We start from the raw sequence: 144,179 nt of genomic DNA on the forward strand, positions 1-144,179 counted from the left end.
TGGATGGCCATGGGGGATGTACCTGGCCATCCACATGTTGAAGGCTTCCCTGGTGGTCCTGTCGGCTTCCCTGGTGTCCTGGGCGGGCATCCGATGGGGGGCTGTGCTGATGAACAATCAGCGTGTACCCCACCCTGTCAGGAGAGCCGCCGCCCGGCTCTCCTCTACTCGCGTCTGTTAGACGCGAGTGAGGAATAGCCGATCAACAGCTCTTTCTTTTTACATCGTGATCAGCCTTGATTGGACACGGCTGATCACGTGGTAAAGAGCCTCCGTCTGTGGCTCTTTACCGAGATCGGTGTAGCGGTGTGTCACCCACGGGCGTGTGGCGACTGTTATCCTGCAGGACGTCAATAGACGTCCAGTCAGGATAACAGAACCACTTCCCGGATGTCAATTTGCTATTGAGCTGGCGGGAAGTGGTTAACGTTGATTGGACCCTGGGCAAAAAAATAATTGATTGGGGCCCCCAACTCTCCACCTGCTCTGAGACATACAATAAATATCAGCTAGACTTAAAATCTGTTTACTGTATCAGATCAGGCAGTGATTGCGATTGGTTTCCAGAGGTTACAGCATATCATTACCACTTACTGACTGGTTGCTAGAGGTTACAGCAGACATTACAGATCACTGATTAGTTGCTTGAGGTTACAGCACATGATTTCTTCTTCTTGATTGGTTGCTAGAGATTACTGTACAGTAATACTGCTCACTGATTGGTTGCTAGAGGTTACAGCACATCATCTCTTCACTGCAGAGGAGCATGATATACATATGAATGCTGCCTTTATTTACATATAAATGCTGCTGGCCTCACCTATTTATATATGAATTCTCCTGTTACTTACATATGAATGACGGTTATTTAAATGTAAACACAGGATCTGCGGGTGAGTCATCTGTACACAACAATAGGGCAGAGCTGGGCAGCATTAGTAGCAACACTTTACTCTGAGATATCAGGACACAGCACAGGACTAAAACTTTTATGCATTCTTTATATTTTTTGGGGTTTGTTCCTTCTGTGGCTTCATTTTTTATTTATTTTTTTACATTTGGTGAAAACTTCAATAAACTCCACTCTGCAAGGACAACTTGAATTTTTTTCTTCAGCTCTTTTTCACTTCAGCGTAGACAGTCTCTGTAGCGGGATCTGGCGGTCTCTCCGAAGGTCCCTTTGTATTTTTGCGCATGGAAGACGCGGAATGATTTACAGTAGAGTATACAATATCTTCACCCTGCAATAGTATTTAAAGAGCTTGATAAGCTTGATATGTAGATCTGAATGAAAAGTGTAGGGGCAGATCCACGTACATCAGCGCATATTTGCGTCGGGCGTAGCGTATCTAAGATACACTACACCGCCGTAACTTACTTTTTTTTTGGTATCCTCAAAGCAAGCGCGCCGTAAGTTACGGCGGCGTAGTGTATCTTTGGCGGCGTAAGGGCGCGCCATTCAAATGGATGTGATGGGGGCGTGTTTTATGTAAATACGTCTTGACCCGACGTAAATGACGTTTTTTTTCAACTGCGCATGCGAGGTCCGTGGGGGTATCCCAGTGCGCATGCTCCAAATTAAACCGGAACGAGCCAATGTTTATGACGATGATGTCATTCTACGCAAAGCCCTATTCGCGAATGACTTACGCAAACGACGTAACATTTTAAAAATTTGACGCGGGAACGACGGCCATACTTAACATTGGCTGCGCCTCATATAGCAGGGGTAACTATACGCCGGAAAAGCCGAACGCAAACGACGTAAAAAAATGCGCCAGCCGGACGCACGTACGTACGTTCGTGGATCGCCGTATCTAGCTAATTTGCATACTCAACGCGGATTTCGACGGAAACGCCACCTAGCGGCCAGCGGAAAAATGCACCTAAGATCCGACGGCGTACTAAGACGTACGCCTGTTAGATCAAGCCCAGATGCAGTCGTATCTTGTTTTGTGGATACAAAACAAAGATACGACGCGGGAACTTTGAAAATTACGCGGCGTATCAATACATACGCCGGCGTAATTTGTTTGTGGATCTGGCCCATTATATATATATATATAGATATATAGAGATATATATATCTATATATAGATATAGATATATATATCAATAACACTGCTTGGCATTTCGGTAATGCAGAGGAGACCTTGTTAGCTCGAACAGAAAGTTAGGAAGTTGTCTACATCAGTGTTTTCCAACTCCAGTCCTCAAGGCACACCAACAGGTCATGTTTTCAGGATTTCCCTCAGATGAAACGGCTGTGGTAATTACTAAGGCAGTGAAACTGATCAAATCACCTGTGCAAAATAATGGAAAGCCTGAAAACCTGACCTGTTGGTGTGCCTTGAGGACTGGAGTTGAGAAACACTGGTCTACATCATAAAAAAGTTACAGAAAACATGCGACTTTATTTAAAAAATTCACACAGCCCTCAAATATTCTCCATAATGTGTCTACTATGTGTATTTCCTATGATTTTTTGCTCCAGCTAGTGGTCATAATGCAGTATTTTCTTGATTGTGGTACCTCAGAAGAATATTGCATTATGGCCACTAGATGGAGCCTTCACTATGGCCACTAGATTATTAGTGAATGCAGAGTCATTTGTACAGCATTTTTTTTTTTGGTATGCATTCCATAGTGTCACATAAAAAAAAAAAAAAGATAAATTAAAGATCTGATCTACATTAAATGGAATATGGTAAAATTGAGCATATAATTACAAGTCAAAAAAAGTTTTCTCAGTGTTGTTCCATAGTATACAAAATAAGTATATTTTGGTTAAAAACTAGGTAAAAAAAATGATAGCTAAATAAATAAATAAATACAAAAAAAAGACATTACCTCCTGTTGTCTTCGAATCATTGTCGGGTTTTCATAACCTGAAAGTTAAGGAGAGAAAAATATGAAGGCCACCATTGCCGACTTCTTATTTCCAAATGCTAGCTGCCTGTCTGGCATGCTGATCCCCTGTTTTTAATACCAGAAATCACTAGAATACAGACTTCTGACTTTTCTCTAACATGCCCGATCTGCCCATTCTGGCCCCGGTATTGATGCCAAAGGATCGATATGACAGCTAAGGAACTAGAACTTTAAAAGGAGCTGAGCTGACCAATGGCAGCTCCCATAGTATTCGAATCGAATTCGAAAACAATTCGATTCGAAAACAAATTTGAATGAAAATTGAAAGCAAATTTGAATCAAAATCTAAAAAAATAAATCGATTTCTAAAAAATAATGCAATAAAATAGAATATAAAATAATAAAACAATAGAATGAAAGAAAGAATAGTAAAGAACAGAATAGAATTTAATGGAATGTAATCAAATACAATAGAATATGACCTGGCTTCTTCTATCTAGCTTCCATTTTCTGAAATTCGAAATTCATATAGAATGAACTCAAATTCGAATAGAAAAATATTAGAGGAGTAGAATAATAATAATAATATATATACATTTTATTCTACTCTATTCTAATATTTTTCTATTCGAATTTGAGTTCATTCTATATGAATTTCGAATTTCAGAAAATGGAAGATAGATAGAAGAAGCCAGGTCATATTCTATTGTATTTGATTCCATTCCATTCTGTTCTTTACTATTCTTTGATTTTCATTCTATTGTTTTATTATTTTATATTCTATTTTATTGTATTCTTTTTTAGAAATCGATTTATATTTTTTAGATTTTGATTCAAATTTGCTTTAAATTTTCATTCGAATTTGTTTTCGAATCGAATTGTTTTCGAATTCGATTAGAATAGAATTTGTTTTCGAATTCGATCGAATTTCGTACGCGGTTTTCGATTCGAAAACGTTCGTTCGGATTCGGTTAATTCATTAATATTACAATTCGGGAATTCGTATGCATCCGAATAATGAAAAATTTGTCCGAATTTCGATTCGGAACGAAACGAAATGCACATGCCTACTCTGCTGTGTGCACCTAAAGCTACGTGGTGTGTACTGCCTGTGTCTGTGCTATTTTTCTCGATGATTTTCATCCATATTGCAGGGACCAGACATTACATTAAAGCCGCAAGCAGTTTTAAATTACTTTTTTCTTATAGTAATCTCATTTTGTGCAGGGACAGTTCTAAACACGTGCCACTTCACAGGCATACTATAGACACCCAGCAGGTACGATATTTAAAGGAATTTTTAAAACTTTTTTTCCACTGATACATGTTCCCTGGGGCAAGACCCGGGTTCTCAACCCTGTTTTTCGACAATAACCTGCATATTAGGCTTTAAAAAGAGCACTTTTGAATTCGAACGTTCGAGTCCCATAGATGTCAATGGGGTTCTAAATGTTTGCGCGAACGTTCGGTCCGTTCAAAGGTTCTGGTGCGAACCAAACGGGGGGGTGTTCGGCTCATCCCTAGTGGCTATCGGGTAATACCAAAGATGCAGTTGTATTTGGCAACAACCTGAAGGGTCGGGTAAGATCTTTCAGATGCATTCTTTTTTATTTCATTCAGACTAATTGGGAGTTACACTATATTGTCAAAAGTACTGGGATGCCTGACTGACTACACCCACATGAACTTCAATGACATCCCAGGCTTCGTCTGTAGGGTTCAATATTGAATTGGCCCACCCTTTTCAGTTATAGCAGTTTCAACTCTTCTAGGAAGGCTGTCCACAAGGTTTAGGAGGGTGTCTATGAGAATGTTTGACCATTCTTCCAGAAGGGCATTTGTGAGGTCAGGCACTGATTTTGGATGGCCTGGCTCGCAGTCTGTGCTCCAATTCATCCCAAAGGTTTTCTATCAGGTTGACGTCAGGACTCTGTGCAGTTCATCCACCCCAAACTCACTCATCCATGTCTTTATGGACCTTGCTTTGTGCACTGGTGGGCAGTCATGTTGGAACAGAAAAGGGGCCATCCCCATCTGTTCCCACAAAGTTGGGAGCATGAATTTGTCCAGAATGTCTTGGTATGCTGACGCCTTAAGAGTTCCCTTCACTGGAACTAAGGGGCCAAGCCCAACCCCTGAAAAACAACCCCACGCCATAAGCCCCTTGCCACCAAATGATTTGGACCAGTGCACAAGGTAAGGTCCATAAAGACATGGATGAGCGAATTTGGGGTGGAGGAACTTGACTGGCTTGCACAGAGTCCAGTCCTCAACCCGATAGAACACCTTTGGGATGAATTAGAGTGGAGACTGCGAGCCAGACCTTCTCATCCACATCAGTGTCTGACCTCACAAATGTGCTTCTGGAAGAATGGTCAAACATTCCCATAGACACACTCCTAAACCTCGTTGACAGCCTTCCCAGAAGAGTTGAAGCTGTTATAGCCACAAAGGGTGCGCCAATTCAATATTGAACACTACGGACTAAGACTGGGATGTCATTAAAGTTCATGTGCGTGTAAAGGCAGGCGTCCCAATACTTTTGACAATATAGTGTATCTTAAAATGATCACACTACTTCTTCATTTTTTAGTTCTTCGTAGTCATCTACATATGAAATATTGCATATAAACATCTCCTTGTAGCCAGTAAGTGCTGCACTTGAGTCTGTTTTCCACCTTTTTACTATGCTGTGAATAGTTTGTGATTTGCTCTTCTGCCCAAACAGCTAGCATTCAGAGAGGAGGGACTCAAATAGAAACATTTGAGACAATCAAGACATGGTTGTGGTTGCTTCTACATCCCCATATTGGAAAGTCCAATGGGCTTTGCATACTGTATATGATAGAATAGCCCTGTAGCAAATGTCTGTAAAATAATGATATAGGGGTTGATTTACTAAAACTGGAGAGCGCACGGTTTGGTGCATAGAAACCAATCATCTTCCAGTTTTTTTTTACAAAGCTTAACTGAACAAGCTGAAGTTAAAAGCTGATTGGCCACCATGCACATCTGCACCAGATTTTGCACTCTCCGGTTTTAGTAAATCAACCCCATAATGTCCTCATTTCACAATGGTTAGAGCAGAGATTCCCTGTTTACTTGTCATGATTAGGGAGCTATCAACATGCCTTATTGTAAGAGATGAGAGACATGAAAGTTCTCTACAGTATGGAGAATGTATGTGTGTGGTGAGGGGATTCTGAAGATTGACATTCAAAACATTTACCTCCTTTTTGGTCATCTGATATCTCTATGATCTCAACAATTGTCTCCCTGGTGAATAAATGTAAATTGAGATAATGAGACAAACAGACAGATTATATTGACAAAAGAAGATAGATAGACAGATTATATTGACAAAATAAGACGGATAGACAGACAGACAGATTATATGGACAAAAGAAGATAGATAGATAGACAGACATGCAGACAGACAGATTATATTGACCAAAGAAGATAGATAGACAGATAGACAGACAGGTTATATTGACAAAAGAATATAGACAGATACACAGATTATATTGGCAAAAGAAGAAAGATAGACAGATAGACAGACAGACAGATTATATTGACAAAAGAAGATAGATAGACAGATATGCAGACAGATTATATTGACAAAAGAAGATAGACAGACAGATTATATTGGCAAAAGAAGATAGACAGATAGTTTATATTGACAAAAGAAGATAGATAGACAGATAGACAGACAGGTTATATTGACAAAAGAAGATAGACAGACAGATGATATTGACAAAAGAAGATAGATAGACAGACAGATTATATTGACAAAAGAAGATGGACAGTTAGACAGATTATATTGGCAAAAGAAGATAGACAGACAGACAGATTATATTGACAAAAGAAGATAGATAGACAGATAGACAGACAGACAGATTATATTGACAAAAGAAGATAGATAGACAGATAGACAGACAGACAGATTATATTGACAAAAGAAGATAGATAGACAGACAGACAGATTATATTGACAAAAGAAGATAGATAGACAGACAGACAGGTTATATTGACAAAAGAAGATAGATAGACAGATAGATCATATTGACAAAAGAAGATAGACAGACATACAGATTATATTGGCAAAAGAAGATAGATAGACAGATAGACAGACAGACAGATTATATTGACAAAAGAAGATAGATAGACAGATATGCAGACAGATTATATTGACAAAAGAAGATAGACAGACAGATTATATTGGCAAAAGAAGATAGACAGATAGTTTATATTGACAAAAGAAGATAGATAGACAGATATGCAGACAGGTTATATTGACACAAGAAGATAGACAGACAGATGATATTGACAAAAGAAGATAGATAGACAGATAGTTTATATTGACAAAAGAAGATAGATAGACAGATAGGCAGACAGACAGATTATATTGACAAAAGAAGATAGATAGACAGATAGACAGACAGACAGATTATATTGACAAAAGAAGATAGATAGACAGACAGACAGATTATATTGACAAAAGAAGATAGATAGACAGACAGGTTATATTGACAAAAGAAGATAGATAGACAGATAGATCATATTGACAAAAGAAGATAGATAGATAGATAGATAAATAGATAGATAGATAGATAGATAGATAGATAGATAGATAGATAGATAGATAGATAGATAAATAGATAGATAGATAGACAGACATACCCAATACTGTTCTGTTTGCTACCTATGGGAAGAAGTGAAGAAATAATTACAGTACTGTGTGCTGATACATGGACTGTCTCTTTTGTACTCTCCTCCATACTTTCATTATCTACAAACCTCTTTATGGATAGGACAAGTCCACAATGATATTTCTCAATATTTAATGTAAGTTGTTGCTCCCAAGCCTGTGCATTGTAAATAACACATCTCAAACCAGCCTTCCTTTTCTATTCCCACTTAGAAGAAGCCACCCGTTATATGCCCCCTTACAATGCATCCCTCAGCCTGTCTTCTTCTGGTGGGCCCTGGGTATCATAGTCTGACACTGGGTGGGGCCTCCAAGGGAGGCACAAAATAGGTTGACTACTCTTCAATAAAGTGAGCGTGTTTACTTTTTTATATTTAATTTGTAGATATTTATGCTCATTCCAAAATTCACATTATTCTTCCCCAATCAATGACTAAAGTGATGTGACATTTTACTAGAAAAGCAAAAAATAAATAAAAATTGCTGTGCCTCAACATTTCCACAGCCGTCGTAAATAATCCCCATGTGTTCAACATGTATACTTCCTGTGAGGGTCAGCTACTGTACATCTACTGTAGTAGCCATATTGTGTTTTTTTTCTTATTGTTATATTTTAGGAAAATACTGCATTGTGGTAATTAGATAGAACTGACAAGCATAGGAAATACACATAATAAACACATTGCAGGAATTATTTGAAGCGGCTATGCGAATGCTGAGAACTTTGTACAGTATTTTATTTTTTTATAAATGGCCCCCTTTCTATCATTTATGATTTGTGTTTTTTATGGTTTTACAACTACAGCAGATTTACCTCTTTGTTTCGAGAAGTAGATGGCCAAGGAAATGAAGATGACCAGGAAAACAAGGACCACACACAGTACGATTATTGCTATTGGCGATAGTTTATTTTGAGGGATCTTTTCGGGATCTGGAAGTTAAAAAAAACAAAAGCAGTTAATAAATGGTATCATGGCCAAATGGCAGTGACTTTGTTTGTCATTTCTGTGGTGTAGGTTTGTATCACCACCTAAAGTGGTTGTCCTAATCTCAGTGAAGGATAGGTTGTTCTAATGGCCCTAGCCCTATCCATCTATGGACACATCCTCAACTGGGAATTCCCCTTGCCTGGAACCATGATTAGTATCACTATCCAATGTAGATGTCCTCTTCTCCTTGAAGGGACATGTCTTCTTATGACTCTGAACCCTCTTCTTGTATGGACATGTGCTCAATTCTAACCTCTCCTTGACTTGAACAGTGATTAGTATTACGGCACGTACACACGGTCGGTCCAAACCGATGAAAACGGACTGAAGGACCTTTTCATCGGTCCAAACCGATCGTGTGTGGGCCCCATCGGTCCGTTATCCTTCGGTCAAAAATTTTAGAACTTGCTTTAAAATTGAACCGATGGACGCCTAACCGATAGGTCAAAACCGATGGTTAGTATGCAAAAGCATTGGTTAAAAACCCACGCATGCTCAGAATCAAGTCGACGCATGCTTGGAAGCATTGAGCTTAATTTTTCTCTGCACGTCGTTGTGTTTTACATCACCGCGTTGGACTCGATCGTTTTTTTAACTGATGGTGTGTAGGCACATCAGACCATCAGTCAGCTTCATCGGTTAACCGATGACAACGGTCCTTCGGACCATTTTCATCGGATGGACTGATCGTGTGTACGTGGCCTTTCTGTTCGAAGCAGTTCTCTTCTCCTTGAAGCGACAGGTCCCTAGATTAAATTGAGCCATTGCCTTCTAGTTATATGTCCTCAACTGAGACTTATACTTTCCTGGGACAATAATTAATATTACTGTCCAATGTGGTTAGCCTCTTCTCTTTGAGGGGACAAGTCCTCTAATGACCCTGAGCCCACTTCTCCCACAGACCCATCCTCAACTGGGTCTTCTTACCTGGACCATTGATTAGTATCACTGTCCAATGCAGTTCCCCTCTTCTCTTTGAAGGGACAGGTCCTCGAATGACCACTAGCCATCTTCTTCTATGGACACATCTTAAATTGTAACTTCTCCTTGCCTTGAACAATGGTTATTATCACCGTCCAATGCCCTTTCCTTCCAGGACCATGTCCACAACTGGGACTTCTCCTTGCCTGGAACAAGGATTAGAATCCTGTCCAATGTGGTTGTCCTCTTCTCTTTGAAGGGACAAGTCCTCTAATGACCCTGAGACCACTTCTCCCACAGACCCATCCTCAACTGGGTCTTCTTGCCTGGACCATTAATTAGTATCACTGTCCAATTCAGTTGCTCTCTTCTCTTTGAAGGGACAGGTCCTCTAATGACTACTAGCCATCTTCTTCTATGGACACATCTTAAATTGTAACTTCTCCCTGCCTTGAACAATGGTTATTATAACCATCCAATGCCCTTTCCTTCCAGGGACATGTACTCAACTGGGACTTCTCCTTGCCTGGAAAAAGGATTAGAATTCTGTCCAAAGTGATTGCCCTCTTCTCTTTGAAGGGACACGTTCTCTAAGAACCCTGAGCCAACTTCTCCCACAGACCCATCCTCAACTGGGTGTTCTTGCCTGGACCATTGATTAGTATCACTGTCCAATGCAGTTGCCCTCTTTTCTTTGAAGGGACAAGTCCTTGAATGACCACTAGCCATCTTCTTCTATGGACACATCTTAGATTGTAACTTCTCCCACCTTAAACAATGGTTATTATCACCGTCCAATGCCCTTTCCTTCCAGGGACATGACCTCAACTGGGACCTTTTCTTGCCTGGAACAAGGATTAGAATCCTTTTCAATGTGGTTGCCACCTTCTTCTTGAAGAGATTGGTTCTCTAATGACCATTAACCCTCTTCTTCTACAGAAACATCTTCACCTGGGACTTTTTCTTGCCTTGGACAATGGGTATTATCAGTGTCCAATGCAGTTGTCCTCCTCTCCTTGAAGGGACAGGTCCCCAAATGACCTTAAGACTGTTCCTTCTATGGGCATGTCCTCAACTGGGACTTCTTGCCCGAAACAAGAATTTGTATCACTGTCCAATGTGGTTGCTACATTCTCCTTAAAGGGACAGGTCCTCTAATGACCCTGAGACCACTCCTTCTAAACACACTTCCTCAACTGGACTTCTCCTTGCCTGGAACAATAATTAGAATCCTGTCCAATATGTTTGCCCTTTTCTTCTTGAAGGGACAGGTTCTATAATGACCCCGAGCCCTCTCTTTTTATGTACAAATCCTCAACTGAGACTTCTCAGTTCCTGAAACACTTATTAGCATTAAGGTACCTAATTGGGCTGACCTTAAAGTGTGCAAGCCATACTACAGTATGTGCTTAAAGGTGGGTGTTCTTATTTTTATCATAGAAAAATTAAGAATACAGACCAAAAAAGTCAACAGTGTTTTACTTGCATTTTAATTGCCCTGGAGCTGAAACCACTATACACAATTGAAACCGCAGAATTCCAAGTTAAGCTCCAGCACTAAATGGATTCCAATCAAAATCATCTAAAAGAGCCCTGAAGGAGGGAGTGCTACAGCCCTCCAAAATATGTATTTTTCCATGGCCACCAATAAAAGATTGAATCCGAACTAACAAGTTGTAGGACACTTGCAAAGAGTCTCTTGACAGCCAACTCCCCAACCCAAGTTCCTTCTTTGCACTCCCTCACCGTTCCATTGCTCTGGGAGCCAAACCCTGTGCAAGTTCAATATTGGATAATGTGGGAAATTACAAGGGGTTAATGACTTGGTCCTCCTCCTCACATGGACAAAAGAAAAGTCGCGCCACAAACAGTCTATTGAGTCACAATCAATAAAGGTGTAATTTGGTCCGTAGTTGATTAGATGGCACTTGTATGGTCACAGGTTTATTCGGATACAATCCTTGCAATGGCAACTCCTACGTTCCACACCACCCAGTGACACATATGCATGAAGTGACCCTCCACCGGAAAAAGGAAAGCCGCTTACCAGAAGGCAAGCGGTTAGGGCAGATGGCTATAACCCAGCCTAGGCCTTTAATCCTCGGATGTTCCCACCAGGAAGCCCTCTGTCCCCTGAGCGTGATGTAACTCAGCTCCACCGTTTAAATGTAAATAAGAAAAGAGGCGCACATCCGGCCACACCACAGGATTATCATTTATCACACATCCTGCTTACTGAGGATGTGTGATAAATGATAATCCTGTGGTGTGGCCGGATGTACTGAGCCTTCTCTAGTCACTGTGGACAGAAAGAGTTGAGAAATTGTCTGAGAAGGTTCTCATATATCCAACAGTGTCTGCTTTACATTACACTGAAATAGTTTCTTCAGAAAACAGTTCATTACCTTCGATTGAGTCACGCTATGTGCGCCTCTTTTCTTATTTACATTTAAACGGTGGAGCTGAGTTACATCACGCTCAGGGGACGGAGGGCTTCCTGGTGGGAACATCCGAGGATTAAAGGCCTAGGCTGGGTTATAGCCATCTGCCTTAACCGCTTGCCTTCTGGTAAGCGGCTTTCCTTTTTCCGGTGGAGGGTCACTTCATGAATATGTGTCACTGGGTGGTGTGGAACGTAGGAGTTGCCATTGCAAGGATTGTATCCGAATAAACCTGTGACCATACAAGTGCCATCTAATCAACTACGGACCAAATTACACCTTTATTGATTGTGACTCAATAGACTGTTTGTGGCGCGGCTTTTCTTTTGTCCATTTTGTCTTGTGTTTTCGCACGCCAGCTGCTGCCTGGGGTTGGAGGGTTGGGGAGGACACCAGCGCGGTTTCTTGTTGTTTTTTGTTGTATCCTCCTCCTCACATGATAGTGCTTGTCAGTGTCAATTGGCTGCTGGGCTTGAGTGTTGCATAGACCTGTGCATTTATTTTCATCTGAATGCATTTTTGTCCGAATTTCATGGATTTTCGCGTTTGTTTTAACCCCTTAACCCCCGGACCATATTGCTGCCCAAAGACCAGAGCATTTTTTGCGATTCGGGACTGCGCCGCTTTAACTGACAATTGCGCGGTCGTGCGACGTGGCTCCCAAACTAAATTGGCGTCCTTTTTTTCCCACAAATAGTGCTTTCTTTTGGTGGTATTTGATCACCTCTGCCGTTTTTATTTTTTGCGCTATAAACAAAAATAGAGCGACAATTTTGAAAAAAATGAATATTTTTTACTTTTTGCTGTAATAAATATCCCCCAAAAATATATAAAAAACATTTTTTTCCTCAGTTTAGGCCGATACGTATTCTTCTACATATTTTTCATAAAAAAAAATTGCAATAAGCGTTTATTGATTGGTTTGCGCAAAAGTTATAGCGTTTACAAAATAGGGGGTATTTTTATGGCATTTTTATTAATATATATTTTTTTCTAATAATGGCGGCGATCAGCGATTTTTTTCGGTACTGCGACATTATGGCGGACACTTCGGACACTTTTGACACATTTTTGGGACCATTGGCATTTTTATAGCGATCAGTGCTATAAAAATGCATTGGATTACTATAAAAATGCCACTGGCAGTGAAGGGGCTAACACTAGGGGGCGGGGAAGGGGTTAAGTATGTCCCTGGGTGTGTTCTTACTGTGGGGGGGTGGCCTCACTAGGGGAAACACTGATCCTCTGTTCATACATTGTATGAACAGAAGATCAGCATTTCCCCCCCTGACAGGACCGAGAGCTGTGTGTTTACACACACAGCTCCCGGTCCCCGCTCTGTAACGAGCAATCGCGGGTGCCCGGCGACGATCGAGCCCGCCGGGCACACGCACGGGAGTCGGAGGCGAACGCGGGGGCGCGCGCCTCCGGTGGCGCGGCCCTAGTGGCCGCTCAAAGAGCCGCCGTATAGCTACGGGCTCTTGCCCAGGAGAGCCGACATGCCGCCGTATAATGACGGTGCGCGGTGCAAGTAGTTAACAAAGATAACGAACGTGCAGAATCCGAAATCAGAAAGATCCGACATAAAAAATGCTTTATTTTAGTTTCGTTGTGACAACAGTTCGATATAGATAGAAGATTCAACATGACGGTGACAATAGCGATCTGTGTCTATCGAACCTGCGGTCGAATGTGCCTTACCTAACTCTATTAGTCCAAGATTATTCGACATAGAGAGAAAAGATTCAACATGATAGAGACATGAAGATTCGACGAAGCAGCTAAAAACATACGATCGCAGCGAGCAGACAATTATGGTCAAATGCTCCGCCCATAGGCTATAGAAGAATTCTAATGTTGGTTGACTAGTAATAATAATTAATAAATATAAATATTACTAGTCATACAACATTAGAATTCTACTATAGCATGTGGGCGAAACATTCGACCGGAAATGTACGATTGCAGCATTGTACAGTTTAGCTGCTTGGTCGAATCTTCTTAGAACATTCGACAGACACCATAAGCCTTCAATGACAGATTCGACCTTAATTAATTTGGATTTTTGGACTAATGAATTTTTTACCGAAACTAAGGGCCAAATTCACAAAGAGATACGACGGTGTATCTACAGATACACCATCGTATCTCTGACGTAAACTGGTCCTATCTATGCGCCTGATTCATAGAATCAGTTACGCATAGATAGGGCTAGATCCGACAGTGTTACAATGTGTTACACTGTCGGATCTTTTTTTCAATTTAAAAATGGCGCCGGGGGCATTCCCGCTGATTTACGATAAATAATATGTAAATCAGCGAGATACGCAAATTCACGAACGTACGTGAACCCGTCGCAGTCTTCTTACGTCGTTTCCGTAGCGGTTTTCTGTCGTATACTTACCCCTTCTTTTATCAGGCGCAGCCAATGTTAAGTATAGCCGGCGTTCCCGCGTCAAATTTGAATTTTCCTACGTCGTTTGCGTACGCCGATTCACGAACACGCGCGTCGCAAGTCCCGCTCACGTCGCAACCACTGACGTCCTAGTGACGTCAGTGGGAGCAATGCACGCCGGGAAATTCCCCGGACGACGCATGCGCATTTAAATCGGCGCGGGAACGCGCCTGATTTTAATATGACACTCCCATTGCCGCGGAATTTGAATTCCGCGGGGGGATTTAGGATCCGCCGTCGCAAGTTTGGAGGTAAGTGGTTTATGAATTAGCCACTTGCCTCCTAAACTTGCGGGAGCGGATCTTAATTCACGTAGATTGAGCGGATCTATAGATCCGCTGAGCTACGTGAATCTGGACCTAAATAAATAAAAATGAATTTCGGGAGTAACTAAATCATTTTATTTTTCGGATGAACACGAAATTCCGAAACAAAATATTTCAGTGTGCACATGTCTATGCATTATAGGAGGTGACTTGCTACCTCATGCTTGGAAAGTTGCAACAGAGCAACAGAGTAGAAGGGGAAGCAGAAACCCCCATTTAGGGTTAGAGCAATATGCCAAGTAAAAATAATATATATTTATTATTATTATTATTGATTTTTATCCTGCCAGAACGAGAGGCTTATCGTCCCGCCGTCATTTGATAAGCTTCGGTAAGCTAGTGGTTAAATAACACATTTTGACATTTTTGACGGTCAGTTAATACCTTTAACTTTAACTGTTAAACGTGTCCCAGGACCTTCTTCTGAGATAGTATCTATGCGGTTTGGACTTTCTGGTCGCCCAAAGCATTGTCTAAAGATCACTCGGCAGTAGAAGGTGGTGTTATCTGGTCCATGGAAGTCTTCCAGGTAAAGATGAGATCCATCCACCAATCTGGTCTTTCCCTTGTAATCCGGGTGTATGTAGTCCAGGTTTGGATGGTAGACATAGCTCTCTCTAGCATCCCCAAAAATCCAATAGACTTCTGTTCGTAAGATATAATTGGTCTGTTGCAGAGTGAAGCTGCAGTTTATTGTAACAGGTTGATGGAATTCCACTTCCTCTGTCTGAGTGATGTTTAAGGTGTTTGTTTTACCTTAATGTAGGAAACAGAAACAGTTGAATTAGACCTATTCAGTTAGTTGGACCGATCAATCATTCTTTGAAGAGAACCTGTAGCCAGACCATTCATTTCAACAAAAATTCTCCAATAAGATTATGTGTGAAAATAATTTATTTATATTATTTACCTGTAAAGCCACCCTAATGTAGACATCCAAAAACCCGAAGACCGCTAATGTGTGCCCCCATCTTGGATGTAATGATAGCTCAGAGCTGTAACCTACTGGAGTAGCCAGTTTTTTTTTTTTTCAGAAGTGCAATTCAAGTAAAGGAAATATAATTTATGGAATGAAAACGCTTTAATTGGCCATGTGACCATATTAGGGCAATAGAGTTATGAGCTTCCCTGCCCCTTTATACACGTGCAATCTGCGGGCATGGAATCTTCCAACACAACTCATTGTCCCAGCAATGATGGACAACTTTTATGCACCGTACACACGATCGGAATTTCCATTGGGATAAACTCCGACAGATTTTTCTGATGGAATTTGGTTCAAGCTGTCTTGCATACACACTGTCAGGCCTCGCACACACGACCGTTTTCCTCAACAAAATCCATCAAGAAAATTGGTGGCAGAGCTTTTTTGCCGAGGGAAAACGGTCGTGTGTATGTTTTTCGTAGAGAAAACTGTTGTGGATCTCGACGAGAAAAGAGAACATGCTCTCTTTTTGCTCGTCGGGAGTCTCAATTTCCTTGTCGTGTTTCTCGTTGGGCTGGTTTACGACGAGAAACACGTTCGTGTGTATGCTTAGAAACCTGCGCATTATCAGAATAAAGTATGAGACGGGAGCGCACCTTCGGTAAAAGTAGTGGTCGTAATGGAGATTGCACATTTGTCATGCTGTAACAGACTAAAAAGCACAAATCGTCTCTCACCAAACTTTTACTTAACACGCAGTAACATGAGATTAGCAAAAGCAGCCCCAATGGTTGTGCCAGTGGAATCGAACTTCCCTTTTATAGTGCCGTTGTACGTGTTGTACGTCACCGCGTTTGAGAACAACGAGATTTTGTCTTGACAGTGTGTATGCAAAGAAAGCTTGACAAGATTATCGACAAGCCTGACAAGAACCTCGTCGAGGAAAACAACGTTTCATTTACGACAAGATTCTCGGTCGTGTGTACGGGGCCTCTCACCAAATTCTGACCGTCCAAAATGCGGTGACGTACAACACTACGACGAACCGAGAAAAATTACGTTCAATGCTTCCGAGCATGCGTCGACTTGATTCTGAGCATGCATGTTTTTTTCTCCATCGGAGTTCCATACAGACATAGGGAATTTCCGATTTTTTTTCACCGGAAAAAAACAGAACATATTCTCTTTCTAAGTTCTTCGGAATTTCCAATAGAAATACTCAGATGGGGCACACACACGGTCAGAATATCCGATGAAAAAAATCCATCTGACTTTTTCCATCAGAAATTCCGATCGTGTGTACAAGGCATTAGAGTACTATCTTCTGTTGTGTTGTTACCTATTACACCCTTCTCTTGTGTCGTGTTCCCCATTACACCCTCCTTTTAAAAATGGCAGTTTTTTCAGGAGTAGTGATTTTAATAATGCTTAAAGTGAAACAATAAAAGTGAAATATTCCTTTAAATTTCATACCTGGGGGGGGGTGTGTAAAGTATGCCTGTAAAGCAGCACTTGTTTTCCGTGCTTAGAACTGTCCCTGCACAAAATGTCATTTCTAAAGGAAGTCATTTAAAATCACTCGCGGCTATAATGAATTGTCGGTTCCCGGCAATACAGAGAAAAGTCATTCATAAAAAAAATGCATGGGGGTCCCCCCAAATTCAATTACCAGGCCCTTAAGGTCTGGTATGGATATTAAGGGGAACCCTGTGTCAATTTTTTTTTTTTTTTACGTAGGGTTCCCCCCAAATATCCATACCAGCCCCTCCTGCGGGTTCTGGGGGTCCCCTTTGTTAAAGGGGTCTTCCAGATTCCGATAAGCCCCCCCGCCCGCAGACCCCCACAACCACTGGGCAAGGGTTGTGGGGATGAGGCCCTTGTCCCCATCAACATGGGGACATGGTGCTTTAAAGGGGTCACAGAGGGCATGTGGCCTGGTACGGTTAAGGAGGGGGGGCGCTCTCTTGTCCCCCCTCTTTTCCTGCGGCCTGTCAGGTTGCATGCTCAGATAAAGGGTCTGGTATGGATCTTTGGGGTGAACTCCATGCCATTTTTTTTTAAATTTGGGGTGAAGTTCCCCTTAATATCCATTCCAGACCCTTCGTCTGGAATGGATATTTTGGGTGAAACCCACGTAATTTTTTTTAAAATTTGAAGCAGGGTTCCCCTTAATATCCATACCAGACCTGAAGGGCCCAGTAATTGAATTTGGGAGGACCCCCGTGCATTTTTTTTATCAATTACTTTTCTCTGTATTGCCGGGAGCTACGAGTAGCTCATTATAGCTACGAGTGATTTTAAATGACTTCCTTCAGAAATTAAATTGTGTGCAGGGACAGTTTTAAGCACGGAAAACAAGCGCTGCTTGATGGGCAACGTATCTGCAATTGATGGGCAATGTGGCTGCATTTGATTGCACAGTGGCTGCAATTGATGGCACAGTAGCTGCATTTGAAGGGCACAGTGGCTGCCTTTGAAGAGCACAGTAGCTGCATTTGATGGCGCAGTGGCTGCAATTGATTAGCACAGTGGCTGCAATTGATTGCACAGTGACTGCAATTGATGGGCACAGTGGCATCATTTGATGGGCACAGTGGCTGCATTTGATGGGCACAGTGGCTGTATTTGATGGGTACAGTGGCTGCTATCAATGGGCACAATGGCTGCATTTGATAGCAAAGTGGCAGCATTTGATGGGCACACTGGCAGCATTTGAAGGGCACAGTGGCTACATTTGATGGGCACCATGGTTGCTATTGATGGCACAGTGGCTGCATTTGATGGGCACCATGACTACTATTGATGGCACAGTGGCTGCATTTGATGGGGGGTTTTTTCAGCATTTTTCAGAATTTTTCTGTTTGTTTGCGCCCCCCACAAAATTTGAGCACCAGCCGCCACTGTGGGATACCATATGAATCAAAGTTCTTTTGCCATATGAATCAAAGTTCTCAGGCCCCTCCCTCAGAGAGGGAGGGGCCTGATGAGGGCGCTCGTCGGGACGCGCTGCTAGCACGCTGCTGGCTGTGAGGAGCTCCGAGGGCTCCATGGATTGCTCGGGCGCGCACTAGGCTGTGTCCCTTCCTTCCCCCCCCCGCCGTGCCTCCCCCCCCCCCGCTCCCTCTACCTCTCGTTCTGCCGGCCGGATGCGCTGTTGTGCTGCCTTGTGCTGCGCTGTGGAGAGTGGTCGTGAAGATCGTGAAGACCCCCCAGGAGACGTGAGTTAGTGAGCTCCGACGCTCACAGGTACTGGAGGAGCCGAGGGGCTTGGGCTCTGTGTGCTGGGCGAGTGCTGGGCGCGCTGTACGGTCGGGGGAGCTGAGGAGCTGAGGAGCAGTGAGAAACTGCAATCTGTTCCGTCTGCTACAGGCTGTATTAGGTGGTGAGAGCCCCCTGGTGTGTCAGTGTGTCGGCGCGGTTCAGCATACAGAGTTGCAGAGTACCTCAGTGAGAGAAGCAGCAGCTGACCACTGACCACTGATTGTTGTTAGATTTTTGATAGACTGCTGATAGACTGCTGAGTGCTGGACTACAGAAGGACAGTGAGTGTCATTTTTTATTGCTGGTTTCCATTCTCAGTATTGTATTCATTGCATTCATTGATAAAACCTATATGCTACCTGGATGTCAATTGCCTTCTGCTAACCATACAAAGGCATACAAAGGCATACAGGGCATATACAAAGGCATATACAAAGGCATCACAGTGAATGTGGTTACAGCGGCAGCGGATTGCTGGTGGAGGAGGATAGACGGAAGACTGACGCCGGCCCAGTTGGCCCAGTGTTGTCTTATGCTATTTGGTGCTGTCTAGTGCTATCTGACGCTATCTGGTGCTATCTCATACACCAACCATTTGTCAACTGTAAAATTGTTCTCCAGCAAGCGATGATAAGAGCTGAAATGGTTGGCCGTTTTAAGGCCGTTGAAGACTGTCACTAACTAAATGCTAATATAGATACTAACTATCAGCCAACCATAAGCTAACCATACTAATTATACAGCAACTGTATGCAAATATAAGTAACCATAAGTAACAATAAGTCATCTGTAAGGATTACAATTATAAGCGATGGAGTGGTGATCAGCGTATCAGGAGACAGCGCACTATAGGGCACTTTAGTGAGCGAGGCTGAAGCTGAAGCAGAAACCGAAGTGGATAGCGATAGTGGACTGCCACTTTAAGGGATCACAAGGGGCGTGGGGTGTGTGGGGAATAGTGTGCCAGAACAGTGTGCGGGGAGACGTAGCTTTTTTTTCCCTGCCTCTTACCACCCCCCAGCTTAAGCTCAAGCTCACCTACCACCTACCAGCCCACATTGCTCCTACAGTCCGCAGGCTCTCACTACACTTTAAATACCAGAGGATGGGAGACGACTGAGCAGGAGAAGTGAGATAAGGGAGAAAGAGAAAAATTTGAGGAAAACAAAGGACACCTTTCTATCTTCAGAGGTTTATCAACTGAATATAGGAAATGAGAGGCCGCCCAGTAAGAGGTGCGGTGGCTAAGGACCCCAAAATAAGTGCCAGCCCTGGCACCATAAAAAAATACATGACACAAGACACGTCCAAAGATTGCCCTAGCGAAACATCTGGGGCCAAAAGTAGATCATCACTGGGCCAACAAAAAAACGGACAGAGAAGGTACTCAGAATCAGTGACAATCAGAGAGTCTGAGGAAGATGTTGCAGGACCACTCGGTGCCACCCATAAAGACCTTCCCCCATCAAAAACTGAGCTATTAGAAATGTTTTCGCGACTAGAATTATCAATCTCACGCATGGAGCTCTCGCTAAAAAATGAAATAACGATTGTACACGAAGACATGAGTCACTTACTGAGAAGAGTGGAAGAAACCGAAGAAAAACTGGATAGCCAAGCAGCTGAGGTGTCAGAGTTAAAAATGCAAATGAAGGAACTACAAATAGATCAAAGGAATCTGAGGTATCGTTTGGAAGATCAAGAAAACCGGAACCGGAGGAAAAATTTGCGGATCCGGGGTCTACCGGACCTGGAAGGAGAAGACCTCCAAGTAAAACTCGATAAACTTTTCGGCCCCATTCTGTGTAAAACGGAAACGGAAAAAATCTAATTTGAAAGATTTCATCGGATCAGAAAACCGACTGAATTGGCAGCCGGAATTCCCAGAGACGTGATCGCAAGATTTCACAATTTCCAAGATAAAGAACAGATATGGCAGCGTCTTAAAACTATCAGGCCGGTTACATTCAATGAGACTGAATTACAGATTTTTCCGGACCTTGCCACCGAGACCCTCTCTAGAAGGAGATTATTAAAACCATTACTCGAACATTTAAAAGCACATGGTATCCAATATTCCTGGGGTTACCCAGCGTGTTTAATCGGGAAGAAGGAGGGCAGGTCCGCGACCTTAAGGTTCCCTGAAGAGATGACTAAGTTTTGTAAGAGACTAGACATTCCATTGATAGAGATACCTGGATGGAATGAACCACAAGAGAAGACATCACCTATACCAGGTCATCAGACATGGAACCTCATCCCAGGAAACAAAAGAGGAAGATAATCAGGAAAAAACCCACATAGGATGAATAGGGGGGGAGATGGGGGGGCGGGGGGGGTGGTTAGGGGGGGATGGGGGGTGACTGGCTGGTGTGGGCCTGGGGGGTTCGGGGGTCCTGGGGCTACTCACCCACCCCCAACCCCCGGCTGGGGGGGGGGGGTGGGGGCAGTTCCGGATGTGGTCGCACTTACAGAGCTCAACCTCCGGGGCGAGAACCGTGGGCCGGGTGGTGCAGGTTGGCCACGGATCCAGGTGCCTATTTTAGGCCGTAATGCCCCTATTGGTGGGGGAAGGGAGGGAGGGGGGAGGGTTAGGGTGAATATAGGGGTCTTAGCACAGAGTATATGGGGGGAGGTGGGGGGGTGCGGGAGAGGGTTTGGGGGGGAGTATCTCCGGTCTACAGTATTAGAAATAAGCTGCCTGTTGTGGCTTTGCTCTGATGCCTATTGGAAATCCTATCCATGTAAGATGACGAGTGACATGACTCAACTGATAGAACTATGGGAACCTTAAAAATACTCTCATATAATGTAAGGGGATTAAATTCCACGTTAAAAAGGGGTAATATTTTAAGAGAAATCAAACATCTTAAAGCAGACATAGTACTCATACAAGAGACACATATCTCGCAGGAGTCAAACCTTAAAATAAGTTCTCCGGAATATCCACTATGGTTTTATGGAGACTCACCGACTAAATTAGCAAAGGGGGTTGCCATAGGGTTTGCTAAGGAAGTTAGATTCGTCCTGGCAGAGAGAAAAGTGGATCCCGAGGGGCGGTATCTCCTACTTAGAGGAAAAATAAACGAAGTGGACCATTCTATTGCAAACATTTACTGCCCAAATAAGAACTCCATGAGATTTCTAAGGGGGGTCATTGATATGTTTATGGACTTTAGGATAGGCAAGGTAGTTGTGGCGGGTGACATGAATCTCTGCTTGGATCCGGACCTCGATTCTACGTCCCGTGCACAGCGGACTGGAGATGTACAAAGAAAATTACTTAAAAAAAAATTACATCAACTCCAATTGATAGACGTTTGGAGAATTCAGCATCCGAAAATACGAGATTATTCATTCTACTCCGCTGTGCACGGGACGTACTCTAGGATTGATTTTTTTTTAGTGGATCATAGCTCACTGGATGTAGTGACAAGTTCGGGAATTGGGATAACGACCCTGTCGGATCATGCGCCAGTTTCAATCAACTTAAAAAACGAGGGAACCCCTAAAAGTAACACCAAATGGAGACTTAATGAGGATTTAATACAGGACGAAGAGGTTGTAGTAAGGATAAAACAGGAATTGGAATGGTATTTTAAGACAAACTGTTCCGAACATATGTCGGAATCAATAGTTTGGGAGGCTCACAAGGCCTATATCAGGGGCATACTGATCGCAATAGGATCAGCGAAAAAAAAAGAAACTAAAAAAAAATATGATGAGCTATATAAAACTATCTTGGATCTTGAACAGATCCATAAACTAACAGGAGAGCAGGAAGCGGATCGTACCATTATCTTAAAAAGAGAGGAATTAAGAGATCTCATTGAATATGATAATAGAGCGGCATCCTTCAGACGTAAGAAAGAGAAATATCAATTGGGGGACTTGTCCGGTAAATACCTAGCAAAAAGGTTTCAAAACAAATTTAAGAGTAATTATATAGAAAATATTCAAACAGGCAAAGGGAGTAAGGTATATACAACATCAGAAATAGCAAGAGAATTTCAAGAATACTATGGGAAGTTGTACTCGATATCGCAAGGGGATACCTCAGAAAAAACAAAAAGGAGAAGTGTTAATATAAAAAAATTCTTAAGTAACACATGTTTAAATAAAATACCAGAGGACAAAATTAGTTTTCTAGAAGAACCTATAACGGAAATGGAAATTCGTAATAATTTAAAGGAGTTACCAAAGGGGAAAAGCCCAGGCCCCGATGGGCTAACAACTGCATACTATCAAAAGTTCAGTGACATTCTTGTCCCCAGGATGTGCTCCTATATAAATGGTATTGGTTTAAATTGGGATATCCGTCAAGAGGCTTTGGAAGCTGCAATTACAGTAATCCCTAAGATAGGTAAAGATCCCTCCTTATGTTCTAGTTTTAGACCCATCTCGCTATTAAATGCAGATGTAAAATTGTTCGCCAAAATCCTAGCAGGGAGAATGAAAATAATCATGAAAGATTTAGTACATACTGACCAAGTAGGTTTTGTCCCCGGGAGGGAAGGTAGGGACAACAGCATCAGAACACTTCTGTTGACACAGATAATAAAAGATAGTAAATCCCCAGGTCTACTCCTGTCTATAGATGCCGAAAAGGCTTTCGACAGGGTAGACTGGGGATTTCTATTGAACACATTGGAATTTATCGGGATCGGTCCAAAAATGATGGGGTGGATAAGCGCTTTGTATAAACACCCAACGGCAAGAGTTAAGGTGAACGGGACATTGTCAGGGTCATTCGAAATGTTCAATGGGACTAGACAGGGGTGCCCCCTGTCCCCTCTTTTATTCATTTTATCTTTGGAACCATTGCTGGCCGGGATTAGAAATAACCCCGACATCAGGGGGATTCAAACAAATGATGGGGAACATAAACTCGCAGCGTTCGCCGACGATATCTTATTATTTATAACGAATCCAACTATAACACTCCCGAATCTATTAAAAACCCTCAAATTGTATGGAGATGTATCCAATTTTAAAATCAACCCTCTAAAATCAGAAATCCTTAATATTAGCGTGAACGCACAGGATATACGGAGATATAAGCAAGAGTTCCCATTTATCTGGAAAGATACTGAGATAAAATATTTGGGAGTCAATATTACTTCATCCCCTGACTTAATTTACCTGCAGAATTATATACCATTATTAAATGATATTAAAAAAGACCTAAAGAGAATTGCACTGAGACAAAGATCCCTACTAGGGAGAATAAACTGTTTTAAAATGTTTACACTCCCTAAGATACTATATATAATGCAAATGTTACCAATTGCATTACCGGGTGTCTATTTTAAAATACTAAAACAGTTACTAAATAGGTTCATATGGCGAAACAAAAAGGTGCGCATAAGTATGGAGGTGTTAACTAGAGATAAGGAACATGGTGGTCTGGGGGTACCGGATATTTACACATATTATAGGGCTATACACATGGCACGGGTGATCGATTGGGTCAGAGATAACAAAGAGAAAAGGTGGGTGAGAATAGAAAGTTGTTCAAATAAGTCACGGTTAGGAAAAGAGATTTGGATACCGCCACATTTTAGACAAATAAATCCGCACATGCACAAAATCACATTGGCATCCACGTTTATATGGGATAGGGCACATAAAAAACATAGATGGGGCTATAATTCCCCACTAATCCCTCTATATGACACACTTTTTTTTATACCAGGGAAAATGGACCTGTTTGGTAATTGGATTAAAAAACCACATGCACAATTAAAAGACATATTAAAAGATGGCAAAATTCTTACCTACCAGGAACTAAGTAAAAAAAAAGATTTGTTTGAGTTGAACAGGTGGCGATACCTGCAGTTGACGCATTTCGTGGATTCCCTCCCCTCCCCCCTGAGATCAGATAGACACTTGCTTCCTTTGGAGCGCCTGTGTTCCGCCCCAGGGGGAAGGGGCGCGATTTCCGCAATTTATAAAATATTGATGGGATTAAAAGACCCCGGCCTCCCTCCTTATATTAATAAATGGGAAGAGGAATTGGGAACGGGTAAAACCGAGATAGAGGTCAGGAAAATATTAGAAAGGACCCATACGACCTCATTTAATTGTGCACTGATCGAAATGAATTTCAAGTGTTTAGCACGATGGTATATAACCCCGGCCATAGCACACCGTTATCAAGACGACACCTCCAAAAATTGCTGGAGGGGCTGTCTTGAAGTGGGAACTATGTCACATATATGGTGGACCTGCCCAAAAATTAAAACATACTGGAATAATATATTATTGGTAATTGAGGAGATAACCGGAATTAAAATACCTCCTGATCCATGGGTCTGCTTGTTCCATGGGACAGAAATGTCAACTAAACAGTACATGAGAACTTTACTTCCTCACGTACTAGATGCAGCAAAGAGTCTGATTCCCAAACAATGGAAGGACCCTATGAGCCCGACAGAGAAGAGTTGGTTTTGCAGAATCAATGACATATATTATGCTGAACAGCTCAGGTTTATGGGAGAGGAAGGAGAAGGCGGATTTAAACGAAAATGGCAGGACTGGGCCAACTTTAAACTTACACCAAGGTATATTGACAGGATGATAAGATGATTTGACATAGAGTAGGAAGATTATCGGGCAAAGAGTGATTCAATAGGAGACTGACTTCCGGAGGTAGGGGAGGGTGGGAAGGCGGGGAGAAGGGTTGGGGGTGACCTGAGGGTGGGATGAGGGTTTGTTTGGCCTGGGGAAACTAATGTATCTATTTTTGTATTTAAGTATTTTTTTTCCTCCCTCTCCTTTTGTATATTAACTGATACATATTAAAAAAAAAAAAAAAAAAAAAAAAAAAAAGGGAAGAAAATGAAATGAATAGATAAATAAATTTTCCAACCATGATGCGAACTAAGGAGACTGCGAAATGAACGCAAATTGATTGAATATCCTGATAGTTCTCTGAGGCGGAAAAAAAAAAAAAAAAAAGTTCTTTTGCTGACTTTATTTCCACTTTGATTTCAAATTCAATGTATCCTAATTTCCATCCATTCATACATATCATTTTTATTGTAATTTTATTAGATATTAGAATAAAGAAGTTTCTAAGACACTCAGAACACGACTATCTGATGGAGAGAAAAAAATCACCCACCTATAATAAGAAGTTGTGGTCCAAGATAGTAATATGTGTTTTTCTCTTCATTATTAGTAGACATTTTCACTTGATAGCAATAAAAGGCATTATCCTCACTGGTAACTTGGTTGATTTGGAAATATAAAGCATTATTCTTATAGGTGCATTCTCCTATATTTATGCCGCGGTCACATCCAGTACCTCTGTCTGCGGTCCTCCTTACATGACAGGTGACATCACTTGCAGATGTTAGGTTGTCACTTGTGAAGTGGCCCAGAAGTGTCACATTTTCTCCAGGAGCAGCAAAGATCAGAGGTATTGTCTCCAGACCAGGTTCATTCCTATCTGATATAGAATAAAATATTATTATAGACAAATGTGCCAAACAAAAACCTCAATTCGTATTGGCATTTTTTTTAAAAGCTGAGTTTAAGGGACACAGAAATTCTGAAATTCGAAGTTAAGAAATTCAAAATTTTGGAAATTCGAAAATTTGAATTTCGGAATATCGAAGTTTCGGAAAATTGGAAATTCTAAAATTGGAAATTATGAAATTCAAGAATTTGATAATCTGTAAGTAAAAATTAAAATCCAAAAATTCTAAAGAATGAAAATCCGAAAATGTTATCTGAAATAATAACTAACTTATAATAACTTAACTATTACTAACTATTAAATTATAGGTATTGGAATTTCCTTTCAAATTTGGCTGTCAGTAATTGTAACGAATACGAATGTATCCGAAGTTATGAATTATCCAAAATAACGAATGCTGTATCTAAACGAACGTAACAATCGTTACTAACGTAAACAATTGTTTTTTTATTATTATTATTTATTATATACTTCACTCAACAATTAAAAAATTGATATTATAAAATATTAGCGCTGTTAATATTTTATGATATCAATTTTTGAATTGTTGAGTGAAGTATATTATTTGTATTTAGTTTTGAATTTATAATAGCTGCTACACTGCAAGTTTTTCTTACTTAGTTCTTATTTAGTTCTTATTTGGTGCCATTGAGCGCTGGGATCAGATTATATAACCTTTCCTAATTGGTAGGGTATTTTTTCCTGATATTTTAGATATATTATTATTTATTATAAATTTGTTCCATTCCATTTGTTTAGATGCGGCATTCGTTTTTTCGGGTATATTTCGTAACTTCAGATAAATTTGTATTCGTTACATTCAGTAACAGACAAATTTGGAAGTAAATTCCAATACCTATAATTTAATAGTTATTATTAGTCAGTAATTATTTAAAATTTTACTGATTTTCTTTCTTTCAGATTTTCGAATTTTTGAATTTACGAATTTTTCGAATTTTCAAAAATGCAAAAATCGTAAATTCAAAAGTCATAAATTATAAAATTGTAAATTCGAAAATCGGAAATTCGAAAGTTGGAAATTCTAAAATTCAGATTTTCTAATTTCTGATTTTCGAATTTCCAATTTTCAGATTTTCGAATTTCAGATTTTTTGATTTTCAAATTTACGATTTTAGAATTTACAATTTTAGAATTTTTCAAATTTACAATTTTCGATAAAAGCAAAACAATTTATGAAAACGAAAATGAACAAATTTTTCGGCAGTGCACATGTCTACCCCCCGGTACTGTGAGACTTTCAAGGCAGACTCAAATATGAATTTATATATTTATGGCGATAAAAAAACTATATTCAGGTATTTTGATTTTGAAAAGGCTGACCTAGGCTCACCTTTCACTGTAAGCCGTGTGCCATCTGGGGTTTGCCATTGCCGTTTTTTCCCATCAAGAAAACTCAGTTCTATGCGGCAGCAATATTGTGTAGCGTCCTCCTGCATTACATTGTTTATGGTTATTGAGGCATTTCTGTGTCTTAGATCGAATGTCACATTTAGCCTTCCCTGATACTTGGGGGATAAGAATACTATACTGGAGTTATAAATGATCTTATCATCCCCTCTACAGAAATTTTCATCAGATGCTCTCACAATGAAAGTTGCAGACTCAATGCTGTTCTTTGTTTCTGGAAATGAAAATTGGCACGGGATGGTGACCGACGTCCCTTCTATAGATTCCGTTCTTGCAGGCTGATCAACACACACATGTCCAGAGGTTTCATGAAGTCTGACTGAGAAAAAAACACATGAAACTTATTAAAAGCTGGGTGAACAACTAAACACACAGATAAATGTATATATCCACTTAAGGACCAAGCCTCTTTTTTAGACTCGTTAAAAACAAGTTTTTTTGCTAGAAGATTACTTAGAACCCCCAAACATTATACATAATTTTTTTTTTTTTTTTTTTTTTATAATTTATAATTCTTTATTTTATATATGTTTTTTCCTTTTCCTTCCACAAACAAAAAATATAAATACAGCTCATTCAATATCTTCTGTATTATAACATACGTTTATATCATCAACTAAACATCTCATAATCTCTATTTTATATTACTACAACCTGTTCCGTTTCTGATCTCCCTTATACTGGTCAAGGTACTGCCTCCTTCGTGGTCCTAAACACCTTCAGCCACCACCATCGGAGGAGCGTCTTGACCCCCCAGGGAGTGATGATTTCCCCCCCTACACCCCCCCACCCAAAAAAAAAAAAGCCACCCCTAATCTCTCCCCCTCCCCCCCCTAGGGGTTATGTTCCCTATATTCTATGTATGGCGTCCAAGTCCTCCAGTACACCTCCTCCCGTTCCCGCATTCCCATTGCAAGATTTTCCATCATCTGAATCTCGTTTATTCTGCTAAGCCATTGTGACTTTGTTGGGAGAGCAGTACTCTTCCATAAAATTGGTATACATGCTTTTGCCGCTGTTAACAAATGGCGTAGGAGAGATTGTTTATAGTTTTCCAATGATATGGGGATGTCAAATAACAAGAAAGCTGCAGGTCTATCTCCGAGATTCACCCCAGTAATTTCCCAGTAATGTTTCTGAGACCATCTTCCAAAACTCTCTTATCATTTGACAATCCCAAAAAATGTGTATCATGGTGCCCTCTTCTTTCTGACATCTCCAACAAACTTTAGATGTATTGGGAAAGAACCGGTTCAGTAATGTTGGTGTCCTGTACCACCTTGTCAGTACTTTATATCCCCCCTCCTGATACCTGGATGCAATTGATGCTTTATGTGTAAATGAGAAGATCTTATTTTTCTGTGTCTCTGAGAACTTTATGCCCAGATCCCTTTCCCACGCCTGTATGAAAACAAGATCTTGTGGCGCATTTGATTCGATCAGTAAATTATACATAAATGATAATGTATGTCTCATTGGTTCTTTTTTTAAGCAAATTTCTTCGAATTTCGACGGGGTCCCTATATCTACCTCTTGGATTTTCAGAGAGCCTAGAAAGGTTCTCACCTGATTTCGTCTCCATAAATCAATATCTTCTCCATATGCCTGTTCCATTTCCTCATTCTGCATCGCATGATTGTCTCTCATGAAATGTATCAACCTGCTGACTCCTTTCCATCTTAAACTATTAAAACGTCGGTCTATTAGACCTGGCTCAAAACTCGGATTTCCCAAAATAGGTGTCATAGGGCCGATGTATTTCAACAGCTTCGTTTTCTTACATAGCCTTCTAGTAACTCTAAGGCCCCATACACACAAGAGGATTTATCCGCAGATACGGTCCAGCGGACCGTATCCGCAGATAAATCCTCTCGAGGATTTCAGAAGATTTCTATGCGATGGCGTGTACACACCATCGCATTGAAATCCGCGCTGAAATCCTCTGGCGATGACGTGTCGCGCCGTCGCCGCTATTATGACGCGGCGACGGGCGCGACGCTGTCATATAAGGAATTCCACGCATGCGTCAAATCATTACGACGCGTGCGGGGAATCCCTTTGGACGGATGGATCCGGTAAGTCTGTACAGACGAGCGGATCCATCCGTTGGAATGGATTCCAGCAGATGGATTTGTTGTGCATGTCAGCAAATATCCGATCTGCTGGAATCCATCCCAGAGGAGATTTCTCCGCGGAAACAGAACAGATCCGCTGGCGTGTACACACCATAGGATCTATCCGCAGAAACCCATTTGCTGGGATTTATCTGCGGATGGATTCTATCGTGTGTATGGGGCCTAAGTGTGGCACTTATCATTGGATGTTTTTTTACATTCTGAGGTATCTTATTCTCCCCTAACCATGCCAACCCTTCTATGGGGATATTGCTTACTTCACGTTCCAATTTTTTCTAACACCCTAGAGAATAAAATGGCAATACTTGTTGTCACACCGTATTTGCGCAGCGGTCTTACAAGCGCACTTTTGAAAAATAGTAAGACAACAGTAAAGTTAGCCCAAATTTATTTTTATATTGTGAAAGATAATGTTATGCCAAGTAAATTGATACCCAACATGTCACAATTAAAAATTGCGCCCGCTCGTGGAATGGTGACAAACTTTTACCCTTAAAAATCTCCATAGGCAACGTTTAAAAAATTCTACAGGTTGTATGTTCTGCGTTACAGAGGAGGTCTGGGGCCAGAATTATTGCTCTCGCTCTAACGATTGTGGCGATACCTCACATGTGTGGTTTAAACACCGTTTTCATATGCGGGCGCTACTCATGTATGCGTTCGCTTCTGCGCGCGAGCTCGTCGGGACAATCATTTATTGATTTTAAAACAGTTTTTTTTTTTTTAATTGGGTCACCTTTATTCCTTTTGCAAGGAATGTAAACATCCCTTGTAGTAGAAAAAAGCATGAAAGGTCCTCTTAACCACTTAAAGCATTTGTAAAGGAAAAAAATGTTTTCCTTTAAAATAACAAACATGTCATACTTACCTCCACTGTGCAGTTCGTTTTGCACAGAGTGGCCCCGATCCACGTCTTCTGGGGTCCCTTGGCGGCTGTCTCTGGTCTTCCCCGCAATTACTCACCACAGTCATGCGAGAGCTCGCATGGTGGTCAGTAAATGCGGGCGCGCTCCCGTGACACAGCAAGCGGCCATAGGCGCTCACTGTATCACTCAGCCCCGCCCCTCGGCGCGCCACGTCACTGGATGTGATTGACAGCAGCACCAGCCAATGGCTGCGCTGCTCTCAATCCATCCGTTCTAGCCAATCAACGGCCAGGCTGAGTGGCAAAGAGGATCTCGGGACCGCGCGGGACTTTCGACAGGTCAGATAAGTAAAACGGGGACTCGAGGGGGGCAGATTGCCCCGGAAGTGACGTTCCATTGCCGCCATCTTGCTACACCCCACACCATTGCACAGTAATGATAGAGTGAGAAGGGGGCAAGCGGACATATTGTTACAGCCACCGGAGTTTTTGATTTCACAGTTATTTTTAACAGAAAACGGAGCTTATGGCCCAGATTCACGTACAGCGGCGCATCTTTAGACCGGCGTAGCACATCTCATATGCGCCACGCTGACGTAAATCAGTGAGGCAAGAGCAGTATTCACAAAGCACTCGCTCCCAAACTTGCGCCGGCGTAACGTAAATTGCCCGGCGTAAGCCCGCCTAATTCAAAGTAGGAAGGTAGTGGGTGTGATCTGTTATAATGAAGCGTGACCCCATGTAAATGAAGGGCCAAACAAACTGCGCATGCGCGCATGCTCAGAATCACGTCGCATATACTCCCTAAGATACGACGGCTCAATGCCTACGACGTGAACGTAACCTACGCCCAGCCCCATTCACGTACGACTTACGTAAACGACGTAAAATACGACGGCTGTTCCGTCACTGTTCCGTCGTCCATACCCTAAAATGACCTACCCCTGCTTTAGGTGGAATAACGTTACGCCGGACGTATGCCTTACGTAAACGGCGTAGATTACAGCGACGGGCGTAAGTACGTTCGTGAATCGGCGTATCTAGGTCATTTACATATTCGATGCGTAAATCAATGGGAGCGCCCCTTGCGGCCAGTGTAAATATGCGCCCAAGATACGACGGCGTAGGAGACTTACGTCGGTCGGATCAAGCCAAAATTCAGGCATATCTAGTATTGAGAATTAGGCGCACAGATACGACGGCGCATCCGAGAACTTACGCAGCGTATCAGAAGATACGTCGGTGTAAGTCCTAGGTGAATCGGCTATATATGTTTAAATACAGTGGGCTAGATTCAGATACATTGGCGCATATTTCCGCCGGCGTAGCGCATCTTATTTCCGCTACGCTGGACCAGCGCAGAGAGGCATGTACAGTATTCATAAAGATATTACTCACCAAGATGAGCCAGCGGAACGAATTTTCGATGGCGTAAGGCGGCGTAAGTCAGCATAAGTGTAAGTGGGCGTCACCCCATGCAAATGATGGTCCGACCGTGTCGCAAAGAGATACGTCGGGCGTATCTTAAATGGCGCATGCGCTGTGACGACGTGGGATTGTTTGGCCCCCTCTGTGCATGCGCACAACTGCGCCAGGCGTAACCCCTAAGATACGCCGGCCCACTGCCTACGCCCAGTGCATAAATACGCCCAGACATGCGCCCGTCAAGTGCAAAAGTACCCAAGTATTTTTTGTTCCTGCTAGGACTTTTGCTTTTTGATTGTGCCATGTCTGCACCAGGTGAGAAGAAAAAGAGGAAGCTGAATTTCTCCCCTGCTGAGAAGGCTGTCATAATAGAGGGCCTGGATAAATATGGGGCTTGCCTCTATGGGGCACAGGCTGCCAACACCAGCAAGGTGGAGCGGGATCGCATTGTCCTGGAAATCACAACCCAGGTCAATGCCCTTGGTGTTACGGCTCGGAGCACCAGGGATATCTCAAAGAAATTTAATGACTTACGGCGGCTTGTGAAGGAGAAGCTGGTCAAGATGCGTCGACATGCCAGTGGCACAGGCGGATGACCAGCCACCAGCCTGACCCTCAATGCCGACGAGATCATCATTTCCAGGTGCCGGCTAGGGAGCTGGTGGAGGGCCTGGAGGGATTTGATTCTTTCGATCAGCCCTTGAGGACAGGTAAGTTGGTTTTATCTTCTCTCCGGTGTGTAGCATGTGTGGGGGGGGGGGGGGATATGTGACAAGTGTGTGGGTCCACCAACATGTGAATGTTTTGTGTCATCCACAGATGTGCAGGAGGTTGCCGGGCCCTCGTCGGCTGCTGGGCGACCCACCCAATCCCTGGAGGAAAATGACCCATCCTCACCTGGTGAGGAAGTGGAAGATGAGCAGGTCACTCTGGAGGAGGGGTTTTACATTGTGGAGGAGACCCGCATACCTGAATCCTCCCCAACCTCCTCCCCCATCAGGGATAGCCCCTCAAGGGCCACATCCCCCATCAGGGATAGCCCCTCAAGGGCCACATCCCCCATCAGGGATAGCCCCTCAAGGGCCACCCCATCCAGCATGCCCCAAGCCTCCTCTGCCCCAAGGAAGGCGACCCGTAAAGCCAGGGGTGTCCCTGAGGAGTTGGAGGCCAATTTGGCGAGGGACCAGGCCCGCCAAACGCACCACATGTCTGCTATAGTGGGGGACCTGCACAAGGTGGCAGAGAGTCTGGCCTCCTCGGCTCAGACCCAGGCTGCCTGTGCACTCTCATCGGTGCAACATGCACCGATGATCTGGCACACAAAGTTTGGGGAATACAACAGGGTACCCCCAGACTTATCCAGGCATCGGAAACAGGACTTCAGGAGGCCAAAGGTGCGTTCCACCACTCCACGGGTACGTGCGTGTGCTTCATTGTATCTTCTCTCTCCTCTGGTTTGGGGATTCCGGAATGGAGTCATGAGATGGGGCCCAAGTGCATATGAAGAGTCACCTGGAAGGGAAAAGACAGGAGGATGTTAGTCATGCATGTGCCCCTCGTGATGTCTGCATCATGGGGGCGGACAGTCATGCCTGACACCAATGTCACTCACCAACCAGCCAGCTATCCCCATACACGTTCTGTTCGAATTCTGTGGGGATGTTGCTTTGATGGTATATGAAGCTGTCGTGGCTGGCCCCTGGGTGTTTGGCACGGACGTGCCATATGAGGTATTGGGCATCGGCTATCACCTGTACGTTGATGGAATGCCAGTGCTTCCGATTGCAAAATATGTGCTCTGTGTCATGGGGGGGGCGTAGTGCCACATGGGTGCAATCAAGGGCCCCCACAGTGCGTGGGAATTCTGCAATTCTGAAGAAATCCGCCATTGCCTTCTGCCGCAGATGCTCCTTGGTGGGTCTGATGAAGTGGTGGGCCATGCGTCTGAGGATTGCGGGGACAACCTGGCGCACACATCTGCTCATGGTGGATTGTGACATGCCAGCCACAACTCCACTTGTTCTTTGAAAAGATCCACTTGCAAGGAAATGCAGTGTTGCCAGGACCTTGACCAGTGGCTGCACTGCATGTACGCGGTGTGTCTTGCTGGTGATGTCATCATGCAGGGTTGTGGCTAAATCCAGGATGGCTTCAGGGCTGAATCTGAAGATGCGATACACCTCCAAATCACCCATGCCAAATACGTCAATGCGCGTGACCACGGCTGCCCCTGGCATGTTGGCACACAGATGTGTTGTCCTGCAAGTGTTGGTGCTCAGCTCGTCTGAAATAGTGCTGCTGTAGCTGCTCTCCAGCTGACTTGAGCAAGTCTGGTGCAAAGTTACCCCTGCTTTATGAGGGGTAACTTTGCGCCAGACTTTTCACTTACGCGCACCACCTGTAGCCTGCGCCGGCCAAATGTAAGTTTCTGAATCGGCATATGTCCCTCATTTGCATATTTAAATACGAAAATAATGGAAGCGGGGAGATGCGCCCAGCGTCGGTCGGAGGAAGCCTATTTTACGGCGTATCGGGCTTTCTTGGTACGGCGCATAGATACGACGGCGCAAATTTACACTTACGCCGCCAGTGCTTGAAGTGGGCCGGAACGCGGCGGTACTCAGTACCGCCACTTCCAAAAATTGCCCTGGAGAGTACCAGCACCTCTCCGTGCGCCCAGTACGTGGGTTTCCGGTACCGGAGCGCAGCGGAGAGCTGGCAGTCTCTCCTCCCTAATGTCGTTGGCTGGGCAGCTAGTGGAGGGGGGCGGGTCGTGTGCAGAGTACGGCTCAGGCAGGCGCAGGCAGGGAGTTGACCTCACGTTAGGTGACCTCAACTCCTTTCCGCGCGCCTGTGAGGAGCGATCAGTGCGGCGACCTGAGTGGGTGACTGGTCCTCCTAGTAGTCAGGAGTCGGACGGTGCAGCAAAGAACATCGGACTTTGCTTTGGAATCCAACTTCTGAAGAGTACTGGTGAGTGACAGGCACCCCCCCACACACACATTAGTTCCTCTCTGTACCAGTACCCCCCCCCCCTGGCAGGGGGGTACTGGTACAGAGAGGAATTAATGTGTGTGTGTGTGTGTGTGTGAGATGAGGGGGGGGGGTCTGATGTGCAGGGGGCCCCTGCACATCAGACCCCCCCATCACACACACATATATATTAGTTCCTCTATGTACCAGTACCCCCCCCCCCCCCACCACCGCACATTCGTTCCTCTCTGTACCAGTACCCCCCTGCACATCAGACCCCCCCCCTCATCACACACATTAGTTTCTCTCTTTACCAGTACCCCCCCCCACCACCACCACACATTAGTGCCTCTCTGTACCAGTACAGTATCCCTCTGCACATCAGACCCCCCATCACACACATATATATTAGTTCCTCTATGTACCAGTACCCCCCCACCACATTTGTTCCTCTCTGTACCAGTACCCCCCTGCACATCAGACCCCCCCCCCTCATCACACACATTAGTTCCTCTCTTTACCAGTACCCCCCCCCCCCCACCACCACACATTAGTGCCTCTCTGTACCAGTACCCCTCTGCACATCAGACCCCCCCATCACACACATATATATTAGTTCCTCTATGTACCAGTACCCCCCCACCACCGCACATTCGTTCCTCTCTGTACCAGTACCCCCCTGCACATCAGACCCCCCCCTCATCACACACACACACATTAATTCCTCTCTGTACCAGTACCCCCCTGGCAGGGGGGTACTGGTAAAGAGAGGAATTAATGTGTGTGTGTGTGTGATGAGTGGGGGGGGGGTCTGATGTGCAGGGGGGTACTGGTACAGAGAGGAACGAATGTGCGGTGGTGGGGGGTACCGTACTGGTACATAGAGGAACTAATATATATGTGTGTGATGGGGGGGTCTGATGTGCAGGGGGCCCCTGCACATCAGACCCCCCCATCACACACATATATATTAGTTCCTCTATGTACCAGTATGTGCCAGGGGGGTACTGTTACAGAGAGGAATTAATGTGTGTGTGTGTGTGTGATGAGTGGGGGGGGGGTCTGATGTGCAGGGGGGTACTGGTACAGAGAGGAACGAATGTGCGGTGGTGGGGGGTTTTACCGTACTGGTACATAGAGGAACTAATATATATGTGTGTGATGGCTGCTATGGTTTGCAATATATTGGTGCATTTTCTGCTAAAATTACATAAACCAGCTGATGATGTCAGAAACTAAAAAAAGAGAAGATAAAATGGGCACAAAGCATGACAAGGGACAGACACCACAGAAAATAGATAGAATAAAAGCAATGTCTTTTACAATGAATATAGCAATGTATTCTCTACTATGAACATAGTAATTTCTTCTACTACAAATCTAACAATGTCTTCTACAATGATTCTCTCCTTTATCTATCTCTCTAGAGCATTACTCATACCGCGCAGTGGAGGGAGGATAGTAAGGTAAGGTCTTCTACTATGGGTCTAGCAATGTCTTCTACAATGAACATAGTAATGTCTTCTACTACAAATCTAACAATGTCTTCTACAATGATTCTCTCCCTCATCTATCTCTATAGAGCAATGCATTACTCATAGCGCACAGTGGAGGGAGGATAGTAAGGTACTATGGGTCTAGCAATGTCTTCTGCATAGAACATAGTAATGTCTTCTACAATGAGTCTCTCCCTCTAGCTCTATAGAGCATCACTCATAGCGCATAGTGGAGGTTGGAGGGCGGGTGTTACTCCAGAATCTCTCAGCCCCGCCCACACCATGGCTCCAGCGTGCTGCTGAGACTTGCACACCGGGTTAGGTGGCTACGCCCACGAGCACTCTGATTGGCTCTTCGCTGGGCTGCCTTTCACACACCCCCGTGCTAAACCAATAGATTGCCGTGCCGGGTCCTATACATCTTTAACCCGTGCACTTCACATGCTGCCTGCCGGTGAATGTTATAGCGGCCTGACACCGCCATCATCATCAGTATGGCGGGACGTGTATGAAAACAATCAGTCCCATCCATAAGAGTGCAGAGATGGCGGAGTACAGCTACAAATCTATTACTGTCTGTGCCACAATCTCCATTCACTAATCTAATGATCCGGGGTGAGGATTTCATACAAAGTGACAATTTATCATTAGTATAGAGTCTATACTGATGATAAATTGTCACTTTGTATGAAATCCTCACCCCGGATCATTAGATTAGAGAATGGAGATTGTGGCACAGACAGTAATAGATTTGTAGCTGTACTCCGCCATCTCTGCACTCTTATGGATGGGACTGATTGTTCTCATACACGTCCCGCCATACTGATGATGATGGCGGTGTCAGGCCGCTATAACATTCGCCATGTTACCATACCATATATTACAATCCTGTGAGATGTCATTCCCCATCACCTCTCCATCCTTCTGGTGTAATACACAGGTGAGTCCATGCCATGTATATTACAATCCTAACCGTTGACATCTCACAGGATTGAGGCATGGTACCTGTGTATTACACCAGAAGGATGGAGAGGTGATGGGGAATGACATCTCACAGTATTGTAATATACATGGCATGGTACCTGTGTATTACACCAGAAGGATGAAGAGGTGATGGGGAATGACATCTCACAGCGTCTCCTCCTATAGAGATTAGGAACTCTGCAATTTATCATGGCTCGTTTCAGACAGCCATGCAGACTTGCCCTGTTATTTTCCTTTTATGTTTATTTTAAACCGTCTTGAAAAGTAGGAAGATGTTCATTGTATGATTATTGTTGCAAGCTTGCACATGGACTGCTCAGACTGATGAATAACATCCATTATTCTATCTATTTTCTGTGGTGTCTGTCCCTTGTCATGCTTTGTGCCCATTTTATCTTCTCTTTTTTTAGTTTCTGACATCATCAGCTGGTTTATGTAATTTTAGCAGCAAAATCAAATGTTAGGTTTCGTCTAAGAGAGGGTTTGTAAAATATATATATATATATATATATATTGTAATGTTTGGGGGACCAGCTTGATCGCAGGACACAGGCTTTTTAAATCAAAACTAAGGTTTATTAAACTTAAATGGCTTAGCAGCAGCAAAAACAAAAGAAATAACAGTCTCACCGACTTGTACAGCTCAGAACTGCTATCGCAGTTAAATAGTCCTTGCAGGTAAGTCCTTCAGTAGCAGGCTTTCAGGCAACACACTGCCAAGTCCTTTCACAGCTTTTCATAGCTTCCACAGCTTTCCTTGTCCACCATTCACCATGCATAGACTCTCCTACACTCCTTCACTCTCACCTGCACTTCCTGTCTGCTTTAAACTACTTCCTTGGACAGGTGCATTAACCCTTTCCGTTCCCTTAAAGGCACCACAGTCCAAACAGAGGGGAAATATAACGTCCTTCCAGGACCCAGCCATGGCGTCCTGTACATATCCCCCCCCCTGTGCCCCAACGCCAAGGAGGTGGAGGCAACAGTGGAGCTCAAACAATGGACTCGGGAGAGGGCATCTGCATTTTGATGCAGTCTCCCGGGCCTATGCTCCACCATAAACTTAAACTCTTGGAGCGCCAGGAACCACCTGGTAATCCTGGCATTAGTCCCTTTACCTTGCCTCAGCCACGTTAAAGGGGCATGATCAGAAATTAACCTAAATTTCCTCCCCAAGAGGTAATATCTGAGGGACTCCAGAGCCCACTTAATGGCCAGACACTCTCTTTCAATAATAGCGTAGTTTTTCTCCGCTGGTGTCAACTTCCTACTGAGGAAGACTACTGGGTGCTCCTCACCATGAACAACCTGTGATAATACAGCTCCCAATCCTACATCGGAAGCATCAGTTTGGACAATGAACTCTTCAGAAAAATTGGGCGCTATCAAGACAGGGTGTTGGCACAGTGCTGACTTGAGCTCCAAAAAAGCCTTCTCAGCGTCTGCATTCCACTCCACCATGACCGATTTCCGGCCCTTAGTCAGATCGGTCAATGGAGCCGCCAATGTGGCAAAGTTGGGTACGAACCTCCTGTAGTATCCCACCATGCCCAGGAATGCACGTACCTGCTTTTTTGTGAGGGGGCGGGGCCAACTCTTTATAGCCTCTACCTTGCTGACCTGAGGTTTCACCACCCCTCTACCCACAATATAGCCCAGGTATTTCACCTCCTCCATTCCCAAAGCACATTTTTCAGGGTTTATTGTAAACCCCTCTTTCCAGAGAGAGTCCAGTACTGCCTGGACTTTGGGCAAGTGTGACTCCCAGTCTCTGCTAAAAATGACTATGTCGTCCAAGTACACTGAGGCATACTCCCGATGAGGTCGTAAAATCCTATCCATTGCTCGCTGGAACGTGGCTGGAGCAGTTTGCAGTCCAAAAGGCATTCTTTTGTACTGAAAACTCCCCTCTGGAGTAGAAAAAGCAGTTTTCTTTTTAGCAGCCTTAGTTAATGGGATTTGCCAATACCCCTTGGTAAGGTCTAACGTTGTGATATACCTAGCTGGACCTAGTCTCTCAATAAGTTCATCTACCCGGGGCATGGGGTAGGCATCAAACCGTGAAACTTCATTAAGCTTCCGGAAATCATTGCAGAATCGCAGAGTCCCGTTGGGCTTTGGTACCAACACAATCGGGCTCGACCACTCACTCTGCGATTCCTCAATGATCTCCAGGTCCAGCATCTTCTTTACTTCCTCTGAAACGGCCTTCCTTTGAGCCTCTGGGATGCGGTAGGGCCTGACAAAAACTTTGACTCCAGGTTCCGTGATAATATCATGCTCTATGATACTAGTTAGCCCCGGCAAGTCTGAAAACTTCTCTTTATTTCTCTGCAAGAACTCCTTTGCCTGCTGACTTTGGTATTTAGATAGGGTATTTGCTACTTGGACACTCTCCACCCCAACCTGTGGCTCAAGCCTTGCACTAGCCAGGGAGGTCACCGGTTCCCTGTCTGTCCAGGGCTTTAACAAGTTGACATGATATATCTGATACGGTTTCCTCTTGCCTGGCTGGTGGACTCTATAATTGACCTCTCCCACTTTTTCCACAACTTCAAAGGGTCCTTGCCACCTGGCTAAGAACTTACTTTCCACAGTGGGAATTAGCACCGCTACTCGATCCCCCACTTGGAAGTGCCTTATTTTAGCAGCCCTGTTATAGACCTGTCGTTGAGCCTCCTGGGCTTTTTGCAAATGCTCTTTGACTAGCGGCATCACGGTTTGGATCCTTTCCTGCATTTGGGAGACATATTCCAGGACACTCTTATGCTGAACAGGTTCACTTTCCCACTCCTCTTTAACCACGTCAAGAAGTCCGCGAGGTCTCCGCCCATATACCAACTCAAAGGGCGAAAAACCCGTGGAGGCCTGGGGCACTTCCCGGATAGCAAACAGGAGAGCTGGTAACAGGCAGTCCCAATCTTTCCCATCCCTTTGTACCACTTTCTTGAGCATAGATTTAAGGGTCTTATTAAAGCGTTCCACCAACCCGTCCGTTTGGGGATGGTAGACCGATGTGCGTAGCTGTTTAATCCGGAACAGCTTACACACATCGGCCATAACCCTTGACATAAACGGGGTACCCTGGTCTGTGAGTATTTCCTTGGGGAAACCAGTCCGTGTAAACATCTGGAATAATTCCCGGGCAATGGCCTTTGAGGAGGTATTCCGCAGGGGTAGCGCCTCAGGATATCGGGTGGCATAGTCAAGAATCACCAATATGTAGGAGTGACCTCGAGCTGACTTTACCAAGGGACCCACTATATCCATGGCTATCCTCTCGAATGGGACCTCAATTATGGGCAGAGGGACCAAAGGGCTCCGAAAATGAGTCACCGGAGCGGTCAACTGACAGGTCGGACAAGAGGTACAGTATCTCTTTACCTCTGCTTTCAGACCTGGCCAGTAAAACCGGTCGGTGATCCGTGCCTCCGTTTTTTCAACTCCCAGGTGTCCCCCTAACACATCGTTATGGGCCAGGTCCAGAACCTTTCGTCTATATTGTTGGGGTACCAACAATTGCTCTACCACATTTTCTCTCTCCTTGGTAACCCGATACAGCAATTCATTATATATTGCAAAGTGTGGCCACCTCTCATTCGCTAATAAGTGACGAATCAGCAATATAGGTGAGTAATTGGTGATGTTAGTAGAAAAAAATCAATAATAAAAATGATCATTCCAAAGAATAAACAATTTAAGGAATAAATAAGAGAAAATCACCACGCTGCAAATAGTCCAGAAATTAATGAATGATTGCACTTAATTTTCTCTTAATTGTCCCACAAGTGAAAATGTGAAAAAAACTAAAAAAAGAAAAGATGACACGGAAAATCCATATAAAAAAGATCCATAAAGATTTCCAAGACGGTGAAGATAGGGTGATGAAAGATGAAATTCCACACTGCACCCGTGCTTATAAAATGCCTCCTTACCGCAATTAAAGACTGTATCTCACCAGTCTCATAAAGCCTATGGGAATTGAGGTATCCCACAACCCATCCACCTGGATGATCAGAGGGCTCAGCATAGGATCCGAACGGAACCGTGGATAATGAAAGAGAAAGGGATTCTCATAGTGTATACCGTTTAAAATCACAATCGATATTTATTAAAAGTTACACTTACAGTTAAGTAGTGTATAATAGGCAGTAACAAGCAGTCACAGAAAAAAGTCCTTCTCCGATGCTCCAATGCTACGATGCTTCCTCGCTACCAGGACTCACACACCGCTAGCGTACAGGGCGAAAACGCGATGACGTCACAGCAACCCGACGATCGTTTCGTCTCAACAGGACATCTACGGGGGATCCGGCCAAACCCCCGTAGATGTCCTGTTGAGACGAAACGATCGTCGGGTTGCTGTGACGTCATCGCGTTTTCGCCCTGTACGCTAGCGGTGTGTGAGTCCTGGTAGCGAGGAAGCATCGTAGCATTGGAGCATCGGAGAAGGACTTTTTTCTGTGACTGCTTGTTACTGCCTATTATACACTACTTAACTGTAAGTGTAACTTTTAATAAATATCGATTGTGATTTTAAACGGTATACACTATGAGAATCCCTTTCTCTTTCATTATCCACGGTTCCGTTCGGATCCTATGCTGAGCCCTCTGATCATCCAGGTGGATGGGTTGTGGGATACCTCAATTCCCATAGGCTTTATGAGACTGGTGAGATACAGTCTTTAATTGCGGTAAGGAGGCATTTTATAAGCACGGGTGCAGTGTGGAATTTCATCTTTCATCACCCTATCTTCACCGTCTTGGAAATCTTTATGGATCTTTTTTATATGGATTTTCCGTGTCATCTTTTCTTTTTTTAGTTTTTTTCACATTTTCACTTGTGGGACAATTAAGAGAAAATTAAGTGCAATCATTCATTAATTTCTGGACTATTTGCAGCGTGGTGATTTTCTCTTATTTATTCCTTAAATTGTTTATTCTTTGGAATGATCATTTTTATTATTGATTTTTTTCTACTAACATCACCAATTACTCACCTATATTGCTGATTCGTCACTTATTAGCGCTGCATCCCCTTTTTTTGTTTTTATGTTTGTAAAATTGTGGTACACAATTTAATGCTAGCTGCTCTTCATTAATATAACTATTAATTTTTATTGTTACACCTTTTAATCACTCAATTAATTCAGCGCAGCGCCAACCTTAGGGTTTTTTGTTTTGTTTCACCTCTCATTCGCACCTGGCTCTTGGGGAACCCCATTTACTACTACAACTTGTTCCCGTGCATGGGCCAAAGTGGGGTCCTGCATCTGAGCAGTCCCAAATGCCCCCTGGGGAACACCCAAATCCGGCAGCGCAGGGGTAGAGGCCACTTCCTCATCCTCTTCCCCCAGCATTGCCCGAAGTGGGGAAGGCTCCTCCCCCTTAGGGTTTTGATAGGTCTGTGGACCACATATCTTGACATTCTCAATAGTATCAACACTACTTTCATCACCATTAACCCAATCATTAGCATTTTCCTCATCTGGGTCCACATTAACATTTGGCAGTTCAGGGTTATCCCTCTCAGCAGTAGGAACAGGGGGGCTAGTTTCTCCCCAGTCTCTGAACTGTTCTCCTTGTTCCCACAGTTTTGTAAACAATGGACAGTCTCGTCCTATTTTAACATCATGCACCAAGTTCTTTACCACCCCCACCTCTTGAGTAACAGTGCCACATGCTGAGGCGATAGACAACGTGATGAGCGGGTACTCTCTAGTGTCCCCGTGAATGCATACCACCCGTAAAGTTTTTCTTACCGGACCGATCTTCCCAATCACTCTAGGATGAACCAGGGTTACCATGCTTCCAGAGTCCAACAAAGCCCGGGCAAGGAGGTGGTTCAGTTGGACTTCACACTCAAACTTTTCCTCATCCAGGTCGAGGTGTGTGGTGCACACTTTATGGGCACAAAAAGACCCCCTCCGAAGAACCCCGCATTCCATGGGCTCCTCTTGCAGTGGGCAGTGTGTCCGGGTATGACCCCAGGAATGACATCGCCAACATTGTACATCCCCTCCTCTCCGAACAGGAACAGAACGCTGAGGAGGTACCGGGAGTGACTCTTGGCCTTCCGGGGTGTTTGTCCCAGGGCTCCTTGGAACATCCTTTCGAAGGGCAGCAGTTGGTCGAACAGGCCGTGGCAGACTGGGCCCTATGCGCTTGGTAGGTCCGAGCAGGTCCTCCACCACTGTATATCGTTCCACCATCTCAACAAGGAGGTTTGCTGTTTTGGGGTCTCCATGGCTGACCCACCGTTGAAGGTCATCTGGCAGGGACCTCAGGTATCGGTCCAGCACGACCAGCTCCACGATTTGGGGGCCAGACAACACCTCAGGCTGCAGCCATTTTTTTACTAGTTGCACTAGGTCGTGCATTTGAGACCGGGGTGGCCGATCTGGATGATATTTCCATTGGTGTACACGTTGGGCCCGAACGGCCGTAGTCACCCCCAGACGAGCCAGAATTTCTGCCTTTAACTTTTGATAGTCTTTAGCATCATCTGGTGGCAGGTCAAAGTAGGCTTTTTGAGGATCTCCAGTGAGAAAAGGAGCAATGAGGCCGGCCCACTGGTCCTGAGACCATCCTTCTCTCTCCGCTGTCCTCTCAAATGTAGCAAGAAATGCCTCTACATCATCGCTCAGGGATAATTTCTGTAGAAAATGGCTTGCCCTCACAGTCACCTGGTTGCCAGGGGCAACAGCCGCTTGTTCCCGAACCTGAGACAGCTGCTGCACTGCTTCCTTTAAAGCCGTCACCTGAGCCTGCATAACCCCTTGCTGCGTCGCTTGCTGGGCCGCCAACAGGCGAGTATTTTTTTGCTGCAGAGCCAGCGCCTCTTTGTGGTAAGTTTGTTGTGCCTCCAGCTGGGCTGCTAAGCGCTGATTAGCTTCCTCATTGCGAGTCTGCGCTTGCATGTTAGCCAAGGTCAGCTGTTTAATTAGCTCCTCCATTGCTTCAACTTTCAATGTTTGTGCAGCTTTAACCCAGGACATAAATTCAATGTACTGTCTCTTTAAATGTCAGTTCAATATAAAGTCCAATGCAAAAAGAAAAAAAAAAAAAAGTTTTTTTTTCTCTTCTTATGCCTGTTATTCTGTCCTGCCCGCATTCGAGCACCAGTGTAATGTTTGGGGGACCAGCTTGATCGCAGGACACAGGCTTTTTAAATCAAAACTAAGGTTTATTAAACTTAAATGGCTTAGCAGCAGCAAAAACAAAAGAAATAACAGTCTCACCGACTTGTACAGCTCAGAACTGCTATCGCAGTTAAATAGTCCTTGCAGGTAAGTCCTTCAGTAGCAGGCTTTCAGGCAACACACTGCCAAGTCCTTTCACAGCTTTTCATAGCTTCCACAGCTTTCCTTGTCCACCATTCACCATGCATAGACTCTCCTACACTCCTTCACTCTCACCTGCACTTCCTGTCTGCTTTAAACTACTTCCTTGGACAGGTGCATTAACCCTTTCCGTTCCCTTAAAGGCACCACAGTCCAAACAGAGGGGAAATATAACGTCCTTCCAGGACCCAGCCATGGCGTCCTGTACAATATATATATATATATATATATATATATATATATATATATATATAAATTACTGCTGTACCATATTGGGGTGTGTGTGTGTGTGTGTATGCATACACACACATTGTTTTTACTTTTTAATACTGTACTGTATGTATATATATATATATATATATATATATATATATATATATATATATATATATACATATATATATATATATATATTTTAATACTGTACTGTAATATAAGCTCTACCTCTTTACATAAATGGTATTATCATTACCAAGAAATAAAGCTAAGTCTGAGACAAATGTCGGTCATAGACCCATAGAAAGTATATGTACATGATCAGGATGAGATACTGAGCAACATGTAACAGTTTAGTTTTTTTTGGGTGATCTGACAGGTACGCTTTAAGATGCTCTCCTGGCTTATAAGTAGCAAAAGAACAAGGTCAGAATCAGAGGACTCGCTGGCTGACCCCCCACCAAACCAGAATATCGCTGCAGGTCAGAGTCAGACACAAGCTAATGAAAGCAGCACTTGTGCCGCGGTCGATCAGGTTCTCACAAGTGACGTAGAGGACGAGAGTGACATCACTTCTACCGATGACAACAGCCGCATTGCCGAGCATGAGTGGCCAGAATGTTGGTCCCAAGCACAAGTACAGTATTTCTCCACAAATTACAAGTGGCTGCTAAGCAAAAATCGAAAGTTGGGCTGTAGTGTGTGTAGTCAAGTTTGTGCTCGTGTAGACATGCAGCAAGGGCAGAGAGTGTCGCAGGAGTGGAGTGGGTGCTTAATCTCGTCTTATGGAAGGGACAAGGCTGCACAACAAAGCTCACTACGAAAGAAAATTAAAGAGCACAGAGACTCAATTTATCACAAGAAAGCAGTTGAAATAAAAGAGAAGGCAACACAAAATACAATGCAAAAACACATTGAAGATATGAGAAAGGCTGAATACGCCTCAACTTGCAATGTGTTTAGAATAGCTTATAAGATTGGCAAGCATGGGCGTCCCTTTACAGACATGCCAATAGATGTCCAGTTGCAAGTCTTAAATGGTGTCAAGATGGGCAGAGTTTTACACTCTAATAACTCGTGTGCAAATATACTGAATCACATTGCAGCTGAAATGAAAAAGAAGGTAGTCAATGACATAGTGATGAATGAAAGAAAACTGTGTGTGCCCATTGATGAATCCACTACAATAAGTGGAAAGTCTGTCCTTGTCGTGTGCCTGCGGTCAGCTATTTCCAATGAACAGCCAGACACAGTATTTTTTGAACTCATTGAGCTGCAGGGGACCACAGCAAATGACATCACTGAAGCACTGTTAGAATTAGGGTTGTCCCGATACCACTTTTTTAGGACCGAGTACAAGTACCGATACTTTTTTTCAAGTAGTCGCCGATACCGAATACCGATACTTTTTTTAAATGTGTCCCCAAATGCAGCCATGTCCCCCCCATATGCAGCCATGTCCCCCACATATGCAGCCATGTCCCTCTAGCCATGTCCCTCACATATGCAGCAATGTCCCTCTAGCCATGTCCCTCACATATGCAGCCATGTCCCTCACATATGCAGCAATGTCCCTCTAGCCATGTCCCTCACATATGCAGCAATGTCCCTCTAGCCATGTCCCTCGATGCGGTGGCACGATGCGGCAGGAGCGGCGGGGGGGGGGGAAAGGGGGGGGAAGTATTCTATTTAGGTATCGGGGGTATTTGCACGAGTACGAGTACTCCCGCAAATACTCGGTATCGGTCCCGATACCGATACTGGTATCGGTATCTGGACAACCCTAGTTAGAATGTCTTCATAATAATGGCTTTGACCCTCACTACCTACAGGAACATTTGTTGGCATTTGCTTGTGATGGAGCCTCAGTGATGCTTGGGAGGAAAGCAGGAGTTGCTGCGCAGCTTTGTTCCAAATTCCCTTGTTTGTCTGGCATTGTTCCAATCACAGACTGGAACTGGCAGTTTGTGATGTTTTGAAGGAGGTTGGAGGAATCAACCACTTTAAAATATTTTTAGATCAGCTTTACTCCCTCTACCATGCATCCCCAAAAAAACAAAGGGAGTTAACAGAGAGTGCTCACAGTGTTGGACAGCGTCTCCTTGTGATAGGCCGTATTTTATCAGTGCGTTGGGTTGCTTCAAGTGAGAGAACGGTGAAAGCAGTATGGGAGAACTACCCAGCTTTGCAGGTACACTTTACAAGTGCTGCTGCTGATACCAGCAGGGACTCAAGAGAGAGAGCAAAATACAAAGGACTCAATGATGTTCTCACTACTGTTTCTTTTGTGGTCAATCTTGGCATCATGTATGACGCTCTCACAGAACTCAGTGACCTCTCAAGAATGCTCCAGAGACGTGACATGACTTTGGATCAAGCCGACAGGCAGCTGGACCGACAGATCCGGGTGTTTGAGTCAATGGTATCCACACCTGGTCCCTACACACAAATTGCCATTGAGGCTGAAAATAAGAAAATCTTCAGAAATGTATGCTTGCATGAAAATGAGAGGGTTATAAAAATCAACCCTGGGCAATTTTTCCGTAGCCTGGCTGAAAATGTTAAGTGCAGGATGACTCCAACAACTTCCTCACATGTCAGTAGAACCTCATCTGAAAAGACAGACAGTCACCTCCTCTCAGACATCAAGGTCCTCCAGTTTGACTCCTGGCCTGCATCTCTTGAGATTCAATATGGTGATGCAGCGGTCAGACGTTTATGTCAGAGATTCAGAGTTGGGGAGAGGAAAAGTGTCCAAGGATTTAGGGAGTATAAAGACCTTAAAGCTTCCAAGACACCAGAAGACCTGAAGCCTCTTCTTAAAGCTGTCCACACCATTGCAGTATCAACAAGTGAATGCGAGCGAGCTTTCAGCTCAATGAATGATACTTTGACAGATAAAAGAAACTCTCTCGACATCAAAAGGCTTTCAAATCTGATCTTCCTGAAATGCAACGGACCACCCTTGGATCAGTTTAATGCACAAACATATGTGCAGACATGGCTGGCAAAAGGGAGGAGAAGTGCAGCCTTCACAAACTGCGAAGCCAAAAGTGCAAGGAAAGTGGAGCCCAAAACGTGCTGGAGCCTTTTCTAGGTAAAATGATTTGTACAATATTTTTCATTTTTCATTTGATGTACTGTGATTGTATTGAATCTGCTTTTGTATATTTTTCAGGGGTAAAGAAATTAACCTTCATCTTCAAGACTCAGGTTTATGTTTTACTGTTTACTGTTCTATGGTTAGTATGTTATTATAATTTTTATAATTTATTTTATGTACATTTTGTACAACATTTTGTTCAATACCCTTTTGCACATTTTATTTATGTTCAGTAGCTCTTTCTACAGTAGCTCTTTTTCAGGGTACTTTCTAAGGGTATTTTCATGATCAGTATTGGGGGGGAGCACCGGCGCCTAATAGAGTACCGGCGCCTAATAGAGTACCGTCACCTCTTTTGGCCCACTTAAAGCACTGTACGCCGCGCATATCGAGATACGCCGTCGTATCTTCTTTCTGAATCCGGGCCAGTGTTTGGAAATCCGACTGACTGTTTACATGTTAAATGTTAAAATCAGAGGTGTTCTGTGACATTAGCAACCATGTAAAGTCAGCAGGTTTGCTACTGCTTTAAAAATGTAACGTAAACAGTCCGTCGGATTTCCAAATACTGAAATTAAGCATATAAGCTCCGTTTTGTGTTGTAAATAACTGAAATCTAAAACTCCGGTGGCTGTAAGAAGATGTCTGCTTGCCCCTTCTCACTCTATCATTACTGTGCAATGGTGTGGGGTGTAGAAAGATGGCGGTGACGAAACGTCACTTCCGGAGCAATCTGTGATTGGGAGCAGAATGTGACAACACACCGGTAACACCAGATGTTTTTTCACCTTAATGCATAGATTGCATTAAGGTGAATTTTTTTTTTAATTTCCAACTCATTTAAGGACTGCCTAACGCCGATATATGTCGGCAGAATGGCACGACTGGGCACAGGCACGTACAGGTACATTGCCCTTTAAGTGCCCAGCCATGGGTCGCGCGCGCCGCCGGCAGCGCTCTCGTGACCCGGCCCGAAGCTCCGTGACCGCGCCCGCGAGACTAACTGACCAGATCGTCGCCGGTGTCCCGCAATCGGTCACAGAAGCTGAAGAACGGGGAGAGGTGAGTGTAAACAAACCTTCCCTGTTCTTCTCTGCGGCAGTGTCACTGATCGTCTGTTCCCTGTTATAGGGAACGACGATCAGTGAAGTCAAACGTCCAGCCATGCCCCCCTACAGTAAGAATCACTCCCTTAGGGCACACTTTACCCCTTAGCGCCCCCTAGTGGTTAACCCCATCACTGCAATTGTCATTTTCACAGTAAACAATGCATTTTGATAGCACTTTTTCGCTGTGAAAATGACAATGGTCCCAAAAATGTGTCAAAAGTGTCCAATGTGTCCGTCCATAATGTCCCAGTCATGAAAAAAATCGCTGATCGCCGCCATTACTAGTAAAAAAAAAATATTAATAAAAATTCCATAAAACTATCCCCTATTTTGTAAACGCTATAACTTTTGCGCAAACCAAATGCTTATTGCAATTTTTTTAACAAAAATAAGTAGAAGAATACGTATCGGCCTAAACTGAGAAAAAAAATAGCTTTTTTATATATTTTTGGGGGATATTTATTATAGCTAAAAGTAAAAAATATAGAATTTTTGTAAAAATTGTGGCTCTAGTTTTGTTAATAGCGCAAAAAATAAAAACCGCAGGGGTTATCAAATACCACCAAAATAAAGCTCTATTAGTGGGAAAATAAGGACGCCAATTTAGTTTGGGAGTCACATCACACAGCCGCACAATTGTCAGTTAAAGCGACGCAGTGCCGAATCGCAAAAAGGAGCCAGGTCCTTTACCTGCATAATGGTCCAGGTCTTAGGTGGTTAAATTCGAGATCTGGGGTCAAAAAGACCTTAGATCCCATATTTGGACTTAAATGCAATAAAAAAAATTAATTTAAAAAAAATGACAAACAAAAATTCCCTTTAAGAGCTATGGGCGGAAGTTACCTTTTTGACGTTGCTTCCGCCCTGCTATGGTATGGAGACAGGTGGGGGTCATCTTGCCCTCACTCGAATCCATACCCAGAAAGGAGAAGGACCAGATCGCCTCTGCCGATACCGACGTCTCTGGTAAGCGACTGAGGGCATGGGGTGATCTCGCTGCGAATCCGCCGTAGAGACCACCATTATCGTAAACCAGACCGCCCGTTGAAAAGATGGATACTTTGTTTATCGCAGCAGCTGCTGCCATAACCAAGATAACCATCTTTAAGGTGGAACTTCCACTTTTTGGAATCCTCTCCCCCTCCGGTGTCACATTTGGCACCTTTCAGGGGGAAGGAGGGAGCAGATACCTGTCTAATACAGGTATTTGCTCCCACTTCCTGACATAGATCACCGCGGTGTTTGGCGCCTACACTGTCCTCCCCTTCTGTCCTCTGGGAAACATGAAGACAGCAGGGACCAGTGTACAGTGTACACAAACACTGTAGCTGCTGACTTTTAATAAGAACACTTACCTATCCAGGGAGCCCATGATGTCGGTCCCCCGAGGCCGATCCATCCATCAGATCGGGTGACGGCGCCACCATTCTAACTAAGCCTTGCGGCTTCACTGCCCTCTCTTACTGCACACAACACTTTGTGAATGGCTGTCTGTCTTCTGGGACACACACAGGTCCCAGAAGAAGACAGCGGGCCCCATTTCCCAGGAGACAACGCGAGGGAGGATGAGAACGAGGAGCTCCGCGGTATAGGAAGTGGCAGATTAGGATGAATGCCTAGCAACAGGCATTTCTGGTAAGTAAAAAAAAAAATGTTCAAATGTTTTTTAAGATATTTTAAGGGGCCTGTTAATGTATTTTTTTTTCAGGATGGACCTCCACTTTAATGACAGCTTGCTTTCTATTGTGATGTTCTGATTATCTACAGCTATCACATGGTATAGGACCACTGTGAAAGGCCATGTACTATGTAATAACCTTGAATTTCTAAATTGCTGCATTTGTAAATGTCAAAAGCCAATGTAAAGGAATCGTAGTGATAAAAAATACACTTGTGGGTTTAATTAATCTTCTTTTTTATATAATTCTCATATAAGGGGGGGGGGGGGTGACAGAGGGTGTGTCCTATGCCTAAATAGTTTTGCTAATAGGTGACCCTTGTTCGCATCTCAGAAAGTAAGAAAGAAATAAAAAAGACATTTGAAAACAAAGTATTTCCTAGAAGAGAGTTTGGTATGGATTGTAAAAGTGACCCCCCCTCCCCCAAAAAATGGAGTGGGTTTCCACCCTAAAGATCCTTACCAGACCAAGACCGTGTACCCTAATCTTGGAGTATTCCAGGTGATGTCATTGGCCAAATAAACACTTGACCATATTTGGTCAATGATGTTGTCTGGGTTGTGACTTTGATCATATCCATATTTGGTCATTGATGGCAATCAAAATATTTGTTTATGGTCCAGAAGCTGTCATTCGTATTGAGCACTCATTGGGAGCAGACATGTTAACCACTTAAGACCCGGACCATATTGCTGGTCAAAGACCAGAGCACTTTTTGCGATTCGGCACTGCATTGCTTTAACTGACAATTGCGCGGTCGTGCTATGTGGCTCCCAAACAAAATTGGCGTCCTTTTTTTTCCACAAATAGAGCTTTCTTTTGGTGGTATTTGATCACCTCTGCGGTTTTTAGTTGTTGCGCTATAAACAAAAATAGAGTGACAATTTTGAAAAAAATGAATATTTTTTACTTTTTACCATAATAAATATCCCCCAAAAATATATATAAAAAAAAATGTTTCCTCAGTTTAGGCCGATACGTATTCGTCTACATATTTTTCGTAAAATAAAATCGCAATAAGCGTTTATTGACTGGTTTGCGCAAAAGTTATAGCGTTTACAAAATAGGGGGTATTTTTATGGCATTTTTATTAATATTTTTTTTACTAGTAATGGCGGCGATCAGCGATTTTTTTCCGGTACTGCGACATTATGGCGGACACTTTGGACACTTTGGACACATTTTTGGGACCATTGGCATTTTTATAGCGATCAGTGCTATAAAAATGCATTGGATTACTATAAAAATGCCACTGGCAGGGAAGGGGTTAACACTAGGGGGGTGGGGAATGGGTTAAGTATGTTCCCTGGGTGTGTTCTAACTGTAGGGGGGTGGACTCACTAGGGGAAATGACTGATCGCTGTTCATACATTGTATGAACAGACGGTCAGGCATTTCTCCCCCTGACAGGACCGGGAGCTGTGTGTTTACACACACAGCTCCCGGTTCTCGCTCTGTAACGAGCGATCGCGGGTGCCTGGCGGTGATCACGACCGCCAGGCACGCGCGCGGGAGTCAGGAGCGCCTCCGGCGGCGCGCGCCCCTATTGTCTGCGGGGAGAGATGACGTATAGCTACGCGCTCTCGCCCAGCAGAGCCGACCTGCCGTCATATAACTGTGGCGGCTGGTCGGCAAGCAGTTAATGTGTAAAATAATAAATGTTTACCAGCACACCATGGTGTTAGTGTGTAAGTGGGGTGCAGCATGGAGTCAATAATTCACACAAGCAAGTGCAATAAACTTGTATTCGAGAAATGCAGCAAAAGTTCACAACAAACCCTTTGGGAAAGCCATCTAGACAGAATGACAATGTCTGTTGAGAGGGGACAGAATAAAGCCTGGCCATCTGGTCCCCAATCAGGAGGATATCCGGAAAAGATGACGTTTTACTCTCACACTACTCGTCGGGAACCTTTCCCTACTCTGTCCACTTGCCATAGCCCTGAAAACCTCAGGAACCAGGGCCTTAACCGCTTGCTGCACCCCGCACGCAGATATACGTCTGCAGCATAGCACGGGCAGGCAAAAGGACGTATATATACGTCCCCTTTAACTGGTTCCTAACCAGCTCCTGTACATTTACGTTGGCAGAAAGGGCACGGCTGTGCAAAGTGACGTATATATACGTCACTTTGAAATTCCCACTGTCTGCCAGTGTTCCGCGATCGGGTCACAGAGCTGCAGAACGGGGAGAGGCAAGTGTAAACATGATTCTCCCTGTTCTGCCTAGTGACACTGTCACTGATTGTCTGTTCCCTGTGAACAGCAATCAGTGACATTTCACATGTAGCCACGCCCCCTAACAGTTAGAATCCCTCCCTAGAACACACTTAACCTCTACAGCATCATCTAGTGGCTAACCCCTTCACTGCCAGTATCATTTTCACAGTAATCAGTGCATTTTTATAGCACTAATCGCTGTAAAAATGACAATGGTCCCAAAAATTTGTCAAAAGTGTCCGATGTGTCTGCCATAATGTCGCAGTCACAATAAAAAAAATCGCTGTTAGCCGCCATTACTAGTATAAAAAAAAAATATTAACAAAAATGCCATAAAACGACCCCCTATTTTGTAGACGCTATAACTTTTGTGCAAACCAATCAATATACGCGTATTGCAACTATTTTTACCAAAAATATGTAGAAGAATACGTATCGGCTTAAACTGAGGAAAAAAAATGTTTTTTTTTATAAATTTTTTGGAGATATTTATTATAGCAAAAAGTTAAAAATATAGAATTTTTCTCAAAATTGTCGCTCTATTTTTGTTTATAGCGCAAAAAATAAAAACTGAAGAGGTGATCAAACACCACCAAAAGAAAGCTCTATTTATAGGAAAAAAAGGATGTCCATTTTGTTTGGGAGCCACGTCGCACACCGCGCAATTGTCAGTTAAAGCGATGCAGTGCCAAATCGCAAAAAAAATTCTGGTCTTTGGCCAGTGAAATGGTCCGGGGGTGAAGTGGTTAAAAAGGCTCTGCCTGAGCCTGGATGGCTGCTTGAGTCACATGGGGTGGCAGCATCCAATAGGTTAGCCTCCCCAGTGACCCAAGAAACCATAGAGGAACCCGGTTTATCCTGATTTCCTCTCCAGCAAAAGGGCCAATGCGGGAGAATGCCACCTGCCGTGGAGAAAGTAGACTGCACCTGCCTACAAATTGGTCATCTTTAATTTTAACAGCTTGGTGGGCCAGAGTGTTTATTTACCAGTAGCACTACCCCCGAAGGAGCTGCTGGTTTGTTTTGGGTGGCATGTTTTCTCTATTCCTTCGCCGTCTAGGGTACAGGATGTGAGCTGAGAAACTTTAATGTCCACACTTCTTTTTCTGTGCTTTATTTACCAAACGTGGTAGAAGAATGAGAGTGGTAGTGAAGAGGTGGAAGGGTATAAGGTAGCAGTTTCAGGTGTATAACTTTTGATCAGAAACACTCCTGCTTCCAGCAATGTAGCCTTCGTCGCCACTCTAGCCAGAGCGGGTATTGTGCACCTGGATAGGCCTCTCTCACCAGCCTAGCAGCCAGGGTTTCACACGGAAACTTCAGTAAAGTCTCTGCCACAGACCTTCCCAAAGGTGGAGATATGTTCGGTCCAGAATCCTCTCAGCACAGGATTAAGCACCCGGATCTCTTCTTGAGCTAAATTCTTGAACTTGGAACTGACAGGCGACCTTCACTCAGCCTCTCAGTAATAGTGCGTCCTTCAATGAAGTTCAAGGCCTCTCCTGAGCGTACCAGCCTTCTGCTCTGTGTTCTCCAGAACAGGTTCTTCATTGGGCGGCTTCCTCCCTCTTGGACGGACAGCACAGGATCACTCTGCAAGCGTAGACTAGGGTGACCAGACATCCCCGGTTTCCAGGGACAGTCCCCTGATTGAGGACACTGTCCCCGGACCAAGTCTGTCCCTGGTTTTGTCCCCGGATTGGAATTGAACAGGGGCTGGGGCAAATTCAAAGACAGTCAGTGCAGAATTAACAAAAAAAAACATTCTGAATTACACACCCCTGCTCCACCACACCTACTAGCTTAGGGGGGTGCATTTTTTCCATTATCTGTGCCCCTTTCTAATGATCATGTGCTGGGCAGAACGGAGGGATCATTTCTTTAGTTTCGGGTGCATGCCCATTCAGCTCCACTCACATGTTCTTCTGCCTTGCCTCAAGTCCCGGCCAGGCGCCTGCCTGCTTATCTCCTTGCCTTCCCTGGCGGAGTGATCTTCTTTCGCTCCCCACCCAGTAGTAGCCGGGGGCCCGGAGAGTGAGACTTTTGAGGCGGGCGGCAGAAATGGCGGGCAGAGAGGCAGCTGAGCTCAGCTGACAGTGTCCAGCAGCAGGAACAGAGGGGAAGTGGATGCGATCGTGGGGCTGCCAGCACCTTCAAGGCTTCAACACAGGAGTGCTTTGGGGGTGTCTGTGAATAGACTTCATTGCACTGTGTCTGTCATTCTGGCATCATGGATGGTATCATAACTCACAGGCAGCGGGCACTCTATCATGGCTCTGTCACAGTGTGTCACATAACATGTCTGCTGGGTGCTAATTTTGGTAACTTATTGGTCATACGTATCAGCACCCAGAAGACATGTTATGTGACACACTGTGACAGCCAGCCAGAGCCATGATAGAGTGCCTGCTGCCTGTGAGTTATGATACCATCCATGATGCTGATGATGTTAACCAGTTGCTGATCACCTGATGGCAGATTTACTACTACAGGATGGCCGTGCTGTGCAGGATCACGTATATATGTGATCCTGCATTTTTGGGTATAGGAGCCAATCAGCGGCTCGGGCAGACTCGATGTCCACCGGTACCTGCTGATCATTATGTTGAAAGACAGAACTGTGGTCTGCCTATGTAATCAAGACAGATTGCCATTCTCTCCGTATGAAAGACATTGATCCTGTGTTCCTGCAAAGTAGGTACACTGATCTATGCCTTCCCTTAGTAAAATCACCTCCCCCACAGTGAAAAAACACTTGTTAGGCACACATTTAACCCTTTAATTGCCCTAGATGTTTTCCCCTTCCCAGACAGTGTCATTAGTACAATGACAGTGCATATTTTTAGCACTGATCACTGTATTAGTGTCACTGGTTCCCACAAAGTGTCATTAGTGTCCGATTTATCCACCGCAATATCGCAGTCCCGCTATGAGTCGCTGATCACCGCCATTACTAGTAAAAAAAAATGTCCCCGGATTTTATTTAAAAAATCTTGTCACCTTAGCGTAGACCCAGTCTGACTACCGGGCCTACCTGGTAAATCACAACTCAGGACCAACGTGGTCCCGGATCCAGGAACACTTAAGCACCCCCGGCCAGGAGGGCCAATCACGGGGGGTGGTGGGACGACAGACCAGGGCTCGACGACCCCGAACTAATGACGTCTGTCCCTTAAGTACTCTCCCCCAGCATGCACAGCGAAACAATCAACTCTCACTGATTGACTGCTGAGGAAGAACACCCAATACACCCTGACTTGACTGCTGCCATCTTTGGCCTGGAGTGGTACCAATACCCCAGACAACAATAGTGGGCACTCACAGCACAGCCATGGCTGGAACAGAGGCCCAAATTCGGCAAAATAACACAGTCAGAGGTAGTTAAACCTCTGACTACCCTCTAAATTGATGGCAGCGCCAGCTAGAAAGTAGCAGGCCGCTACACACCCTTTACTCATTTACATGGGGGGGGGGGGTTGGGGGTATTGCTGCCATCTAGGGGGCCCCCTGTTAAGATAGAAAACATGGGAGTAATTTGTTAACTCTTTCTTCAAATTGAGCAAGGTATTTCAGCAAAATATACATTGTTTTTTTTCCAAACAATTAAACTTTTAGTACATTGAGCTTGATAATAGATTGTCCACCCGTGGACGTTGATAAGCACAGTAAGGTGGTTCTGCCATTTTTTTTCTTTAGCAATGCAAATTTTATCATTGCCTGAATAGAAATAATTAGTCACAGCTCTTGCTATGAAAAGCATTCTATTTCAGCAATAACTTTACAGAACAATGATTACAATTTAATCAATGTAATCCGCCTGTGGTGGTGTCATCATTTACTCTTCCTCAATTAACTAGTGGCTGACTCAACAAGCTGGGGTTGGTTTACTAAAGAAGTAGACACTCACTTAAAGGCATAGTTCACCTTTACCAAAAATGTATTATGCATGTAAGGAGCATCTACGCAATCCATATCATAATCAATATAGGATGTATATGTAGCCAGGTACTGGTGGATCGGTCCCCTTTAAAACTTCTAAGACTGCTCATGTCGAATCACAGGCTTAGACATGCCTGTCTGTTGTCTCTCTATGGGTTACTATCCCCTTCCCTTCGTTGGGCAGCATGGTTATGGAGGAGGAGGAGGAGGTGCTGCTGAAGAGGACCATGGGAGATGTAGTACTGCTTTAGAGTGGTGGTGTTGCCCTAATGCTACACAGACTACAGTTTCCAGGAGGCCAAGGTACAAGAGGTAGGAGTGAAGGAATTTAGTGTACTGCCCAGGAAAGTTCAGGGTAGTTGGCAGCAGGATGTCAAAGAGAGTATAGACCTATGGGGTAGCATGTCCAGCCAACTGGGGTCTCTGTGTAGCAGGTTTTCGCCAGCAGTATGGGAACATTGCTGCATCTGGTCCCAGAACACTCAAGAGAAAGAAAGTGGATTTGCTGGTTATTAAGAGCATCACCAGCATTCCTTGTGCGGGTTTTCTGAAGCGCAGGACTGGTGAGGTTTTTTTTTAACCCATTGTCTACGCTGTATGGCATGAACTTAGTCTCTTAGCAGCCCATCATTGCCATACAATCTCTCTTTCTCTTGGTTCATGTCCACCACACATACCCTATCATAGACTGACATCTAAACCTCCACTTCGGATTATTCTACTCTTCTGAAGTGACTCTGTACTGGATTGTTTACCACCCTATCTTGATTACCTTGCTGTCCAATCGACCCCTGTAAAGCACACATGCACTCTGTTGTACTTTAAACTGAATGCAGGCTGCATCCTCTATTCTTCATCACTAGTACACCACCATTAAAGGACCCCAACATTAGCCGGCAGAAGAAACCATCCAGAGACTGCCCCTTCCATTATACTCAATTTGCCTAAATGTCACCATCTGTGAACTATTTGTGGTTGTTAGTCCCGGTAATATTCTGCAGGCAGTCTTGGACCTAGCATAGTCACCCCAGTGCAATATTGGGCATTATAGCTCTGGAGATTTATACTTTTCCACTGCCCTAGCAAAGGTGTAGACCTAGACACCATCTCTGATTACTGCACATGGTGATGCTGTATAAATCTATCTCTAAACGTGTTTAGTGCTCTATTCTGTTCTCTGTGCTGACCCGTTATATTCTATTTGTTCTGTTACTTAGTGTACAGTGGGGATCAAAAGTTTGGGCACCCCAGGTAAAAATTTGTATATATGTGCATAACGAAGCCAAGGAAAGATGGAAAAATCTCCAAAAGGCATCAAATTACAGATTAGACATTCTTATAATATGTAAAAAAAAAAAGTTAGATTTTATTTCCATCATTTACACTTTCAGAATTACAGAAAACAAAAAAATGGCGTCTGCAAAAGTTTGGGCACCCTGTAGAGTTAATATCTTGTACTGCCCCCTTTGGCAAGTATCACAGCTTGTAAACACTTTTTGTAGCCAGCCAAGAGTCTTTCAATTCTTGTTTGAGGTATCTTTGCCCATTCTTCCTTACAAAAGTCTTCTAGTTCTTTGAGATTTCTGGGCCGTCTGTCACGCACTGCTCTTTTAAGGTCTATCTATAGATTTTTAATTATGTTGAGGTCAGGAGATTGTGAAGGCCATGGCAAAACCTTCAGTTTACGCCTCTTGATGTAATCCCCCGTGGATTTTGAGGTGTGTTTAGGATCATTATCCATTTGTAGAAGCCATCCTCTCTTTAACTTCAGCTTTTTCACAGATGGCATCAAGTTACCATCCAAAATTTGCTGAAATTTTATTGAATCCATTTTTCCTTCTACCCGTGAAATGTTCCCTGTGCCACTGGCTGCAATACAACCCCAAAGCATGATTGATTCACCCCCATGCTTGACATCACCTGGTCTCCCCAGACGATGATTGAGAACAATCCATGACACTGGCAGATCTCAGCTTTGCAAAGGGGGCAGTGCATGCTATAAATTCTGCAGGGTGCCCAAACTTTTGCAGATGCCATTTTTTTGTTTTCTGTAATTTTGAAAGTGTAAATGATGGAAATAAAATCTAACTTTTTTTGACATATTATAAGAATGTCTAATCTGTAATTTGATGTCTTTTGGAGATTTTTCCATCTTTCCTTGGCTTCGTTATGCACATTAATACAAATTTTTACCTGGGGTGCCCAAACTTTCGATCCCCACTGTATATTAAAAGCTATAAGTCTATAGCCTTAATATATAAGGTTTACTCTTTAATTGTGTTATTGTCTATTTTCTAAAGACAGGGTTGGTGCTAAGCTTTAATGTGTAGTGGATAGTTCCATGGTAAAAACTTGAATTTTGTAAATTAAAAAAAAAAACATAACAAACATGGTATACTTACCTCCTCTGTACAGTTAGATTTGCACAGAGCAGTCCGAATCCTCCTCTTCTGGGGTCCCTCTTTGCTGCTCCTGGCCCCTCCCTCCTGTTGAATGCCCCAACAGTGAGCAGCTTCCTATGGGGGTACTCAAGCCGAATCAGGGCTCCCTGTGTCCATTAAGGCACGGAGCCCCGACCCGGCCCCTCTCTCCCCCGATTGGCTGACTGACTTTGATTGACAGTCATGGGAGCCAATGGCACTGTTACTGTGTCTCAGCTAGGAGGAGTGTCCCCCGGATGGCTTAGACATTCGTGGACATTGCTGGAGAGAGATGGGGCTCAGGTAAGTAATTGGGGGGGGGGGGGGGGGGCTGGGTAAGCTGCTATACACAGAAGGTTTTTTATCTTAATTCATACAATGCAATAAGATAAAAGAAATTCTGCCTTTACAATCCCTTTAACCTTTTTCTGACCGGCTCACTCTGATATGTGTCAGCAAAGTGGCACGTTCCCGCAAAACGATGTATGGGTACATCTTCCCCTTTAAGAGCCGCTGGATCGCTGTATAAATGTCAATGGCCATTACTTTTTTAAATCCACTTTATTTTTATTTATTTTCTTATTTCATACATAAATATGCCTATTCGGCATCCATTGCATTTCAATTGACATACATTATACTGCATTTGTACATTCCTATAACATTACAATGTACGTCTCTATATTTTTATATACAGCAGTCTTGTTATCATATAGTACTTTCCTTTTGTATACTCTCCTGGCTCGATGGCCCCTAACAGGTATATTAGGGGATCCAATGGGACTGGTACCTGTGCAACTCTAGTAATACACTGTGATACTTTCTCCCAGTACCTGTGAAGCTTTGGGCATCTCCAAATCAGGTGTATGAAATCCCCCTGCTGAACCTTACACTTTGGGCACATAGGAGTATCCATTTTCCCCCATCTGTGTAGTTGTGGCGCTGTTCTGTAGGCCCTGTGTAGGATAAAGAGTTGCGACAGTTTGTGCGACGCAGAGACAGATACCACCGGGACAGATTCAAGTGCCTTTTCCCAATGGTCTTCGTCTATCTCCCCAATGTCTTCCGCCCACTTCCCGCGACTTCTAAGGGAGGCATGGCTCTGAATTGTTGCTAACAGTCCCTCGTATATTTTGGTTATCAGTCCTCTCCGAGCTTCTGCTTGCAAAACCGCTGTCATCAAAGGTGACGGTGAAGTTACCACCAGTGATCATGTTTGTTGTTGTTTCTGTAGAGCGTGCCGGAGCTGGAGATACTGATAGAAGCCCCGTGGGGCTAATTGGTATTCTCTACACAGCTGTTCGTACGTTTTCAGTACCTCTCCCTCATACAGCTGTGAAAAGAACCAGATTCCCCTCTTCTTCCAGGAAGTAAAGCCTACTAAGTCCTGTAGTTCTACATATCTAGAATTGTTCCATATTGGAGTGAATGGTAACACCCCATCTGTTCCCAAAGTCTTCCGTAGTTCACCCCATACCTTTCTGAGAAGGATTCCTGTGGATGCTGCCTGTGGCATGCTGGGCACACCCATCTCAAGATGGGAGGCTGCCTTTAATGAGGGAGCAGTCCCATTTACCATATTTCTATTCGGGTCCTCTCTTTCTTCCCATCCATCCCGCCAGCTGTTGTATCTGAGATGCTAAAAGGTACATTTTGGGGTGAGGTACCGCCAATCCCCCCCTATCCTTTCCATATTGTAAAGTGGTTAAACTAATCCGGGCTACCTTTTTCTTCCATATCAACTCCCGCATCTGGGTATCAATTATTTTAAACCATTTATTCGATATCCATATCGGTGAATTATGGAAGATGTACAGGAGTTGTGGAGCCCATACCATTTTGATTAGGTTAGCTCTCCCTACCACTGATAGGGGGAGTTTGCACCAGCTGTCACATTTCTCTCTTTGCTTTGCCAGTAGTGGACCCAGGTTCAGCTAAAGATATTCAGCCGTATCCGGGGAAACCACCACACCCAGATAGCAAAACCTGCTTGCTATAGTAATCTGCTCTGCTCCTACAGGTAACTGTTCCCTCAATGGATCTATAGGCATTAATATTGATTTGGACCAATTTATATTAAACCCAGAGAAGCTTCCAAATTCTCCTATTATGCCCATTGCTATTCGCAGCGACGCTGTCGTGTCACCTAGATATATAAGTATATCATCTGCATATAAGGAAATTTTTTCTTATATGGCCATTACTAGTAAAATACAAAACACGATATACTGTATGCTACATACCCCATAGACGCACTATGAGCAGGACAATTACTGTATATAATATTACTTCAGACTGTATATATACTACATACCCCATAGACACAGCATGAGCAGTACCAGTACACTGTATATAATAAAACTACAGACTGTATATATACTACATACCCCATAGACACAGCATGAGCAATACCAGTACACTGTATATATTAATACTACAGACTGTATATATACTACATACCCCATAGACACAGCATGAACAGAACCAGTACACTGTATATAATAATACTACAGACTGTATATATACTACATACCCCATAGACACAGCATGAGTAGGACCAGTACACTGTATATAATAATACTACAGACTGTATATATACTACATACCCCATAGACACAGCATGAGTAGGACCAGTACACTGTATATAATAATACTACAGACTGTATATATACTACTTACCCCATAGACACAGCATGATCAGGAGCAGTATGAGGGAAATCATGATTTGTAACTAAACTGAGGACAAGCTTCACTGATTACAAGCCATACAAAGAGGAACGTACTGTATATTATTTAAATACCTTCAGCATGCACTGAAAGACTTTCATACCAGAAGACTTCCGCTTTTAGAGATAATCTCTCTGAAAAGTTATGTGAAGTGAAGCAATTATTGCAAATGTAACTGGTAGTAAGGAAATTGCGATATGTGACAGTGGCAATCTCAAAAATCAGTATGTTATGGATGCAGTCTCAAATCCAATTTTTTTTAACAAAGGAAAGTTTATTTAAACAACAAGTCAGCATTACAGAACAATGATCAAAAGACATACTACAAATCATACAACATTTTCAGTAATAATGTGTATCTAGTAGGGGACCTAGTTCCCCATCGTGTGTCATTCATCCCAGGAATAGCAGGACAAAACCTAGCAACAGGTGGTTTGGTTCACCAACATCGTCTTCCAATTTCCCATACCCTTGTATACAGTCAGAAGAAATTGAGGGGTGTATCAGCAGTGGAGGGGAGGGGGGTGAGGAAAGAAGAGGAAGGGGTTGAAACCAACAATGAGTAACCACATCAAACCAGTATATTAGGTTAGCTGTAGTCGTAATAACCACATACATCTATCCACCCGGACCAGACCTTGTCCAATTTTCCGGGGCATTGCCTGCTTTTGTATGTGAGTCTGTATAAGGGCAGGACGGAATTAACTGAAAGTTGCCAGGTGTCGAGCGTAGGTGGCTCTGCCGACTTCCATCTCAAGAGTATTTCCCTTCTAGCATAAAACAAAGAGAATGTTATACATAATAGTATATCGGTCTCCCTCTACCTCCTCCAAGTGGCTTAATAGTAAAGTCAAGGGGCCAGATCCTCAGAGCGAGTACGCCGGCGTATTTACTGATACGCCGGCGTACTTTCAAATTACCTGCGTCGTATCTTTAGTTTGAATCCTCAAACCAAGAAACGACGGCATCTGGGTTAGATCCGACAGGTATACGTCCTCGTACACCTTTCGGATCTAAGATGCAATACTTCGGCGTCCGCTGGGTGGCGTTCACGTCGTTTTCCGCATTGGGTATGCAAATTAGCTATTTACGTCGTCTCTAGTCGGCTTTTTCCGGCGTATAGTTAAAGCTGGTATTTTGCGGCGTATAGTTAGACTTGCCATGTTAAGTATGGCCGTCGTTCCCGCGTCGCAATTTGAATTTTTTTTTTTTTGCGTAAGTCGTCTGTGAATCGGAATGTACGTAAGTCCCGTCTAAGTTAAAAAAAATTATGTCCTAGCAACGTCATTTAGCGCAATGCACGCGGGGAAATTTCAGGACGGCGCATGCACAGTTCATTCGGCACGGGGACGCGCTTCATTTAAATGAAACCCGCCCCCTACCCGCCCAATTTGAAATCTGCCGCCAGAAATACACTACGCCGCCGTAACTTACGGCGCAAAATCTTTGAGGATTCGAAAGAACGCCAGGTAGGGTACGGTGGCGTAGCGTATCTCTGATACACTGCGCAATCTATTTCTATGTGGATCTGGCCCAAGGAGTCTAATTAAATCCTATTGCCACATACCTGTATGTCACCTAGAGTGGAGGCTACTACCTCCCAATAGGGTCGAAGCAAGGGGCAGGACCAGACCATATGCCAGAATGAGCCCATCTCCTGCCTACGCCTGGGGCACATTGGATTCCGCTGGGGGTACATTCGGACCCGTCTCTGCAGAGTGCAGTAATGTAAGATACCTTTGGTAGGTAGTGTCCAAAGTGGAGCTTGTGTGCTGAGGCTTCAGGCAAAAATGTAGTCAGACAGGTCAGATCGGCAACAGATCAGGCAGATCGGTACACGATCGAAATCCAGAGAGTGGTCAGGCAGTCAGAGGTCTTGCACGAGCTGGCGGTGAAGTACAAAATGCTAGAGAGTAGTCAGGAATTCAGGTAGAAGTTCATACACAGTAATCAAAGTCACAAAGCTATCACAACACCCAGGGAGCTAGTCCACACAAACGGTCACTGAGCAACAGGAAGTGCTGCTATTTATGGGCTGCTTTTATTGTAAATTTCCACAGCTGGCAGCAGGTGGGGCTAGTGAGTCCAAGGTAATACATCAAACTGAGAGAACATTGTCATAACTCCAGAGCTCCTCCGTGGCACAACAAGTAAGACTGCAGCTGTGGGACCAGGAACATCCTGGGTCGAATACACCCAGGTACATGACAAGTAATCCCTGTGTAAGAACTTAAGCTGAATAAACCTGTCCCTTTGCAGCTATCATAGAGGTAATAAAGGTAGAGATGCACTCCTCGTCACCCAGAGTCTGTATGTTTGACCTAAATTTGTCTAAAGTCCAGGTCGGTTTAGAGTCGTAGGCTAGCGTCAGGTAAAAGTACAGAGAGGAAAGAGGTTTTCCAATCACCCCAGAGGTCAAAAGGCGCTCGACAGAGTCTAACTCCAGAGTTATTGTGTCAGGAAATTGGGCCCCATAATCATGTGTCAGCTGCCAGTGGCAAAACTCTAAGGAGCCAGGTATGGAGTTTAGCCTTTCTTAACTCCTGAAATGTCATAAGTTTACCAGCTTTCGTTATCTGCTTCAACGTGGTGATCCCCCTTCTTAGCCGATACTGCTGAATCTGGGATATTAGTGAAATGAGGTAACATCGGATTCCCCCAGAGTGGAATATGAAGGGACACGTGGGAGGGTTTCCTACAGACTACTCTAGCATCTTGCCAGGCCCTTATCATTGTCTTCATAGGGGTTGTCACTGAGCGACTGGCCCTGGCCCCCTGGAACACCAGATTGCTTGCAGACAGACTGGCTGCCCATTCTGTTCCCTCCCCTGCTTTCCTATTGGCAGGGGGAGGAAACCAAAGAAGCTTTAAGAGTACTTAAGCAATGCTTCTTGGGACATGTAGTCCCCATCACCAAATGGCACCATAGTCTTCTATGGGGACAGGGCTGCACACCCCAGCATGCGTTTAGGGAAAAGAGGGAGTAAGAGACAAAGAGGCTCCCTGGGAGTTTGGCAGATACCACGAGGCAAGGGAGAAAACCATACCCAGGGGAGAGGTGCTGCCTTCACGGGTCGGTGTGCCATTCCTCCCACGTATCCAAGGTTGGTCGGAGATATCCTGTCTGAAAGGGGGTTCCCAGGTACATTCTATACAGACTGCGTTAAATGTTCTGGTTGTGAGGTAGCCAATCAGGCTATCTGAAGACCCTGCCTATTCCAGGACACTTTGTTTGTGCCTTGGCCGCAGGATTGGTGAGCAGGCACTTGCCCATTTACAAAGATACAGAGACACTGAACGTTGCCTATTTTGTCTACATCTGTAGGGCCTGAGTCACACTTACACCCTGTTAAGCAGTCACAGTGTTCACCTTGCTACCCGAATACTATGGCGATACGTTTGGCATCCGCCCAGTGGGTTGGATTGGATGACATTCGGATAGAAATGGACATGCAGTCCGCTCTGCACAGAATAGCGGACAGGACCTGTCCTCCGCCTGCTCAGCAGGGATCCACGGAGAGATCCCACACTGAGCAGGAGGATAAAAATTTAAAACCATTTATTGTTTTCCTTCTACTTCACAATTATGTGCCACTTTGTGTTGGTCTATCCCAAAAAATACCAATAAAATACATTTAGAATTTTTGTTGTAACATGACAAAATGTGGAAAATTTCAAGGCACCGTATACCTATATAGTAGTAAAATACATTTGGTTAAACATGAAAAGTACCTAACCTGCTTTGCCTGGTCTATGGTTCCTGTGCAGTGTCCAACATGCTCCAGAGTAAGGGCCGGATTCTCGTAGCACTTATGCCGACGTATCTACAGATACGCCGTGTAAGTGTAAATGTGCGCCGTCGTATCTATGAGCCGTGCCCATAGAACTAGATACGCCTGAAAATAGGCTTCCTCCGACCGACGTAACTTTCCTACGCCGGCGTATCTTGGGCGCATATTTACGCTGGCCGCCTCATTGCAAATATGCAAATGAGTGAGATAAGCCGATTCACGAACGTACTTGCGCCCGGTGCATTCATATACACGGTTTACGTAAGTCGTACGTCCGGCGTAAAGTTAAGCCTCATAAAGCAGGTGTAAGTCATGTTAAGGTATGGACCGTCGTATTTTACATAATTTACGTAGTAGTACGAGAATAGGGCTGGGCGTAGGTTACGTTCACGTCGTAGGCATTGAGCCGTCGTATCTTAGGGAGTATATTCCACGTGATTCTGAGAATGCGCACTGGGATACGTCCACGGGACGGCGCATGCGCCGTTCGTTCAGCCTATCATTTTCATGGGGTCACGCTTCATTTAAATGGATCACGCCCACTTCCACCTACTTTGAATTAGGCCGGCTTACGCCTACAATTTTACGTTACGCCGGCACAACGTTGGGAGCAAGTGCTTTGTGAATACTGTGCTTGCCTCTCTGTGTTACATCGGCGTAGCGCATATGAGATGCGCTACGCCGGCAGAAATATGCGCCGATTTATCTGATTCCGGCCCAGCCCCATCTGCTAATTGCAGCAGCCTTTCTTTGACCCTCCCTTACAGAAAAAACCAACCAAAGGGGCTGAGGGGTGATGAGGTATTTTATTAGACAATGGCCTATAGGCCAGTTTTTCTAAATGCATCAATATTTCTAAATGAACATGCTTGTCTGACAACCAATATATTATTGCACAGAATTAAATCACAATTTGATGGATTTCAAGTAATATGGATCTAATGTATGGCTTCTTCAGAAGAGGTATTATGTCCCAAAAGCTTTCTGTCTCTTATAATATAAGGTTGTTTGATATCTTACTGATCATTGTTTTGTTTTTTTACATTCAGGCAAATGTTTGTTATAAATTTTTTTTTTTTTAATCATAGCCGAGATTATGAAATAGATGTTTCTATGAACAGGGAAATAAATGTAGTCGCCTTTTAGCTAGACAACTTAAAAAACAACAAGATTCCAGACATGTTCATAATTTAACTATACAAAATAAAAAAATTGTAGAAACGCAGGCAATTGCGGCAGAATTCCATAAATTCTATGAGAATTTATATAATATTCAACAGGAATCGGCAAGCACCACTAATGAATTCCGAGTGGGGGAGATTAGGGAATATATTGCGGACTCAGAGTTACCTTCACTGCCATCTAAAGCCACGGAGATGATAAACAGGCCGATTACAGTAGGAGAAGTGCATGGAGTAATAGCAAATTTGACAATAGGAAAAAGCCCAGGGCCAGATGGCTTTACGAATTTATATTATAAAAAAAATTCTGAAAACCTGGGTGCCCCAATATGTGATTACTTCAATTCGATTAACATTCTGAATCCACTTCCTCCAGAAGCACTATTGGCACACATTACAGTCCTCCCAAAACCAGGAAAAGATCCCCAACATTGTGCTAATTATAGACCAATTTCTCTGTTAAATTCTGATACGAAGTTATTATCAAAAATTGTGGCACTTAGACTACAGGATCATTTAGTGAAGCTAGTTCACCCTGATCAAACAGGCTTTATGAAGGGCCGTGAAGCTAGAGACAACACCATAAGAGCATTAAATGTCCTCCATTGGATGCAATACGGTCCGGACAAAGCCCCCAGAATAATATTATCTATGGATGCCGAAAAAGCTTTCGACCGGGTCAGCTGGATGTTTATGACTGAGGTTTTGAGGTGGATGAAAGTGGGAGAGCGTGTGATGGGTTGGGTGCTGGCGTTGTACGCGTCCCCGAGAGCAAGAGTAAAGGTGAATGGCACTTTGTCAGACTATTTCCAAATATACAATGGTACGAGACAAGGGTGTCCCTTGTCTCCCTTATTATTTGCAATGATATTGGAACCCTTTCTCTGCAAAATAAGAAGAAATAACGGAATACAGGGAACGTGTATTGGGCCGGATGAACATAAGGTCTCGGCATATTGTATTGTACATGATGACGTTAAGGCTTCTACAAAGTGGAACTGCGTGTAGGAAAGTGCGTATGGTTTAGTGAGCCAGTAGCTGGCCAAGGCTGGGGAAAGGGTTACATGTTTCTAACCCAGTTCCTGGGCTTTTGGTCCTAGACAGCCGCATGTGCTATAAAATGGAATTCCGGTGGGTCCAGTGAATTGCAGCATCATATTTGAGAGCAGTCGTTGAAACCAGGTTTTCGGAAGACATCTAAGCCACAGATTCTCAACTAATCGAGGTATGCCTGTGCCACTACAGCATTCTAGTCTAGTCTGGATTAGGGAGAGGCATTTGTTCATATTGAACTGTTATGCTGCATCTATCCAGTAAAGTTACATTAACCGTTCTAAGCCTAGTCTGAAGTTATTCAAAGGGGTGCATGTGGGTTCTGGCATATCCAAAAGAATGAGGGTCTTTAACGGCACTACGGGGTATGAAATTACATTGCTACATAAGGGTTAACTCGGCAAGACAAGAAGAGGAGTATAGTTTCTGAGAGTAACCAAGTACAACTTCAAGACACAGAGCAACCAGTCATTAGGTGTGGTACCTGGTAAAGTGACAGGTTTTCTGTTAACGAGGGGGTCAATGTTCTGGCTCCCTTCCTAGTGGTTGGTATCCAATAGAAACCTGATCCAAACTCTTGTTACAGAGATCTATGGCTTGGTCACGAGGTATGAGAAGGGAAGCGTTAAAGTGAAGAGGTACACGGTAGGTGCTTGACGGGACCCCATTCTGTTGCTAGGAGTGAGGTAACAGAGGTATGCTGGACTGGTGGAGTGGGCACAGAATCAGAAAATCCCTTGTAATGCAAACATACAAGTTACAGTGTGTAGTGACGTGGGACAACACTTTTCAAAGGAACTTTGGGCCTGATCCACAAAAGGTATACGCCGGCGTATCTACTGATACGCCGTCGTATCCCTGTTTCTATCTATGGAACTGATCCACAGAATCAGTTTCTCATAGATAGGCAGAAGATCCGACATGTGTAAGGGACTTACACTTTCGGATCTTAGGATGCAGTACCGCAGCCGCCGCTGGGGGCATTTCTCGTTGAAATCCAGCGTCGGGTATGCAAATTAGCACTTACGGAGATCCACAAAGCTTTTACGCTTTGTTTTTTCTCCGTAAGTATTAGTTTGCCGTCGCAAAATTAGGGCTGCTTTTACAAAGTGTAAAGTTAGTACACCATGTAAAAGTAGACCCTTCTTTCCCGCGACGCTGTCAAATTTTTTTTAATTTTTTTTTTCCCGCCACATCTCTTTTTTTTCCCGACGCAACTTTTTTTACCCGGCGCGATTCACAAAACTCGGCGTAATGTAATTTCGCACAATGCACGTCGGGAAAATCGTGTCGGGAGCATGCGCAGTACGTCTGGCGCGGGAGCGCGCCTAATTTAAATGGGACTCGCCCCATTAGATTGCCTTGCGCTGCACGGATTTAAGTTACACCGCAGAAAATTTCTAGGTAAGTGCTTTGTGGATCGGGCACTTAGGTAGAAATTTTCCGGCGGTGTAACTTAAATCCGAATATTTAAGTTACACCCGCTGGCTGTGGATCTGGCCCCTTGTACTTTAATTTCCTCACACAGTGAAGGATCATCTCTAAGTCGGGGGAATTGCCTAAATGTTCTCCACATGATCACAGTCTCTGCCTGGTCTTGAGCATTCATGAGCGTGCACTACACGAGAGGTGCCCCCACGTGCATGCCCCCCAACATGTGGGCAGAGAGTGCAGGAGCCAGCTTGGGGGAGGAAATAGGTAAGTGATTGACAAGAGGCTCTAACACCATAAACATAACGGGCAACTAACCCTTCCAGTGGGAGGGGGTACTGCAAAGGTGGATTATTTTGTTAAAATGTTCTTTTATTTAATTTAAATCACACAGAAAACAGAAAAAAGAGGCACAGACATTACAGGTATCTACCAATAACCTTATCAGAGGTTCAGTTCATATCATCTCTTCAACATATAACCTCACCTCTGCCACAGTCTCATATTTCTTCATATTATTGACCGTCATTGGGCCTCCCTTATTCGTCTTACTCCCCTTCCTCATCCTTAAATTTACCATATACACACCTTTAGACTAGGGCTGTGGAAATGAACTATTAATTCATCGATTAATCTTACATTTTTTTGATCAATCAAAATTATTTTGATTGGTACTCACCTCTGCGCCGGCTTCCGGGCCTTCAGGGAGTTCCGTTGGAGATCCGGTGATGTCACGGACACTGGCGGGGCTTACTGTATCCATCTGAAGGGCTCCTTTGCTGTGCCTTCATATCTGCATGCCGGCGGGACCTTACTATCTGCCACACGCAAGGGCTGTTACACTTCCCTCTATCAACCTGGGATTCTACAACCATCCACTGGGAGTTGTGATAGTTCCCTTCATGGGACATCTTTTATGACTGCTTTTGTTACCGTTTGGTATTACTCGCACCATTTTTACAGTTTATGCAGCTACATCGATTTTACCTCAGTGCTATATTTATTTTGTTACCTACTTGAAGACTATAAAAGTTTTAATGCTATTCCAATCGAGTGCTGCCTTTGTGTGTTTTTTGTATCCTGCTATCCATTTTTCCCGTGGTTGGCAGTTGCATTGGGATTCAGCCTGCAAGGAGGAGATCAGCTAAAAGTAGTTGGACCTGTATGTGCGTTATAATTGATCGAAATTAGTCGATTAATCGATAAAAAAAATCGATTAATCGAACACAAAAATTTTGATCAGTAACAGCCCTACTTTACACATTTAGATATCTAGTCCCCCACCCCTCAAGGCCTCCTCTTGTCCTCGAGCCGGGAGGAGAAACTTTCTATCCCTCTCTTAATCTATCTCATTCTGTTTCAGTTGATCTTTTTACGCCCACACCCCCCTCCCCACAAAAACCCCATAAAAAAAGAAATACCCAGCAACCGCTCCCTCTCCCCCGCGCCCCCCAGTTCCTCCTCCTCCTCTATTCAGATTACGTCTATCAGAGTTTTCCCCTCCTCTGTGTATTTAAAGTGATTCCATTCCGCCCACGTCTCCATATAGCAAAGGTGGATTATTTCATGTTCTAGGAGTTTGGCTTTAAATTCAACCTAATTGAAGAAGCAACTCCCTCTTGAGAAAAGGGCTAGGCCATGCCACTATGTAAGTCTAGGTAAAATACACACATGATTTACACTAAGGCAGAGTGCAAAGCTCCAGAATATTATATTATTATCATATATATATATATATATATATATATATATATATATATATATATATATATATATATATATTTTAGTCTTATTTATCACGTTTTTCAAAAACAATAACAATAAACAGTAACAGCCAACTCCCAAACGGGCCACACAGAATAGTACAACCTACACTTCTTCAGCATTTGGCTCATTGTACAACCCAAAGACCCATACCAAGGAGTAAAGGAACAAGAGTACGGACCCCCATGTACAGAATAGAGAACTCCCAATGCGAGAGTAAATACTAACTAACCAATATACACCCCCATCTTTCAATATATCAGTACCATTGACATGCATATTGATGTATAAGCCCACTGTTACCCCAATGGTAAGAACAGGCAGATGTCCCACACCTCCAAATCAGTATCCACCCATATTGTAGGTTACAACATATTTTTGTCACAAAAATAGCCACTTAATCAGACAACGTGGATGCACTATTCATCCAACATCCCCACACCTTATTGAACCTATGTGGTAAACCTCTGCTGGTGTAAGTAGCCTTGTATAGGGAGGGGAGCCTTGTTAGCAAGAGTCTTCCATGCTGAAATAGATGGAGGGGCAGACATTTTCCATGAAAGCACTATTAGTTTCCTGGTGTAATAAAGCAGAAGTGTCAACAAAGTACGTTTCACTCTTCTTGGAGCTAGGACGTCAACTTGTCCTAAGAGACACACCTCCACCGTTGGCTGTAAATGAATAGCAGTAATCTCCTCTAAAAATAACCCCCCCCCCACTAAAAATCTTGGATAGCCATACAATTCCAAATTATATGTGTAAGAAATCTGCGGTGGATGAAGTGCACTGTTCTTGGCCCTCCAATGGTGCAAATGCCAACCTATAATGGAGCCACTTGTGCTTTTTCTTCTTGATACCTTCAAGGCGTCTCTCCATGTATGCATTCAGTATCTCTACAGTAGCTTCTTATTTGAAATCTGTTTGTCTTTATGCCTCTTTTTCCAAAATTCTCTGTTCAAGTGTTTCTGAACATAAAAACATAGGGGCATGCTTTTATGGGTATTCCAACAAATGGGGCATAGTTTTGAGATAGTGGGTGGGTAAAAGTTGGTTTGTCCCTAGATATCATTTTGAAAATCTCTAACTTTAGAGTACATAGCTCTGCAGGAGTTTTTTACTTTCATAGAGAGTTAAGGCAAAGCATTATACCATAGGTAAAATACAGATTCACTTTCATATATGTAGAACTGTTAGAGCGGGGCTGCAAACAATGTTGCATGCTCATCCTGCTTTTTAGTATTGGTAAAATGGACTAGAGGAGACGGGGACTTCCTCTCTAGAAAGATTTTTGGAAAGCTAAAAAAAAGACCCTAGAGTTCAGCAACACGAAAAATCCCCAGTCTAGTTCTTTTTTTATTTTTTACTTCTTTTTCACATCTGCGTAGACAACATCTGTATCAGGATCCGGTGACTTCTCCGTCTTTTTCAGTGTAGAAGACGATGAGTGGTTGACAGTAGCGTATACCAAATGTTCACCCTGTTGGGGTATCTAAATAAAAAGTATAGGTTAAAATATTTAAAGCCAGGCAATACATGTATTTTTCTGTGTTTTATTGAACTGCACCAGGTTTTGGGCCACCACAACTTGTTAACCTCCCTGGCGGTATGATTCTGTCTGGAATTACGTACCAAAAGCGGTACATTTATTTTGCAAGGAAATTTGGCGTTTTATACTGTAGGCCTGTAATTTTTAGAAATAACTCACTTAAATCTGGCCAAGCAAGAGTCTTGTAGGCATCCCGGGTATGATTTTTTTTTTTAACAAAATTATAAATTATAATATAATAAATAATTATAAATAATTATAACAAATAATAATATAATTATAATAAAAATTATTCAATAATGTAATCAACTCAAAATCACTGAAATGTGCTCAGTTGCAGAATTGTCGCTGTCATTATTATTATTTTTTTATGACGAATTTCCCCACAAATCGCTATCACACAATTCTGCAAGTGATTATAATTTATTATCGCTGTTTTCTAGCTGATCTAAAACCATTTTTGACATAAAGGGACACTTTTGGACAATCTACAGTTTTTAGACAGAAATTACATTTTTTATTTTTATAAAAGTACATGTAGGGCACTGGGCAGACCACTAGGCACAAGGGGGGTGTGTATTTTTTACATACAGTACTGTAATCTATAAGATTACAGTATACTGTATGTAAAGTGTTTGTTTACTTTTTTGAATTTGGCGCCGTTCTCCGCTCCCGTGCGTCGTAACGTCGCAGGGAACGGAGATCGGCGGCACGCGGGGACTGTGAATCGAGCGAGGAGGTCCCGCTCGCTCACACAGCGGGGTGGCATCGCTGGATCCAGGGACAAGGTAAGTAACTTGCCTGTGGATCCAGCAAAAGGTAAGCCGCGCCGCTGCACGTCCACCCCGAGCGTGACTCAGGGATACCGATTTTAGCATTGAAAACCAACCCCGAGTCACGCTCGGGTTTACTGCCAGGGAGGTTAATATATAAAAAAAAATTCCCTCTCTTCCCCCCCAACCTCCTGTTTAGTACTAGTTAGTTCAGCCCTAGCTAGACCTTTTATGTTCCTTTTATGCTCCTTCAGTAATGCCCCATACACATGACCGGTTTTCCAGACGAAAAAAAAACGATGGTTTTCCTGACGGAATTCTTCTCAAGCCTGCCTTCCATACACACGGTCACACAAAAGTCCGGTGAACTTTTGTCTGCCAAGAATGCGGTGACGTAAAAGACTACGATGAGCTGACAAAATGAAGTTCATGCATGTTTTTTTCCCGTCAGAAAAGCATACAAACAAACGGTTTTCCCGCTAGTATTTTTTCCTGGTGGGAAAAAAGAGATCCTGCTCTTTTTTTTTTCCGGAAGTTTTCCCGTTGGAAAAACTGCCATGGAGCATACACACAGTCGGAATTCCCGGCAAAAAGCTCTCATCACAGTTTTTCTGATGGGAAAACCGGTCATGTGTATGAGGCATAAGTGTTAGTACTTTGCAGAGACAGGGTTTAAGAAGGTAATTGTCTTTATATGCTTCAAAAGACTGGGAAAACATCCTCTAAAGATGTATTGGGGGTACTATACAAGTAAATAGAGTATTTCAAGTACATCTAAAATATATATAAATAATTTTATATAGAGAAGAGAATGGTTAAAACCCTTTTCAATGGGGTAGCAGTAGGTGCTGCAGATCGGGATGAAGAGAGGGAGTCTTTTCAAAACCATATATGCCTAACTCAGTCTTCCTCAGGGTTCTAGCCATTGCTTAAATTAACCTTGTGTGCCTAACGCAGTCTTCCTCAGGGTACTAGCTAGTTCTAACATTACCCTGAATAAAGAAGGGAATGATTAAAACCCCCTTTCATTTTTTTTTGTTTTTTTGCCATATGTGTGCCATGGGGAGCATTTCATTCACTTCCTCTTCTGTTCCTTTAGAATAGATCATGGATCTCTAAATGGTGGACCGCAGTGTGGACCCAGACCAAGTGACAGTCCTGCCACTGTCATCTTCTCAGCAGGCGGGGGCAGGAGGTGCTGCAGACCGGATGAAGAATGGGAGTCTTTTTAAATTAACAAACTAACAAATTAACAAGTGGGTAATCACCCGCTTGTTAACATATTAAGTTGGGTAGCTCCTGTCCTCTGTTCTGTTCTGCAGCTCCTCCGGCCCCCGCCTGCTGTGAGGATGACATTGGTGACCGGGCAATAGACTCGGGAGAGCTCACACAGCTGGCAGTGCATCTACCCTGCTGAAGATATGACAGTGCAAGGGAGGCTTACAGTAAAAGGAGCACTGTGATGTGGAGGGGCAGCATTGTGATGTAAGGGGCACTGTGACATAAAGAGGCACTGTGTTATAAAGGGGCATTGTACCAAGGGGCACAGCTGTGATGTAAGGGGCACTGTCCTATAAAAAGGCACTGTAATGTGAAGTGTACCACAATGTAAAGGGGCACTCCAATGTAAAGGGAACTGTGATGTAAAGGGGGACTAGGGACCAGTGGTGTCCATAAGGGGCGCCCCCCCCCCCCCCCAAAGTTTTGCCCAATAGGAAAGCTAATCATGGAAGGATTTATTTTTAAATAAATGATAATATGACTAACATTTTTTAACATCTTAAAGTTAAAAAATAAAATAAAAATAGCTTGTTCTATGTGTGTGAAGGAAACTGTGTGTGCGGGCCGCCGGACTAATAGAAATTTTTTTAACAAGCTCATGGTTAGAGTCTGAGGCTCTAATTGGTTTGTTTTACGTTGTCCACGGAGCACTGCACCCCGGAACCCTCCCACTTTTGATTTTTGTGAATCAAAATTTGCCATCTCGTCACTTCCGTTTTTTGGCTTCTCGTCCCAGCCAATCAGGAGGTTGATGATTAGAAACACAGAAGCCGCCGGGTAACAAGGGAACCTTGACAGCTCAAGCTGGAGGCTTTGTTTGCAGGTAAGAACCTGGAGGGCTTTGTTTTTGCCCCCCATTTTTTTTTATCGCTAGCCGCCACTCATAGGGGACATTGGTGTAAAGGGGGAACTGTGATGTTGAGGGGTTGTAGTGTGAATTGGGGGGGAGATTGAGGATACTGATGTAAAGAGGGGACTGTGGTGTAAAGGGTGCTATGATGTGAAGGTTAGGCTAAAGACACTGATGCATGGGGGAGGGGCTGTGATGTGTTCTAGTGCAAACATGAAATTTGGACCTCTGCCAAAAGATATATTTTCTGACTGGACCTCCGTACATTTTTAATCAAGACCCCTGTTTTAGATACTTGTGACCAGAACATGTGTTACCATTGGAGTTCTTTTTCTCCTTTCCTGTTCTGTGGACAGTTCAAATTCTTCCACATTCTGTAAAGAAAAAAAAAATTGACTAAAAGGTAAATTCTAAAGTTTAACTTCAGTCGCTATTTTTTTATTGAAATGAGAAGTCTGATCATTGGAGGAGAGCAGACTGAGTTCCCAGCACAGCTAGATAATTGACCATGCTATGCTTTCATGCCTAGTGTGGTCAGTTTTTCATAGGAAAGCAGAGGGACTAGCAGAAACACACAAAGGAAGCGATCAATCAAGTGCAAGGTACAGCAGGTGCATATCAGAAACATGAAAAGTTGGGTTTACAGTCTTCCTTGGGGTTTAGAAATTCGAAAATTCTGAATTTTTAAGTTCAGAAATTCGAAAATGTGGAATTCGGAAATCAGAAAATTCGGAATTCGGAAATTCGAAAATCCAAAATTTTAGGATTTTCTTTTTTCTAAATCATCGAATTCTGGATTTTCTAATTTTCTAATTTCCAAATGTTCAAATTCCGAATTTTCGAATTTTGCCATTTTGATAGAATTTTAGAATTTTTGGATTTTGAATTATTACATTTTCAAGTTTTCAAATTTCCGCTTTTCGAATTTTAGAATGTAACGAATACAAATTCATGGAAAGTTACAAATTATCCGAAATAACAAATGCTGCATCTAAACAAATGGAATGGAACAAATTACTGTAATAAAAAATAATAATAATAATAAAAAAGTTTTTATTATTATTTATTATTATTAGATCGTTACATTCCATTTGTTAGATACAGCATTCAATATTTTGGTTAATTCGTAAATTCGGATAAATTAATATTCGTTATGTTCTCTGACAACCAAATTTAAAAAGTAAATTCCAATAACTATAAATTAATAGTTAGTAATAGTTAAAGGGGTTGTAAAGGTTTGTGTTTTTTCACTTAATGCATCCTATGCATTAAGGTGACAAATACCTAACAAAGACGGCCCCCCAGACCCCCGTTTTACTTACCCAAGCCCGTTCACCTGCTGTGCATGTGTCCGGCGTCCTCTTCTGCACGGAGTCTGGCCGTTGATTGGCTAGATTGGATAGATTGATAATCACATCCAATGAAGCGGTGCACCGGGGGGCGGGCCCGAGTGATACAGTCGGCGGCTATAGCCGGTGGAGCGTGCCTGCAAGCTATCCCCCTTTGGAGAGCGCTTCCCATGAAGGGGGTTAGCGCTTGCGCGGAGGAGCCAAGACAGCCACCGAGGGACCCCAGAAAACGAACTGCACAGTGGAGGTAAGTATAACATGTTCGTTATTTAAAAAAAAAAAACGAAACCTTATAACCCCTTTAAGTTATTATTAGTTCGTTATTATTTCAGATTATCGGGTTTTTGAATTTTCGGATTTTCATTCTTTAGAATTTTTAGATTTTCATTTTTATTTATGGATTTTCAAATTTAAAAATTTAAACATTTCTGAAATTTCAAATTTTACATTTTCTAATTTCCAAAATGTTTAATTTTCTAATTTCCGAAATTTTGAATTTTCTAATTTCCGAAATTTTTACATTTTCCAACTTCGAATTTCTCAAAAAAATTTTTTTGAATTTCCGAAATTTAGAATCTTTTACATTTTTGAATTTTAAAATTTCAGAATTTCCAAAATTTTTAATTTTCGAAAATTCAAAATTTCGGTAAAATCCAAAAATTCAGAAATTCAGAAATTTTGGAATTAACAAATTTGTCCAAATTCGTTAAAAAAAACAAATTCAGAACTAAACAAATTGCATGTGTCTATTGTTAATCACACCCCATTGTAGCTCGCATATCGCACTGTGAACTGACAGTTCAGACATGGATCGGATCGCATGGGTGTGAACACCCATGCAATCAGATTCTGGTGCGGACCAAAAAAAAGGGTCCTGTGTGAGTTTAGTGTGAATGCAATGCGATTCAGCCATACTATCTTGCTTACGTTCGAATGGAACATCGGGCTCATCCCTAATTTCTAATAACATGTTCCTATTGATACAAAAAGTAGCACTTAGAAGTATAGTAGAAATACACATATTCTTTGGCTTTTGAGTACATTTAATTAAACATTTGACCTACTTTTTCATCCTCTGTCGTCTTCCCTGTAGTTGCAGAAAAAGTGTCCCTAATAAACAAAGGTAATTAGTGGTAGTTGGATAGATATTCATACATTTGTATTGAAGATAGATAGATAGATAGATAGATAGATAGATAGATAGATAGATAGATAGATAGATAGATAGACAGACAGACAGACAGACAGACAGATAGATAGATAGATAGATAATATAAATATTACAATATAATGGATAGACATACCTAGAGTTAGGCGGTGTGTTACCTATATGAGGAAACAACAATAATTACAGTTATATACTATTTAACCACTTCAACTCTGGAAGGTTTTACCTCCTTCACGACCAGTAAGTTTTTTTTCGCTATGCAGCACTGTGCTACTTTAACTGGTAATTGGTTGATCATGCAACGCTGCCTGTACCCAAATCAAATTTATATAATATTTTTTTTTTTTTTACACAAATAGAGCTTTATTTTGGTGTTATTTGATCACCTTGGTGTTTTTATTTTTATTTTTTATTTTGTATTATATAAATGAAAAAAGATCATATTGCTATAAAATATCCAATAAAAATATAAAAAAATCGAATTTCTTCAAAAATTTAGGATAAAATGTTTCTGCTACATGTCTTTGGTAAAAAAAAAAAATCTAATAATTGTATATTGATTTGGTTTGTTGGAAAGCTATAGCGTCTACAAATGATTGTACATATACTGGAATTTTTTTTTTTTATACTTACAATAATTTACAGACGCTTTTCTGGCTGCCGGGTTCTCCAAACGCTCTAATATCTGCACATCTTCTGACCTAGTGGACCTGACTACCACTGGTCAGTGTCTTGGCAGCTTGTTCCTCGCCAGTAGGTTCCCTGGGTTGCGTTTTGATACACTTGACTCAGTAATTAGCAGAATTGGTGAGCACACAGTAATCTCTCTTTTTTACTGATATAAATATGTAATGTGCTATGTTATATTATATGTTGTGTATTAATGGCGTATTTTTTATGTCATACACAGACTACACTATTCAAAAGAAAAGTTGCAAGGCCCTGACGTAGCACCTTTGTGCGAAACTTGTTGGCTACCTGCATACTGTCATATACCCTGCTTTTGTAACTACTGTGGTCCATGTTTATTTATTGAAAATTGTTTTTAACAATTATTATTAAATTTTGATATATTTTCATAAAACAATCTGTGTTTATGCCTTTGTAAAGCATTTGACACCTCTCACATAAAAAAATCCCCAAATTTGGGGGAGCTTCTCTCCCAAATTGTTCTTTTCTATTTTTATTGTACTTAAAGCGGGGGTTCACCCAAAACATATTTTTTTTTACATTAGCTACATCCCTCCAGCATACTGCTAACATCTGCAGTATGCTGTTTTTTTTTTGGTACTTATCGTTATATGAGCCCTTGTTATCCGGCTCCGAGCGGGGGATTACTTCCGGGTATAGGCGTTCCTAAGCAAAGAGGAGTTGATTGACGGGCTGCAAAAGCGCGTCACGCCTTCCGAAAATACCCGAAGTCACACTCGGGTGTTTACGGCGCCTGCGCACTCAGCTCTACACGCCAGGCGCAGGCGCCGTAAACGCCCGAGTGTGACTTTGTGTATTTTCGGAAGGCGTGACAGGCCTTAGCAGCCGTCAATCAACTCCTCTTGGCTTAGAAACGCCCATTCCCTGCAGGATTTCCCGCTAGGAGCCGGTAAACAAGGGCTCATATAACGATAAGTACAACAACAACAAAAAAAACCCAGCATACTGCAGATGTTAGCAGTATGCTGGAGCTAATGTCAAAAAGTGGATTTTTGGGTGAACCTCCGCTTTAACCACGGGATTGTGAGATATTGTCATTTGTATCTGGAAACAATCCCACCATCCCTCTTTTTATTTCAATTCAACGCCTTGTTTTTGTAAAAAAAATGGTTTCATGAATTAAAAAATAAGAAAACAGTAAAATTAGCCCAATTTTTTTGTAAAATATGAAAGATGATGTTACGCCGAGTAAATAGGTACCTAACATGTCATGCTTTAAAATTGCGCACACTCATGGAATGGCGTCAAACTTCGCTACTTAAAAATCTCTATAGGCGACGCTTTAAAATTTTTTCAGGTTACCAGTTTAAAGTTACAGAGGAGGTCTAGTGCTAGAATTGTTGCACACACTCTAACGCACACGGCGACACCTCACATGTGTGGTTTAAACGCTGTTTACATACGTGGGTGGGACTTACGTGTGTGTTCGCTTCTGAGTGCGAGCTATTCCTATTACAAGGAATGTAAACATCCCTTGTAATAGGAATAGTGTGTGACAGGTCCTCTTTAAGGAGAGATGCGGGGTCAATAAGACCCACATCTCTCCTCCAGGCTGGAAAGAATGAGATCGTGAAAAAAAATTCACAGATCTCATTCTTACTAGCCGCAATTGCAGTTTGTTTACTTACGGGTACCCGGGCGTGACGTCATCACATCGCGCCCGGGCCTCCGACGGTCATAGAGATGACTGGTGACCATCTGGTCTCCAGTCATCTCTATGCCTCCCATCCGGCGCATGGCGATCTTCTCTCCAGGCACCAGATGGCGGCGGGAGGGGGTTTGTCCCCTCCCGCCGCCTATAAGAACGATCAAGCGGCGGAACCACCGCTTTTATCATTCTTATGGTGCGCAGGATCGCTGCCGGAACAAAATGATATCTGAATGATGCCTCTAGGTGAAGGCTTCATTCATATATCACCGCACAAAGTACAGGACGTCATATGACGTCCACCCAGGATAAGAGATCCCCTTTTTGGACGTCATATGACGGCGTGCGGTTTTGAAGTGGTTAAGGTAATGAGGCCTCTGCTCGCCTCTGCATTCCTGACGGTCTCTCGTGGGGGGGTCACCGCATTCCTGTCATCTCTTGTGGGGGGGGTCACCGCATTCCTGTCCGTCTCTCATGGGGGGTCACCGCATTCCTGTCCATCTCCTGTGCGCAATTCCACATCCTTGCCATTCTTACAGTAAAGAACCCTCTAGGTAGTTTAAGGTTGAACCTCTTTTCTTCTAATTTTAGTCAAAGGCCACGCGTCTTGTTAAACACCCTTCCGCAAAAGAGTAGTTGGAGAAGCTTCACTTGGAACAGTAATATTTATCAATATTATCCTCCAGGAAATACAGTATATACTCGAGTATAAGCCGAGTTTTTCAGCACATTGCTGAAAATGCCCACCTTGGCTTATACTCGAGTCGCCTTTTTGCGCCTGATCTCCCGTAAATTGGGGACCCGGTACCGGCCGACCATAGGTCCCCTGGATCCAGCACTTGGCATACATGTAGCCCAATTTCTCCTTTACAAGTGTGCAAAGTTTGTTGTCTGGGGGACCTATGGCTGGGGAGCACCGATTTTTCAAAACTGGGCACCCCTTCCATAGACTCCCATGTTAAACGTCAGTCTAGTCATGGACACAGTGAGGCATGGGCACAGTGAGGCATGGGCACGGTGAGGCATGGGCACGGTGAGGCATGGACATGGTGAGGCATGGACACAGTGAGGCATGCACATGGACACAGTGAGACAAAGTGAGGCACAGTGAGGCATGCAGATGGACACCCTGGGCTTATACTCGAGTCAATACGTTTTCCCATTTTTTTTGTGGTAAAATTAGGTGCCTCGGCTTATATTCGGGTCGGCTTATACTCGAGTATATACAGTATATGAAAATAAATTAATTCCACTCTATCAGACTACTGGAACATTGTTTGTCTTCTGATCACTTGTCTAGAGGACAGAATACACAAGTTTGTGTCTCTCCCATTGTGTGCCTCCTAGGTGTGCATTGTTAATTGAGTCACCTATTGTTTCTGTCTGTGTGCTTATCTCTTGGAGACGAGATTAATATTGTGACCAATTTAGCTTGTTATGGAACAATTGTGGGATGTTAGGTGTTTATGCTTATAATAATGTATAATGTACTAGGTATCCAGGGTTGTCTGGTCACCTAGGCTGGTTTAAGTGGCTAGTTGTTAATTAGTTCATGTTAATTAGATCACTGTCGGCTATTAGTTGCTATAGGTGGATTAGCATACTGCTTATATTGGCTGTTCTGGTATACATTTTCCTTTGCTTATAATAATGTGACTAAGGGGTAGATCCACAGACGAAGCACGCCGGCGTATCTACTGATACGCCAGTGTACTTTAAAATTTCCCGCGTCGTATCTTTGTTTTGAATCCTCAAAACAAGATACGACGGCATCTGGGTTAGATCCTACAAGTGTACGTCTTTGTACGCCATCGGATCCAAGATGCAATTCTTTGGCGTCCGCTGGGTGGCGTTCGTGTCGTTTTCCGCGTCGGGTATGCAAATTAGCGATTTACGACGATCCACGAACGTACACACGGCCGTCGCATTTTCTAAGGTTGTCTTTCTCGGCGTATAGTTAAAGCTGGTATTTTGCGGCGTATACATAGAATTGCCATGTTAAGTATGGCCGTCGTTCCCGCGTCGAAATTTGAATTTTTTATTTTTTTTTGTGTGTAATTCGCCTGTGAATAGGGATGGACGTAACTCACGTCTAAGTTAAAAAAATGACGTCCTAGCGACGTCATTTAGCGCAATGCACGTCGGGAAATTTCGGGACGACGCATGCGCAGTTCATTTAAATGAAACCCGCCCCCAACCCGCCCAATTTGAACTCCGCCGCCAGAAATACACTACGCCGCCGTAACTTACGGCGCAAACTCGCTGAGGATTCGAAGATACGCCAGGTAAGGTACAGCGGCGTAGTGTATCTCTGATACGCTGCGCCGATGTAAATGTATGTGAATCTGGCCCTAAGCATTCACCTGATCTGCTTGCTATATAACCTGTGTGGGTTTACAATAAAGTTAGTTCCAGAGCACCTAAGCTAGTGTCGCCTAGTCTTGGGTGCTCAGCAACAACACCCGGTTCCTGGGTCCAGACTGGAGGAAGCTATATCTTGACAGAAGCATCCAAGCTGGGTACTGGATGGTTCCATCACAATACCCTCCATCCTTTTGTTCTAAAAATCTTGATAGTGTATGTTGAGCAACAACTTAGTTACCTAATATTTAATTTTTTAAATAGTTTCCTTCTTCCAAAATGTACACCAGTTTCTCTTAATCAAGTAACATTTTGCTAGAGAATGATTTATATCAGTTATGATCTGTTGTTTTCTTCATGTTTACAAAGGTAGATTTACCTCTTGTTTTTATCCAGCAGATGACCAACACAATGAAGATGACCAGGAAGACAGCGACCACACCCAGTACAATTGGTAATATTGGGGTGGAGTTATCTGGAACTTGAAAGATACAGGCCGTTACTGAGATACCAGGGGAGCATATAAGAGTCATTTTATTCATCAACTGTACATTTGTATCACTAGCCAAAACCAAAGGACAAATTCTGAAAGGACAGATCTTCAAATGGCCCTGTACCCTTCTCATCCACAGGCTCATCTTTAATAGGCATAAAGCCTCGTACACACGATTGGAATTCCAATTGGACAAATCCGTGGAATTTTGCCTGAAGAGCGTTGGCCGTGAACTTGTTCTGCATACAGACGGCAGAACTTTTTCAGCCAACATACACGAAACTACGTGTTTTTTTCTGCTCTTTAGCGCTAATCTTTGGGCAACTTCTGCTAATGTTGTCTTATGGTTAGCATTGCTTCTGAGCATGCGTGTTTGCACTTTGGATTTTAGTCCGGACGGACTTGTGTACACATGATTGGATAATCCGACGGTGCACAATGTTACCGGAAAGTTTGGCAGAATGCTATCCCACATTTGTTGTCGGAAATTGTCTTATGGAGCTTACAAATGGTCGTATTATACGACAAAAACCCTGCCATCACACAACTGTTGTCGGAAAATCCGATCGTGTGTATGGGCCTTTAGCTTAAAATGTCTCCGTCTCTAGAATTTACTACATTTTTATGGTTGCACATTTGGTGAAATTCCCGTGAATATTGGGCCAGATCCACAAAAACCTGGCGCAATTAAAAAATTCCCATTTAAGTTACACTGCCTTAAAATTTCTACCTAAGTGCCCGATCCACAAAGCACTTACCTAGAAATTTCAGGCTGTGTAACTTAAATCTGGCCAGCGCAAGGCGTTCCTATTCAAATGGGGCGAGTCCCATTTAAATGAGGCGCGCTCCCACGCCGGCCGTACTGCGCATGCGCGAAGTTACGTTACGCCGAGTTTTGTGGATCGCGCCGGCTTAAAAAAGTTGCATCGGGAAAAAAAAAAAAATTTGACAGCGTCGCTCGGCATGCATTCCTGAGGGAGAACTCCATGCCAATTTTCAAATAAAAAAATGGCATGGGTTCCCCCCCCAGGAGCATACCAGGCCCTTAGGTCTGGTATGGGTTGTAAGGAGACCCCCCCTACGCCGAAAAATCGACGTAGGGGGTCCCCCTACAATCCATACCAGACCCGTATCCAAAGCACGCTACCCGGCCGGTCAGGAAAGGGAGTGGGGACGAGCGAGCGCCCCCCCCCCCCTCCTGAGCCGTGCCAGGCCGCATGCCCTCAACATGGGGGGGTTGGGTGCTCTGGGGCAGGGGGGCGCACTGCGGGCCCCCCCACCCCAGAGCACCCTGTCCCCATGTTGATGAGGACAGGACCTCTTCCCGACAACCCTTGCCGTTGGTTGTCGGGGTCTGCGGGCGGGGGCTTATCGGAATCTGGGAGTCCCCTCAAATAAGGGGGCCCCCAGATACCGGCCCCCCACCCTAAGTGAATGGATATGGGGTACATCGTACCCCTACCCATTCACCTGGAGGCAAAAAGTTAAAGTTATTAAACACACAACACAAGGGTTTTTAAAATAATTTATTAGTCTGCTCCGGAGGCCCCCCCTGTCTTCTTTATTAGCTCTAATACCAGGGGGGGCTTCTTCTTCCACTCTCCGGGGGTCTTCTCCGCTCTCCGGGGGGGTTTCTTCTTCCGCTCTCGTCCCATCATGCTCCGGTAGGTACCCACGTGGTGGGTGCCTACCCACGTGCACCCACCACGTGGGTACCTACCGGAGCATGATGGGACGGTGATGCCTATATAAATGGGATGCAAGGCGCGCTTCCATCATTGCAGTGAGAAGAGGCGACGTGTCAACATCGGAAGAGGGGAGAAGAAGAACCTGACGTCACAGAAGACCGCTCTGGCTGCCTGTTAGTAATTGAGCTAACACACGAAGATAGCAGGCAGCCAGCGCTGAAGGAGAAGGCACCGGACAGCTGCAGAAGAACCGGGGTGCGCCGAGTCAACAGCGGAGAGCGGCGAAGATAGAAGAAGACCCCCGGAGAGCGGAGAAGACCCCCCTGGAGAGCGGAAGAAGAAACCCCCCCCCAGAGAGCGGAGAAGACCCTCGGAGAGTGGAAGAAGAAGCCCCCCTGGTATTAGAGCTAATAAAGAAGACAGGGGGGGGCCTCCGGAGCAGACTAATAAATTATTTTAAAAACCCTTGTGTTGTGTGTTTAATAACTTTAACTTTTTGCCTCCAGGTGAATGGGTAGGGGTACGATGTACCCCATATCCATTCACTTAGGGTGGGGGGCCGGTATCTGGGGGCCCCCTTATTTGAGGGGACTCCAAGATTCCGATAAGCCCCCGCCCGCAGACCCCGACAACCAACGGCAAGGGTTGTCAGGAAGAGGTCCTGTCCTCATCAACATGGGGACAGGGTGCTCTGGGGTGGGGGGGCCCGCAGTGCGCCCCCCTGCCCCAGAGCACCCAACCCCCCCATGTTGAGGGCATGCGGCCTGGCACGGCTCAGGAGGGGGGCGCTCGCTCGTCCCCACTCCCTTTCCTGACCGGCCGGGTAGCGTGCTTTGGATACGGGTCTGGTATGGATTGTAGGGGGACCCCCTACGTCGATTTTTCGGCGTAGGGGGGGTCTCCTTACAACCCATACCAGACCTAAGGGCCTGGTATGCTCCTGGGGGGGAACCCATGCCGGTTTTGATTTTACAAATTGCCGTGGAGTTCTCCCTCGGGAATGCATAACAAATGCCGTCGCTTGAATGGGCTTTTACATGGTGTGACTAACTTTCCACTTTGTAAAACCAGCCCTAGTTTTACACTTGCAAACTAAAACTTACGGCGAAAAAACGAAGCTGAAAAGCTTTGTGGATCGCCCTAAGTGCTAATTTGCATACTAGAAGCGGCATTTCGACTCGAAATGCCCCCATCGGCGGATGCGGTACTGCATCCTAAGATCCGGCAGTGTAATTCAATTACACATGCTGGATCTTCTGCCTAACTTTGGAAAACTGCTTCTGTGGATCAGTTCCAAAGTTAGGACAAGGGATACGATGGAGTAACAGCAGTTACTCTGTCGTATCTCTTTTGTGGATCTGGCCCATTGTTCTCTAATTTTGCCTGGCGGCATTTGTAAGGCAAGAGTGAAAAAAAAAACCTTCCTTACCGGGCCATAATAATATGACGCCGGCAGGAACCCTCCCTCCGGGTGGACGTCATATAACGTCCTTTCCTTCCCGGCCATTTAGGGGTCACACGGGGCACCCGCGATCACAGCAGGAGTGTGGATCTGTGTGTGTAAACACATAGATCCACCTCCTGTCAGAGGTGAGGAGACCGATGTGTGTTCCCAGTACAGAGGAACACAGATCGGTCTCCTCCCCTTGTGAGTCTCATCCCCCTACAGTTAGAATCACTTACTAGGGAACATATTAACCCCTTCAGCGCCCCTAGTGTTAACCCCTTCCCTGCCAGTCACATTTACACAGTAATCAGTGCAGTTTTATAGCACTGATCACTGTATAAATGTGGTCCAAAAAACATGTCAAAGTGTCCGATATGTCCGCCAGCAATGTCACGGTCACAATAAAAATCACAGCTGGCCGCCATTATTAGTAAAAAAAAAAAAAAATGCCATAAATCTATCCCCTATTTTGTAGACGCTAGAACTTTTGCGTAAACCAATCAATATACGCTTATTGCGATTTTTTTGCCAAAAATATGCAGAAGAATGCGTATCTGCCTAAACTGAGAGAAAAAAATAATTCTGATGTTTATTAAATCAAAAAGTAAAAAATATTGCGTTTTTCTCAAAATTGTTGCTCTTCTTTTGTTTATAGCGCAAAAAAATAAAAACCGCAGAGGTGATCAAATACCACCAAACTAAAGCTCTATTTGTGGGGGGAAAAAAACATAAAGATTTCATTTGGGTACATTGTTGCATGACCGCGCAATTGTCATTCAAAGTGCAACAGCGCTAAAAACTAAAAATTGGTCTGGGCAGGAAGGGGGTCAAAAAATCCTTGTATGGAAGTGGTTAAACAAAGTCCAATTGCTCCATGCAATGGATTTACTATATGTAACGGTCACCACCGTTTACGACCTTCCATCCACGACAACAGCTCATCTGACACACAGACAGACCAGCAGGCATCCCATTTTCCCAGAATCAAGACGAGACACGCAGCTCTGTACTTGTTCCAAATGTAATACATGAATTATGATTCACTTGCCACTCCATGCCCAAAGGGCACAGAGTGGACTCAGACCCAAGAGTTATCAGTGACGCTGACACAGGAGTATCCTCCATCCTCACAAGTCTTTGGGTGTCATGGGTCATTCCGTTACACTATATAAGTAAGTCAAGGCACTATGATGTTCACACCATCATTGTCCCGATTGCTGTATAAGAAACCTTTATTAAGACAGCAACGTTTTCTTGCTACATTTTTTTTTACCGTATTTTTCGGCGTATAAGACGACCCGGCGTATAAGACGACCCCCTAATTTTCCAGCTAAAATTTTGATTTTGGGATATACTCGCTGTATAAGACTACCCCCTTCTTACTGTCTTTCTGGAAGCTGAGGGGGAGCCAGAACCGCTGACAGAAACAGGCTTTTTCAAATCTCACTGTGCCATTCATTACATTCCTCACTGTGCCATTACATTACTCACTGTGCCATTACATTACATGCCTCACTGTGCCATTACATTACATTCCTCACTGTGCCATTACATTACATTCCTCACTGTGCCATTACATTACTCACTGTGCCATTACATTACTCACTGTGCCATTACATTACATTCCTCACTGTGCCATTACATTACTCACTGTGCCATTACATTACATTCCTCACTGTGCCATTACATTACTCACTGTGCCATTACATTACATTCCTCACTGTGCCATTACATTACATTCCTCACTGTGCCATTACATTACTCACTGTGCCATTACATTACATTCCTCACTGTGCCATTACATTACATTCCTCACTGTGCCATTACATTACATTCCTCACTGTGCCATTACATTACTCACTGTGCCATTACATTACTCACTGTGCCATTACATTACTCACTGTGCCATTACATTACTCACTGTGCCATTACATTACTCACTGTGCTATTACATTACTGTGCCACTGTGCCATTACATGCCCCCACATTGCCATTGTGCCATTACATGCCCCCACATTGCCACTGTGCCATTACATGCCCCCACATTGCCATTGTTCCATTACATGCCCCCACATTGCCATCACTTGCCCCTCACATTGCCATTGTGCCATTACATGCCCCCACATTGCCATCACTTGCCCCCACTGTGCCTGAACTTGTTGCCCCCCCCAGTGCAATAACAATCACTTTTTTTCCCCAGCGCTGACAGTCTAACATGCTACGATCGCGAGCCTGAATGATTTCAAAGCCGCGCCTTCACTGCAGAGTGTTCTGTGATAGGAGGAACAAAAATCTTCCCAGCAGCGCCTCTGTTATGTTTTCCGCCTATCACGGACGTCTTCTCATCTCGTCCGAGGATGAGAAGGCATCTGTGATAGGAGGAACAAAGAACAGAGGCGCTGCTGGGAAGATTTGTGTTCCTCCTATCACAGAACACTCTGCAGTGAAGGCGCGGCTTTGAAATCATTCAGGCTCGCGATCGTAGCATGTTAGACTGTCAGCGCTGGGGAAAAAAAGTGAGTACTGAGACTGTACCCGGCGTATAAGACGACCCCCGACTTTGGATGCATGTTTTTGCATCCAGAAAGTCGTCTTATACGCCGGAAAATACGGTACTAATAAATGACTTTGTTTTGTCAGCAAACACCATTCATTTTTTTTAATCTAGTTTGAAATGATCACATGATTACAACATGGTGACTCATTCATGTCTTCATTTTACACTTTGTGTGTGTAATTAATGGCCTTGTGCGTATATTACAGACCATTTATAAAGATGTGTCAGAGTTTTATCAATTGAACATCTTTTGAATGGCCTGCAGTGTAATATGCACACAGAGCTATTAAAGTGTTACTAAACCCAGAGCCCTGCATTCACTATATCTGGTTTCCCACAGTACACAGAACATGGAAAATAAATTATTTTAGTAATTATAAACTGCTAAATGCCTTTTCTCATCAGCAGTATATAGCAGTTTCTATTAGTGTCTGGTTAAAGCTTGTAGGAGGAGTTCTCATTCTCCTCTGATTGATCTATGAGGCTGCAGGACCCCTGACTCTTTTTCTGGACAGTGCTTATTGGCCCTGTGCTGATCACATGCACAAATAAAACTCTGTAGCAATACACACCAAACTGAGCATGTGCTGAGTGACTCCAAAGGCTCTGTTCTATCAGCAGATGGATTGGAGACAGTGGAAGAAGGGGAGGTTCAGAGAAGACAGGATCAAACAGCCTTTTTTACACAATACAGAGGATTAACCCCTTAGGCTCTACAGTGAGTATACCAAGCATGCTTTACTTTATATCAAAAAAGAGAAAAATAATATTGGATAGAGTGGAGAGGGAATTGAACACCGCTGTCGAGTTTTCATTGCTGTCTGTGGCCCCCGTTCCGGAAATTCATCCTATTTGTCCTGCTTACTGTTATCTCTGAAAATGAAAGGAACCCCCAAATTTTGGGTTGTCCATAAACCAGGAATAGAGGGGAAATTTTCCAATTGGGACACTAGTTCTGTTGACAACCAGGGATCCTCCTCACTTTAGGGAGATTTCCTGTTACTTTCTGTTTTGGCTATGGGAAAGGATGTGAAGAGAAATCTCCCCAATGGGACACGGATGGGTAAAACAAAATGAAAAATAGTCTCACATAGTCCTTTTCCATAAGGTGCAATCAATGAATTGCCATTAAAGTAGAATTATAGGCAAAACTTTTTCATTTTGGATAGAGCAAGGGAGGGTTATAACCCTTGTCAGATTTTTTTTTGGTCATCTGGAGATTTCCCTTCACTTCCTGTCCCGTAGCCAAACAGGAAGTGAGAGGAAATCCCTGGAAATTAAGGGAATATGTTGGGGACCTCCCAGGTCACCAGAACTAGTGTCCCCATTGGAAGATTTCCCCTTCATTACATTTCTGGGGACAACCCAAAATTTGGGGTTTTCTGTTACTTTCACTTTCAATGATAACGGTAAACAGGACAAATAGAGAGGGAAAATCTCTGTAACGGGGTCACAGACAGCAATAAAAACTGACAGGTGTTCTAATCCATCTATCCTCTATCCAAAAAGGCTTGTCTTTAGTTATAGTTTAATGGCAAAATAAGGCCAACAAAGTAAAAAAAAGAATGAATAAATATTAAAACAAATTATTATAGGTACCGTATTTATCGGTGTATACCGCGCACTTTTTTGCCCTGAAAATCAGGGCAAGATCGTGGGTGCGCGATATACGCCGATACCCGCTTCCCGCGCCGTGTTTGAATGCCTGCGCCGACATATACCGAGCGCAGTACACTCGGGTACATTCGGCCAGGCTCAGGTTCGCTCGTAGTCACGCTCTGTGACGTTTATGCGTGATAAGCCGAGCGTGGCCGAATATACCCGAGTGTACTGCGCTCGGTATATGTTGGCGCAGGCATTCAAACACGGCGCGGGAAGCGGGGATTCGTCATGAAGACAGCGCGGGAGAAGCCGGAAGGACACCAGCGAGGCCACAGACGGACGCTGGACTGGATGAGGCCGCCGATGGACGCCGGGCAAGACACCAAGGGCCAGATTCACAAAAGAGAAAAAAAAGTTTTCAATAAACTACACCAAATATATATATATATATATATACAGTGGAACCTCGGATTGCGAGCATAATCCGTTCCAGGAGAATGCTTGTTATCCAAAGCACTCCCATATCAAAGAGAGTTTCCCCATAGAAGTCAATGGAAACAAAAATAATTTGCTCCGCATTGACTTCGATGGGATGCAATACCGCATGCGGGCAGAGGCGGGGGCACCGGAGAGCCTTGGAAATGTCCGAAAACACCCAAGGACACTTCGGCTGACCTCTGCAAACTTTGGAAAGATTTCTTACCCGAGATTTGCCGAGGTCAGCTGTGCTGCCCTCGGGCCTTTCTGTGCATTTCCGAATGGCGCCGATCTGCTGCGATTGGCGACGCTCGGCTCCGGCGCCCCCCCACCTCAGGCCAAAATCGGTACTGCACACCGCTTTGGCCTGAATCGTGCTCGTTTTGCAAGACAACACTCGCAAAGTGAGTAACGATTTTTTTAAATACATTGCTCGTATTGCGAAACGCTCATTAACCGCATTACTCGCAATCCAAGGTTCCACTGTATATATATATATATATATATATATATATATATATATATATATATATATATATATATAAATAAAACAAAAAAAACAAGAAAACAAAAATCAGGAATAAGAACTGCTGCTGTAATAATAAAAGACTACTTGTACTTGTTGATATTTACAACAGTCAATGCATACCTCTAATTCTTAAACGTGTTCCGGCACCATCCTCTAAGATTGTCACTGTGAAGCCCGGATATCTTTCGGTAGTGAAGCATCGTCTGATGATCACTCGGCAGTAGAAGGTGGTGTTATCTGTCCCATGGAAATCTTCCAGAAGAAGATTGGAGCCATCCACCAATCTGGTCTTTCCCTTATAATCCGGGTGAATGTAGTCCGGGTTTGGATGGTAGACGTAGTCCTCTCTTGGGTCTCCGATCATCCAGTAGACTTCTGTCCTTAAAATACTCCTCTTTCGTTGTACAGTAAAGCTGCAACTGATTGTTGTGGGATGATGGAATTCAACTTCCTCCGGCTGGATGATGTTTAAGGAATTTGTTTTATCTAACAGGAAAAAGTTATTAGCAACACCCTTGTGCAGTGTTCAGTTAACGCATATTTACAGCAAGGCTCGGTTCATACTGCAGCCATGCGGGAACCCTGCGAATCCACTGTGTGTTCCTGTATCACATGTCTTCCTGCGGAAGTTCACACTGCCCTATGCAAACTGCTAGGGATGTCAATTAAAAGTTAATGAAACCCCCAAATCAGTTTGCATATCGCAGTGCGAACTAAAAATTCAGACAGGAATCAGATCGCAATGGGTGTAAACATCCATGCGATCCGATTTTGCTGCAGACCAAAAAACTGTGGGAGTTTGGTTCGAATGTGATGCAAATTCAGCCATACAATCCGTATGTCTGAAATCGCATTGCACAGAGATCGCATGTGATTTTCACTGCAGATGGTCCCCGGCAGTCTCTGACTCTCGGGGGCCCAGACTTGACTTTATGACTTCGGGGCCAGCGTCAGCGCTGTATCCTGGCCTAGGCCAACAAGGCCCAGGCCTAGGGCAGCACTTTGCAGGGGGGCAGCACGGAAAGAGTCCCGCCGGCTTGCGCTACACTGTTAGACTGTTACACTGGCAGTCTAGCGCCCCCATAAAGCGGCCACACTGCTTCTGGTATGCAGGCAGCCGGCATTCTGCAACTGTGGGGGGGGGGGGGGTGGTGTTCTGCTGCACCATTGGCATGGTTATATCTTCTTAGTCCTCTCCATAAAATTATCAGAAATTTGTGCTTAAAGTAGAACTATAGGCAACACTCTATTTTTAATTTTGGATAGATTAAGGGGGGGGGGGGGGGGGTTATAGCCCCTGTCAGTTTATTTTTTACCACCCCTGACCCATTGCAGAAATTTCCCTTCACTTCCTACCCCATAGCCAAACAGGAAGTGAGAGGAAATCTGTGCAAATTAAGGGAATTAATTGCCCCCCCCCCCTCAACCGGCCCTCAGAACTAGTGTCCCCACTCATTTTTTTAGGGAGGGTCTTAAACAGAAATGGGGCGTGACCTTGTCAGGAAGGGGTGTGTTATATTTAAATTAGGGGGTGCGCGAGTTCAGTCAGGCCTAGGGCAGCACAAACCCTAAATACACCTCTGGCCAGCGTAAATAAACAATACCGGAGACTCAACTGGAAAGCCTGAGATCGTAAAAAATGTTTTGGATCTCATGCTTTCCAGCCTGGAGCAGAGATGTGGGGTCTATAAGATTTCCAACGATCGGAGCCGAGGGGGGCATTTTCAGCCCAAAAAAAGGTTTGAAAATATCGACTTATACTCGAGTATATACAGTAATTAAAAAAATAATATATATATATACATACATACACAAACTGTGTCACTTTCACTTAAAAAAATAAACAACAATAAATTATGCATTTAAAATGACATAAAAATGTACCTATAATTTGAAGTTCTGGTCCAAGATGATAAGATGATGTTTTTCCATTACTCGTAGAAGTTTCTATTTCCCACCAATAGGGTCCTTGGTGTTCACGATTCACTTGATTTATTTTGAAGGATAAAATAGAATCCTTGAACAAGCAGCTTTCTGTAGGTATCATCCCTTTTATACGGCAGGCAGTAATGTTGGATAAAGTATTTACATTCCTATTTCTAATACGACTGAGAAGTGTCACATTTTCTCCAGGAGAAGCAAAGATATCAGGAATCGTTTCCACACCGGGATCATGTTCACCTGATGGATTCAACCAAATTATATAAATATACGTCAATGTACAGAACAAAAATAGCAACTTCTACTGGGATGTTATTTGCATTGAATTTGTTTGAAGGTAAACTCAAGTGGTTGTAAAGGCAGAAGGTTTTTTTTTTTTTTTTTTTTTTTTTAATCTTAATGCATTCTATGCATTACAGTTTTTCTCTATTGTTTTGGCTCATTTCTTGAAACAGAAATGACATTCTCAAAACTCTAAGATCATTTGGCAAAACAGTCTTACAGTTCAGCACAACACTATAACTCACGTGCAAAAGCTCATATCTCTCCCAAAACTGTTCACTCTTGCTTCAAAACCGTATTCATTTCCCATATAAAGAGTCAGTGCCCTCAAAATGGCAAATATTCTTCTCAATTGCTTTGGCTCATTTCTTGATACAGACCGGACGTTCTCAGCTCTCTTGGTACTTTTGCCAAAATAACCTGGATGGTTCGGCACAACACCATGGTTCACCTTCAAAAGTTCATATCTTTCCCAAAACAGTTCACTCATGTGTCAAAACTAAATTTCTTTCTCATTCAAATAGTCAGTGCCCCCAAAATGCTTCATCCCTTTGGCATTGTGTAAGCACTGCAAGTCAAAATGTTTAGATGTTTTGTCTCTATGGCAGAGGACCATTGAAATATCCCTCATGTCCACCTTTCAGTATTAGCCCAGTCCTTCATTGACAATGGTTACTGTACAGTTTTGGTCTAGCTAACTGAATACAATTGTGTATAAAACTGAAAAAAAAGAAAAGATTTTAGGGTAAGAGTCGCCTCCAAGGTTTGACATCACACACTGCACTCATACTGCCAAGGAAAAATTACTTTACAGTATTGTAACCATTATCATTCACACACAAAGTACCGTATTTATCGGCGTATACCGCGCACTATTTTGCCCTGAAAATCAGGGCAAAATCGTGGGTGCGCGGTATACGCCGATACCCGCTTTCCCGCCACGAGTTTGAATACTGCGCCGGCATATACCGAGCGCAGTATACTCGTGTATCTTCGGGCAGTCTCGGCGCCTCTTGCGCTGACGTCCTGAGCGTACAGGACGTCAGCGCGAGAGTTGCCGAGCCTGCCTGACGATACACGAGTGTACTGCGCTCGGTATATGTCGGCGCAGTATTTCCCACCAGGCGTGGGAAACGAGCGGGGAGGACGTGAGGACGCCGCAGAAGGACGACGGACCCGTCGAAGAGGACACCCGAAGCCACAGACGGACGCCGGACCCGACGAGGCCGCCGATGGACGCCGCGCAAGACACCAAAACTGTAAGTAAAAAAAAAACTTTTTTTCCACAGGATTCGGGGCAACTTTAGGGGTGCGCGGTATACGCGGGAGCGAGTTATACCGCGATAAATACGGTAACGTCCATACTTCAGAGTAAAAAGAAAATGTATACAGCATAATATATACGGAAATATAAATGCACAAACATGAAACAAGGAAAATTACATTTAGCCTACAATGCTGTAAATAAAGCTGGAGTTTTACAACTACTGTAACATCTCTTCACTGGTCGCTGTCCTCACCCTCCCTCTCCTGTCCACCGTCCTCACCCTCCTGCCCACCGTCCTCACCCTCCCTCTCCTGTCCACCGTCCTCACCCTCCCTCTCCTGGCCGCTGTCCTCACCCTCCCTCTCCTGTCCACCGTCCTCACCCTCCTGCCTATCCACACGCTGCTGTCTGTCTGGCCACAGATTTTCGTCAACATCACAGCATATATTCTCCCTTGCGATGCAACGAGGGAAGAAACGGCATGCATGTTGCAACCATCCCCTACACTGATCTCCTGTAATATCCTCACAGGCAGCGTCCATTGTATGGATCAGGGACCTCTGATCTTGAGCCCGATGCTCATACACTCTCCACCTCCAAGCGGAGAAAAACTCCTCAATAGTATTGAGCAAAGGAGAGTAAGGTGGTAGGAACACCATATCCATCCTTGGATGAGCAGTGAACCAGGCCCTGATAAGCGGGCCATGGTGAAAAATTAACATTGCCCCATACAATTATATTTTGTGGTAGGTGAGGCCCTATGAGACCTCTCTCATTTTCAGGGATCAAATCCAAATGAAGGTGGTCCAAGAAGATGAGGAGCTTCTGTGTATTGTATGGGCCAAGACTGGGGATGTGAGTGGCCACACCATTCTCAGAAATGGCAGCACACATAGTTATATTGCCCCCTCGCTGGCCTGGGACATCCACCGTGGCCCGGTGGCCAATAAAATTACGGCCACGTCTTTGGCCCTTGGCCAGGTTGAAGCCAGCCTCATCCACATACACGGGTATGTGAGAGGTCTCATTTCCTTCCAGTGCCATTATTCTCTACAATAGAGTAAAAAAAGAAAACATCAATTCAGTCATACAGAAGAGTCATACACTACAGTTACAGACAGCTACATAGGAATGTTCTATGTTCCACAAGTTCAATATACTACTGGCCAGTATTCCAGTGGTTCCAAACCTGGGGTACATGTTCTTCTCAGAATTGGGGACCCAGTCGAATACTGGGGCCCCGCCACAGCTTTAAATGTTCCGGGCCAACATGGTCCCGGGAACCAGGAACACCGCGTGGCATGCGCACCCCTGTCTGGTAGGCCATCTCGCCCGGGGGCCGTGATGTGTGGTCACCCTAAAGGTGGGTGCCACCTCAGGAAAAGAACCCCGCCTCAATGCAGTCTGCTCCAGAAGTACCCTCCCCCAGCATGCCCCGCGAGAGAAACTTCCTCCCGATTGGCTGCTGGCAAGAGGCACCCCAGCCTGGACTCCACTGTCGCCCCGGGGTGGTATGACACCCCAGCAACCACAGAATGGACCCGCAGCACAGCCCAGCTGAAACAGAGACCCTTTGTAAAATTGCAATCAGAATCAGAGTCAACTACACTCTGATTATCCCTTAACTTTTACAGTAATAGCACCGGTACTTGGAAGTACACAGGCGCTACATCTACAATATTTTTCTTGTCATTGTTAGTATCATACGTAACATCCCACTGAGGTAAGATACTGTTATACTGTAGGCCTATCACACACACTAAATGAATATGTAAATGAAAAAACATATTTCTTGCTCTATGCACAGTGTCCTGTCCTATACATATATAATTCCATCATTGATTGTGAGGCCATGGTTGATGACATGGTCTATAATTGTGGCCCGAATTTCATCAGGGACAGCATGGTGTCTTCGTGCTCCTCGGCCTCTTCCCCCTATTCCACCACCACACACCCTTACTCCTCCTCCTCTTCTTCTTCCTCGAGCAGACAGTTGCCATTGTTCATTTACTTGGCCAGGTGACTCCATGTTCAGAAATTGTACTGGTCCTGCATGGTCAAGCTCTATATATACATGTTTGGCAGCATTCACAATCACGGACAGCATCTGTCAGGTACAGTAACTAAACATACTGTTTGATTGGTCATCTGAGACCAACTCCAACTCCTCCTTCGTTAGTAAAGTTCTAGTTGCACCCGACTGTCAATTGCTGTAATCATTTTATCAAATGTTCCAAGAGATTCATATATGGTATTCATGGTATTATGTTCCTGAATAATTTTGACAATTGAACAGACTATTGTGCATGTGATGACTTAAACAATGAAATGACGCTGACACGTTTTGGAGAGAACGACCATTAGACTGAAGAAATGACAATCAGTTTAGATCAACAAGATCTATTCAATTGGAAATTGTGCTAAATGTAGGCTACTTGTACTAAATCATTTGAGAAATGTACTGAGACAGTGAGACATGTACTGAGACATTTGCAATTTGATGAAATGAATGAGAAATGCCATTCAGTTGTGAACAATTGCGAAGTGGTTTGGAGATTTGTCCATGTTGTTTTGAGAATGTCATTTCTGTTTCAAGAAATGAGCCAAAACAATGGAGAAAAACTGTAAGGTAAAAAACCTTGTGTGTGCAGCACCCCCTAATACTTACCTGAGTTCCTTCTAGATCCAATAGACATGTGCATTCGTTTTCGTTAGAATGCATTTTCGTCCGAAAATCGTGTTTTTTCGTTATCGTTTTAACAAACGATAACGAAAGTGCAAGAAACGAAAACCGAAAGATCCGACATAAAAAATGCTTTATTTCCGTTTTCGTTGCTAAAAAAATTTGATATAGAGAGATTCGACATTATAGGGAAAAGATTCGACATCATAGAGAAAAGATTCAACATTATAGAGAAAAGATTCGACACTATAGAAATAATAGATTCGACATTACAGAGAATAGATTTCGATTTATGAGGAAATAGATTCGACATTATAGAGAATAGATTCGACATTATTACTAGTCATACAACATTAGAATTCTTGTAGGCGGAATATTCGAACGGAAATGTACGATTCGACGTAAAGATTCGACGTTCCGTCGAATATTCGTTTGACAATTCGACAGAAACCAAAAAGATTTGACGTTCCGGCGAATATTCTTTTGACCATTCAACAGAAACCAAGTATTATTGGATTTTCGGATGAAAGCTATTCCCCAACAAAAAACAAAATGAATCAAAACGATTTTCGGGAGTAACTAAATAAATTTATTTTCCAAACGAAAACGAAAAAACGAAACAAAATATTCCAGTCTGCACATGTCTAAGATCCAACAGTGTTGCAGGAGACTCCCCTCCTCCCCTCCTCATTGGCTAAGACAGCAGCACAGTGCCATTGACTCCCACTGCTGTCAATCAAAGTCAGTCAGCCAATGAGGAGAGGGGGTGGGGCCAGGCCACGCAGCTCTGTGTCTGAATGGACACAGGGAGCTGTGGCTTGGTTTGGGTGCCCCCATAGCAAGCTGCTTGCTGTGGGGGTACTCAACAGTTATCAATTGAGCGTGCTGATAAGTTTGTGCCAGTGGCAGCCGTAATGCAGGGTGCAGGGGGCCCTATCCATGCATCCAGCCCCCTAATCTGCATGTGAGGCACCAGAGGCATGGATTCCAATGGGGTTTATTTTTTATTTTTTGAAGCTTGTGATTAGAACACGAGTCTCTAATAGGCTTCAAAAAAGGCTGGGCTTGGGGCACAGAGCACTGCACTCCGAGCCCACCCAGTTGTGTGACAATAGCAAATTAATATTCGCTATTGTCTTCCTGAATCTCCTCCTGGCCAATCAGCAAGCGGGTCCTGAGACTCGTCACCTGGTTGACCAAAAGGAGGAGCAATCCTATCGGCCACCTATGAGGAGGAGGGAGGAGGTGCACGGAGGAAGCCGCCGTAATGCCTAGGAGTCCCCTCTCTCTCCTTATTGGCTCACTGATTTCGATTGACAGCAGTGGGAGCCAATGGTGCCCACTGCTGAGTCATAAATAAATTAAATTAATGAATACATGAATAAAAAATAACAAATTAACCCACAATTTGTACCAAAATACGTGCTCACATATACAATGACTTATGCCCTGTACACACGATAGGTTAGTCTGATGAAAACGGTCTGATGGATTTTTCCATCAGTTATCCGATGAAGCTGACTGATGGTCCGTTGTGCCTACACACCATCAGTTAAAAAAACGATCGTGTCAGAACGCTGTGACGTAAAACACAACGACGTGCTGAAAAAAATGAAGTTCAATGCTTCCAGGCATGCGTCGACTTGATTCTGAGCATGCGTGGATTTTTAACCGATTGACGTGCCCACAGACGATCGTTTTTTTTTCTATAGGTTTTTTATCCATCAGATAATTTTAAAACAAGTTCCTAGTTTTTTGACTGTTGAATAAAAAACCGATGGGGCCCACACACGATAGGTTAGTCTGATGAAAACTGTCCATCAGACCGTTTTCATCAGACTAAGCTATCATGTGTACGCGGCATAACTGTGAATAATGTACCTACATAAGTTAAGTGCATGGACAATGAATAAGTGAATATATAAAATGTATAAATAAATGGGGATCTTTTTGGACCATCAAATTGAACATTTTTTTTTTTAATGTTATGTAATCACTTATTCATTGTTCATGCCCTTACACCAGTGGTGGTGCGTCAATAGTGGGCGCAGGAGCACCACCCCCTCTCTCCTGCACTCGTCACTCCACAATAGATAGATTCATGCATTGCATGAATCTATCTATTGTCACCGCTGCCGCCCACTATTCAGGTGTCCAGCCCCCTGTTGAGTGTCGGCCATCTGAATAACAGAAACAAACTGGCTGCATTTGGGGGGAAACTGGCTGCATTTGAGGGGACAAACTGGCTGCATTTGGGGGGAAATTGGTTGCATTTGGGGACAAACTGGCTGCATTTGGGGACAGACTGGCTGCATTTGGGGGGAAATTGGCTGCATTTGGGGGGAAATTGGCTGCATTTGGGGACAAACTGGCTGCATTTGGGGACAGACTGGCTGCATTTGGGGGGAAATTGGCTGCATTTGGGGGGAAATTGAATGCATTTGGGGGAAACTGGCTGCATTTGGGGGGGAACTGGCTGCATTTGGGGACAAACTGGCTGCATTTGGGGACAAACTGGCTGCATTTGGGGGGAAACTGGCTGCATTTGGGGACAAACTGGCTGCATTTGGGGACAGACTGGCTGCATTTGGGGGGAAACTGGCTGCATTTGGGGGGAAATTGGCTGTATTTGGGGGGAAATTGGTTGCATTTGGGGACAAACTGGCTGCATTTGGGGACAGACTGGCTGCATTTGGGGGGAAACTGGCTGCATTTGGGGGTAAACTGTCTGCATTTGAGGGGACAAACTGGCTGCATTTGGGGGGAAATTGGCTGTATTTGGGGGGAAATTGGTTGCATTTGGGGACAAACTGGCTGCATTTGGGGACAGACTGGCTGCATTTGGGGGGAAACTGGCTGCATTTGGGGGTAAACTGTCTGCATTTGAGGGGACAAACTGGCTGCATTTGGGGGGAAATTGGCTGCATTTGGGGACAGACTGGCTGCATTTGGGGACAGACTGGCTGCATTTGGGGGGAAATTGGCTGCATTTGGGGGGAAATTGGCTGCATTTGGGGGAAACTGGCAGCATTTGGGGACAAACTGGCTGCATTTGGGGGAAACTGGCTGCATTTGAGGGGGCACACTGGTGGCATTTAATGGGCACAGTGGCAGCAATTGATGGGGTTTTTTTTTCAGTTTATTTGCGCCCCCTCCAAAAAATGTTGAGCACCAGCCGCCGCTGCCTTACACAATTTCTTCATGTTAAGTCATGGCCTTGTTACATCATTTTAGTACTTTTAACCAATGTCTCTCCAATGTTACCTAGATTGTAATTAATGTTCCATTTTGTATGGTAAGCTAATAAAACGTTTTTGAAAAAAACAACATTGGGCGCTCCAAGGAAAGGGGGGGGGGGGTCTGGTGTTGGGCATTAAAAAGCGTGTTCTTGCCTTACCTTTCACCAAAACTCCAGTGCCCCCTGGATCCTGCCATACCTCCGCCTTTTGCCTGCCTTCAAATTTGAGTTTCAAACGTAAACAATAATATTTACCACCATCAGAAGATATTAAATTTTTTATAGTTATGGTTCCATTTCTGTGGTCTAGATCCACATGTACATGTATCCTTTCCTGGTGATTGGAGGATATTATGGAGGTTTCCATTTTGTTGTAAATTTCATCTTCTTCACGTCCACAGTAATTTCTATTGGCTGACGCTCTCACTGCGATATTTACAGACTGGATTTTTTCCTCCAGTACTGGAAATACAAACTGGCAGGGGATTGTTATTTCTCCTCCAACCACAGATTCCATTCTTCTAGGCTGATCAACGCAGTGTTGTCCAGAAGTTTTATGGGACCCGTCTATGAAAATAACACATTGGGGTTATCACTCAGGTAATAAAAAAGGACAAGAGCTCATATTTCCAAAGGTGGACATTTGCTTTAAAATGCATACAATCCAATAAGAGCACCAAACATGTCTCCAAGAGTCCAAGGCAATTTAAAGAGGAAGGAAAGCCTCCTGAAAAAATTTAAAATAAAATACACCCTGCAAGACAAAGGCATAATGAACTAGTATGCATAGCATACTAGCTCATTGTGAATTACTTACCTGAGATTGAAGTCCCTGCAGCGGCCCTCGTTCGCCTCCTCCCTTGCCACCATCTCTCCCGGAGTGACTTCCGGGTATCGCGGCTTTGGTGCTGTGACTGGCCAGAGCCGCGGTGACGTCACTACAATGCGCGGGAGTCGCCAGTGACGGCACGATCGCCTTCACTAACGGCACGCTCAGTGTGCATGCGCCTTCTTTTCTGCAAATATCTCCTAAACTGTGGAGGATTAGGAGATATTTCTTGTACTTACAGGTATGCCATAATCTAGGCTTACCTGTAGGTAAAAGTAGACTGTAAAGCCCCATACACATGATTGGAATTTCCAATGGAAAAAGTCTGACAGGCTTTTTCCATTGGAAATTCCGACCGTGTGTACTGTATACCCCATCTGAGTTTTTCCATCGGATACTCCGAGGAATTCCGTCAAAGTTTAGATAGAGAACATGTTCTCTTTTACTCCGCTGGAATTCCGATGTGTTTGGCCAGGCAAAAGCCTGATCGTGTGTACGGGGCATAAGGGTTTACAACTACTTTAACCACTTAAGACCCGGACCAAAATGCAGCTAAAGGACCTTGCCCCTTTTTTCGATTCGGCACTGCGTCTCTTTAACTGACAATTGCGCGGTCGTGCGACGTGGCTCCCCAACAAAATTAGCGTCCTTTTTTTCCCACAAATAGAGCTTTCTTTTGGTGGTATTTGATCACCTCTGCGGTTTTTATTTTTTGCGCTATAAACAAAAATAGAGCGACAATTTTGAAAAAAAAATGCAATATTTTTTACTTTTTGCTATAATAAATATCCCCCAAAAATATATAAAAAATATATTTTTTTACTCAGTTTAGGCCGATACGTATTCTTCTACCTTTTTTTTTTCGGTAAAAAAAAACACAATAAGCGTTTATCGGTTGGTTTGTGCAAAATTTATAGCGTTTACAAAATAGGGGATAGTTTTATTGCATTTTTATTATTATTTTTATTTAATACTAATGGCGGCGATCAGCATTTTTTTTCGTGACTGCGACATTATGGCGGACACTTCGGACAATTTTGACACATTTTTGGGACCATTGTAATTTTCACAGCAAAAAATGCATTTAAAATGCATTGTTTATTGTGAAAACGACAGTTGCAGTTTGGGAGTTAACCACAAGGGGGCGCTGATGGGCTTATGTGTTCCCTGAAGTGTGTTAACAACTGTAGGGGGGTGTGGCTGTAGGAGTGACGTCATCAATTGTGTCCCCCTATAAAAGGGATGACACGATCGATGCAGCCGCCACAGTGAAGCACGGGGAAGCTGTGTTTACACACGGCTCTCTCCGTTCTTCAGCTCCGGGGACCTGGTCGCGGGAGTGCGCCGTGGGCGCGCGCCCGCGACCCACGGCTGGGTACTAGTACAGGACGTACCTGTACGTACCTGTGCCCAGCCGTGCCATTCTGCTGACGTATATGTGCAAGAGGCGGTCCTTAAGTGGTTAAGATAAAAAGCCTTCTGTGTGCAGCAGCTCCCCTCAGCCCCTCCAATACTTACTGGAACGCCCTCTCAATAAAGCAATGTCCACGAGCGCCTCGGCTGTCCAGGACTCTCCCTCCTGATTGGCTGAGAGTGAGACACAGCAGCGGCGCCATTGGCTCCCACTGCTGTCAATGTCAGTCAGCCAATGAGGAGAGAGAGGGGGTGGGGCGGACTGTGGCTCTATGTCTAAATGGATACATGGAGCTGTGGCTCAGCTCAGGTGCCCAGGAAGGAAGACAGGAACAAAATAGCATTCAGGGCCAAATCTTGGAAATCAAACTCTCTTATCTTGGCAGAGGCTAAACATAGAGTGAATAGAGCAATGTTATATGCAAAAATGACAGCTATTGAAGAAAATAACATAAGTACATTTCGTAAAATATGGCAGCCTTGGGTGAAACATTACCTCCCAGACGATTTTGACCAGTCTTTGTTGTTACCAAACTAGAATCTTTTACAATTTTTCAAAGTATATGTATATGTATGCCAGGAGTCAGACCACCATCCCGGGTGCTTATTAGTTCTCTCATATTCTTTCTCCTCCCCTGTACCCTTTATTATTTTTTATTATCTACATTTTTTTTATTTATTTTATTATTATTTATTTTTCTCTTTTTTTTGTTTACCGATAGGATAATCGCGAGGCGATTTAACATATTTTTTTCTAGGGTTACCCACTTATAACTCTATTATGGTTTCATGTCCTATTACATTATAATAATTCCTTGACAAATTGTTGGATTTATACATCTTCTATTTTTTCCTACTTAGTTTATATACTCACTTAATTTTCTGTGTGTATTTATTAATTAAAGGGAACAGTTAACTGCATATGTATTGATTAAATGTGTTGTACTAAGTACTGCAAATGTAACCCAGATATATATATACACTTATGTATTTCAGTACATTTCCTTTTTTATTTTCTCCTCCCCAAACTTATGTTCCCCTATTGAAATCTCAATAAAAAACATTTGACAAGAAAATAGCATCCAGGACCCATTGGATCACTGACAACAAAGAAACTGGAGGGCACATTATGATAGGTAAGTTTGTTACGGTGTGCTAATGGGTGGTGCATACTAGCACACTATGGCATAACCCACCTGGTGGCCCATATAATAAAGAAAATTTAAGTGTAATATCGCTTGACGTCCTGATGAAGGGGAGTTGTCAGGAGTGTGTAACACTTCTTTCCCATGGCAGCTGCTCGCCTTATTCCAGGATTCCAGTTTCGACTGGGCTGAACTCTCCCTATCTGACTGTCCACCTGCAGGGTGAATGGTGATGAACTGTATGAACTGGCTGTAACCACTTTATGGCCAGCTGAAGTAGCCAGCATGCCACCTCCAGCAAAGCAACCAGTGTACCCAGACAGCTGAAATCCCCCCCAAGGTGGGTTAGATCCCCCCTTAAGCTTTATATCGTCCTTGACATCAGCCATGGGTCATAGTAGGCCTTCTGTGGTTCCCCTGGCAGGAACAGGGCAATGAGGCTGGCCCATTGATCCTGAGGCCTCCCCTCTCTCTTGGCCGTACGCTCAAACATGGTCAGGAAGGCCTCTGTGTTATCATGGCGGGGGTAAGCTTCTGTAGGAAGTGGATGGCCCTTACATTTACTTGGTGCTGGGGGCAACCACCGTCTTGCGATGTTCCACTATAGCAGTCAGCTGGGTCTCCATCTACTCCTTTTGGAGTTCCAGCTGTGCTGCCTGGATCTGCTAAACCAGTTCTAGCAGCAGCAATTTCTGGTCCTAGCATGCCTGGGCTTCTGTGACGGCTTGTTGCTAACATGCCAATGCATCCCCCTGGTGGTAGTTGGCTTCTGCAGAGGCCTGCTCCTGGGCCATCGTAGCCTAGGGTAACCACATTTCCAAACTGCGATTCAGGGACACCCCTCCCTTCCTAAAAATCAGCTTGTACTGTAACTAATCACAACACAGCCGGGGCAGCGGGTGTGCACTTTACCCAGAAGCGCTGATCAGGCCCCCCAAAAAAAGGACGCTACATCGCCACTTTACTCACTGACAGTATTTTTGACCCCCCATCGAACAGCATCCTGCCCGGGATCTCCTTAACAGAATTGGGAACCCAGTAAGTCACTGGGGTCCCTATCAGGAACATGGAGCTCCACGTAGCGTATGACCCCGGCCTGGTAGGCCATCACTGGGGTCCATTGGATGCGCACACCCTGAAGGTGGGCGCCGCACCTGGAACCTGTAACCCGCGAAGGACCAAGGAAAATGGCGTCTGCCACAGATATACTCCTCCCCAGCATGCTCTGCGAGGGAAAACTCCTCTAATTGGCTGCTGGGGAAAAGCGGCTCTGCCAGAACCCCTCTAGCGCCACCTGTCGCCCAGGGGTGGAAACAACACCAGTGGAGCTCAGACTGAACTACAGGACAGTTCAGGAATGACAGCAACCCAAATTTAACAAATTGCGAATGGGAGAAAAATAACTCTCCCATTCCCCACTAACTTTAGCGTAGTACCCATACTGAAAATAAGGGGGCGCTACATACTCCCCCCACTTGAAATGGCACTGTCCCCAGTGTCCTAAGGCATTCAAGCCTGAATGCCAGCCTGATACTTGCTAACCAGATAGGAAAGGGGGAAGAAAAGAGAAAAAGACACAATTGTAACATTAATTACAATATTGGCATCATTTAAATAACACATGACATACAAACATACACAACCCTATCTATCTAGCTGCCCATTCTCTGCAGTGTTGATAGTAGGTGGGTCCAGAACCTGCATAAGAAAAATAAAACATACAGAATATACAATATAGAATTCCTATCTATGTACAACCTCCAAGGTCAGAATTGGGACTGCACGCTCACGTCTGAGCGCAAAATCTCCTTTCCTCCCAAAGAGTCCTAAATGGAAGTGCTTGAGCAATAATCTCTGTTGCAAGAATATAAAATATAAAAGAAATAACATTTCTGTCCTGCAATTTAAACGTTGCAGAACACTGCCCCGAGTGGTCAGTGTGCTGGTACTGCGGCAGTCCAGTTCAAGTGCAAAGAAATAGCAGCAAAGGGGAAGTAAAAAAAAAAGGCAGAATAATTCCTTTCTTGTCAAATCTTCCAGTGCTGCGGAGAAGTTGACAAGGACCCCCTCTCTAACTGACTGAACCCAACCCCTCCAAAAGTTCTTCACAATAGTTTTGATGTGGATCTGGAGAGGCCAGGGGGAAAGGGAAAACTGGGAAAAAAAACTGAATGGGGCAAACCCCTGTCCAAACTTCCTTAAAGCGAGAAGGTCAGGCAACACACCATCCGGCCTACTCAATCACACAAAAGGGACCCGGCAACACACGTAGGACGGGCATAACACGGGTTGGAGGAGCGGTGATTTAAAAAAAAAACACACAGCAACAGCCTCACCAGCTCCTCAAGTTGGGCAAGTAATGCTTGGATTTGTAGTGCCGGGCTCACGAGGCGCACTCCGGGCGGAGTGCTTCTTTCTCCTGGAGCGGGAGGCCCGAAGTCCTCCAAAGCCTTGTTGCTCGGGGAACCGAGGCTCAAAGAGGTGGTCGGGGAGATCGCCATATCTTGTAGTAGAGTCGTCTGATGGCGGATCGAAGTCTGACGAATCTTCTTCCCCCCCAGGAATGTATTTTAGGCCTTTCGACAGGACAGGAGCCAAGTCCGGGCGATGAGGTCGTTTCCATTCTCCGAAACTAGGCCGTCGGAGGGGTCCCCCTCCAGCAGCGACACACCGAACAGAGGCTGCACCGACCGAAATGGCCTCTCAGGTGGTCTCAGCCTGCGCACATTCTGCGCGGGCCACATAGTCATTACACTCAGTCCCGTCCGGCGGGCTTACCTCCATCAAACGAGGGGCCGAGGTAGCCAGAAATTAGGTCTCGGTGGACGGGACGATGGTGACAGCATCATCCGGAATCTCCGGTTCCAGGTTCCCCTCGGAGGAAAGAGGTTCTGGCCATGGGGCCTCCATCTCTGCGGTGACTGTCCCCGAGAACCGGTCCACATGGTATTCCCTTGGAGAACCAACAGACGGGATGACATTAAATAAATACGCCCAACATCTCCGGCACTGGGCGAAGGGCAGGAGGCGGACGGCCAGCTCTTGACATCGACAGGCTAGGCCCAACATTTCTGTCCCTCCAGAGGACAGCAGCACAAATTGTCCCTTAGTGGACAATCGAATGCCCGTATCTGTCACGGGCACTCCAGGTGGGACAAACGTAGAGGACACCCCCGGTGCATTTATAGGGCGCCTCAACTCAGCGGAGGCAGCAGAACTCTCCAATAGTACGGACATCATCTCACACGATCCGTCCCTCACAAGAAAAATGGTGGTTCTGCTGATTTGGGCACGAAAATGGGCGTTTCTTTCTCTCGGTTTGGTGTGAAATTCTACCCACGTCTCACGCAGGGGAGGGTGGCTCCTCCCACTTAAAGAACTTGTCCGGAAACGTTGTAGGCGCGTGCTGTGCCGCACGTACGCCCAAGCTTAGCGGTGCGAGAGGTTAAAGTGGAGGTTCCACCAAAAAAAAACATTTCACCAAAAACCTAAAAAAAAAAAAAAATGTTAAAAAAATTGTTTTACTCACCCTAAATAGCTGTTGCTATGCGGAAGTGCCGAATCTGCCTCTTCATCGTCTGCAGTGGATTCTCTTCCTCCTCCTACACTGGGCGTCTTCTTGTGAATGGGGCGCACTGCATTCTGGGAACTGTGTGTGTCCCAGAAAGCAGCCGGCCCATTCACAAAGCGCCACGCTGCTCGCGCATGTTTCACTGCCTGTTTCCCTTACTGTGGATGGCGGCGCTTGGAGCTGCCAGGATCGAGGATCCGCCTTGGCGGGGGCTGACATCGCTGGCGGCTAGGACAGGTCAGTGTCCTTATTAAAAGTCAGCAGCTCCAGTGTTAGTAGCTGCTGACTTTTAATTTTTTTTTTTTTTAATGGAACCTCCTCTTTAACTCCTTCGCAGCCAGACAGTTCCAAATACACGATGCCGAACACTCTTCGCTCTTCAATAAACTGCTACTCACAATTTCCGTTGTCAATGGCAAAAGCCGAAATCCCAGATGAGCCCCCACGTGTAGCGCTACCCCCTCAGGAGCCGCTGGTTGTTGTTGGGATCAGCATATTAAGTTACCCTTTCAGTGTTGTCTAGGGGTGCAGTTGATAAGTAGAGTAGCTTAGAGTAGTGAGCGAATGTCCAGTCATTGAATAAAGGTTTTTAAATTCTTTATTTCCAGGCCCAACATGGCCAACATCAATATCAAATGAGGAGAAAAGGTTGATGAAGCAAGAGAGAGAACTTTGCAGTATCAGGCCTGGACATGAACCGAGCAATCCTGCTCTCAGGAGTATCAATTGCAATCCGTAGCCACTCCAGCCAGAGTGGGCGAAGTGCATCTGGACAGACGTCCGCTACGAGCCTGGCAGCCGAAGCGTCACCCCAGGTTTCTGGGAGGAACAGGCCTCTGCCACAGACCTGGCTCTAGGGCCTCTGCCACAGGCCAATTACTTGAATGAGCTAAATGAACAAATTGAGATTGAGCGAATCCTCCCAGTAGATTAAGCATAGGTCACCGGATGACAGCAATAGTGTACCTGTCAACATTCCGGTCACCAGATCCCCGATGGTTCGTTCAAGCCCTGTTTGACAACCTGCCTCGGGGTTCTCCTCAAGCCGACCCCCCATCGAACGTCATCCTGCCCGGGATCTCCTCAACAGAATTGGGAAGCCAGTAAGTCACTGGGGTCCCTATCAGGAACTCCGCGTAGCGTATGACCCCGGGCTGGTAGGCTATCACCGGGGTCCGTTGGATGCGCACGCCCTGAAGGTGGGCGCCGCACCTGGAGCCCGGAACCCGCGAAGGACCAAGGAAAATGGCGTCTGCCACAGATATACTCCTCCCCAGCATGCTCCGCGAGGGAAAACTCCTCTAATTGGCTGCTGGCGAAAAGCGGCTCTGCCAGAACCCCTCTAGCGCCACCTGTCGCCCAGGGGTGGAAACAACACTCCTGGAGCGCAGACTGACCTACAGGACAGTTCAGGAATGACAGCAGCCCAAATTTAACAAATTTGCGAATGGGAGCAAAATAACTCTCCCATTCCCCACTAACTTTAGCGTAGTGTCCATACTGAAAGTAAGGGGGCGCTACATATATATACTACATACCCCATTGACACTGCATGGGCAGGACCAGTACACTGTATATAATAATATTACAGGCTGTATATATACTACATACCCCATAGACACAGCATGAGCAGGACCAGCACACTGTATATAATAATACTACAGACTGTATATATACTACATACCCCATAGACACAGCATGATCAGGACAGTACACTGTATATAATAATATTACAGGCTGTATATATACTACATACCCCATAGACACAGCATGAGCAGGACCAGCACACTGTATATAATAATACTACAGACTGTATATATACTACATACCCCATAGACACTGCATGGGCAGGACCAGTACACTGTATATAATAATACTACAGACTGTATATATATTACATACCCCATAGACACAGCATGAGGAGGACCAGTTCACTGTATATAATAATATTACAGACTGTATATATATACTACATACCCCATAGACACAGCATGGGCAGGACCAGTACACTGTATATAATAATACTATAGACTGTATATATACACTACACACCCCATAGACACAGCATGGGCAGGACCAGTACACTGTATATAATAATACTACAGACTGTATATATATTACATACCCCATAGACACAGCATGGGCAGGACCAGTACTCTGTATATAATAATACTACAGACTGTATATATACTACATACCCCATACACACAGCATGAGCAGGACCAGTACACTGTATATAATAATACTACAGACTGTATATATACTACATACCCCATAGACACAGCATGAGTAGGACCAGCACACGGGACATCATGGCTGCTATCTAAAATTAAGGAAAGTTTTACTGATTATAAGCCATCCAAAGAGGAACTTATATTGCAGCAATATCTACAGTTGATATGAGAAGACGATCACACCTCTGGACTTCCCATTTTTCTAATTTTACAGATGGCAACAAGTACTCTGTACACATAGCATTACACATCTATTAATAAAAGTAGGAAAAGTGATCAAACTGAAGACAGAACAGCTATGTGACAAATTAGACATGAGCCAACTGCCCTGCTACGGTTCAAGCAGGGGTCTGCAAAATTCAAAGAATGCCGAACCCAAACTATATTAAAATCAATTAAAGCCAAATCTGTCACACAAAAAAAAACATTTTCTGGGCTAATAGGCAAAGGGGTGTCAAAAATTGCATGGGGGGGGGGGGGGAAGGTCAGCACTGCCGTGGAGAAAATGTACCAATGCAAAAGAAAAAAAAAAGAAAAAAATTGAATGTTGCCAGGGGCTGTGATTTTTTTTTTATAGCAGTCCGTTCCGCCCCCTTGCTGTAAATGATAGTTTATTTACATACCGTATTTATCTGCGTATATCGCGCACTTTTTTGCCCTGAAAATCATATATACCCGCTTTCCCGTGCCAAGTTTGGAATACTGCGCCGACATATACCGAGCGCAGTACACTCGGGTATAGTCGGCCAGTCTCGGCTTCTTCCGTGGTCACGTCCTGGATGTACAGGACGTGAGCGCGACAGTTGCCGAGCCTGCCTGAGTGTACTGTGCTCGGTATATGCTGGTGCAGTATTCAAAACTCGGTGCGGGAAACGAGCGGGGAGGACGCGAGGACGCCGCAGAAGGACGCCGGACCCGCCGAAGAGGACACCGGACCGGCCGAAGAGGACACCGGACCCGCAGCAGAAGGACACCCGAAGCCGCAGAAGGACACCCGAAGCCGCAGAAGGACGCCGGACCCGCCGAAGAGGACACCCGAAGCCGCAGAAGGACGCCGGACCCGACGAGGCCGCCGATGGACGCCGCGCAAGACACCAAAACTGTAAGTACAAAAATAACTTTTTTTCCACAGGATTGGGGGTCACTTTAGGGGTGTGCGGTATACGCGGGAGCGCGTTATACCGCAATAAATACGGTATCTCATGCACTAGCCTGGAGACAGGCATTATTTTTTAATTCCCACCCCCACTCCTTTTCTGAAGTCATGTGGTTACTTTTCTGGATTTTGACTGGATGTTAATGATCATAGCAGAATTTAGTGTAAGGGGAGTGTAGAGGTGGGCGGGGAGTCTACTGACATCACAACTCCACCCACCGAGCTCCAGACAACAGACCCACCCACAGAATCTGCAGTTTTTCAGTTCTAATATCAGACAGAGGGGAGAAATTTGACAGGTAAGGATACATGCAGGAGGCATCTATATCCTTATAGATCAGCACTATCGCAGTAGTTTAGAAAGGATGAGAGGGGCTTTACATAAACTTTAAGCGTATGTGTGCTGTTTTTATTTTTTAAAGAAGCTGGCATGGAAGTTTTATTTGCCAGCAATGTAAACTGTGTAATCTCTTTCTTTGTAAATGTCACCATTGTGCTGTAGAACATCCTACTAAATGAATACCAAATCCTCTGAATATGGTACGTATTGGAAGGGGGTACCTCACTCACAGGCCCGTCTTTAACATTGATTGGACCCTGGGAAAGCATTTTACTGGGTAATGCACCATGACATTTTGCTTTCTACCTGCTCTGAGACATAAAATAATAAGCAGCTAAACTCAAAATCAGTTTATTGCAGCAGATAAGGCAGCCATTGCGATTGGTTGCCAACGGTTATTATGGCATATCATTACTGCTCACTGACTGGTTGCCAGAGGTTACAGCACACATTATGGCTCACTGATTAGTTGCTAGAGGTTACAGAACATCATGACTACTCACCCATTGGCTGCTAGAGGTTACTGCACATCATTACTTTTCACTGATTGCTCGATAGAGGTTACTGCACATCCTTACCTCAGGCTCTCACTAATTGATTTCTAGAGCATACTGTACATCATTACCGATCACTGATTGGTTGCTAGAGCTTACTGCATATCATTAGGGCCGCCATCAGGGGGGTATAGGCAGTACACCTGTAAGGGGCACGGAGGTCCCCAGGGGCTCAGGTGACAACCCCCCCCTTTTTTTTTTTAAAGGGCCCTGGATGGCAACCCCCCTTTTAAAAAAAAAATTATAATTTTTATATATATATATATATATATATATATATATATATATATATATATTTGTTTTTATTTCTTTTTTTTTTTTTAATTAAAGGGCCCAGAGGTCCCTAGGGCCCCGGATGGCAACCCCCTTTTTTTTATATATTTTTTTTGTATTTTTTATTTTTATTAAAGGGCCCAGAGATCCCCATGGGCCCAGAGGTCCCCAAGGCCCCAGATGGCTACCCCCTTTTTTTAATATTTTTTTTTATATTTCTTTATATATTTTTTTATATATATTTTTTTTTTATTTCTTTTTTTTGTAAAGGGGGCCCATGCCTGAAGCTGTGTAAGGGGCACCATAATTCCTGATGGCGGCCCTGCATATCATTACTGCTCACCCGTTGGTTGCTAGAGGTTACTGCACATCATTACCGCCCACCAATTGGTTGTTATATGTTACTGCTTATCCTTACTACTCACTGCTTGGTTGTTAGACCTTACTGCACATCATTACTGAAAACTGCTTGGTTGCTAGAGTAAGGTGACCAGATATTTGAAGTGAAATCCGGGGACATATTTTTTTTTTACTAGTAATGGCAACAATCAGTGACTCTCTGCCCACCGCTGCCGCCGCCACACAGCCTCCCAAGTCTTACTCTCCGGGCCCCGGATACTACTGGATGGGGGGTGGAGGAAGATCACTCCGCCAGGGAAGGCAAGGAGATAGGCAGGTGGCTGGCCAGGATTTGAGCCAAGGCAGAAGAACATGCGAGCGACGCTGAATGGGCATGTGCCCGAAACTGAAGAAATATTCCCTCTACTCCGACCAACACATGATCATCAGAAAGACAGGGGCACAGATAATGGGAAAAATACAACCCCTATGCTAGTAGGCACGGCGGAGCCGGGGGTGTAATTACTTTTTAATTTTTTTTTTACTCTGCACTGACTGTCCTTGAAATTGCCCCTGCCCCCCTATTAAATCCAATCTGGGCACAAAACCAGGGACAGACTTGGTCCGGGCACAGTGTCCTCAATCAGGGGACTGTCCCCTGAAACTGGGGATGTCTGGTCACCCTATGCTAGAGATTACTGCACATTATTACCACTCACTGATTGGTTGCTAGAGATTACTGCACATCATTACCACTCACTGATTGGTTGCTAGAGATTACTGCACATTATTACCACTCACTGATTGGTTGCTAGAGATTACTGCACATCATTACCACTCACTGATTGGTTGCTAGAGATTACTGCACATCATTACCACTCACTGATTGGTTGCTAGAGATTACTGCACATCATTACCACTCACTGATTGGTTGCTAGAGATTACTGCACATTATTACCACTCACTGATTGGTTGCTAGAGGTTACTGAACATCATTACTGCTGATTGGTTGCTACAGGTTACTGCACATCGTTACTGCTAACTGATTGGTTGCTAGATATAATTTACTACAAACACACAACACTCCCCTTGCCAGAGTAGAAGTGTTCTCTTGCAGCAGAATTTAACACGTGGCAGAAAAGATAGGGTTAATGAAGCTGACCAGGATTACATTCAAAACAGTACTGTCAATGAGCATAGCAAGCAGAGAGGCTGAGATCAGTGATAATTCAGTGGCTTAAGCAGTGAAAGTTCAATACAGCTGGGAAACCTAAATAATTTGGATTGTTAATTATCACACACAGGGCAGCCATCACAGATTTTGGGGCCCCTTATACAGCGGAGAACCGGGGGGGGGGGGGAGGCTCCTCTCTCCTGCCGTGAGATGGTAAGCGGGGGGGGGGCGGGGGGTTGTGGTAACGAAAGTGTCATCTCTTCTCTCTCCTGCCGTGAGATGGTAAGCGGGGGGGGGGGGGGGGTGGTAACGAAAGAGAGAGGCCCGGAATGACAAGCACAAAAGAAAATAATGCAGGGCCGGGCATGACTGGTAGTTTAGGTAGGCAACTATGGGGTTAAGAATGAGAGGTGGTCTCAGGGGAGGAGGCTGCAGTTCATTTGTGGGAAGGGGTGGAGCAGTATAAAAGGGGGGCGGGGCGGCCCACGTGCTCAGCCCGGGAAGAAATCAGCAGAGGAGGACAGGTTTTCTTCTCCCTTCCCCACAGCGTTCTTTCTTCTCTGAAAATGCAGAACATTGACTTACTTTTAGCCAAGCTGCGCTCTGCAGCGGCTAGTAGGGAGCCAGGATGGCTCCAGGAGCAGGTGGGGGCCCTTATTTCGGAGGAAGTGGGGGGTAGCGGGCCGCGGATGCAGCCACCCCACGTGCTCGGCGGTCGCGAGCGCTGGACAGATACTCGCCCACACCCACTGCCAGGGCCCAGCGGCCTAGTCGGAGCCCCAGAGAGGACCCGTCACCCCCGCCGGCCAAGCGCTCTCATGCTTCGGCCAGAGGTGCTGGTGGACGGAATCCGCCGCTAGTTTTGGGCACTGTGGGCGGGGGATCGGGCCGGAATGGCGCCCGTTCCTCGCCCACGCAGCAAAGTACAGCAGCAGGAGCGGGTCCCTCAGGAACCACCAGGAACACAAGGGGGGGATCCCAACGAGAGACAGGCAGTGGAACGGCCGGGGGGTCCTCCCGGATCGGGACCACCGGCTCCAGGACAGCGGGGAGGCCAGAATCACCATAGCGGCGGAGGGAGGTGTCTTGTAGATCCCAGAGACAGAGCAGCCAGTCTGATGCGTCCACGACCGGGTTAAGGGAGAGAGGACAACCCGCCGGGAGGCTGGGGTCTTCGGCCTCCAGGCTTTCCGGGCCTGGGGGGCTGACGTCGTCGGCAACGCCGGTCTCGGAAGGTCGATCGGAGGTGGAGTCATCGGGATCGGACGAGGAAGATCGGGTGGAGGATTCGCCAGCGGTGGAGGATGCTCCTGGTCAGCCTGGTAAGTCCACTAATCTTACTTCTGGGGATGTGGCTGCTGTGTTATGTTCATTGTTGGGGGTGGGGGGTGGTGGGCCTCCTGTTATGGGGGGTACTGTGGGGGGTAATGTGCTGCCGCCGTCCGGGGGCCCCCGGGGTGGCGGGGGTAACGCCTGCCGCCCAGGGTTCCTCTGGTGGGCTGCAAGATTTGTTGAGGGGTATGTGGGACCTAATGCAACGTTTTGCTGGGGGGGGGGGGTGGGGTGGTGACGCCGCCTCAGGCTGCTCCCTGGTTGGGGGTTAATGCTGGGGGGGGTCCCCGTAGCGGTGGGGGCACCGGTCCTGGTTGGGGGGGAAAAGGGGGGGCACCCGATGGTGATTCAGGAGACGCCGCGGGGGGTGAGAAGCCCGGGGGGGGGGGCAGGGTGGATGTGGTTAGGCTGGCAGATGCGGCGAGAGGTGAAATGTATGTGTGCTTTGAGGGTCCGCTGGGGTCCCATTTGAAACAGGAGGTCAAGGACAAGATAGAAAAAGGTGAGTATGTCGAAATTTTTTCCCTGTTGCCTTTGGAAAAATTCAATCTAGACAGGGTTAAACCGGATAGTACAAAAAAGGACAATGAGGAAAAGAGGAGGTACAGGTTGATTCCCCGTACGTTTAGTAACTGGCTGCAAGCGTTTGCGATCATGGCCATGATGCGCTTTTCTGCTACATGGACGCCATTGGGGAAGCTCAGCGGGTTTATGGGGGAACGGGATGGCTGCGGTACGACGAGCAGTTTCGGCAGCGGCGGGCGGTTCGCCCTTCGCTGCGTTGGGACCACAAGGACATTAGCTTGTGGATGCGGATGATTTCCGCTCCCCGGACTAATACCCCGGCCGGAAAAAAATGGGGGGTGTGTTGGCAGTTCAACGAAGGTTCCTGCAAGTTTGGGGGAACCTGTCGTTTTAAGCACGAGTGCTCCGGATGCGGGGGTGCTCACCCCCTGTCACGGTGCTTTAAGAAGGGCAAGCGGGCGGAGGACGCTGCTAGCAAAGGGGACAACGCCAGTGAGGGGGGAAAAGATGGGACCTTTTCTAGATAGGTACCCGTATAGGGCGGCAGCTCGGCTGCTCGCGTCGGGGTTCTCTGAGGGATTCGTCATTCCCAGTTCTTTGTCGAAGGCGCCACCCTTGGCGAATAATCTGCGGTCTGCCTTGGAGAATCCTGCAGTGGTATCAGCAAAACTGGCAAAGGAAGTGGAACTGGGCAGGATGGCTGGGCCGTTCACGGAGATGCCACTGCCTGATTTGGTAGTGTCGCCTCTGGGGGTGGTGCCCAAGAAGGAACCAAACAAGTATCGCCTCATTCACCACTTGTCTTTTCCAAAGGGGGGGTCGGTGAATGACGCAATAGATCCAGAGGCATGCACCGTGTCGTACACGTCGTTTGACGCTGCGGTGCGGTGGGTACGGCGTTACGGGAGGGGCGCCCTGATGGCGAAGTCGGACATTGAGGCTGCGTTCCGCTTGCTGCCGGTACACCCTGACAGTTTTAGGCTGTTGGGTTGCCGGTGGCAGGACGGGTTTTACGTGGATCAGTGTTTGCCTATGGGCTGCTCTATTTCGTGCGCACTGTTTGAGACGTTTAGTTCATTCTTGGAGTGGGTGGTCAGGGACGTGGCAGGGGTGGATTCTGTTATCCACTATCTTGATGACTTCCTGTGCGTGGGCCCCCTGTCATCCAAAGTGTGCGCAGTCTTGCTGGCTACATTGCAGCACATTGCGGAGAGGTTCGGAGTGCCGTTGGCGGCCGACAAGACGGAGGGCCTGAGCACGGAATTGAGTTTTCTGGGAATCATGATTGATTCGGAAAGGATGGAGTGTAGGCTTCCGAGGGACAAGGTAGAGAATCTCTGGATGGAGATTCGGGGGTGGTGGGGCGGGACAAAGTTCAGTTGCGGACGTTGCAGTCCTTATTGGGAAAATTGAACTTCGCCTGCCGCATCATCCCTATGGGCAGGGTTTTCTGCCGACGGCTGTCGGCAGCAACGGTGGGTGTTCGTGCACCGAAGCACTATATTCGGTTGACAGGGGAGTTGAAGGCTGATTTACAGGTGTGGGACACATTTTTGGAGAAATACAATGGGAGAGCCATTTGGATGTCTGGGCCCGTCAGCAACTTTGATTTGGACCTGGTCATGGACGCGGCTGGATCCACAGGTTACGGGGCCTTCTTTAAGGGACGGTGGAGCGCGGAGGCGTGGCCGGAGTCCTGGGTGGCGGTGGGTTTTGAAAAGAACCTGGTGCTGCTGGAGCTCTTCCTAGTGGTGGTGGCGATCGAGCTATGGGGTGCAGAATGCAGGGATTTGAAGATCAGGTTGAACTGCGATAACATGGGGGTGGTGCAGGTCATCAATCGTATCTCCGGTTCATCGGTTCCAGTGGTGTGGTTGCTGCGGCACCTGGTGTTACGCTGTCTTCAGTGGAATATTTTCCTGTATGCGGTGCATATTCCGGGGGTGGATAATAGGCTTGCTGACGCCCTGTCTCGATTCCAGTGGGACAGGTTCAGGGAGCTGGCTCCAGGGGCGGACGCGGAAGGGGTTTCTTGCCCAGGGTGGATGTGGGGACATGCTTTGGAGTTGCAGCGGACTGGCTCAGGAGGTCGGTGAGTGGGCCGACGTGGACTGCATACTCAAAGGTATGGGCGGAATGGGCTGGTTTTAAGCTGTTGGCGGAGGTGGAGCTGGGAGACATGGAGATGGGCTGGTTAGTGGTGTATTTCGTGGCTAGACAAATGGAAAAGGTGGGGTCTGTCTCTTCTTTGGAGAAGAAGCTGGCGACCCTGGCCTTTTTGTTTAAACTGGAGGGTCGGGAGGATTTTACGAAGACGTTTTGGGTAAGGCAAGCGGTAAAAGGATACAAGAAGGGACGTCGGAGCAGCGATGCGCGGAGGCCGGTGACATTTTCGGTACTACACAGTATTTTTGGGGTATTGGGGGAGGTTTGTTCGTCCGCATATGAAATACGGTTGTTTCGGACGGTGTTTTCGGTTGCTTTTTTCGGGGCGTTTCGGGTGGGGGAGCTAGTCAGTCCCTCCAAGCGGGTTCCCGGGGGTTTATTGGTCGATGACGTTCGGTCAGCGGAAGGCAAAGTGGTTTTTCGCCTGAGGCGCTCGAAAACTGATCAATGGGGAAAAGGGGTGGACGTATCGTTATATTCACTGCCGGGTTCAGAGGTTTGTCCGGTAAGGGTGGTAAGGGAATTTTTGAAGGTGCGCCCTAAGGTGGGGGGCACATTTTTGATTCATGGGGACGGGTCTTTTGTTTCACGGTTTCAATTTACGGCCCTGTTTAGGAAATATTTGACGAAGGTGGGGTTGGAGGAGCGGCTGTTTGCCTCGCACTCCTTCCGCATTGGGGCGGCGACCGAGGCGGCCCGGTGCGGGTTGGATGAGGCAGCAGTAAAACGAATTGGGAGATGGGAATCTAGGAGATTTCGCTCTTATGTGCGCCCACACTTGGCGTTGGATTTGTGACGGGTGTGGGATCGGGGTGGAAAGGCCGGTTTATTTCACTATGGTTAAGGTGTGGATGTTCATTGTTTGTTTTGTTTTGCAGATGGAGTGAAGCCACGCCTTGTGTGGATAATGGGGAATTTATATGTTTGTAGGGGTGCCAGGAGAGCAGAGGCTAGGCCGGAAGGTAGGCAGTTGGGGATTTCCAGGCGGGAGGCAACGGTCAGGTGGTTGGGTATCCCTGGGATGGGTTGGAGCAGGGTGCTGTCTGAAGTGCAGCGCTATGCTCGGCTCGACCGACCTCCGGACGTGCTACTGTTGCACGTCGGGGGGAACGACTTGGGGATCCGGCCGATAGGGGACTTGATGACGGCAGTCAAGGCGGATGTCTTGACGTTGCGGGCATCTTTCCCGAGAATGCTGATAGTATGGTCGGACATTGTCGCGCGAACTACTTGGCGTATGGCAAGGTCAGTGGACCGGGTCAACAAAGGGAGAGTGAAAGTAAATAAGGTGCTAGGGCGGTTTGTGGCCAAACATGGGGGGTTAGTGGTTAGACACAGAGAATTGGAGCTGGAGCTTAATGTGGGGCTGTACCTGCTCAGGGATGGTGTTCACCTAACTGATGTGGGTACAGATTTGTGGGTCCTGGGTGTACAGGAGGGAATTCAGAGGGCCCTGCGGGTGTGGAGGGGCCCGTAAAGGAAAAGGGGGTTTCCCTTTCGGGCTGTGGCGGTGTCCTTGGTCTTTGATGGTGGCAGTTAACTGATGGAATGGAAATGGTTGGGGGGCTCATCGGTGGGATGGCCCCCCTTATGGGGTTATTACAGTGGAGCGGTGTCTGCTGTAATACGGTTATGGTACACTGCAGGTTAAAGGGGTGTCTCAGAGCTGGGTCGGCTGGAGGCCTGGTATGGTAATGGAAAGCAGTGTTGGTGGTGAAGAAAAGGTTATTTGGGGTTACCGTCAAAGACCAATTGGAACTAGTGTAAATAATAAAAGAGTTTGGTAAAAAGTATTTGTTAATAATAAAGTTGGAATTGTTGGAAATTCCTATTTTACATTTGGTTAAATAGTTAAATTTGGTTACAAAATAAAATGGCTGTTGTGGCCAATTTTACTCCAATTTCTGTGTCAGTGTCGTTACTGGGTAAGAGGGTCAAGAGAGGGTAAAAGGGGGGCTGGTAAAGGGGAAGGTTACAATGGGGTATGGTTATAGTAAGGTTGCAATATCAGAATACACTAGTCATGTCATCTCTTCTCTCTTCTGCCGTGAGATGGTAAGCGGGGGGGGGGGGGGAAGGGTTACGAAAGTGTTATCTCTTCTCTCTCCTGCCGTGAGATGGTAAGCGGGGGGGGGGGGTTGTGGTAACGAAAGTGTCATCTCTTCTCTCTCCTGCCGTAAGATGGGGGGGAGGTTGTGGTAACCGAAAGTGTCATCTCTTCTCTCTCCTGCCGTGAGATGGTAAGCGGGGGGGGAGGGGTTGTGGTAACGAAAGTGTCATCTCTTCTCTCTCCTGCCGTGAGATGGTAAGCGGGGGGGGGAGGGGTTGTGGTTATGAAAGTGTCATCTCCTCTCTCTCCTGCCGTGAGATAATGAGCGGGGGGGGGGGGTTGTGGTAACGAAAGTGTCATCTCTTCTCTCTCCTGCCGTAAGATGGGGGGGAGGTTGTGGTAACCGAAAGTGTCATCTCTTCTCTCTCCTGCCGTGAGATGGTAAGCGGGGGGGGGGGGTGGTGGTAACGAAAGTGTCATCTCTTCTCTCTCCTGCCGTGAGATAATGAGCGGGGGGGGGGGTTGTGGTAACGAAAGTGTCATCTCTTCTCTCTCCTGCCGTGAGATGGTAAGCGAGGGGGGGGGTTTGTGGTAACGAAAGTGTCATCTCTTCTCTCTCCTGCCGTGAGATGGTAAGCGGGGGGGGGGGGGGTTTGTGGTAACGAAAGTGTCATCTCTTCTCTCTCCTGCCGTGAGATGGTAAGCGAGGGGGGGGGTTTGTGGTAACGAAAGTGTCATCTCTTCTCTCTCCTGCCGTGAGATGGTAAGCGGGGGGGGGGGTTTGTGGTAACGAAAGTGTCATCTCTTCTCTCTCCTGCCGTGAGTCAGACAAAAAAAAATGGGAGGGGGGGTTGTGGGCGAATTTTTTTTAAAAATAAGAAATGTGGGGGGAGGGGGGTTTTCCCTGGGGACCATCGGGTGCCTTACAAGTGTAATGCGTGTACCCCCCTGATGGCGGCGCTGATCACGCAACATACCATCTGTCCACTTATCCCTGTCGACTAGCGTTATGTACATGCAGGACTGGTAATGTTAACAGCCAGCAGAGAGGCAGAGAAGGGTGATGAAAAGCCAAGCACATATTCTCATAAAGATGTAACACCTTCTGCCCACAGGCAAAATGCAAAAACAAAAAGCCGAGGTCATCAAATACCAAAAAAAGAAAGCTCTAGGATGTCAATATAAAAAATAGAAAGAAAAATAAGGGTTAGTGTTTGTGTCAAGTAAAGGTAAAAGGTCAAGGTCAGTGTCAAAGGTCATTGTCAGTATATTATGGGCAGGATTTTTTTTAAAACAACATTTTTTAAATTGGTATCTACATCAGTGTGTTTTAGGTAGGATAGAAAAGAAAGAAAAATGTGCACTATTGTTTCTGGGCTGTACTACGGGTCCAAACAACAACTAAAATACACATATGTGGTATCACTGTGATCGTCAGGAGCACGAGAATGTATTTTAGGTTGTTCGATGGTGATAGGTTATGGTAGTATACAAGAAATATACAGTCAAACTTTTTTAAATAAAAATGTTTTTTTTTATTATTATTTTGGGCCAGTTTTCCTGTGATAATAATAATAATAATAATAAAAAAATAATAATAATAATAATAAAAAAAATAATATCAGGCTAAATCCATTACCATTTGCCACCAAATTAAAAGCCCAATTTGTCCTAAAAAAAAAAAAAAAAAAAACAGTATAATCCAGCTGGATGCACAAATTAGTTGTGATGATATGTACTGTTTTACTAACACATGTCAAAGTTACAAAATTGTGATTTGCTCAAACCCAGTTAAATTTGATGGTGACCATTTGTGGACTGCAGTCTTCAAGTTATTCCACAAATTTTCAATTCCTGTGCTGTGCTCATTATGAGGAGCTCCCACCATCCCTGTGCTGTGCTGACTTCCTCCTCGGGCTGTACCCATTATGAGCTTCCGGGTGACGCACGGTGGATTGTGAAACGCGTAGAGGCTTCTGGGTAACACGTTGGATGTCTTACGTCATACGTCACCTCCTGCCGTTGATCCGCACGGCTACGGAGATGTGGAGTGCATGCCGACCAGGAGGATCCACACACTAGTGAGCATCTTTCGCTCGGCACTGCTGGAAAGATCTGGTGCCGGTCTGGAGGCACCAAACCTTGTGAATGAGATTTTATATTTTACAATAAAAGTTCATTTTCAGTGTGTAGTCCGAGCCCGGAGTGAGCGATATTGGGACGCTGAGCCGGGGGCTGTCGGATCCATCCATCTCTGAGGTCGGGAGACACACAGAGGATTTGTCCAGGCATTGGACATTTACTTACCTCATGGGTTAGATGAGCTATTACAATCTAGAGATCATCTGGAGCTGGTAAGAGGCCAATTAAATTTTCATTTGGATTGATATACTTTATTATCACTGGGAACAGTGGAGAGCACATTCAGTTGGTGGAATACCAATGGAATAATTTTTGATACACATGGATACTTGTTTATTGAACTCTTTATTAATCACTAGTTTATACACTGTGGGCTAGATTCAGAGAGAATCGCCTATCTTTAGGCGGGCGTAGCGTATCTCATATACGCTACGCCGCCGTAACTTTGACAGGCAAGTCCCGTATTCGGAAAGAATTTGCACACAAAGTTACGGCGGCGTAGCGTATATGGGCCGGCGTAAGCCCGCCTAATTCAAATTAGGCTGGTAGAGGGCGTGTTGTTTGGTAATTACTCGTGACCCCACGTATTTGACGCTTCTAACGAACGGCGCATGCGCCGTCCGTGAAAGTATCCCAGTGCACATGCTCCAAATTACGACACAAATAGTCAATGCTTTCGACGTGAACGTAACTTACCCACAGCCCTATTCGCGTACGACTTACGCAAACGACGGAAAATTTGACGCTGTACCGACGTCCATACTTAACATTGGCTATGCCTCATATAGCAGGGATAACTTTACGCCAAAAAATGCCTTACGTAAACGACGTAAATCAATGTGGACGTACGTTTCTGAATCGGCGTATCTAGCTCATTTGCATATTAAACAAGGAAATCAATGGACGCGCCACCTAGCGGCCAGCGTAAATATGCAACTAAGATACGACGGCGTAGGAGACTTACGCCGGTCGTATCTTAGCAACATTTAAGCGTATCTCAATTTGAGCATACGCTTAAAGATACGACGGCGCGGATTCGGACTTACGACGGCGTATCTACTGATACGCCCGTCTTAAGTCTTTCTGAATCTAGCCCAGTGTTTCTTATAATTTTCACGTTGTTGTTTTTTTTAAATAATATGCTACTTTTTTGGTGAAACTAGCATTTCCTTTAAAAGGGATAATAATGAGTTTTGGATTTGTTATATTTGTTTTTTTGGGTAACTATAAAATATCACATATGAACATCTTGTGTTCTTATATCCAGCCAACAGGTGGAGCTGTAGGCTTCGGTTTTCATGTTTTTGTGTTTTATTTTAACTCCTATAATAAAAAGGCTGTTGCTTACAGAGCTAAATATCTCAATGGGTCCACAGATGGCCTGTTTGTCTGGGTAATTGAGGCCATATCTAAAAAAAAACTTCTGCTGAAAGATTAAAAAAACTATGGGCCAGATCCACGTAGATCGGTGCATCTTTGAGCGGGCGTAACGTATCTGATTTACGTTACGCCTCCGCAACTTAGATGGGCAAGTGCAGTATTCTCAAAGCACTTTCTCCGTAAGTTGCGGCGGCGTAGCGTAAATAGGCCGGCGTAGGCCCGCCTAATTCAAATGTGGAACAGGGGGGCGTGTTTTATGTAAATGTTATGTGACCCGACGTGATTGGCGTTTTTTTTTGAACGGCGCATGCACCGTCCGTGGGGGTATCCCAGTGCGCATGCTCGAAATCAACCCGCAACAAGCCAATGTTTACGACTTGAACGTCATTCTACACAAAGCCCTATTCGCGAACGACTTACGCAAACGACGTAAAATTTTCAAAATTCTACGCGGGAACGACGTCCATACTTAACATAGGATACGCCTCATATAGCAGGGGTAACTATATGCCGAAAAAAGCCTTACGGAATCTACATAAAAAAATGCGCCGGCCGGATGTACGTTTGTGGATCGCCGTATCTAGCTAATTTGCATACTCAACGCAGAAATCGACGGAAACGCCACCTAGCGGCCAGCGTAAATATGTACCTAAGATCTGACGGCGTACTAAGACGCACGCCAGTCGGATCGAGCCCTCATTCAGTCGTATCTTGTTTTGTAGATACAAAACAAAGATACGACGGGGGATCTTAGAAATTACGCAGCGTATCAATAGATACGCCGGCGTAATTTCTTTGTGGATCTGGCCCTATGTGAGCATGAGACTTTTTTGATCTGTACACTCAATACCCCATCTCCCATGGGTCTAAATGAAAAGACTGAAATTAATACTATTATTTAATCTTACAGGTATACAGACAATTCCCCCATCAGTATCTATGCTCTCCTCTATGTACAGTCACATATTCACAGAAGGGAGTTCAGCTATACTGCATGTACAATATAAATATTATTTTAGAATCTTATTCATTTTTTATATCATTTTTTATTTTTACATAATATTTTCTTGTTTGTAACACTTTAGTGTTTGTTGTACCATCTTACTATTTTTGAATACTAACGCAGTTTCAAGATGGTCTTTTTAATGTACCATTTAAAAAAACAAAAAACATTTTGGAACTAGTACGGATAGACTGTATCCCTATGGATCATTGTGTAGCAAACCCCCGAGGGAGCTGCTTTTGTTTGTTCAGTCCGTTACTCTGCCTTTCAACCCCAATGAACTGTCCCAGCCCCTCTGGCACACCTATCAATGTGATTAATGGAATAACTCATCAGGAATACACAACACAGTTCTTCTTGTAGTTTACTTGAAGAAAAGTAAAATTCAGGTTAACATTAGTCAGCCAGGAACTGTGTAAGTACCCAGGACTTGGTTGAAACAGTTTAAAGAAAACAGTCAGGAACACTATGCAAACAACAACAGCAATAGGTAAGGTAACAATATGTACAGATTAAATAGACTCCTCAATAACTTTTGGTGTGTGTGGGATGCTGTGGCTAAAGGGGAACCCCAGGCCGGCCTACGATGCTTATAGTACACACCCAGTGAAATGATCTCAATACCCGTGGTGTGTCCCGTTTAAGAGCAACTGCGGTAATGTCCTGGAGGCAAAGCTTTGCGTTTTATTATCTTCACCGGCAATGTAGGAGCTCTGTGGACAATATTTGGATGTGGTATTCTATGAAAAGCATGAAAGGTTCCTGGGCAAAGCCCCCTCACCAAATCCTGTACACAGTCAGCAGTCCTCCCCTGAGCAATCGATCGATCATAGATGCAGGTGTGTCACAGGTGCATTCAGTCCTTGAGCTGTTGCAGGGTGTCCTTCTTTAGCATGGACAGTCTGTTCCTCTGGGCTGGAGTTGCATGAACCATCTGTTCCTCTGGGCTGGAGCTGCATGAACCATCTGTTCCTCTGGGCTGGAGTTGCCAGCTGTGTGCCCCTTGGAAGGCAGCAATTTCACACAAACATAGAGTGCAGGAGATGCTCTCCTGGTGTGGTGCAGGCACTAAGAGGCTCTGGCATAGTTTCTCTGGGTTTTTATCTCCTCCCCCATAGTCCTTTGCTGCTGTCTGATGATTGGCTCAGGCTCTTTCAATAGGGAGTTTACAGACAACCTCCAATAGGGAGTTTACAAACAAGCAGTTCTGAGAGTCTGTGTGCGAAGAGAGAAAGGGTGGGGGGGGGTGAAAAAGCCCACACTGCTGCAGCAGACAGCTGTCCCCTAATAGATTCGATCAGTCTGGAAAAGTACCTGCTACAATTGTTTTTATTGTATCTTCAAAGTACTGGTTTTAGTATTTGTATTGTGGTTTGCCTGGTCCTTGTAGTCTGTCGGCCCAATTTATATAAATTCCCCACTGTTTGTCTACAGCAGTGGTTCTCAACCTGGGGGTCGAGACACCCTCGGGGGTCAAATTATGATTTGCCAGGGGTCACCTAATCCTGGGCTATTCCTGAAGCCTGCACCACTCTCCCAGCCTATTTGCGGCTGCCCAGCAGGTCTGTACCTGGAGCCTGTGGAAACCCAGCTGGGCTGTTCCTGGAGCCCAAAGCCAACCGCTCAGCCTCTTTGCAGCCGCCCATTCAGTTCACAGCATGGCAAGAGACTACATGTCCGCTGACTGGTGAGGATTGTGAAATGGGAGGGGCTGGAGGAGACCCTATCTCCTGACTTCAGCATAGGTGTCACTGCTACGAGTCACCACAAAGTCAGAGACACAGTGAGTAACACTACCTGTGATTTATAATTGCCATTAAAAGTCCCCACTACAGTTCTCAGATCAGCAGATTACCTTGATCAAGAGCACCTAAGCTGATCAGAACTCCCCCCAGCACTGCCACTCATCCCATTTCCCCCTCCAAGGAGTAAGAGAAGGAATAAAAATAGAGAATACATGGAAGGGAGAGGAAAAGAGGGGGCGGAAGAAATAAAAAGGGAGAGAATAAGAGAAAGAACAAGAAAGACGGCTAGAGAGAGGGATGGGGGAGAAAAAAAAGAAATTGGGATAGAGAGATAAAAGGGAAAGAAAGGAGAAGAAAGAGTGGTGCATCCTAAAATGTACCATATGAGGTTTTAATACTGTTCAAAGTGGAAGGGACTCAGGGAGCACTAAATGTCCGTGGGTGCAAATTACTTGTCTTGCCTTGGGTGCTGACAGCCCACACTTCAAAAATTATTTTATTGTTGGGGGTCTCCACAACTTGGGAAATTTTAACAAGGGGCCATGGCACTAGAAAGGTTGAGAACCACTATTTGTCTACAGGCTTGAGAAAGGGTTGGTCTGACTTGAAATGCATTCCCTTGCGTGCCCCCTTCTTCTCCATGTGTGCCCCCTTACACATTACGTGCCCCCTTCTGCTCCATGTGTGCCCCCTTACCCATTACGTGCCCCCTTCTTCTCCATGTGTGTCCCCTTACCCATTACGTGCCCCCTTCTTCTCCATGTGTGTCCCCTTACCCATTACGTGCCCCCTTCTTCTCCATGTGTGTCCCCTTACCCATTACGTGCCCCCTTCTTCTCCATGTGTGCCCCCTTACCCATTACGTGCCCCCTTTTTCTCCATGTGTGCCCCCTTACCCATTACGTGCCACCTTCTTCTCCATGTGTGTCCCCTTACCCAGTACGTGCCCCCTTCTTCTCCATGTGTGCCCCCTTACCCATTACGTGCCCCCTTCTTCTCCATGTGTGCCCCCTTACCTATTACGTGCCCCCTTCTTCTCCATGTGTGTCCCCTTACCCATTACGTGCCCCCTTCTTCTCCATGTGTGTCCCCTTACCCATTACGTGCCCCCTTCTTCTCTATTGGTCTGACTTGAAATGCATTCCCTTACGTGCCGCCTTCTTCTCCATGTGTGCTTCCAGTGAGATCTGAGACTCTTCCCCTGAGCATGCTAGCACCGACATTTTGCTTTCTTCGACATCCATTCTCAAGATCTGAGATGACACAGCGCTGTTCTTTGCCCTGGGACTCTTGGAGTTGTGTACCTGCATACCACTGCCAAATCCCCCATGTAAGTGGACACCGCTTTTCTTTTAAGGCTGGTTTACACCAACTGCGGAACATGGGAACAAAGCACAGGTGCATTCGGGGCCAGCAAAACGCATTGACCTGCAAAACCATGAAATTTGGAGTGGTTACATTTTAAGTCACACCTGCCATGCTTTCCTGAATGTTTAGCAGCTCATTGAAATTGATGGGCTGGCAAAAACACACCCTGTGGAACCACGCCAAAACATGTGCGTGCAAGCATACCCTTTATGGTGTGGATTTGCCCTTCAAGTTTACTTCACTACTAAGGCTGGCCATACATTATACTATTTTCCTTAGTTTTACGTAAAACCATATAATATGAGGTCAAACCTAAACTTTTTCAACCTGTATGCAATCAGACCTACAGTATGAGCAACATAATTTAAGGTAAATCTAAAAGAAATTGAATAAGAAAATTGAGCCTTATGTTGGTTTGTGCCCTGTGTGCTTTGTTTCTACTCACCTGTCAGCTGGATTCCCCTGAGATCCCAGCAATGGGGCTACAGCTAGAATGTGATGAAACCTTTGATGCAGGATAAACCCCTGATGTGTCTTCTCCTGTGTGTGGCTATCATGTGAATTTGAATAATTGAGCCCCTTTTTATAAACTGTTTTATGAACTTTATTAAACTCTCTTGAGTTGCAGTAATTATAATTGTTGTGCTACTATACATATCGTCCATCCCGGAAACATTTCAGAAAAAAGAGGGAGAAGAGCAGGAATTTCAGATACAGTGGCGGCAGGTGGTAGATTTTTTGGGGGCAGCAACAGTAACACCCCCTTCCCCGGTCAGGTCTGGATCACTTACCCCATCTATGGTGGGCAGCGCTTCTCCCAGACTTCACCGGCGGCTTCCCCTGCTCGGTGGCGGCTTCCCCTGCTCGGTGGTGGCTTCCCCTGCTCTCCAGAGGCATCACAGTGGCTTCCGTTTTTTCCCTCCTCCTCGGCAGCCCATTGGGACTCTTCTCTTGTCAGGCCAATCAGAAAACGCTTCTGATTGAGCGGATTGAGGATCACGGTTTCAATAGCCAATATTCATTTGTTGTTGTAACACCTGGGCTGGCTTGTAGCGCAATGCTCTGCTCAACGAGTCCACACTATTTTGAAGCCTATTAGAGCCTCTGGCTCTAATTAGGTGCTTCGAAAAAACACCTCCGCCGCCGTAATTAATGCGCCAGGTGAACTGAAAGGGGCCCGTCGCATGAAATACGGAGTGTTGGCTGTGGATAGAGGGGGCTGAGGGTAGAAGGGGCGGCATCCAGGCACCCCTAATGGATAGGCTGCCACTGTTCAGATACCATGACGGTTACACCAGCTGTGTGGGTACTGACAGCTTATCATCCACAGAGGTAAGAACAGTGGGGATTGTGGGGAATATGGATACTGTAGGGCAGGGATCTACAAACTACGGCCCTACAGATGGTGCGAAACTACACATCCCCTGAGGCATTGTACAACGCTGGCATTCACAGACATGACTAGACATGATGTGAATTGTAGTTCCTGAACAACTGGACGGCCATAGTTTGGAGACCCCTGGTGTAGGATGTTAGTTCACCTCTTCATTTATTCTGAAAAGGTTAACTAGCCCTTTAAGGGCATATGCACTTTTCCCAGCAACTGGGATTTACCCCCTTTGCTCTCTCCTCCACAAAAACAAATCGGACTGTACTTCATAAAAAAAAAAAACATGCCTTATTTAAAATAAATAAATGCACTCACATTTTCACAGTAAGCACCTTCTTGTCAATATAAAAGTCAAGCTGCTCAAATGATATGCTTAGGGAGCACTGACACACCTCTCCCTGCTGCCTGGTCTTGGATTGTCCAGCGTGATGGCGTCACCTACAGCTCTACCCTACACCTTTCATCAAAAGACTTTGTCAGGGGCACGGTGTTGTGGTGACTAGGGATGAACTTCAAGTTCGAGTCAAACTCATGTTCGACTCGAACATTGCCTGTTCGTTGAACAGCGAACAATTTGGGGTGTTTGCGGCAAATTCGAAAAGCTACAGAACACCCTGGAAAAGTCTATGGGAGAAATATAAAGTGCTAATTTTAAAGGCTTATATGCAAGTTATTGTCATAAAAAGTGTTCGGGGACCGTATACACACATCGGTGTGTGTCCCTCTGCTCCTCCTCCTCATTGTATGTAAAGAGCGAGGAGGAGGCACCGGTGGCTTCAGTCCACTCCACCGAAACAGAGCGAGGTCAGATCAACAGGACAGCGGGCGGTGATAGCGGTGCCGCTATACACGGGTGTCACCCCTCTGGCGGGTGTAACCCCGGGTGCGGTCTGCCCCCCTCGCACCCACCTAGCAATGCCTGTGTCGGGCGGGCGACTGTCCCGGTCAATTTTCCGCCCTGTGTGGCGCTGGCGCCGTCAGGCAAGTGCCCATGTTGCCTTGCGCTAGCGCCGGCCCTGGTCCTGCCCCAGGGGACATGTATCAATGTAAAAAAAGTTCAAATCTGAGTTTTATCTACTTGCACCAGTAATACATTTATTTTCATTATTATTCTTTTATCATATTGCCTACTGTAACATTTGCTGTATCAGTGGTGCTTATGTCATTCTTATTATTGCTGTTTTTTGCCTCTTCTAGCACTGTAGTTCCTGTTCCTCCCATCTAGTGCTTATTAGCATCCCCATGTGAAATCCAGGCCTGAGAAAGGAATAGATTGCCCAGAAACACAATGGGGTTGATTTACTAAAGGCAAATAGACTGTGCACTTTTGAAAGTGCAGTTGCTCCAGAGCTTAGTCAATGAGGGGGAGCTCTGCTGACTTCCATCATCCAATCATCTGGAAGCAAAAATGCATATTTTTTCCTTGTATGTGTAGCGCTACCCCCTCAGGAGCCGCTGGTTAGATTGGGACGGCATGTTATGTTACCTCTATGATGTGTCTAGGGATGATGATGAGGATGATGAGAGTAATGACGGAATGTCCAGACAACAGTGTGACGTTTTCTGTGCTTTTATTACTGGTCCAACATGACCAACAGTCAACTCGAGGTAGATAGAGAAAGGTTGGTGAAAGGAGAACTTGCAGATTCAGGCTATGGATAACGGAAGCAGTCCTGCCTCCAATGATAACTCTTGCTTCGTCGCCACTCCAACCGGAGTGGCTATAGTGCCCCTGGACAGGTCTCTCTCACAGGCCCGGCAGCCAGGGTGTCAGGGCACAGACCTTTTATGGTCACATTCCCCAGTTGGTTCTGGGTAGAATCGAACCTGGGACCTCTCCATTTACAAGTCCAGCTCTTTGCCTCTGAGCCACTGCTCAGTGCTATTCTGTGTGCTGTCCGATGGAGCCTGGTTCTGAACCTGTACTTCTGTGGACCAATCAGTGGCCAGTGCGGCCTATTTAAGCCAGCCCCTTCCTCTTTGCTAATTGCTGGTTCGTTGTCAGCTTTACCCTGTGAGAGAACCTTGAAACCTGAATACCCTGACCTGTTTGACCCGGATTGGACCTTGACTATTCTCTGCCGTCTCCTACAGCATCTCGGCCTCGGTGAGTACTTACCTTAATGGTCCTGACACAGGGTGTCACTCGGAACCGCTGAGAAGGAACAAGTCTCTGCCACAGACTTGGCTCAAATAGGAACAGGATTACGAGTATAGACCTCTCGCACAGGCCTTGGACTCAGGGACATGGAAAATGGAGCGAATGCTCTGAGTTAATAATTTGCCTGAATCTCCCTTAGGTAGGTTTCCTATACTTGGGGTCATCGACTAACAGTTTGCAGCATACAACCTGTCAGTGTCCGGCCACCCAGATCCCCGATGGATCGTCTAAGCCCTGTTCGATCACCTGCCTCCTCGTTGACCTCAGACCGACTCCCCATCGAACAGCTCAACTCGCTTGGGATCTTCCTCATGAAGTATGGGGACACAGTAAGTCACTGGGGCCCCTTTGCAGCTTTAGTTGCTCCGGGCCATAAGGGCCCCGAGTCAGGAACTCCGCGTAGCACGTGCGCCCCGGCCTGGTCGGCCATATCGCCGGGGCCCGTGATGTGCGCACACCCTAAAGGTGGGTGCCACACCTGGAACCAGGAACGGGCGAAGGCCCCACAAAATGGCGTCTGCCACAGAAATACCCTCCCCCAGCATGCCCCGCAAGGGAAACACTCCTCTGATTGTCTGCTGGAGAAAGGCGCCTCCGCCTGGACCCCTCTGGCGCCACCTGCTATCCAAAGATGGAACTGTATCTTTGGAACACAGAATGAACCCACAGGACAGTCCAGGGCTGGCAGCAGCCCAATTGAAATAGATCAACATGGATGGGAGCAATGTAACTCTCTCATCCCCCCATTAAATTTGACATAGCACCTGTACTGAAGTACACAGGCGCTACATATGTGATTGGGTACTCATTTACTAAGCTCTGGAACAGCTGCCCTTTACAAAGTTCTCAGTCTATTTGCCTTTAGTAAATCAACCCCTTTGAGCCATCTTCTTCTAAATGAACTTATTATGGATAAATAATGGGGCTGTCTTCTGGAAATTCACAGAGATTTGGTTTTCTAGAGGGTTACATGGGTGGGTTTGATTTCCCTTAATGTGTAGTAAATCATGATAATCATCTTCCTTGCATAAATAATAACAATTGTATAAATATATCCTGGAATATAAAGAAATTGAGCACTTTAATTTTTTGCTCTTAGGTGTCTCCTATATAAGTTGACTAAAGTAATTTTATTTTACCACACAAGACAGTGGTCTGGATTTTTCCACAATGGTATAGTTTGGGACTTGAGGAAGGTATAATGCCATAGTTTGGAGAAGATTCCTTTCTGTTCCAGCATGACTGTGCCCCCCGTGTGCAAAGCCAGCTTTATAAAGACTCAGGCCCGGATTCACAAAGCACTTACGCCGACGTATCTCTATGCGCTGGACTCTGAAACTAAGATACGCCTGAAAATAGGCTTCATCCGACCGACGTAACTTGCCTACGCGGGCATAGAGTGGGCGCATATTTACGCTGGAAGTATTTGGCGCTCCCATTGATTTTCTATTCACATATGCAAATGAGGGAGATACGCCGATTCACGAACGTACGTCCGACCGACGCAGTGCGCGTAAAGTCATACGTCCGGCGTAAAGTTATGCCCCATAAAGGAGGTGTAACTCAGCAGCATCCATGCAAAGGGAACACAAGCCAACGTATTTTACGTAGGACGTGAATATGACTAGGCGTAGGTTACGTTCACGCCGTAGGCAGTGATCCGACGTATCTTAGGGAGTAGTACCGACGTGATTCTGAGCATGCACACTGGGATGTGTCCACGGGACGGCGCATGCGCCGTTCATTATACGTATCTGTCTGGCGCTCGGCCCATCATTTGCATGGGGTCACGCCTCATTTGCATGGCTCACGCCCACTTCCACATACGCCGGCTTGCGCCTAGGAAACCTAGCGCAGTTTTGGCAGCACTGGCTTTGTGAATTCAGTGCTTGCCTCTCTGCACTGCGTCGGCGTAGCGTAAAGGAGATATGCTACGGCGGCATAAATATGCGCCAATGTATGTGAATCCGGGCCATAGGGGTTAATTTAACAAAACTGGAGAGTGCAAATCATGGTGCAGCTCTGCATAGAAACAAATCAGCTTCCAGGTTTTATTGTCAAAGCTTAACTGAACAAGCTGAAGTTAGAAGATGGTTGGCTACCATGCACAGTTGCACCAGGTTCTGTACTCCAGTTTTAGTAAATCATCCCCATGGTTTGGTGAGTTTGGTATTAAGGAACTTGAGAGCCCTGTACAGAGCCCTGACATCAACCCTACTGAACACCTTTGGGATGAATTGAACCATGTGAGCCATATCTTCTTGTCCAGCATCAGTAATCCACCTCACAAATTGTCGTTTGGCTGAATGGAAACAAATTCCAAAATGAAAACTCTTCCCAGAAACGTGAAGTCTGTTAAAGTTACAGGGCCAGATTCTCGAAGATTGGAGTAAAACTGTGTGGGTGTAACGTATCTCGTTTACGCTACGCGGCCGCAAGTTTTACGGGCAAGTGCTTGATTCACAAAGCACTTGCCTGTAAAGTTGCGGCGGCGTAGCGTAAATCCTCTGGCGCAAGCCCGCCTAATTCAAATGATCCAGGTAGGGGGCGCGTTCATTTAAATTAGGCGCGTTCCCGCGCCGATCGTACTGCGCATGCGCCATCCCTAAAATTTCCCGACGTGCATAGCGCTAAATGACGTCGCAAGGACGTCATTGGTTTCTACGTTAACGTAAATGGCGTCCAGCCCCATTCACGGACGAGTTACGCAAACGACGTAACATTTTCAAGTTTCGACCGTTTCCGCGGATAAATCCTCTCAAGGATTTCAGCAGATTTTAATGCGATGGAGTGTACTCACCATCGCATTGAAATCCGCGCCGAAATCCTCTGGCGATGACGTGTCGCGCCGTCGCCGCGATTATGACGCGGCGACGTGCGCGACACTGTCATATAAGGAATTCCACGCATGCGTCGAATCATTACGACGCATGCGAGGGATGGGTTCGGATGGATGGATCCGGTGAGTCTATACAGACCAGCGGATCCATCCGTTGGGATGGACTCCAGCAGATGGATTTGTTTGGCATGTCAGCAAATATTCGATCTGCTGGAATCCATCCCAGGGGAGATTTATCCGCGGAAACAGATCCGCTGGAGTGTACACACCATAGGATCTATCCGCTGAAACCCATTCGCTGGGATTTTTCAGCGGATGGATTCTATCGTGTGTATGGGGCCTTAGAGAATCTGGCCCACAGAGTGGTGGCCAACTCTATAATAAAAGTCAAGGTCATGGAATGGGCAACAAGAATAGGGGTGATGGTTATATGGTTAAAAGCTATTGGCAAAGAATTACATTAAGTTTATGCAAAGAGTCAATATTTGCATTATTGACCATTCTTTTTCAAGACCACAGCAATTCCCCCTGACATGCTGTCAATCAACTTCTGGGACAGATCCTAACAAATGGCAGCCCATTCTTGTATAATCAATGTTTGGAGTTTGTCAGAATGTGTTTTTTTTTTGTTCACCCGCCTCTTGAGGATTGACCACAAGTTCTCAATGGGATTAAGGTCTGGGGAGTTTCCTGGCCATGGACCCCAAATTTCCATGTTTTGTTCCCCAAGTTGCTTAGGTATCATTTTAGCCGTATGACAAGTAGTGTTGAGCAGAATATGCCATATTCGATTTCGCGATATATCTCGAATATATATTCGAATATTCGAGATATATTCGCTAAATTCGAATATTCGTGATATTTTATCGAAAGTAAATGATTGCGATTTTTCGCTATTGCGAATGCGAAAATAATTGCGATTTTTTTGATAACTGCGGTAGGAGCACTCTGATTGGCTCAGAATATTCGTGATATTTTATCGAAATATTGCAACATGCGAATGCGATATTTATTGCGCAATTTCGAGAAATGCTGGAGGAGCGCTCTGATTGGCTCAGAATATTCGTGATATTTTATCGAAATATCGCAACATGCGAATGCGATATTTATTGCGCAATTTCGACAAATGCTGTAGGAGCACTCTGATTGGCTCAGAATATTCGTGATATTTTACAATACAAAATAATTGCGAATATTCGGCAAATGCGGAAGGAGCACTCTGATTGGCTCAGAATATTCTTGATATTTTACAATACAAAATAATTGCGAATATTCGGCAAATGCAGAAGGAGCACTCTGATTGGCTCAGAATATTCTTGATATTTTACAATACAAAATAATTGCGAATATTCGGCAAATGCAGAAGGAGCACTCTGATTGGCTCAGAATATTCTTGATATTTTACAATACAAAATAATTGCGAATATTCGGCAAATGCAGAAGGAGCACTCTGATTGGCTCAGAATATTCTTGATATTTTACAATAGAAAATAAAAAGTGTTTTGCATTGGTGGTGATTCTTTACTCTATCCATCTGTCACAGCCATTTGTCAATCAAACACCTTGAAGATTGAACACGTTCATGCTGCATGCTTTGGACTTTTTTTCACTTCACATATCAGACATTTTTATGAAAGATTATTTTTCTATTATTGGGACTATATTTCTTTATATATTTGTTTCACTGTGTATTTCACAAGTTATTTGCGCTTGCTTATTTTATAATTTGCCCACATGTCTTGTCACTAGACATATTTTTTATTCTTGTAGAGCGACTCCATTTTCTGTCTTGTATTAATTTATGTTGTATAACATTTTTGAGTTGCTGCTGTATTCTCCCCTTTTTTAAGGTATGCGCAATTTTTTCCTTCTTACAAAAAATAATAATATCAAACATACAAATATTCATAACATACACATACACAAAGCCCCCCCCTTTTGCATCAGAGACAATCAGAGTTCTCCTACCACAGTTATCGAAAATTCGCAATCATTTTCGCATTCGCAATAGCGAAAAATCGCAATTTTTTTTTTTTCAATTTGGCAACATAAAAGGATCGCCTCAGCTTAGCTACTCGGCCCAGGGTCTCTAATCATACCAGCAATGCTTTTAGACGTCGATAGGATGTGATCTGTTTTAAAAATCAAATTGAAAAAATGCGAATATTCGGAATTGCGAATATTCACCGCGAAATTCGAAATATAGCGCGATTTCTCGAATATGCTATATTCGAGTCGAATATTCGCAATGCGAATATTCGTGAGCAACACTAATGACAAGGTGCTCCATCATGCTGGAAAAGCCATTGTTCCTCACCCAAACTATTTTCGGATGGTTGGGAGAAGTTGCTTTCAGAGGATGTTTTCGTACCATTCTTTATTCATGGCTGTGTTCTTATGTAAAATTGTGAGTGAGCCCACTCCCTTGTCTGAGACGTAACCTCACACATGATTTGTTTCAGGTTTCTTTACTGTTGGCATGACACAAGAATTAGGCCCCGTACACACGACCGAGTTTCTCGGCAGAATTCAGCCAGAAACTCGATCGGAGCCGTATTCTGCCGAGAAACCCGGTCGTGTGTACACTTTTGGCCGAGGAAACCGACGAGGAACTCGTCGAGCCAAATAGAGGACATGTTTTCTATTTCCTCATTAGTCAATGGGGAAACTTGTGTGTGTGCAGAGCAACTTTACTTTATTTTTTATCATTTTTAGTTTTCACATGTGCCTGCACACAAACACACTCAATAATTGTAATTTTAGACATACCCTGTTAGAAGTTATGTCACAAATCATGTAGGCCGAGGTTAAACAGAAAAAAAGCCGCGCCAAAAATCAGTCAATTGAAACACACAGTCTCTGAGCTTGTGATTAGGTTCCGTGATTGATTAAAAACAATTGTATGTTCACAAGGTAGGCAGATTGGACCCTGGCGAAAATACTTCATACGTTTTCACACCACCAAGTGACACATGAACAAAAGTGACCCTCCACCGGAAAGAAGAGCCGCTTACCAGAAGGCAAGCAGTTAAGGCAGATGGCTATAACCCAGCCGAGGCCTTTGATCCTTGGACGTTATCCACCAGGGAGCCCCCTGTCCTTTCAGTGTGATGGATGTCAGCTCCAACGTTTCAGATATAAACAAAAGAAGAGGCGCACATAGCGTAACTCTATAACCATACACTTTTATTTTAAAAAAAGAAGGTAAAACATACTCACAAACGAGCGTATAAAAACAGCATTTGTATAAATTGCCGGCCGGCATACAGGAGCCCTACTCCTGGGCATGGTGACGTTACTGCGTGATCCTCCCAGACGCGTTTCGTCACTAATTGGACGTTGTCAATGGGGGTGACAACGTCCAATTAGTGACGAAACGCGCTGAAAGGACAGGGGGCTCCCTGGTGGATAACGTCCAAGGATCAAAGGCCTCGGCTGGGCCTCTGCCCCGTACACACGTCTGAGAAACTCGACGGGCAAAACACATCGTTTTGCTCGTCGAGTTCCTTGTGAAGCCGGGGAGGATCTCGGCGAGCCAAGTTTCCCAGAAAGAGAGTCACCGCTCTAGGTGGGTCTACTATATGGTCACACGTTTAAAACAGGATTCCAAGGGTGCTGGCAGTGCACTGGGCAAGCATGAAAAGTAGATGAAAGATGGATAGCCGCACTCCAAAAAAAAAAACGTGCAGGTTGTCTTTTATTCAAATAAACAGCAAATACATGACCAAATCATAAAACAGGAACAGGGGAACAGCCGACGTTTCGCACAAGATTAGTGCTTATTCATGGCTAACATGCAAATGAAAATTTGGATATATATAGAAAACAAAAAGGGAGACATGTGACTTCTGTTGGTAATTGGCTAGGAGTGGCCCAAGGTAACAGGACACACCTGAAGCCAATTAAGATAAGGTGACCAGATTTTTAAAATGAAATCCGGGGACTTATTTTTTCTTTACTAGTAATGGCAACAATCAGCGACTCTCTGCCCGTCGCCACCCGCCTCACAGCCTCTCAAGTCTTACTCTTCGGGCCCCGGCTACTACTGGATGGGGAGCGGAGGAAGATCACTCCACCAGGGAAGGCAAGGAGATAGGCAGGTGGCTGGCCAGGATTTGAGCCAAGGCAGAAGCGAGCGAAGCTGAATGGGCATGCGCCCGAAACTGAAGAAATATTCCCTCCGCTCCGACCAGCACATGATCATCAGAAAGGGGCACAGATAATGGGAATAATACAACCCCCCTATGCTAGTAGGCATGGCAGAGGTGTGTAATTTCGATTTTTTTTATTTTAATTTTGCACTGACTGTCTTTGAAATTGCACCTGCCCCGTATTAAATCCAATCTGGGGACAAAACCAGGGACAGACTTGGTCCGGGGACAGTGTCCTCAATCTGGGGACTGTCCCCTGAAACTGGGGATGTCTGGTCACCCTAAATTAAGAGTCACAGCCCACCTGTGCATACCATAGAATATACAAGTGAAAAAAATATATATATATAATTTTTCCTGAAATCCAAAAAGGCACAACAATAACAAACGAATGTATGTACGTGAACTCAATATGTGTTTATATAAAAATAAGACAATAAGAAAACATCATACAATAAAAAATATCAAATGTTATACCAATGATCATAGTGAAAAAAACATAAAAAGTTATAGCACATATTATATACGATAAAAGTGAAAATAAAATAATATGCATTAGTGAAAAAAGACACTGACGTTCATTGTAGATAAGTAATGTGTATATATATATGTGGATATATAGGAATAAGAGTGAAAATGGTGGGTGAAAAAGCTCAATCTTTAAAACTGTTCGGTTGATAACTACTGCCAAAAGTTCATTCATGTATTCATAGACATGAGTACTAGTGTCTAGAGCGATGGATATGTGTATAAAGACCCCATTCCAGTCCTAGATCATGATCGGGGGAGGTGTATTGTAGATCAGATTTACATTGGCTGTTATCAACCCGGAACAATGAGAAAGAGCAAATGTATGCATGTATGTGAATGCCTATTGGCTTGATAAACATAGGTGCACATCGCAAGGATGCAAATAAAGTAGGTGTTTCCTGTATGTGCTGATGATATAGGTCACATAATGAGTGATGACGTAATAAAGGTAAAATACCGTAGTAAAAAGTGGTCGGGGGACAAATGGAAAACAGATAAAAACATATATATAAAATATATATATATATGTTTATGTAAAAAATATATATGTATAAATGTCAGTATAGGATCTAAAGGTGTATAAGTATACAAGAGATGAATAATACCCTTTGTTGCAATGGACTGTAATCGTGTTGTGATACAGACCCCCCCAAAAAAAGGGGGAATGCACATGTTGACAAACTGTCAGTGTAACTTTTAGCACCAAAGGTGTCTGTATCAGGATAAGGAACGTTGACCCCGATACTGTCCTATATGATTTTTTCAAAAAAATATATATTTTTGTATTTTATGGAAATACATCTCTACGAAAAGCGGGGCTCGGACCAACTATTAACTAAGCCATGACATAGCCCCATAAAGGCGATAGTGTATAGCTTACACATAAAGAATTTTTTTTTTTTTTTTATGCACTTAAATGAACTTGGGGTCAAAAAGAACTTTTGACACATACAATGCGATTCCTACCACATCTCGACATGTGTCGGCTCTCATATCAGGAACTGAATGGAGCCATGATCACAGCGAGACTGGCTTGGGAGGAAAAGTGCGTTGAAACTGACTGAAACCCTACAAACCGATGGCAACCATCGGATGCAAAGCTGTAGTTCAAGAAATTTAAGGACAATAGTAAAATGTATACGATTTTAAAATAAAAATGCATGTGTGCCCGAATAATGTCGCTAAAATACAGGATACCTATGACTAAGTAGCGTTGATCTGCTACGCAACGCGTCAGGTGAAGGAGAAGTGCCGTCGGTGACGTCATCTCCGCTCGCGGCCGAGAGCGGAGATCTGCTGCCTATCCACAAACATTCGCTGTAAACCATCTGCATGCTGTTTCCAGCTATTTTAAATGTGAGTGCTTATATTTTTTCTATTAAATTTTGCTGAATTTACTGTACTATGGAGTTTGCACTTTACTTTCATTGAGAGTGGTCTGGACGAACCCTTGGTCAGATGATTAGGAGTGACCTGAGCCTTCCTGGATCCAGAGTGTGTGCTGCTGGGCTTTATATACATCTAACAGGCTGGTTTAACCTGTTCCGAGGTGAGAGGCTATTATTACCTTCATTTTGGTCTGCACAAACTACACTGGAGGATCGTGCGGTGAATTGCAGCACCTTTCTTTGTATAAACACTACTGCACCTTTTGGGAAACTGTGAAATCAAGCATCTTATCAACTTCATTCTATATACACTTTTGGTTTGCACTGTTATAACACTTTATCAAGTGCTGCAACCTACTTTGAACACTTTATTAATTTGAACTCTATTTATTTATTTTTGCTTGAACATTATTGATTTATTTTCACTTTGCACATAATTTTTGGTGCACTAACATCTTATATAAAAAACTTTTTTTCGTTTTTTTACAACTCATTGAGAGTTTTTACTTTGTATTTTTTGGATCACACATGACTATTATTATCCACGTTATCACGTTTTTTGCCTATTTGGTAATGGCATTGGAGTTCATTATGTACTGGAAATATTTTCATATTACTTATTGACTATAAATCATTATTTTTAGTCTTTATTGAATTTCATCAATCTCACTATTCCCACCCGTCACATCCTAGTTGTGGATGGTATTAAGGGTTTCTGAGGAAAATTAGAAGTGGAACACATTTTATTGGATCCGTCGGCCAATATTCATACGTTGCTGTGCGTTATAATATATTTTTTTATTGTATTCTTTTATTGGCAAGCGCCACTACACCCCCCCCATTTTACATTGTCATTTGGTGCGTGAGCACTGTTTTGGTAGTGGCTGCTGCTTTCTTATTTTAGTATTATTTTAATTACATCTTTACTCAGTTGCCCATGGTTAGTTTGGTTTTGCGCATTAGTTCCCCCCTTTATACAATCACAATCGATGATGTCACACCTACAGCCACACCCCCCTACAGTTGTAAACACACATGAGGTCACACATAACCCCATCAGCGCCCCCTTGTGGTTAACTCCCAAACTGCAATTGTCATTTTCACAGTAAATAATGCATTTTAAATGCATTTTTCGCTGCGAAAATGACAATGGTCCCAAAAATGTGTCAAAATTGTCCGAAGTGTCCGCCATAATGTCGCAGTCATGAAAAAAAAAAAATTGCGCAAACCAACCGATAAACGCTTATTGCGATTTTTTTTTCACCAAAAATATGTAGAAGAATACGGATCGGCCTAAACTGAGGAAAAAAAGTTTTTTTATATATTTTTGTTGGATATTTAGTACAGCAAAAAGTAAAAAATATTGCATTTTTTTAAAATTGTCGCTCTATTTTTGTTTATAGCGCAAAAAATAAAAACCGCAGAGGTGATCAAATACCACCAAAAGAAAGCTCTATTTGCGGGAAAAAATGGACGCCAATTTTGTTTGGGAGCCAGGTCGCACGACCGCGCAATTGTCAGTTAAAGCGACGCAGTGCCGAATCGCAAAAAACTGTCCGGGTCCTTTAGCTTCCTAAAGGTCCGGGTCTTAAGTGGTTAAAATTCACAAGCATAGAGGTGATGGTTATATGGTCAAAAGCTTTTGGGATAGATAGATAGCTAGATAGATAGATAGCTAGATAGATAGCTAGATAGATAGCTAGATAGATAGATAGCTAGATAGATAGATAGCTAGATAGATAGATAGATAGATAGATAGATAGATAGATAGATAGATAGATAGATAGATAGATAGATAGATAGATAGATAGATAGATAGATAGATAGACAGATACTTTTTTTTTTCCGCTTAAAATTCACTTTTTGATATCACCACTTTTGATCACATAGATGGTAGCCAGTACTAAAAGTAAAAGACTTAGGAATGCTTTGAGCCCGACATAAGCCGCAAGAATTTTAGCATGACGATACCACGTATTCCCTGTAAGACAGAAACAAAAATAAATGTCATTTGAGACCTTTTGATATTGAGAAGCCTATTAATGTAACATAGTTCTGCATCACCACCTTATCACATTTTAATTTGATTCGTCCTCACTGTGTGATTGGTCCCCCCCCCCCCCCCCCCAAGTCACCATATCTGGTGTTCCATCAGTTGCAGACACTCTGATGTCATCACATACAAAACAGGACCAGCAGCGTTGTATATGAGGGAGTGGAGGGCCCGACCACTTTGGAGGAAAGAAGCAAGCACCAGATTCCATGGAAATCAGAGATAAAGTATGTTTTTTTGCTTTTTAATGGTACCCAAAAAAATAGCATTTAACCCTAGCATTGCCGGAGGAGGTCCACGGCAATGGTGACTTTATATTGTTGTAGTGCCCCCTTACTTTCAGTATGGGCACAATGCTAAAGTTAGTGGGAATGGGAGGGTTAGTTTACTCCCATTCACAATTTATTGAAATTTGGGCTGTTGTCATTTCAGGATTGTCCTGTAGGTCAGTCTGCGCTCCAGGGGTGCATTACCACCCCTGGGCGACAGTTGGGGCTAGAGGGGTCCTTACAGACCCACCTTCTCCAGCAGCCAATCAGAGGAGGGGTTCCCTTGTTGGGCATGCTGGGGGGGGGGATATCTGTGGCAACCGCCATTAGTGTTCTGTTCTGTGCGGGTCCCGAGTTCCAGGTGCGGTACCCACCCTTGGGGTGCGCGCATCCATGGGCCCCCGCCACCGTGGCCTACTTGACTGAGGTTGCGCACCATGCAGAGCCTCACCCTAACATTGAGAGGGGCCCCAGCGGCTTGCTGGGTCCCAACCCTCTGCTAAGAGGATCCTAAGCTGGGAGCTGTGCGATGGGTATCGGCTCGGGGAGAACCTAGAACTAGAGGTTGTCCAGGAGGCCTAGACGAACCATCGGGGATCCAGTCACCACACCGTATGACAGGTATGCTTAAGCTGTCAGTTGGTGACACTATTTGAACTGACTGGGAGGATTCACTCAATCTAATCTCTTGTATCGCGAATTGCTAAGCCTGTGGCAGAGGCCTGTTTCCTCCCAGTGATTTGCAAGTGACGCTCCGGCTGCCAGGCCTGTGACAATCGCCTGTCCGGAGGCACTTTACCCACTTTGGATGGAGTGGCGACGAGTTGAGCTTAATTATTGCCGAGAGCAGGCTTGCTCTCCTTCATATCCAAGGCCTGATACTAAAGTTCTCTCCTTGCTCATCAACCTTTCTCTATTGTGTGCCATGTTGATGTTGGCCATGTTGGGCCTTGGAATAAAGCATTGAAAACGTATTTGATGTCTGGACACTCGCTCTTTATCTCCACTCACAAGTATCACCCCTAGACAAAAACAAGAGGGCAACTTAATACGCCGATCCCAAACTAATCAGCGGCTCCTTCAGGGGTGAGCGCTACATTGTTTT

The 144,179-nt window shown here is 44.6% G+C and overlaps 1 protein-coding gene across 1 annotated transcript; it reads right to left on the bottom strand.

Moving 5' to 3' along the window:
• Nucleotides 1–996: 996 nt before the first annotated feature.
• Nucleotides 997–62,598, bottom strand: LOC120933549. Its single transcript, XM_040346807.1, has 9 exons — nt 62,395–62,598; nt 27,732–28,127; nt 26,024–26,350; nt 15,096–15,467; nt 8,394–8,510; nt 7,552–7,573; nt 6,101–6,147; nt 2,851–2,888; nt 997–1,241 (listed from the first exon to the last, which is right to left on the bottom strand). The coding sequence occupies exons 1-9, from the start codon at nt 62,435–62,437 to the stop codon at nt 1,113–1,115; spliced, it is 1,491 nt and encodes a 496-aa protein (XP_040202741.1). The 5' UTR covers nt 62,438–62,598; the 3' UTR covers nt 997–1,112.
• Nucleotides 62,599–144,179: the final 81,581 nt, after the last annotated feature.

This window comes from Rana temporaria, chromosome 3, assembly GCF_905171775.1.
Source record: "Rana temporaria chromosome 3, aRanTem1.1, whole genome shotgun sequence".
Taxonomy (NCBI): Eukaryota; Metazoa; Chordata; class Amphibia; order Anura; family Ranidae; genus Rana; species Rana temporaria.

Bases quoted from the DNA above. Each gene is read 5' to 3' on its own strand.
- LOC120933549 (XM_040346807.1), bottom strand. From the start codon at position 62,437: ATGATTTCCCTCATACTGCTCCTGATCATGCTGTGTCTATGGG. The intron at 15,468-26,023 runs GTGGGTGATTTT...TCCTACATTAAG, and splicing joins ACCACAACTTCTTATTATAG to GTAAAACAAACACCTTAAAC. The intron at 2,889-6,100 runs GTAAATGTTTTG...CTTAACTTTCAG, and splicing joins ATCAGATGACCAAAAAGGAG to GTTATGAAAACCCGACAATG.